Consider the following 108,617-nt stretch of genomic DNA (forward strand, 5'->3'; position numbering starts at 1 on the left):
ATTGTATGTATAAACCACATTTTGTTTGTCCATTCATCTGTTGATGGACACTTGGGTTGCTTCCATCTTTAGGCTATTGTGACTAATGCTGCTGTGAACATGGGTGTACAAGTATCTATTTGAGTCCCTGCCTTTGAGTCTTACATATATACCTGGGAGTGGAATTGCTGAGTCATATGGTAATCCTATGTTTAACTTTCTGAGGAACTGCCACACTTTCCCAGAGCAGTTGCGTCATTTTATATTGCCACCAGCAATGCACAAGGTTTCCAATTCCTCCACATCCTCACGAACACTTGTTCTGCTTTTTTTTGATAATAGCCATCCTCATGGATGTGAGATGGTATCTTGTGGTTTTAATTTACATTTCCCTAGTGACTAGTGATATTTAGCATCTTTTAAGAAATGTGCTTATTGGCCATTTGTATATCTTCTTTGGAAAAATATCAGTTTCAAGTCCTTTGCCCATTTTTTAATTGGGTTGTTTGTTTTGTTGTTGTTGAGTCGTAGGAGTTCTTTGTATATTTTGGATATTAATCCCTTATCAGACATATGATTTGCAAATATTTTCTCCCATTCTGTAGGTTGTCTTTTCACTCTTTTGATCGTTTACTTTGATGCACAAAACTTTTTAATTTTGATAAAGTTGAATTACTCATTTTTTTCTTTTATTGTTTTGGTGTCATATCCAAGAAATCATTGGCAAATCCAATGCTGTGGAGATTTTCCCATTTTTTTCCTAAGAGTTTTATAGTTTTAGCTCTTATGTTTAGGTCTTTGATCCAGTTTGAGTTATTTTTTGTATAACTTGGTATAAAGTAAGGGTCCAACTTCATTCTTTTGCACGTGGATATCCAGTTTTCCCAACACCATTTGTTGAAAAGACTGTCCTTTCCCCACTGAATGGTTTTGGCACCCTTGTCACAAATCGGTTGATGGTACACGGAAGAGTTTATTCTGGGATGTCTATTCTATCCCGTTGGTTTCTGTGTCTGTGCCTATGTCAGCACCACAGGGTCTGGATTACTCTAGCTGCATAGTAGTTTTGAAATAGGGAAGTGTGAGTACTCCAACTTTGTTCTTTTTTTCCAAGATTGTTTTGGCTCTTTGGGGTCCTTTGGGATTCCATATGAATTTTAGGATGGGTTTTTCTATTTCTGCAAAGGCACCATTGGGATTTTGATAGGGATTACGTTGAATCTGTAGATCACTCTGTGTAGTATGGATATTTTAACAATATTAAGTCTTCCAATCCATGAGTATGGAATATCATTCCATTTATTTAGGTGTGCCTTAATTTCTTTCAGTGCCGTTTCGTAGTTTTCAGTGTACAAATCTTTTGCCTCTGTGGTTGAATTTGTTCTTATGTATTTTATTCTCTTTGATGTTATTGTAAGTGGGACTGTTTTCTGAATATCCTTTTCAATTGCTCATTTTCACTGTATAGAGATGCAACCAATTTTTATGTGTTGATTTTGTATCCTGCAACTTTGCTGAATGCGTTTATTAGCTTTAACAGTATTTTAATGGAATCTTTAGGGTTTTTTACATGTAAGATTGTGTCATCTGGGAACAGAGATAGTTTTGCTTCTCTTCCAATTTGAATGCCTTTATTTCTTTTTCTTGCCTTATTGCTTTGGCAAGCACTGCCAGTACTATGTTGAATAGAAGTGCCAAGAGCGGGCATCCTTGTCTTTTTCCTGATCTTAGGGGAAAAGTTTTCAGTTTTTCACCATTGAGTAGGATGTTGGCTGTGGGTTTTTCCTATGTGGGCTTTATCATATTGAGGAGGTGTCCTTCTATTCTTAGTTTATTGAGTGTTTTATCATGACGAGGTGTTGAATTTTGTCAAATGCTTTTTCTGTATCAATTGAGATGATCATATTTTTTTTTCTCCTTTCTATTGATATGGTGTATTATATTGATTTTGATATATTTTTTAAGTGATTTTAACTTCTCTTTAGGCTGGATCCTTAACAGGACCCAGCTCTGCCTTTTCACAGACAGACAGTGAGGTGGGGTGAGCTAACTTTGCTGAGAGCCCACAAGCCCACCAAGTACCCAGCATGTGCCCTCAAGGTTGTCAATCTTTTTAATTTTAGTCATTCTGGCAGGAATGGAGAGGCAACTACTTATGGTTTCAATTTCCACTTTTCTGGTAACTACTGATGTCCACGTTTTTATGTGGTTGCTTGTCATCTTTTATTAATTTGTGAGAGTTTTGCATACATTCTGAATTGAAAAGTCTTTGTCAGATATATGTATTGCAAATATGTTCTCTCAGTCTCTTGCCTACTCATTTTTTCTTTTTTTGCTGAGGAAGATTCGCCCTGAGCTAACATCTGCCGCCAATCTTCCCATTTTTGTATGTGAGCTGCCACCACAGCATGGCCACTGACAGATGAATAGTGTAGGTCTGTGCCTAGGAACCAAACTCACACTGCCGAATCAGGGTGCACTGGGGCTGGCCCTGCCTATTCATTTTCTTAATGGTGTCTTTTGAAAAGCAGGAGTTTTACATTTTGATGGCTTGTGCTTTTTGCACCCTAAGAAACTTTGCTACCCAAATGAAGATTTTCTCCTATGTTTACCACTAGAAGTTTGGTCATTTTAGCTTTCACATTCTGGTCTGTGGTGTATTTTGAAGTAATTTTTGTGTATGATGTGAGTTATGGGTTGAAGTTCATTTTTATCCATATAGACATCCCATTGTTCTAGCACCATTTGCTAAAAAGAGTATCCTCTTTACTGCATTGCCTTGGCACTTTTGTTAAAATCTAATTACTACACTGTGTGGGTGTACTTTCGGACCCGCTCTACTGTTCCACTGATCTTTGTCCTTAGGCCAAAACATACTGTATTGTTTATTGAAGCTTTTTAGTAAGACTTGAGATCAGATAGTGTAAGTCTTCTGTGAGATAATAGAAAACATACATTGGTCTCTGCCCCCAGTTCCTGACAGAGGGCTCCTGAAAGCCTTGTGATTGCCTGGGTGATAGGTGCATCTTTTCTTCTAATGAGGCAACTCTAGGTGGGCCCCTGGATGGCTCCTGGATGAGGGCTGGTCGCTGGAGAGACCAAGCCATGATTCGAAGCTTGGAATTTTCAGCCCCATTCCCCACTCTCTGGAGAAGGAAAAAGGGCTGAAAATGGAGTTAATGCTCTATCGTGCCTACTGATGAAGCCTCCATAAAATCCCAAAAATATGGGTCTGTGGAGCTGCCAGGCTGGCGAACACATCCACACATTGGGAGGGTGACACACCCCAATTCTGTGGGACAGAAACTCCTGCACTCAGGACCCTCCCAGACCTCGCCCCATGTATCTGGTCATCTGGCCGTTCATCTGTATCCTTTATCACATCCTGTAATAAATTGGTCAATGTAAGGGTTTCCCTGAGTTCTGTGAGCCACTCTAGCAAATTAACCGAACCCAAGGAGGGGATCATGGGAACCTCCAATTTGTAGCCAAATTGGACAGAAGTTGTGGGAAACCTGGGGACCTACTACTTGCGATTGGTGTCTGAAGCAAGGGGGCAGTCTTGTGGGACTGAGCCCTTAACCTGTGGGATCTGATGCTATCTCCACGTAGATTGTGTTAGAATTGAGTAAATTTAAGGACACCCAGCTGGTGTCACAGAGAATTGCTTGATGTGGGGAAAACCTCCATACGTTTGGTGCCCAGCAGTGTCAGAAGTGCAGTGCTGTGTGAGGGGTACAGGAGACTCACAGGAGGAAGACTGGGGAGTTCCCTCTCCATCTTCCAACTTAGTTTTCCTTTTCAAAATCATTTTGGTTATTCTAGTTCTTTTGCATTTCCATATAAGTTTAGAGTCAACTTGTCAATTTCTCCAAAACAGCAGCTTGTCAGTGTCTAATGGGGTTTGGATTGGGATTGTGTTGAATCTGTAAATAAATTTGGGATAGGGAACATCGTAACAATATCAAGTCTTACAATCCATGAACAGGTTATATCTCTTCATTTCTTTAAGTCTTCATTAATTTCTTTCAGTCATTGTTATAGTTTTCAGTGCACAGGTTTGCGTGTATTTTGTTAAATTTATCCCTAAGCATTGTATGGGTTTTGATGCTATTGTAAATAGTACTTTTTAAAAATTTCATTTCCCAATTGTTCATTGCTAGTATATAAAAAAATAGAATTGACATTTTATCTTGCGCTCTTGTTCGTTTCCGGTCAGGGAACCACACCGCCCGTCTGTTGGTTGTCCTACTGTGGTGGCTGCGTGTTGCTCTGATGCTGAAAGCTCTGCCACTGGGACTTCAAATACCAGCAGGGTCACCCGTGGTGGACAGGTTTCAGCAGAGCTTCCAGGCTAAGACAGACTAGGAAGAAAGACCTGGCCACCCACTTCCAAAAAAATTGACCACGACAACCCTGTGAGCAGTGGAGCATTGTCTGATATAGTGCTGGAAGGTGAGAGGGTGGCGCAAAAAGACCAGGCAGGTTCTGCCCTGCTGTGCACCGGGGCGCTAGGAGTCAGACTCACTCAATGGCACTAACTTGATAAATTCACTTATTAGTTCTAGCAGTTGTTTTATAGATTCCTTCGGATTTTCTATGTACATGACCATGTCATCTACAAATAAAGACAGTTGTGCTTCTTTCTTTCATATGTATGTGCATATATATGACATCTGTATATCTATATATAATGTGTGTATGCATACATACATATATGTCCATATAGCTATATGATTTTTTTTTTTGCCTATTGCAGTGGCCGGGACTTTCAGTGAAAAAGTTCAATAGAAATGTTCAGAGTAGTCATCCTTGACCTCTTCCTAATCTTAGAAAGAAAGCGTTTGGTCTTTCACCAAGTCTGATGGTGGCTGTCAATGGTTTTCACAGATGCCTTCTTATCAGGTTGAGGGAGTTTCTTTTGAGTCCTAGTTTTGGGAGAGTGTTTTTTCATAAATGGGTGTTGCATTTGGTCAAATGCTTTTACTCCATCTATTGCTATGATCACAAAATTTTTCTTTTTCATTCTGTTACTGTGATAAATTACATTGATTGAATGTCAACTGTAAAACCACTTTGCATTCCTGGAATAAATCCCACTTGCCATAAAGAATTCTTTGTGTGTTTTGCTGGGTTCAACTCGCTCATGTTTTGTTAAGGACCTTTGCGTCCATGTACGTGAGGAGTATTAGTTTGCGATTGTCTTTTCCTGCGCTGTCTTTGTCTGGTTTTGATATCAGGGTGATGCTGGCCTCATAAGTGACTTGGAAATGTTTCTTCCTTCTCTATCTTCTGAAATCATTGGTGTCAGATTGGCATTATTTCTTCCTTAAATGTTTGATAAAATTTATCAGTGAAACTGTCTGGGCCTGGAGTTTTCCTTATGGGATAGTTGTTAATGAAGAGTTAATTCCTTTAATAGGTATAGGACTATTTATATTTTCTACTTCTTCTTGCGTAAGTTAGGGAATCTGTCCATCGATAAATTGTCAATTTTATTGAGTTATATTTGTTCATGATATGGCCTTGTCATATTTTTAATGCCTGGAGTCTCTGTAACAATGTTTCTTCTTTCATCTCTGATGAAATCTTCTTTCATCAGGGATGAAATCTTTTCAAATATTTATTTTTTCAAATAACCAACTTTTATTTTATTGATGTTCTCTATCATTTGTTTTTCTATTTTATTGGTTTTATATTTATTATTTCTATCTTTCTATCTCCTGTGGTCTGAATTGGCTCTTTTTTTCTGGTTTTTAAGAAGGTTGCTACATTGTTTGATATTAATATAGCCATACAACCTTTAAATGCTTAACTTTTAGGTTGTGTATCTTTTTCCATCTGTTTACTTTCAACCTGGATGTATCATTATACGTAAAGGTATCTCTTGTAGACAACATATAGTTAGACTTTGCTTTTTTTTTTCTTTTTTGTGAGGAGGACTAGCCCTGAGCTAACATCCGGTGCCAATCCTCCCCTTTGTTTCTTGAGGAAGACTGGTCCTGGGCTAACATCTGTGCCCATCTTCCTCTACTTATATGGGACGCCGTCACAGCATGGCTTACCAAGCGGTGCATTGGGGCGCACCCAGGATCCGAACCTGCGAACCCCGGGCCGCCGCAGCAGAGCACGCACACTTAACCACTACGCCACTGAGCCGGCCCCTAGACTTTGCTTTTTATAATCAAGTATGATAATCTCTGCCTTTCACTTGGGGAGTTTAGTCCAGTTTAGTTTATGTAGTTATTGATATGATTATATTTAGGCCTTCCATTTTACTATTTGTTTCTATTTGTCCCATCTTTTCTTCCTTCCTTTCTCCCCGTTTCCCTCTCTCCCTTCCTTTCTTTCTTTCCATTCCTCCTTTTCTGCCTTGTTTTGGGTTTATCAAATATTTTTTAGTATTTGATTTTAATTCCTCTGTTGGCTTTCTAGCTGTGCCTCTGTGTGTTTTATTCAATGATTGCTCCAGGAGTTTACAACATGCATCTTTAATTTACTATAGTCTACATTAAGTGTAAGTACCTTGCAACTGTATAGTTCTGTTTGCAACCACCTTTTAGCTGTTGTGTTTTTCAGTCAGAGAAACTCAATTGTATACTGTTGTAATTCTTGCTTTAAGTAATCAGTATCTTTTAAAGAAAATAAGAGAAGGAAAAAATAGCATTTCAAATTTACCTACGTTTTCACCATTTCTGTCAATCTACGTTTCCACCTGGTAAGTCCCCTTCAGCCTGAGGGGCTTTCTGTCACGGTTCTTTTGGTGCGAGTCAGCTGATAAGGAACCATCTTGGCTTGTGTCATTCATGTGTCTTCACTTCTCCCTCATTCTTGAATAATATTTTTACTGCACAGAGATTTTGGGGTTGGCTTTTTTTTTCTGCACATAAATTTGTTCCATTGCTTCTCATCTACATTTTTTTGTGATGTGAAGTCAGACATACATAATGTGTCCTTATTTCTGTGCCTGCTTTCAGGGTTTTCTCTTTGCCTTTGATTTTCAAGAGTTTGACTGATGGGCCTCGGTGCATTTTCTTTATGCTTATACTGCTCGGGATTTGCTGAGATTCTGAGATCTGTAAGTTGATCCAAAATTCATGAAATTTTAGGTCATTATTTATTCAAATATTTTTTTCTGCCCCATTCTCTCTCTTTTCTCCTTCTGAGGCACCGTTATTTTAGACTTTCTAATATGTTATCTCAGGTCCATATTACCTCTATTGTTACTCTCTATTCTTTTGATTGGAGAATTCTTTTCTATCTGCCTTCAAGTTCATTGACTCTTTCTTCTGCCATCTCTAGTCTGTTCTTAAGATCAGTCAAAGTCTCTCCAGTTACATTTTCATTTGTTGTTGTACTTTTCAGCTCTAGAATTCCCATTTGGTTCTCTTTTACAGTTTCCATTTTGCTGCTGAAATTCCCTCCGTTCATTCACTATGACCATTTTTCCTTTGAGTACTTAAACATATTCATAATAGCTGTTTTTAAATTTAATTCCAACATCTGAATCATCTTGGGGCTGGTTCCTATTAACTGTTTTTGGGGGCTAGAAATCACATTTTCATGTTCGTCACGTGTCTAGTAATCTTTTACTGCATCCTGGACATTGTGCTGGCACGTGGTAGAGGCTCTGGGTGCTTCTGTTCTAGCAGGCCTTCCACTGTGAACTTTTGGAGGCTTAGTTCTATATTTGTTAGGGTGATCTATTGCACTCTTTCCTTTAGTCCTAATGTAAACCCTTTAGTCCAGGAACATAATGTTTTCTCCTAAGGCGTGGACTCCTATGGTTTCAGTAGAGAGCCCACGGTGTCTGCACAGCCTTTGCACTTGGGGGGACTTGAGACCCGAACTCCCCCACCCCATGGTGGTGAGAGCTGCAATCTCTGCTCAGCTGTTACCTTCCTCGCTCCTCGAGTCTCTCTCATATGTGTGCAGTTCAGGGTCAGCCAAGGATTGGAGGAGAGTTTATATGCGTGTTGTCAGGGACTTTGTGCCTCCTTTGCAGATGCTCTGGCTGACCCAAACTCTGCTCTCTGGCACCTCAAGCTCATAAGACTACAACTTTCTGCTCACATTTTGGTCACCCACGCCATGCCCTGGAGAGGGCTCTCAGGTGACAAGCAATATAAACACAGATCTCAGTGCATTTCTCTTCTTTCAATGGTTGGATTCTCTCTCATTTCTGACTGCTTTTAGTTGATCTTCAATGCCTTCAAACAGTTATCTTTTATATTTTGTCTAGAGTTGATCATTGTTATCTGTGGAAAGTTAGCCCTATACAAGCTGCTCAGTCACCACCCAGACCAGCCCCTCCCTACATCTGTTTTACAAGCACCCACCCAGCTGTGCCTGCCTTTGTGTTAGGACACACAGTGCCTGAGGGAATGCTTGAGCAGATCCAGTGTCCTGCTTACCGGTGCAGCCCTGGCACACCAGAGCCAGGAGGAGGTAGGCTGAAGGAAGTCAGGTCAGGTCTAAGCCTCACCCCCCTTTCCCTGGACACATAGCCTGTGGGGAGCACATGGCCTCCAAGCTCGCAGAGCAGGGCACCACGGACATTTGAGAATAGAAAACATCACAAAGACTTCACACCAACATTCATCTGACAGCCATGCTTTGGGCACCTATTATATGTCAGGCACCATGCTTGGGACAAAGATGAAGAAGGGGGGCCCCTATAGGGCAAGAGGGAAAGGGATGATAATAGAGAAACAACATTCCATGGGAGCCCTAAGCAGGCCCCTTGGCACGTGTCAGGGAAGGCTTCCTGGAGGGGGAGCCCTGCACTGAATCTTAACCAAGGAGGGAGAGTTGGCCAGGGCAGAAGGGTGGAGGCACAGTTTGGGCTGAGAAAACAGCAAGGAAAAGGCATAAGGGCCAGGGGAGTGCTGTGGGAGAAGGCAGGGGCAGCAGTAAGAGGAGCGACCCCACTTGGGTGCCTCCGAGGCAGGCCGGCCTCTGGTTCTCACAGGGGTCCTCGAGGGTGGGGTGGGGTCAGCGCTCTGAGCTGCTGGAGGCAGGACTCATTCACACTGCGCCCAGGCCTCCTGGTGCCTGGGCACCAGGAAGCTGACAGGGACAGCACCTTTGGAGAGAATTAAGGCGCTGGATGGGACTCTGACTTGCAAAGAAAGGGGTGATGTGAACAACACTCTCCATTTATACACCGTCTGCCCTGCTGAAGACTTTGAAAATCAAATACTCCCTAAGCTATGGAAACCCAACCACTGGCTGATTGTTGGGACTTTATTATTATAATCACCGGCCCAATTCTAGCCCCCAAGGGCAGAACAATGAGCCATTGAAGCTGTGCGGAAATCTCGCCTCCCATCCACCCTCTCCGGTAGCAGGGACCTGGCATTGAGGCCTTGGTGGGGATGGTGCCCTGGCTGGACCATCACACCGCACGGGGACTTCTAGGGGGTCTGGGCATCAGTCTCCTCACTCATCAAGTGGGAGGCCCGCAGAAAACACATCTGGACATCGTGTTGATCTCCTCGCATTCTGTCCCATATTTTGACCCTGGTAGCTCAAGCTAATTACATCTGCTTTGGGGAAGTTTATAGGTATGAAAATTCTTCAGAGATGCTGAAGACCAAGAGGCGCCATTTGCTGTTCTCACCACACGTGGCCTGCATGCCTCACTAGTACAATTATAAACAGGGAGCCTGTGGGGTGCCCTGTGCAGGGGTGCTCACACATATGTGCCTGGTGCCCAGCGCCCTGGGGGCCCTGGCTGGGTCAGCAGCCAGCAGTCAGGGCAGGGAACTGGGCCCAGCTGGCTCCTGACCCCCAGCTGTTATGTAACAAGGTCACACCATCTCTTCTTTACGGTCCCACTTTATTCCCAAGCATTTGGTGTTATTTGATCGTCAGTTATAAGCCAAAAAGATCCCAATTTTATTAGGAAAAAAAAAGCTTAATTTCGTGGAACTGCAAGGCCGGATCACTGTCCCATGAAACCCTAGAGGCCAGGACCTCAGCAGGCGTGAGCTGGGCCTGCCTCACCGTTGTTTCTGCCGCTGGCTTGGAGTCTCCTGCCTGGGGAGAGGTGGGAGCAGAGCCAGCTGAGGGCTCAGCTGTTCCCTGAGCTCACCCCAGTTCATCAGGGTGGACTTTTTCTCCCGTGGGTGCACAGCTCCCTGCCCTGTCCCTAGTGGGGGTCAGCTCCAAACCCAACAGGCACACAGGTCAGCAGGGTCCTCTTGCTGTCCATTCGGATGGGGCTGGGATGGCTGCTGGGACCCCAGCTTGGGTTTCGGGATTAGGGAAACCCGAGTACCATAAGCCACGTTGGGGCTGGGATTAGGCGGGCTCAGCTCTAACATGCTTTGCTGGGCCCCGCAGGCCAATGCGGCAGCCTCTTTGCTGCCCTCACAGGCACAGGTGCTTGGCAAGGGACCAGGATGTGCAGGGCTCCTGGAGCCCTCGGGTGACAGGACCAGAAACCCCAGGGCTCACTGGGTGGGGGCCGTGCAGCGAGGGCCGGGAGACGGGGAGGCAGGGGCACAGGGGAGATGGGGGGCAGGTCAGGCCCACTCAGAGCAGGGCTGCAGCAGACGTCAGGCCCCAGTCTGAAGGCCATGGCCCTGGCTGTCCTGTGATCAAACTCAAGCGGATCAAGAAGCAGCATCTGTAAAATGGGCCCAAAGTCCCGTCTCCTCCCTTCCATGGTTGCCCAAAAGAGCCAGACTGTCAACAGGAGCGAGCTCCAGCCTCCAGGTGGACACTGGCCACTCGGTGGTGGGCAGCACAGCTGATGTCATTCTCATTCCTCGAGCACTGTGGCCCCAGTCCGAGGTGGGCGCTGTCTGTGGCCTGCGGGAGCCTGGGGTGTCGGCTGCACGTCCTTGGCCTTTTGCAAACTTTCCCCATCAGTGTGGGGTCTGGAAACAGGAGGCGGTGACACCAGCCACATCTGCTGGGCAGGGAGGTGGCCGTACGGCCCGATGTCAGGGACTGCTGCCCATGAGGCCCCAGGGGCGTGATTGTGACGGCCCCGGGGCCATCCCTCTCGCTGCCACCCAGCCCCACCTCTGCCTCGTGGGGACTCCCAGCTAGGGACGCTGGCGCAGGCCCCTCCACACTCACAGATGTGGCCTGGCCCGTTCGCATGAACTGACATCTCTTCCAGTTCTCCCCATTATCAGGGACGCCTGGCCTGGGCGGTGGGCAGCACGGAGCTGGGGTCTGCTCAGCTTTCGGGCAGCCCCCTGCCCCTGGAAAAAGCCCAGCAGAGAAGCCCCTCAGGTGGAGTGTCAGGCACCTCCCTTGGCCTGGGTACAGAGGGGCCGGGAGGTAGGGGTGGGGGGCATGGGCAGAACCTGCGTCCCCCGGCCCCTCCTGTCCCCCACTCCGCTCCAGGGGGGTGGGGGCGGTGGCGGTGGCCAGTTCTAAGATGATGGCAGAGAAAGGAAGAAACAAGGACAGGGCAAGAAGTGCTACCTGTGCGAAGCCCGTCCGGCTCTGGGCTTCCTCTCCAAGGCAGCCACTGGCACCAGCACCAAGGGGAAACCTGATGAGGAGGGGGAGGGAGTACAGGAGGGGAGAAGGGGGTGGGGCAGGGGGCGGGGCAGCAGAAGCAGGCCAGCCAGCCCAAAGGCTGCAGGGCCATTTGGAGGGCTTGATAACCTGGACTGGCGGCTCTGGGTCTCTGCCCGACTGACTCACGGCATCTCTCTCGCAGGGTCCTGGGCCACCTGCACTGCGGCGGCTCCGGCTCCGGCAGCTCTGCACCCAGCATAGAGTGGTGGGGGAGGGTCTCAGGCCTGCCCCCAGCGCCTGCCTCAGGCTGGGGAGTGGGCACTGGCCACACCTCCACACTGCTGCCTGGGCCATGAGGTGAGACGCTGTGGGACGAGCCACCCGAGGGACCTCAGGGGCAAGCCTGAGCCTGAGGCCACAGGCGCAGATGCCCTGAACCGCAGGCACCGCCTGACGCCAGGCTGCTTCTCTGGGGGCAACTCTCCCTGGGAGGGCCCCTGGCTGGGCACGGTGGGCCCTTCCTCAGCCTGGCCTCCCAGGCTACGTGAAAGCCGGTGCTCCCTGCTGCCCGCCGAGCAAAACTGGGGGTCCTGGCAGTGCTGTGGGATGCTGGGGAGCACAGCGGCCTGTGGAGGGTTTAGAGGGGACTCTGGGCTGAACAGGCCCACTGTCTCGGCCGCCTCCCGGGAGGTGAGGCCCCCTTCTGCAGCCCGTGCCGCCAGTCCCAGGTGCCCTCCTCAGGCCAGCCCACCCCATCTTGCTGAGCCCCTCGGTCCTCAGTCCAGCCCTTGATAACTGCTTGTCACCCCTCTGTGCATACCTGCCCCCCGGGAGCCTCAGGACCTTTGGGGACAGCACCTCAGGGGGCTGGGGGAGGGAGAGGAGCGGTGTGGCCAGAGGGTGACCTGCCCTGCATCACAGCAGAGGGGAGGCAGGGAGGGGTGGCTTGGCCCCTGAGCGGCAGCCCCCACCCCACGTCACTGCACAATCTGGAGCCACGAGCAGAACTGTGCACGACGTCGCCGGGGTAACTGCAGGTTACATGGAACAATCTGAGGAATTAAAATCATATTTTCATTGCACCATAAAAACATGCAAAGGCGGCGGGAACGCAGCCCTGGGGCCAGGTGGAGAGTGCCTGGCCTGTGGTGCTCTGGCCCCTCCCTGTGCTCCCTGGGAGGAGGGGACAGAGCAGCGGTGGGCCCAGAGAGGGGGCCTCGGCCATGCAGTGAGCCTGGAGCCACAGACAAGCGGGGCAGAAACCACCTCGGCCCAGCACATCTGGCCTGCTCCCATGATCTCACTCAGACTCGAGACCTCAGTGCACGGCCGGCCAGTGACGTGGCTGTCTGCACACCCTGTCCTGCCGAGGTCACAGAGCAGAGGGGACGTGGGACGTCTAGGGCACTGCACTCCACCACGGCCAGGCAAGCTCCTACCAACGCAGCACGTGGCCCCGAAGCTGGGCCAGGTGATGGCGGCTGCAGGGCCGGGCCCTTTCGGGCAGGCTCTCGCCTGGAATGCCCACTGCTGTGAACTGGGGCCCGTCCCTGCCCACCGTTTACAGGGAGGGTGTGAGCCCATGCAGGGGAGCCAGCGGGCCTGGGGCCTCCGGGACAGGGGCTGTGGAGCCTCAGGGACACACAGGCAGCAGCCCCTGAGAGCTGTCCAGCATGACTGGACAGTGAGGCTGGTGATGCCCCAGCACTGTGGACGCTTTGCTCTCTCCTAGGTGATGGCACAGGCCGGGTGAACCGGCCAGACACAGCGCGGAGAGAGTGGATGTTACAGACACAGCGGACGTGCTGGAGAAAGGTCCGATCTGGGGAAAGGGGCATGCAGAGAAAACCACCTAGGGGCCCATGGGGACATGGACATGTGGGCGGCACTCTGGCTGCCAGGACAAGCACTCCTGATGGGCGGGGCAGGCAGGGAGGCGCAAGGCCCTCACCGCAGAGAGCTGCCCTGTGTGTACTAAGGGCTCCCACGCAGGCTGCATCATTTCTATCATTGCAAAAAGCAAAGAGACCATTCCAGCTTCCCTGTCTGCCCCACGGCAGGGGCCGACCCAGCTCCGAGGGGCCCCTCCTGCCGCCCCGGCAGCCGAACCGTGTTAGTGAGCTCTACAGCCCTTGCCCTTTGCCTCTGAGGCAGCGGAACACCTTGTCCCCAGTGCAGAGGGGAGCCCTCTGGCGGGATCGGCGGCCACAGCACGCTGCCAGCCGTGCGTTAAATGGGACACGGCTGATCTCGAGCTGCACTTGTCAAGAGGGCCTGGCCCAGCCCAGCACTTGGTGTCTCAATCAGGCATCTGAGAGCTCCTGCACACGCTTCACACCAAGCCAGAATCTGAGGCTCCGAAGGCCCATTAAGGTACGAAGACATTCCTTTGTTCGCTGACAAGCAGGGTCCCATCCAAGGCTCCTGGGCCAGCAGACTAAGTGATGTTTTCTTAAGGAAGACATGAGATTAACTGCCACTAAAGCCCCAGCACAATGCCGGGCCCTGCCCATCACTGTCAGCACTGTCTCCCTGCTGTGACTGACAGGCACGGCCTGGTGCCTACGGGCTCCCCGGGCCCATCAAGCCCCCATGTGCAGGATTAGCCTGAGCACAGCTGACAAGCCGCCTTGGAGAGCCACAGTGGAAACGTAACGAGGTGCCTCATGTTCAGGGGCCAGAAAGCCTCCAACACCCCTGCCAACTCCTGTCGCTGGGCCACACCGATGGCAGGTTGCTCTGGAACAAAGCCAGTGGCTTCCTGCTCCTCCCAAGTGAGAGCCTGCCGGGAGCTGGGGAGCTTGGCTGCCCTTCGTGCTGCCAGACTCAGGGGTTCCCGGGAGGGGCGGGAAGGGTCTGTGTGCCACCCTGCTCCCTGCGCTGGGGAGGAGGGTCAGGGTCTTCGGCGGTGTGGCTGCTGGGCCACGGTGCAGGCTGACCCGGGTTCCCATGGCAGCAGGACTTGACAGCAGTTCCCGGTGATGGAGGCGGGGTCTCAGGGGTGGGGAGCGACAGGCCAGGTGGCCAGGCTCCACCTCGCCCAAGCCATCCTAGGGGGCCCATCGGGGACACCACAGGCCAGGCATGCTTCAGGAAAACACCCTCTTTATTTGCACTCCAAAAACGCCAGAGGGGCTCGGACGTGGGCAGCCCACAGGGTGGGTTTCTGCGCAGGTCGTCATCATTTGGCATCGGGGACCTGGCAGGGCCGGCCCGGGCAGGAGGGGTGAGCAGTGCAGCTGTGGGGGCTGACAGCCCCCGGAGCCATCCCTGCAGGGCACATGGGCAGTCCGTCCAGACAGGCCGACTATCGGGGGCTCTCCAGGCGGCGCGAGGCTTGCCCAGGCTCAACCTCCAGTGTCCTGCCAAGGATGGGGGTCAGCAAGGGGTGGCCATGTCTCCTGTGCCCACACATGGGGACCCTCTCGGGACAGGTGAGAAACGAGCCCCAAAGAGAGCCCTGGCCCCCGCAGTGGACATGTCACAGGGAGCACTACACTGTTAAAAATGTTTTGAAATAATAAAAGTTTATGGAAGGCTCTTAACAAAACAGCTCTGTTAGGTGCAAAATTCTGATAAGAGTTTCCTCAGGATGCCCTCTGTCTGGCTGGGGGGCTGTGGTGGAGCAGGTGCCCAGAGCGCACAGGAGAGGCCCCGAGCCTGGGCCTCTCAGCAGCCTCTTGGCCCCTCACGCCTGCCCGAGGGGCACTCACTGCTCTGTTCACAGTCCACCTTGGCCCTCAGGACCCCAGCCTCGGGAGGGGCTGACAGCCACAAGGGACACCCCAGGCCGGGCACTGAGGCTTGGAGGATGCTCTCAGACTGACAGATGAAAGGGCCCTGACCACATGCATCCCTTTGGCAGGGGTCAGGGAGGTACTTGCTAATTTTTTCTCCTCAGAAAAGGGTCAGGGTGAACAACACACTCGGAAGCTTCCGGCCGCCTTGCCCAGCCTGGCTTTGCAAAGCTCTAACAGAACCAGATTGCTGGCGGCGGGCATGCACAAGGCAGCATCTCCACCTTCTGCGTGAGCGAGAAACGAGCCAGCGCTGCTCTGCGTGGAGCAAGGCGGGAGAGGAGGCCCGCTCCTCCTGCCCTGCAGCCCACTGCGCTCAGCCCAGGAGGCTTTCTACAGCCAGCAACCCACCCGGGACAGGCCACCGCGGGTGTGAGCCTGGCTTCAAGACACTTCCTGTGTGTGGGGAGCAGGGCAGCCAGGCCAGGGTCTGGGGATGCCCTATAGAGGGTGGGCCCTCAGCAGCCTCCCTTCCCAGCCCTGTTTCTTTGGCCACTGTGGCCTGGGCACCAGGCGCACCCGTCTGAGGTGGCACGGCGGGTGCAGCCTCCCACGTACCGGGAGAGAGCAATTCACAGTGGCGCCCTACTCCCCTCCCATCACTGCTCCGTCCTTAAAGCCCACCCCACACGTACCTGGATCCAAGCCTCCGAAGAGCTTGGCTGTGGGGCGGCAGGAGTGCCATGCGCCCTGGGCCTGCAGGGATGGCAGCTTACCCTCAGCAGCCTGTCACCGTGGGGTCCAGGCCTGAGCGCTTGGAGATGCGCAGCTTGGCCACCTCCTCGGCACAGGTCGGGTGGATGCCCACTGTCCGCATCACCTGCGCATAGGAGACCCCACACCTGCACGTGGCGGGGGCGGATTCAGCTGGTGAGTCAGCTCGGAGAGAAGTGTTCACGTCACCCCCGTCCCCGGGAAGCTGGGGCACAGGGGAAGGCCTCGGAAGTCTAGGTGTCCTTGCCATCCCCCAGCCCTGCCCCTACCCTCTCTTCTCCAGCCAGCAGCGAGGAACACCTGCCAACACCGATGCTGAACCTGCCCCATCTCCCTCCAAGCAAATGCCCGTTGCCTCGGCCCACGTCCCCCCTGCCCTCCCTCACCTGCTCCAGCCAGCCTGGCCTCCTGCTGTTCCCAGCCCACCAGGCACAGACCCACCTGGGGACGTGGCTCCAGCCGGTCCTTCTGTGGGGCCCGCTCCCTCTCTCCACCAAGGCAAGGCTTGACTCACCTGCCCCAGCCAGCCCACTTCTTATGACTGCAGCCTGCACCCGCCCGGCCCCCCGCCTGGCCCTGCTCAGCACCCAGCACTTCCCACACATGCCCCCGCACCCTCAGCAGCAACACCCCCATGCGCCGGTCGCCTCTTTGGAGGCACAGTGCGTGTGGATGACCCGCAGGGCGCTTCTAGTGCTTGCAGACAAGGCTGCAGTAAGCAGCTCCTCTTACATCTGTGCACACGTGTTGGGATATCTATGGGTGAATCCCCGACACGAACAAGGAGCCTGTGCATTCAGACGTGGACAGAGGCCCCCGGCGGGCGGGTCCAGTTCACACTCTCCTCCCAACTGTTTCTGAAACACTCGTCTCCTCACTCCATCAACTAGCTCAAACCTTCAGCGTCTCCACCGTGCAGACACTGGACAATTGTCACCGCTGGACAGAATCAGACCTTTTACCCTCACCAACCAAAAGGGTTTCTTGGTGTTTTAATTACATTTTAAAATTCCGAATGAGGCACAGCAGCTTTCTACTATTTTTTTTTTTTTTTTTTTCTGTGAATTGCCTATTCATGTTCTCTACCTTTCTATTGGATTCATCCTATAAGTATTACTTTGCCCATGAGGGAGGCTGGAGTGCCCCTGGGGCATCTGGACTAGACCCTTGGCCTTCGCAGCCCCCATCAGCCTTCCTGGGTATCAGCCCTGCTCCTCGAGCGCCCCGCCCACCCCGGTCCTCAGACCTCCCACCTCCACCCACCCCCAAGGCTGGCTCTCGCTCTCGGCCACACCCACACACCCCAAGCACAAGGGCGGGGGGGGGGGGGTCCAGGAGGCCCAGGCGCCCTCCTCTACAAGTTCCGCCCCTCCCTGCCCCCTCACCTCCGCTTAGCCCCCGGTCCTCCTGCCTCTGAAAGCCCCATGCCCAGCTGCCCTACCTCCTCACTGCCCCAGACAGAGGGGCAGACCAGAGCCTCCGCCAGCAAAGGCTCCAGGCAGGCCCTGGGACCCCCACAATGCACAGCCTGTGCCCCAGACCCAGCTCCGGAAGATGTGCCCGCACGGGGCGGCTCTCCCACACACTCGAACTGGCGACCTGGCTCAGGACTGCCTGTGCGCTCGGCCCGCTGAGCGAGGGCCCCCACCCTGCTTGTTCTGAGTAGAAAAGACCCAAACACTGACCCCGCCAAGGCTGGCTGGGGACACGAGCCTCTCCCCTTGCCCCGGAGAGGCTGGTCACAGACGGACACAGCACGGCCGGTTTAACAGCTTTTGCCTGGAGCAGAAAGCTGCCCCTGGCCCGACTGCACCTGCCATGTCTGAGGAGATGCTCTGCTGAAAACACGCACAGCACCACACAAACACAACGTCAGCACAGCAGACGTCCACTGCAGTGGCGCCAATACTCAGAGGGACACCAGTCTGAGCATCACATGACGGCCGACGTTCCTCTGGACTTACTTGATCCCCAGAGCAAATCCTTGAGTAACTTCGCCTGCGTTGGGGCCGAGGAAGTGCAGGCCCAGCACCAGCTGTGGGGGCTCCCGCAGGCACACCATCTGAAAGCCACATTGTCAGCTGCCAGGCTGGCTGGAGGTGGGACACCAGGGCTGCATGGGCGGCGGGCCTGGGGGCAGGTGTGGCTGTGTGGGGCTCCCCCACCCGCGGCGGCCAGCTCTTTCCCTCCTCTCACTTCCTAGCATGCCTTGGCCCAGGCCCGTGAGGACACTCACCTTTATGTAACACTGGGACGCATCCCGTTCAGCTACCATGAACTCCAGTGGTTTATAATATGCATGATAAACCTGGGTTATAAGAGAGCGATTCCTGGAGTCAGTGGCTGCAGTGAAACAAGACCTATGGGCATTTACAGGCTCGACAGGCTATGTGGGCCCAGGAGGACCCAGAACTGCCCACTTGGCCCACAGGCTATGGTCTGGGGTGAGGAGAGCTGGCCGTGAAGAGCACCCCTTTCTCCCACACACAGGCAGCCTGCGACTGGAGCCACACTGCAGGATAAATCCTCTCCCACCAAGGCCAGACCACCACGAACCACAGCAGCAGAGCAGGCACCAGATGGGCCAAGCACCGCCCACTACAACCGGTGCAGAGCCCAAAGCTCAGGGCAGGACGCAGGCGCCACCCAGGAGCTCACACCAGGTAGACACTGCAGAGTGGACGGGTCGACTGTGGGCAGTGGAAGGGGTGCCTGGCCTACCCGGCTGGGGGCAAGAACAGGTTGGCCGTTGGCCTCCCTTGGGCACCCTGGCGCCTGCTGGGCCCTCACTTGAGCAAGGAGGAGGGGCAGGCACGAGGTGGTCCCAGCCTACACCGGAGCTGTTGGACAAAGGCTTTCAGCACCCGAGAAGGGCTCGACAGTGTGTTGGGGGCTGCGGCCGAGTAAAAAATGAGCAGGGCCCGCACATGTGCTGCACAGCCATTATTAATTAATGGAGCTTCAGAGAATATTGTTCTAACTAAGACAGAATAGAAAAGAAAACAAACAAAGGGTATTTGGCCATTCAACATCATGAAACATAAAAGAACATTATAGAATGCCATGAAAACATGTCCCAGTGTACTTGTGATGAATCAAACAAAAACAGCAAATAAAGTGCCGGGGGGAAGGCCGGCCTGTCAGGCCTGCCTGTTGATGGAGAGGACTGGGGTGCTGGGGCAGGGCAGGCCCTGGAGCCCAGGGACTCATTCCCAAAGGGCACCAGGCCTCGCGGTGGTAGCCACGCGGGGTCTGGTTTCTCCCGTCCGCTTGCCAGCAGCTGCAGCAGTGAGATGAAACCACACTGAAGTATCCACAGCCTGGCAGGTTTCAGGGCCTCCCTGCATCTGCCAGGCCCCTGGGACACGCTCTGTGGCCACCCTAGGGCCACAGCTGCCTGCCGGAGCAGATCCAGAAGCAGCTTTGTCTCACGATAACCTCCTTCCTCCAGGGTGAGCGCCTAAGTCTGGGCTGTCAGGGTGCCTGCAAGGACTGGACAATCTCGGATGAGGAGCAGAGGCAGGGCTGGCACGGGGCGGAGGCAAGGTGGGGGTTGTGCCTGCTGGAACTGCTGGTGGGCGTGGAGCAGAGGTTTGAGGGCAGAAGCCTTTCCAGGCCAAAGGAGACACGTGCCCTGGGGGGTGGGCCATACCCCAAAGGCTCCCTCCTTTCTGGGGCTGCTTTCCAACACTCTCGTCCCACACATCCCTTGCTGCCCGTCACAGCCATCGTTCTGGGCCCCCATGCCCCACCCTGCCAAGCTGCAGGCCCTGGGAAGCAGGGACGCCAACACTCCTGCTGGCCGCTGGGCCTCTGTTGGGAGGGGCCGTCATCGGGGTGTGAGCGCCACACAGGCATCGTGTCCTGGCAGCCCCCTCTCCTCAGCACCTTGACTTACCTCCACGTGTTCCTCTCCGTGGCGCGCCACGGCCTCCTCCTCTGACAGCCCCACACAGCCATATTCCAGAGGAGTGAAGACTGTTGTGGGGACCTGGAAGGCAGGTTCCGAGTCAGGCACACCCCTGGGGACCCAAAATTTAAGATCCCCACTCAGGGACACAGATAGCAGCAACTGCAGGCAGCTCCTCAGAAGGGCTGGCTGGCAGGCCACGAGATGGCGGGGGGACTTCCTTGCTCCTGGGCCGCACCCACAGAGCTCAGCTTCACACGTGTGCACGCACACACTCACATGTGGGCATACGTGCACACACCCCCCACATCCCAGAACGCGCCCCAGCCTTCTCCGGGTGGGACTTGGCCTTCTGAAGAGCAGCGAGCACTCACGTTGTCATAGTCCATCAGGTCTGAGGACTGACCGCACAGCCGCTGGGCCAAGAGCCTCCCCGCCATGATCGCCGGGGGCGTCAGCTCTGGCCGCCCCTGCCGGGGGAAGGAGCACAGGGTTACTCTGGCATGATGTCTGAGGGCCAACACCCATCACCTTCCTAGAGAGGTGTTGCCCTTTCAGAAACCCCCAATGCCATTCGCAGCTGGGCCTCTGTGGTGCTGCAGCGCCAGGCCCTTGGCAGGTTTGCCTGTTCTTGTCTTCGCTTTCCTCCGTCCTGCTCTGGGGGACACCTGTGGTTACGACCCCCTCCCTGGAAGAGAAGGTGATCTGCTAACAAGCCCGGCTTCTCTCTGTACCCCTTCTTTCTGTCGGCGACCTTGGATGGCTGCCCCCAGGACAGAGCTCAAAAGAGATCCTGCTGCCCTTCAACCTGCTCGCATTAACTGGGATTCAGCTAGAATAGGCCCTGGAAGCATCTGTGTGCTCCTGACACGTCACAGCCCATTACAAATCCAAAATCAGAGCGTTCTGTGGAGGGTCCTCTGTCCCAGGGTGTGTCCTGCTCAGGGAGCGGGGGTGGCAGGGCCCCCAGGGTTCCTGCACACGTCAGCTGGCCAAGGACCGGCTGCCAATCACCTGGGCGGCAGCAGGAAATGCAGATGTTGTCTGACATTCCAGAAATGAATAGAGATCCGCAGAGATAAACTCCTGAAAGCAGCCTGTGCATTCCACCGGGCCTGACAGACTGCGGAAACGTCCCTGCGCACAGCACACACCATCTCGCCAAACAATGCCCCTCCCCCACTGGACTCTTCCCTGCACTCGCCGGACCGCTGGGCGTTAACTCTTTGTACTGCTCAGAATGACTTTTCCCAGTGAGCTAATTTACTGTTTTAATAAATCATGTCTTTGCGTGTACTGAACATCTCTGAAGGATTACGGTTTCCACTATGTTGGCCAGAGCCCTGGAGCTGACGGCACTCCAACTCGCCGGCTCCGGGGTGTGCAGGGCTGCAGTGTGCACAGCGCTCTCCCCAGGCGCACGGGTGCCATCTCAGGGCCAGCACACGGGACGCGTGAAGAAGGCCGCACCAGGGAAGGCCACGTCCAGACCGTCAGAGATCACACTGAGCAACTGCACTGCCCGCTACATGGGCCGGGTCCACGTGACAGCAGAGGACACGTGAAGGCACTCGCTTTCATCCATGCCAACTGGCTGACTAGATGGTCAAGACAACTGGTAGGAGGAGTGGCCAGAGTTCTGACCGCATGCCCCAGCAGAGCTGGTCCCGCAGTCTCCCCTGTGCTCTGCGCCCCACACACCATTTCATGAGCCTGGGTCTGGAGGGGGCCTGAGGGGCTCAAATGGTAGCTGCTTGGCTCACATCAGAGCATTGGCCATGGCTGGAGGGTGACCCCTCTGGTACACTGGGGACAACAAGGGCCACGTTGCCCCAGAGGAGGGGTCTGCATGAGGCTGGGCTTCTGGCAGGACAGATCCACGCCAGACAGGCAGGCTGGCCCCTCAGGAAGAAAAGGAAGGGCAGCCTGGCATGGCCCCCTGCCCAGGCCTGTCTCCACGTGTGTGCCAAGCTCTCCCGAAGCCCTGGCCCATTGTGAGCATGGGCTGGCAGGTGAGGCAGAGGGAGGGAGGTCCCGCAGCAGTGGTGTTGACGCCACCTGTGGCCTCTCAGATCCGGGACGCCCCACCCAGGGATGTGCTCGCCTTAGACCTCGGCTCCCCTACTCCCAGACATTTCCCAAAGGGCGTTCTGGGATGCGCGTGGGCAGGGCGGCATCTGCACCGTGTGGTGGGCACCAGCGTTCTTGTGGAGCACCCCCGCACCCTCTCCAGCTCATGGTGCCCCTCACCTTCCCCTCAGGTCTCTCCCGACCACCAGCACTAAGCATCTTCTGACATCTGAAATAGTTTACTTATTCATTCGTCATCTGTGACCCTTCCAGAATGTCACCTCTATGAGGACTGGGACCTTTGTGTGTTCCTGCAGTGGCCCCAGAACCCAGAAAAGTGGGCGCTCAGCCAACACGTGATAAATGACTGCAAATTACACATCATGGTGGGCTTAACAGCATCCTCCCAAATTCCTGTCTGCCTGGCACCTCAGAAGGTGACCTTATTTGGAAACAAGGATCTCAGCAGATACAATTAAGGTAAGGATTGAGGTGAGGTCCTACTGGCCTAGGGTGGGCCCTAAATCCAATGAGAAGGTCCTGATAAGAGACGGACACCTCTGTGAAGATGGGGCAGACACTGGAAGCCTGGAATGTCTGGGGCCATCGGAAGCTACAAGAGGCAGGAAGGATCCTCCCCAAGAGGCTTCAGAGGGAGCACAGCCCTGTTGACACCTTGATTTCCGACTTCTGGCCTCCAGAATGTGAGAATGAATTCCTATTGTTCTAAGCCACCCAGTGTGTGGTGATTTGTGGTGGCAGCCCAGGAAACTAACACACGTGGATGACAGGGTCAGGTCTCACCCCCAAGAGGCCTGCTGGGGTCTGGGGGGCCTGGTGCCCCTCTCAGGCGCCTTTGACCAGGAACCTCCCGAGCCACCTTCCTCAGGATGTGCTACACATGTTCAGGACAGGCCATTTGCTACTGACGCTTCGGGGGCACGGGGGCCCCACAATTGACCAGCTGCAGGTCTTGCTGGGAGCCCGTGAAGAGGGAAGGGGCGATGCCTCCCAAGCCAGGGGGCAGGGCTTCTGCCAGGGCCTCACAAGAGTGGTGCTGCACACCTACCATTCCAGGGTAGGGAGCAGGCAGGCTTGGGGAGTGGGGCTAGCCACACCCCATCAGGCTCCAGCACCCTCATGTCCTGACCCCCATCTGACAGCCAGGTTGGGAGAATACTGACCCGCCCACAGATCAGAGGATAAACTGAGGCAAAGAGGTCAGGCCTGGTACTGCGGGGTCAGGACGGCCCCAAGCCTGTGCGCAGCGGCAGCATTTCTAGGGCTCTGCACGTCCAGCCTACCTGCGGGGAGGTCAAGGCCGGCACTGTGGTGTGGAACAGATGTCTGTCCTCGGAGCTGAGGCACAAGGAGGTTGACAACAGGACTTTGCTGACGTGCACTGAGCCTTTGAACCCTTCCCCACCCTCCCTCCAGAGAGGGGAAGAGCACTTGAGACAGCAGAGGCTGATGCCCAATTCTCCCCAGAACCCCAGTCTAACAGCACTGGGGGTTCGGCCAGGAGCCCCTGGGGGCTGCATATGTCCCAAGGCCTGGCCTGGGTGGAGGCTGGGGTGGGGGCCAGGCAGTGGGCACAGGCCTTACCTCTGCTACGTCTCCGATGGCGTAGATGTTGGGGACAGAGGTGGCTTCCTGGGCGTCAACCAGGATCTTCTGACTGTTGGGGTTGGTATTCACTCCAGCATTCTCCAAATCTAGACTTCTGGTTTCTGGAACTCGACCTGGAGGAAATAAAGAGCAAGGAAGGCTGAGAGGTTTTCTTCAGTGGTTTTGACTGATATTCCTCGGTTTATTTAAAACACTTCTCAGACTGTCCACTTAGGATTGGTAAAATGTCCGGCACAACAGCGTCAAGGGCCTCACACACACACACACACGACAGCACACACACACCCCCTGTATTTGCACAAAGAATCAATGACAGGATGAGGCAGGACCAGTGCAAACAGTGAGTGGCAGAAAGGGTGGAGACAGGGTGGAGGGGAGAGAGACGGGAACAAGACATCTTTAAACGCATCCTGTGATACAATTTTGGTTTTTAAATCATATACAGAGTTTATGTATTTATAAAAATAAAAATAAATCAAAAATCGAAAAAATCCATATGACCCGTAAACAACCTGAAAGAAAGGGGCCTAATTGTATGGGAAGTTGGTAACAGAGCCCACAGGAAGACAATGCACTCAAGAGACCGTGGGAACCCACAGCTGCACTGCACATCCTCAGAGGATTATATCCTAACAGTGAATGAAGCTGCAGACCCATCTGACGTGCCGTTCACAGAAGACACTTAAAACCCCATAATGTTAAATTTGAGCTGGAAATTCATGATTTCTCTTTTTCTGAATAAGTTTTAAATACAGAGTTCCTAGCTCTGACCCCAGAAAAGGTCTAGAAGCAGCAAGGACCCAAGAGAAACGCCTGGAAGCCTTGCGGACGAGGCAGAGTGTGATCAAAGGCCACCTCACTGTAGCCACGGACACCGCGACAGGCCATACAGCCTCCAGAGGCGTCACGCCCCAAGGGGAAGACACAGAATACGCACAACCCAGCTACGGCTCCTGTCCAGTGCACGCCTTTCCTGGCGGACGGGTCCCAGTCTCTGTGGAGCCCGCCTGTGGGCCCCACGTGACCTGACAGCCTAGTGAATGCCCATGCGGCCCTTCCTGGGGCGGGGCGCCTTCCCTCCCACTCTCTCTGTGACCCCAGAGCTCCCCAGCCTCCCACATGGCGCTCCTCCTGCAGGCTCATACTGGGGGCCGGACGGCACTTCATGGTGGGCTGACACTTCTATCCTGCCACCAGACTGTTTGCATGGATAGGCTGTGACCTTGGGTCCCCAGAGTCTGGCAGCAGGATGTCCTTCAGGTGCTACAAGGAGGGTGGAGCCGACCCAGAGCAGGCAGCGAGAATGCACGGAATCAGGCCCCGCTCAGGGTCTCAGGGCAGGCCCCACAACCCTCTCTGGGCAGCCAGCGCAGGTGCTCAGCCAGCAGGGCTACAGGACCTCAGCTCCTCCTTTCCCACATGCCTGCAGCACCTGCCCAGCAGACAGCCCCAGCTCTGAGACGTCCAGAGCTGAGAGAGGACCTGGTGGAGGCGCAGAGCCGGAACCACACACCACACCTATCCTTGGGTACAGTCAGCTCGGCTAATCTTGCTCTTGGGGGCAAAGGCCAGGAGGGGCGGGGGATGGCAGTCCCCAGGCGTGTGGATACAGCTGCCTCCCTGCCAGGCTCCATACGCTTACAGCCCTGGACCTCATCACAGCTGAGCTGCCAGCAAAGATTCCTTTCTCCCCTTCTCCCTTGATGCAGACGATGTGGCATCACTGAGCCAGGGGGTGGCAAGGGCAGCTCTTCCTGCCTGACCCTCGGAGGGGCTCCCAGAAGCTCAGGGTGATCCACTGATGGCAAAGATGAATGCTTTCCAAGGCAAAGTTCCCACAGCTCCCAGTGGCCCGGACAACGAGAGGCTGGATAGCAGGCGGTGCCAGTCAGAACATCTGGAAGACCAAGCCCCGTGAAAGGGAAACCTTAAGTCTCCAGCTGCTCTCCCAGAGCGGGAAGTCAAAACACAGACAGCCAAGCCACGCTTCTCAAGTTCGTGGGGAGCCTGCTCCAGCCTCTCCACTCTGCTTAGCCACAGGAATCGAGTGCCAAGCTGGTTGGCACTCATCGCTGATCAGACCAGACACGGGCGACACCAGGCCCCAGAGGTCCCTGCCTTCTGATGGCACCAGTGTTAGAGTCTTATGAATGGAGACCCGTAAGCGTGCAGAGTGGGACATACCACCCTGGCGAGTGTCCTGCTCTGGACGAGGTGGCCTGGGGGCCCGGGCCTGACTCGCAGGTGGTGGAATTGGACCTCTGGACGCAGCAGGCACCTGGGAGCCCTTGTGCATCTGGGAAGGACTAGAACGTGCTGTGCCTCAGTGAGGAAGGATCTGGGCCCTGTGGAAAGAACTGGAGGGTCCTTGCAGGCGGGGGGTTCACAGCTCAGCCCTCTGGCTCCTCCCCAGCATGGCACACAGCAGCTAACCAGGCCCACCGCCTCCTGGTGATCACTCTGGGCAGGGGCTGGAGTGTCCAAGGGCGAAGCTGGCTGCCCACAGACCACCCTGCTGGCTGACACCAGCCCGCTGCACCCGCGCTCTCCCCTGCACTACTGCCTGGCTAGTCACAGGAGGCCAAGAGCCTTCCCTGGTGCACCTCGTGGTAACCATGGTAACTATACACCTTACAGAAGCCAGCCAAACCACATCCAAGGTCCCCCAAAAATAAATGTAAAAGTAACAGAAGACAGTAACATATGCGTGCGGTAGGTGGCCTCCGCAGTCCACGTCAAAGTCAGGATTGTTTAGGACATGCTACATACAAGAACCTGGAGGGTACATGGGAATGTGTGAGTCAGGCCATTGACACAAAGAATAAATGGATGGCTGGATGGCCTGGGCGCGGGGAAGAGGGTAGACAGTGTAGAAAAGAACATGCCTGGCATGTGGTAGGTACTCCATGGATGCTTCTGGAATGAACAGTGAAGGAAGAGAGGACGCACCAAGCAGTTAAAGACAGCCCTCAGAAGGGCAGCCATGAGCACATCGGGTTTGGAAGTTGTGCTGACAGGGCCTGTGTGGGGTGAGGCCTGGGGAGGATGGGAGCCCAGTTCCACCCAGGCGCCCCATACCATGGGGCCATACCCCAGAACTGTGGTGGGCCTGCCAGCCAGGACGCTGGGCCCTGAGCCCCCACCATGGGCCTCCTGCGCAAACAACCCGAGCAGTGGTCATGGTGCAGGGAGGGACATGCCTCAGGACCCTCGGAAGTTCTGTTCCCTCTGCTCAGAGCAGGGTCACGTCTCCCCACAGGTGCCAGGGCCCAGTCAGATGGTGTGGGCCCCGACTCAGCTCAGGTCCGGAGTCCCAGAGGAAGACGGAGAATGGGTGCTGGGGTGGGGACCCAGTGGTCGGCCATGCAGTCAGGGAACACAGACAACAGCCACACAGACAACGTCCAGCCCAGGCCCAGGCCGGACTTAGATAGCACAAAGCAAGACGCAGGTGATCCTACAGAGTCATCCCCCTGACAAGTGTCCTCTTGTCTTATGCAAAAATAAAGGTAGCACTCCTCAGGGGATTGGGGGGAAGAGAGGAGCCCCCACTGCACCCCCATCTGCATCACCCTGTGTGTCACGCACAGCACCTTCCCAGGCCCGCCCGCCAGGCTGCCGGCTCCGGCCCCGTGGGATCTCCGTGCCCTGCGGCCTCAGCTCTTCTCACCGGGCACGGGGTCTGCAGAGCCACTGAACAGCTCCCCTGGGGGGCACTTTTGGAGGCTCCCCCGTCTCTGCTCTCTGGACAGCACCAGGTGGGAGATGGGAGATGGCCGATAGTCCACGTGTCAGTTTAGTTCCCTGCGGCAGGTCCTCCGAGGAGGGCCGGGGCCAGGAGGGCTCCTTCTTAGGCTCCTTCTCTGAAGTAACAGGCGGGGCTCAGCCGTCTCTCTTGTGCCGTTTTAACTTGCATTTCTTTGAGTACTAGCAAAATTAAGTATTTTTTGGCCACACATTTATTAACTATATTTCCTCTTGTGAATTGCCAGTTCCTGCCTTTTCTCATGTATTTATAGACATCTTCATGACTTCCTTGACTTGTAAGAACGTCTCATGCAATACATGTATGACACTGCCACAGTTACCGCAAACGACGAGGGCATTAAAATTCCAGGTGCAAACACGTTCTCGCTTCCTCCTCAGAGGCGACATCCACATAAATGGGCGGAAGGGCCCGCAGCACCTCTGCCCTCGGAGCTGCCTCCCTCACGAGGCCCAGCCTCATTTCTGGCCGGAGTCCCTTTGGGGGACCATCGGCCCTGGTGTCTCTGAAACAGGACAGCCCCTCTCTCCTGGCATCCACCATTCGGGACTCCCCAGGGCCCTGAAGTGCTGGTAGAAGCAGCCTTCCGCCCGAGAGCTCTTTGCGCAGCTGGACCAGGCCAGCCCTCCTCTGATCACACTGGGAGTCGCCCCAGCTGCTGCTGCTGGGTGGGGAGGCGGCCTGACCACCATGCTCATCCAGCCAGCTGGAGAAGGCCGGAGAAGGCTGAAGGCCGAAACCCCCCAGACGGTGGCTGTTGGTCATCACTACCTGCTCTGCTGGGCACAGGGACACAGACAACCGGACACATGCAGTTTTACTTGCCTCTTTCATCCCGTTATGGGAAAACAGGCATTCCCTCCGATTTCACGCCTGACTGGAGCACATGTTCTGACGAGTGAAGGGCAATCCATGTAATGAGGTAAGATTTAAGCGCCAGCGGGAGTATGACAGGGCGACTGAGGGGCTGGGAGTGGACAGACACAGCGAGGATGTAACGGAAGCAGCCGGAAGCTCGGTGCCGGGAGGACGAGGTTCGGGAGGCTGGATGGGGTGGCGTGGGCAAGGGCCCAGCAGCCGCTTCACACACAGGCTCAGGGATGACCCAGCCTGGGTGCCCCCCCTGAGGGTCACACGGCCCCCAGAGCTGGCCACTCCCACCAGGCCGGGCCTGTGCAGTGCCTTGGACCAGGCACCCAAGGGGAACTCACACCTTGGGAACCTCCAGTCAGGTCCATGGAGGCCCACTTCAAAAAAAATTTATTGTATGTCTTTCGTCATCTTTGGGACTTCAGGGAAAATGATAATAACAGCAAAGGGCTTCTTTTATTATCTCAAATGGCCCCTTTTCAACGAGCCCCAGGCCCCCATCCACAGCTGTGAGACCCCAGGGCAGGGGAGAGCACCTTCCTGCTGACCTCTGGTCCCAGGTAGGGCTTAGTGCTTGTTGAATGAATGATTGAGCCCCTGGACCGTAGCGTGATGCGCGGCTGCCTGCTCGCTGTACCACCAGCACCCACCAGTGGCCCCCCACCCGTCCTAATGGCGTCTCTTCCTTGGAAGGCTCCTTGGACAACTGGGTTGAGCTTTCCCGCCAGGGAGCACAGGGGCCTTTCCAGTTCAAGCCTGTGTGTGGGCAACAACAATGCCTCAGGTAGGCCACAGCAGCCCCAACACTCCAACAGCTGCAGCCCGGCCCCCGGGAGCCCCCAGAAGGAACATGCTCCATGGGGAGTGGTAATTATTGCTGTCACAATTATAGATATAGAGATGACTTTCCTGCTGGTTGGCTGCTCCGAGTGGCACTTGCAGAATTTAGATGGTGCACATTAATATGTAAAAACAGCGTCCATTTATCTCTAAAAGCGTTTTCACTAAGGTTTCTTTTTTAATTAGTTTCCATTAAGTCCTAACCATAAATACTGAATTTGACTCGGTAAAAAGACCACACCCGACAACCGTGGAGCATGGAGGCAGGCAAGCCGGTCTCATGGCTCTGGCGGACCCGGCACAGCTCTCCCTCTCTGGCCGTGTGGGGCGTCCCAAGCGGAGGGAGGGCATGAGGCCTGTCTGTGAGCACAGGGCGCCGCCTTCCTGCGGCCCTCCCTGACTTCTGCGATGGGTTGGCGCCACTGAGAGCCAGGCTGAGAGGACGACAGTCACGGAGCTGATGGCACTGCTTCAGGAGCAGTGGTGCACTGTCCAGGGCCATGCAGTGTGGTGGGAAAGGCCGTGGCCTCAGGCATAGCCACTTCCTTTGGCCTGTGGCCTGAGAGTTTGGGAGGTGCCCACAGGAAGGGCTCCAAAACCGTCTTCTTCCCCTCCAAAATGACCAGCCACACACACACACAGCAGATTTGGGTCTCTCTTGGTGTCAGTAACTACAAACTTGACATTTGCACTCACACAAAAAGGTGGTAGAACATGGGTGGCTCCCAGCAGAAGGGAGCCTCATCGAGGCCGCTGCTCCACCTTCAGCGCAGGGAAGGGTGGGCGCTGGGTGAGTGAGGTGTCCATCACAAAGCAGCTTCTGCACGTGAGACCCGTCACAGCCAGACCACTGTGGGGTCTCCACTGGGAAGAACACAGCCACAGACTTGGTTTCCTCTAGTTACAGCAGCAAATGGTCCCAGAGCACAGGCCTGGTGACCTTGGACAGGCTTCTCCCAACGAGATTGCATCCACGCTCAGCCCACCAGCTCCTCCCCACTATCCCAGCACCAGCTATGCAGAGCCTGAGGTAGAGAGAGAGGAGCCCCAGGCTGCAGCCCATCCTGGGGTGACGTGCTCATCCTTAGTCACCACGGGCCCCCATCTTTGTCTCCTTGGGCACCACTAGCCTCCCTCCCATGGCCCATGGGCACATGCTGTGCAGGTGGACTGTACGTGGAGGGGCTTGTGGTGGGGGCCTCAATATGGTGGTTGGATGGAAGCTGGAAAGCCGGGCCTCCAGTTCCCGAGAGCCAGGGCTTACTGGCTCCACTTACACCATCTTGGAGGCTCAGAAGTGACCTCACCATGGGTTGTACACACAGGTGGAAGACAAGAGCTCTTCTGCTAAAACAAAGCAGGAAGAGGAAATGGTTTTAGGCTGATTCCCATAGGTCTCATCTACCAGACCCAGGGGGCTCCCGAGGCAGGCCCAGGGCCACCCCCCCAAGCACTCTGGACACGAAGAACCACAGCCATCTGGGCTCTTCCTACAGTGGCAGGACTCCCGTGGCCCAGATGTGCCAGAGCCTTCATCATTCCCTTGAGAGAGAGGGAGGCTGGAGATGCTGAGGAGCATGTGACAGCTTCAGCTCCCAGTTTCCCAAGGCTGCCATCCAGAGGCCCTCTGTCCGTTCTTTACAACAAAAGCTAAGCTAAACTAAAGCTGAGCTCCAGCCTACACGCGTTAATGCTCGGAGGTGTCCACTCAGACCCTGTCCTGCTCCCACTGCCCCAGACAGCAGGGGACTCAGGCCACAACTGGTTAACTGCGCGGGCGAATCCAAGCCCGCAGCGGCGGCAGCGGCACAGGCTGACTGTCTTCACTCAGCACCATAATCGGCACATCAGCAGACAGGAAATCCTCCTGCTGCGAGTTCCCAGTCTATTATCTGAGACACCTGGTGTGGGTGGGTGATTCAGAGACAAACAATGAGCGGGCCCCCTGCACAGCAATTAACTGCTTTAACTGCTAATGTGTTTAATCCACCGCGTGGAGATCAAGGCTGCGCCGAGGGAGGAAGAGGCTCCAAGTCCTCCTGGGCTTCCAGACTGCAGGGCCGACTTCACCGTCTCTATGTCCACTGTGCTCACGGGATCCGGCCAAGGCGCCTGTCACATGGGCCACTGGGCCAAGCAGGCGCTCAGCCCCACACGGGACCATCTTGAGGCCTTCGGTGTGTGTTCACGGGGCACGAGGGGCGTCCTTTACTTTTCTGTTTTTAATACACACCAAAGCCCAGCTTGTGTGGACACAGCGCTCACTGCTGAGTGGGACGTGTGGTCCAGGAGCTATTTGCTGTGCCAGCCGTGCAGCCCCAGGGCGTTTTATTTTAACCTGGATTGGATCATCCTTTATTGCAAGTAGAAATAATGCTTGGTTGAAGGCTTATCAGAGTAAACTAGCAGAAAACATTCCCAGTTTTTAAACTGGGAAGTGGCTCCCGAATGTTTACAAAACGTGGCCCAGGAGCGAGCAGCAGTCAGCACATGCCTGTACAGCCCCAGGAGGCGTGCCAGAAGCTGCCGCCACTGCAGCGCCGCCTCAGGAAGCAAGGTCAAAGGCCAAGGGCTGTGAAAGCTCCCACCCCCAGCATCCATCACGCCGCAGACTGTCTGGAGGATGCTCTTTTTGAAAATACAAAAAATAAAACGGACTCCCAGTGGGGGAGGGCAGGCATGCACACCAGGGGCCTTGCTTGTGTCCCACCAGGGCCCCGTCTGGAAGCTGGGAGGCCCCTGCAGCTTTCTGAAGGCACGGCCCCCACCCTCCAAGCCACTGCCATCAGCCTGGGTTCAACAGACGGCATCTGGGTGCAGGCCTAGGCTTCAGTCCACAGTCCAAGACAGGGGGCATGTCCGCAGGGCACGGAGAGACATCAGGGGACAGAGAGGAGGGCTGCGGGTGTGGAGGGGAGGGGAGAAACTTGCCACCTCACTGTTTAGAATGGAGTTTAAGATACTAAACGTCACTTTACACTTCTGTGTCTGAGTAGTTACACAATCTTTCATAGTGTTCATCAGAATAAACCTATTTAAAATGTACTTTTAGAATTTAATAAAAAATATTTCCTTTGGTAACTTACTGAATTTTGGTCAAGAAGCACTAGATTCACTTGGGCATTTCAGATCTTTTCCTTGTTCCTCAAATCTGCTCATGTAGATTGTACAAAAGTGAAGAGCTCTGTCTCCTCCGGAGTTTATTTCATTTCTGATTTCCTATCACTGCGAGCACTCAGGAAAACCAGGCTTTTCAGCAGTGCGTTGCTCTGTGACGCAGCCTTGTTGCTCCGGGAGCCCCACCTCAGGGGAGGCTGGGACCTGGCAGGCCAGGGGACAGGCCCTCCACGTGCTCAGTGAACACGCGCTGCCTTGCCGTGGAGCCGGGCGCTGATTCTCACAGCCACACAGATGCTGAGCCCAGGCTCAGCGCAGAGACCCCTGCAAACTGGAAGCGCCCAGAGAGAGCGCGACCTGGACTGCTCCTACTCAACACGCAATTTGACGGACGGTTGGAAACAAGGACCCAAGCCGGGAGCTGCAGGCATCGAGCGGCAGGGAGTCCGAGCACAGCTGTCGCACTCGTATCCACACACCCTCACTAACAAGAACCCGTCGGCCCTCCGCACAGGGAGCCCACTCACAGCACCACCGTGCTCTTCCGCGGGTGGGCTCATGACGGGCACAGGGTCTGGGCTCTCTGTTCTCCCTGTCCAGCTCTAGACAGGGCGCCTTCCCTCAAAGCCCATTTCCCCGCCTCAGACCAGCCCAGGACAGGCCCTGGGCAGGGGGTCTCCCCCCAGTGCACCCATACTCTCCACGCTGCTCCTCAGGCAGGCGGCCTGGGGTGCAGTGAGAGCCCAGCCTGGGAGGCAGCGTGTCCGGCAAGGTCAGCAATGGGCTAGTTCTGCACGACCACACTTGGGCAGCTTCACCCCTACAAAAAGCTGGACCCCGGCCTCTCAGAGAACAGGAGGATGAGAACACAGCTACAGGCAGGCCAGGCGGCAGCCAGCCCACACCTGGCTGGGAAGGGCCCAAGGCCTCTGCCCTGCCACTGGTTGCTATCTTTGGAAATCTGCAGAGTGTGACTTCCGGAAAGATGGTAAGATGTCACTCCCGGCACGTGATGATCTGCAGAGCTCAAAACTTCTCACTGGGAAGTATCATAAGCAATCCCCTGGGCCTTTACAACAGCCCAAGAGGTGTGCTCTGCAGTAGCTGACCCACCGGAGAGCCAGCAGGATGAGGGGAGCCCCCAGAGGCAGCGGAAGGGAAGGCGGCACCGCTGGTCTCTGCTCATGTGCGTGCGCGTTTGTGTGTGTGCACGTGTGCAGCTTGGCACACCCTTACCTATGGCCCACAGGACAGTGTCAAAGGTCCCCATGTCCTTCTTGCCAGAGGTGAGGTCCTCCCAGGTGACCTGGAGCTGGCCATCCGGGAGCCTCCCCACTCTTGAGGGGGTGCAGCCCCTCAGGAACTGGGTGCCGTGAGATGCCATGTACTCAGTGACCAAGGAAGACATTTGCTGCAAAGACAAGAGGACATGCTGTGAGGACCAGGTAGCAGTGAGAATGTCACTACTGATGACTGGGAAGAGAGGACCCGGCTCCCTGCCTGCCTGAAAAAGCCCTGGGGGTGCCCACAGGGGTCTGTCCAAAGGAGAAGGTTCAGTGCCCATGCCCCTTCTGCTGCATGGCCTCACGCCAGCCCCCCACCTCTGAATCCCCTTGCTGTCTGTGGAGCTGAGGGCTGAGCCAAGAGAGCATCCAGCGCCCCCTTCCCTCCTATCCTCCAGCTCCAAATCCAAGGACCCTAGGCCCTTTGGTTAGGATGCACTTGAACTTTGGGCTCTTCTCTAGATGCTAATTAACTAAGTCTTCACTGAAAGCAACGACAGAGAAGCGCCCCTGCTCCTGGGAGCTCTGACTTGCCTGAACTAGATGGCGCTCGGCTCCCCCGACCCCTGACCACCAAGTGCGGTCAGCAACTCTGCCATGGGGGAGCTGGACGTTAGGTGGGCATCTCTGTTCCCCACCAAGAAATGCAGGGGCAGCAGCATGGGGGTGGGGGCCCAGGTGTCTGCAGAGAGGGCTTCTCCCTCCAGCCCAGGAGGCTCTGCACCCCCAGCTGCAGATCGGGGCCCAGTTTGGGGGCCACTGTGGGGTTTGCACAGGCCAGAGGCACGGTCAGCCAGCTTCTTCTTTCAGGAGAACATACAAGTCACTGTGTAAATCCTCAACTGAGACAGCTCACTGAGGGACTGTTACGCCACGAGGAGCCCTGCCTGTCTGAGACTGTCACCCTGGTCACAGGAACAGGTGGGTAGGCTGCCCATCCCTCCTGGATCCCTCTGATGAGCTTATATGTCCCTGTCACAGTCTGAGGGGGATCTGCTGGGCCCTCAAGAGCCATAGGGCCGGTCCCTCGCCCCCAAGCCTGACACCGGGGCTGCACGTCCTGGGTCACCTGGTTTTGCCACTGTACCTGTCCCAGGGCACACCTGGAACCTGCCCCTCTCCTCTCCTGACTCTTGCCTGGGAGACCCCACCATCTCCATATGCCAATGACATCCAGCCTTCCACCTAGGCACCAGACCTGCCTCCCAGGCACTCCTTCTGCTCATGTGGGCTTCAGCTCCCCCACCTGCCAACCTGGCCCTCCAGCCCAGCCTTGCATGCTCCAGCCCCTCGCAGGCCCAGGTCCACCCTCTTCTTGCCCCCTCCACAGCCCCTTGCTGGGAATTGCACCTGCTCCATCAGGCTCCAGCTTCTGCCCTGGCTCAGTGCCAAGGCCCACCTTCCCAGCAGCCCTCATCCCTGCAGGCCCCTCTGCCTCTCAGGCCTCGCCTCTGTGTCCGGCCATGTGGCCTCCTCAGGGTCCTGTCTGCTTAGCACATCCTCCCCACAGCCTGACTCTCAGAGGCCTTCCCTGGACACTGTGTCCCCGTGGCAGGCGCTCAGTGCATGTGCGCTTAATGAAATGACAGGCAAGAGTGGCAGCCACAGGGCAGCAGCCCACGGCCCATACAGGACAGAGAGCAGGTCTCTGTCTCAGCCCTGCGGGGTGGGGTCCGGAGCCCGCAGGCCCAGGAGCCGAGGTGGACCGTGGGCCCACAGGGCTGTGCACATGGACAGTGGTGCATCTTCCTTCGAGGGGGCATGGAGGGCTTGATGTCTTGACAACAACATCCCCAGACTTGGATTTTAACAAGTGACTTTCGAGAGGTGGGGAGAGTTTTCAGTTTAAAAAAAAACTCCACGTGTTCCCCATATGTGCAGGTCCACTGCCCGCGGCGGCCCTCTACTCTCCTGCCGAGCCCGCGCTACCCCGCGCTGTAAGCTGGTGGACGTGAGCTGGCAGGGCCTCGGGGCGGGCGGCCCACTGGGAGACCTGAGTGCTTGCCTGGCTCTCCTGTCACACCTTTTCAGTTAATGGTGGGTCTGCCATCCCCTGAGGTGTCACCAGAGCCTCACCAGTCTGCCACTTGCTTCCACCGCCTGGTGCTGCCCTTGATGAGGCGGCACCACTTGGGCTCCAGAGGGGCTCAGCCCGGGAGATGGGGGACACTGCTTCTGCCCACACATGCCTGCCACTTACTAATGGGAGGATTGGAGTGGGGAGCCAACCCCACAGTCTGTGAGGCTCCTGGCATGCCCACAGGCACCCCGCTACACGCTGGCAGGTGTTTTATCTTTCTCGAACAATCTCCTCACTGAACTCAAGGGCGGGTTTCTACAGACTGAGACCACACACCCAGCCCATAACTAAACCTGCCTGGCCATACAGCCCCCTTGGGAGAGCAGAGCCACAGGGTGAGAGCTGGGCCCACGAAGCACTACCTGGTCAAAGCCCCGGAGGGGGATGCTGCGCATCATGACGGTGGTCTCCAGTCCCAGCCCGGTGAGGAAGCCGGCACACTCCAGGGCCACGTCTGCCAGAGGCAGGCTAAGGAATGCTAAGGGATCTCGACATCAGGAGCCAAGCAGGAAGCCCCTAGTGCCCTGTGCCAGCAGCCCACTCCCCTATCAGCCCCCAGACAGGCCAAAGGAGGCTCCCAATACCAGCCACAGAGCCCCCTCCACACCCCCACCTCTCAAACGCATGTCCTGGGTGAGCTGGAGGGGCTCTGGCAGGCAGTGCACTGCAGGCTCCCTCCAGCACCCAGGGCGAGGCAGCCTCTGCCTCTGTGGGCCGTCTGTCCAGGCTCCCTGGAGCTACATCTCAGACTCCGGGGCCAGGTCCACTCCCCGAGGGGTCTGAGCGGCAACGGAAAGGAAAGACACGAGGAGCCGCCTTCCACCTGCGCCCCCAGCTCGCCGTCCCAGTGCTTTCATTTTCCCTTGGATGTCCCTGCTCCCGAACCCTGGTCCTCCCATGGCTCCTCGCCCGACCTTCCCGGGTCTTAGTGCTCCCTCTGAAGGAATGTGCCTGGAGAGGGCTGCTCCCCAGGGAGGACCCCCCCTCCCACCCCGCCACGGCTGCGTCCGGCTGCCCTGGCTGGCTCAGCCGTCTCAGTGTGCAGCTCAGGAAGTGCTAGCCACAGAAAGTCAGCCTCAAACTGTCCCCTGAGCACAGCTAATCCCCTGAGTGCCCTGTAAGTGCCTGGTTCCTGGCAGCAGAGTGCCTCCCTGACAAAGGTGAGAGCAGGGGGAGGGGCTCTAGGGACCAGGCTTCCACTCAGGGCTGTGAGCACGGCCGTTTGTCACCCACACACTGGCAAAGGATACAGCTGGCCCCGACCACCAACCTGTTAGAGAAACAAAGAAAAAGAACAGAGGTGAGTCCCACACGTGGCCTACTACGATGCACGAGCAGCTGTCCCTGGTGTGGGCTCCGCAGTGGGGATGGGCCCTTCAGCCTTCGTGCAAGGCCTCGGTCAGCTGATGCGTCACTGTGGATGAGTCAGCTGAGGCTAACTGTTCAAACAGGTTGTCCCAAGGTACAAAATCCACTTCCCAGAGGCTCCAGCTGTGAAATACAACACGACAAACAGTGTCGTTGCGTCAGGAAATTGCCTGGTGGTGAAGGATGCGAGCGGTCAGCGACAGAACACGGCCCGTGAAAGGCCCCAGCGGTGGGGCCAACATGGACTCCACCGAGGTGTTGAGAAAAGCCTGGTTAGAAGCAGCAGAAGGGTTTTCCTTCTGTCCTGAGGTACGTTCTGCCGCGGGGTCCCTCTGGACCTCCTGCGGCCAGGGTGGGACACAGAGATGCTGTGCAGGATGGGGAGGCACCAGACAGTGCAGAGGCACCTGGGAAAGCATCTTCTGTGGACAGGACACTCTGGGACCACGGAAGGCCAGGCTGGAAGCCCACACCTGCCTGTCCAGCCCCACAAACACAGGCCCAGGGTCAGGAGAGCCAGCTCCCCTGAGAAGGGTGAGGGCACCTGGTGGGAGAGGAGACACAGGACAGCGGGACCCAGCAGAGTCATTTAATTTTATTTATTTATTTTTTCCCCCAAAGCCCCAGTAGATAGTTGTATGTCATAGCTGCACATCCTTCTAGTTGCTGTATGTGGGCGGCGGCCTCAGCATGGCCGGAGAAGCGGTGCGTCGGTGCGCGCTCAGGATCTGAACCCGGGCTGCCAGTAGCGGAGCACGTGCACTTAACTGCTAAGCCACGGGGCCGGCCCGTGCAGAGTCATTTAAAATATTTGCCTTCGTAGTATCAATCCTCTCCTGTTATACAGTGCCACACTCTGCACACATGTGCACACACATGCGCACGCCTGCACACACGTGCACACATCTGCACACATGCACACACAGGCACATGTGCACTGAACCTACACAGAACGGAACCTGCAGCTCAGCCAGCGACGTGTGGGTGGGCTTGTCAGATCACCCCTCCGCCTTTCAACAAGAGCAGGTGCTGTAAGGATGGACCAGCCCGGTGTCAGCGTTAATCCCGGCAGGTACTAATGATATAATCCCACTTCAGACAGCCGCGCGTCCCGCGGCATACTTCTGCAGTGCCCTGCGGGAAGCAGCTGGCGCACCGCTTCCTCTCAGGAGCTGGGGACAGATCGCGCTGGGTTTTACGTCTGGGCTGAGTGAGGGGGATGCTGGGCCCCGCGGACCAGGAGCGCAGAGACGCACTCGGGGCTCCACACAGGGCTGGCAACGCCTAAGAAACAACACACAGGTGTACACGTGCATCCACGGTTGTGCACACGCACACGTGCAGGTATAACACACGTCTATGTGTAGGTACAGTTTCAAAATTACAAAACCTAACTTTTTTGGACTCGATGTCTGCAGTAAAAGTTATAAGCCTTTCTTTAATATATGAAGTTATGAATTACTTATAATACAAACAGACATTAGCTGCTTTGAATATCCTGCCCTAAACGCAAGGATGAGGCTGGGGAAGAGCACCAACGCCCAGCACCCAGTGCCTCGGCTCCTGCTGCCAGGGTGCAGCAGCGTGGGCCAACCGCCTCCCGGCCAGATGTGCTGTGCAAGGGCGAGGGGAACCCCTCTGTCTGCCAACTGGGCTGTCCCTGCCCATCTCAGAGCCTTCCTGTGTCTGCAAAGCAGACCCTCCCGTGGGAGTGGGCTGGGTGCATCCCGCAGCCTACATGACAGCCCCAGGCCCTCATACCACATTGCCATATGCAACGTGGAAACATGGTCTCCTGATTTTGGCAAAAACATTTTGTTTCTGCAGCCCATGGACGCCTCCCCAGCCTCCTGCACTATGTGGACGCGGAGCTGGACGGCGAGGCAGGGCTGGCGGGCGCCAAATCCCCAGCTCCTCCCACGGAGCCCCCTCCTCGCCCTGGGCCTCCCACTCCCATCTCAAGGTCACGGTGCCCCTACCCCTCAGGCCAGCAGCTCTGAGGCACCGACAGAGGGCACATTTGGGAGGAGGCAGGCGCCAGACAGGCCATTCCTAAGTGGGTGTCCTTGACCGAAGGCGCGTGGCTGGAATCTCACAAACGAGCAGGCACCCCGCTTGTCCGAAGGGTAACTCTGGGCCGTTTTTTGTCCTCATGAGCAAAGATTACCAACACTCCGCCCTCCCCTCAATTTATCAAATAATGATTATTCTTTGAAGAACGCAGGATCCAAGAACCCAACCAGAGAATTCCCTTCAAATGGGCTAAAGTAAGAAGATGCTGGAGGAAAAATGGAGACAGATGCTGCAGCCCCCAGATCCAGAGGGGTGGAGAGCACTGAAGACTGGGGCACCGTGCCGGTTTTACTGGTAGGTTTGTAACTACAGCTCAGCCTACCCTGGCTGCTGGAGACCCTTGGCCTGGATGGACCACGGAGGACAGTGGTGCTGGCGGCCACAGAAATCAGGCACCAGCTCGTTGGGCCTGGGGACAGGGGCTGAGTGAGCCCAAGGGCTGGAAACACTCGCCTTATCACTACGTTGAGAGACTGAGACAAGGACATCGGCCACGCTGACAGTCGCCACCTGCACCCTCGGAGCCCTGTGTCCTGGGCAGCTCCACTCTCTGCTTTTCGGTGTGCAAATGTTTTATGTGAAGGTATAACTAGCACGGGATTAGCCTAATCACAGGGCGGGCTTTCTGTTCAAAATCTGAATGGGGGGAGGAGGCAAAAACAGAAGACTGACTTCAGGCTGACGAAGCCCCAGCTGAAAGAGCACTCGACCTGCCTCTCGAGTTGGAAGGCCTGACCTCTGCCCTGGGGAACACCCACAGAGAGTGAGGGCCCCCACCAGCGCAGGAAATGCCAAATGGGCTGCTGAGCCCAGTCGCTCCAGGGAGGCAGCAAGGGGGCAGGGGGCCCAAGGCCTCCTCCCCATTGGGGCTGGCTCTTGTCTTGCCTGGGACTGCCAGCTCCATCCCCTGCCCAGCGCCTGACACTGGGCCCCCCACTGCCAGCTGGAGCCTCTACATTCTGGCCCCATAACAGATGCCACCCTGGGGCTCTGGTCCTGTAACTAACGCCACTCCGAGGAGGTGTCTTCCTCAGGCCCTGAGCCCTGTGCATCTCAGTCACAGGGACACGCACAGGATGACGGTCTGCAGGGTTTTACGGGCTGGTAGCCAAGTCCCAGGCAAATGGCTGGTCTTTCTTTTGCTGGACACGGGATGTCACACCAAACGAATGTGGAGGTTAAGCAGAAAGTGCAAAAAGCAACTGTGAGTTTTCCTCGATAAATAGCTGTGGTTCTTTGTAAGATAAAATTTACTTCTTCCCTCTTGCACTTAGGAAGAGAGAAAAATCATTACAGTGCCTGGTCGGCTTCCGGACTTAACAATAAGGGTCAAATGAAAGAAAGCTCCTTCCACGTCCAGCTCTGCAGGCAGCGTTCACTCAGCCCCTTGCAAAGACTGTCCCGGCTTCTGGGAGCCTTGGGATCCACGAGGGGAAGGGTCAGGCAGTGGCGCAGCTCTGCGAGAGGACAGTCCCGGCCAGTGCGCGGGCAGGCGGTTCAGGAGAGGTTGGTCAGTCCGTCACTTGGCAGACACTCAAGAGAACGTGGGCTACCTGAGTGGGTGGCGGGAACAACAGGGTCGTGGTTGTTATCTAGAAATGGTAGCTCAGTCGCTGGGAGGTCCAACGTGGGGGAATAGTCCCCCCAGGTGGCTCCGGTCTGATTCAAGTCCTCTTTGCTGTCAGAGAAAGGTGTCAACACTGAAGTCAGCCCAAAGCTGCCAGCTCAGAGCCCAGCTCTGCAGAGAGCTGACCTCCGGACATGGAGTGAACCTCAGGCAGCAGCACTGACCAGCTGGGCCAGGGAGCCGAGGGCGTCTGGAATAGAGCGACCTCGATTTCCCATTCTTAGGGCACCTGAACAGTTGAAGGAGGCAGCCGGGCCCCAGTCCCTACCAGGCTGCCTTGCTGCAGAAGCCTCACAGGGAGGCAGCCCTCCAGGTGAGCAAAGGCAGATCACCAGGCTGTGGGACCAGAGGCGAAGCCAGGCTGCCTCGGGCGCACTTGGATCCGGGTACCCCAGGGCCTGCCACCTTTATGGGGAGTGGGCCCACCTTTCTCCCCTTCCCCATTCCCTCCACCTGCCTGGGGGTTGCTGGGCAGAACAGCTCAGCCAGGAGGGCTGCATGCCATCTCCGAGCCTCCCCCCTGGGGCTACGCTCCCATCTCCTCCACTGGCAGTGGACAGCTTCCCGGAGTAGCCACCATTCCCGACGATTCCTTCCGAAGGGGCTCCTGCTACGTGCCCCGGGGGCCCTGTCCTTCCACCAGAATCCTCCTCACTTCTCCAACCTGTTCTGCATTTCCACAGAAAAATGAAGAAACAAGAGCAATGCAAAAGGCAAACGAGCCAGACACAAAGCTGGCCTTGGGGTGGCCACAGCTGCGTGCTGCCACCCTGTCCGGCCGCCTCAGGCCCCGCACAGCCGCCCCCGCCCGCCCCCGCCCCTGCCTAGCCTCAGAGGGTCCTGCTCATGGACTGGGGAGCTCATGCTGCCTTTACTGGAGTTTTCTACACGTGACCGGTTCCCTCCAGGGCTTCTAAACCAGGCGCCCAGCTGTGGAGTGAAGGGCGGTGTTTAGGTCTGCCTTCCACCCACTGGGCTGGTGCTTGATCCCACCCTCTTTGCCCTGGGATCCCCAGACCTGGACACAAGCAAAGGCAGTAGGGGGGCTCCTTGCGTGTCTGTGAGGCTGGGACACCTCTGTGGCCACAGGGGTCCAAAGAGCACCATGACCTTGTGGGGGCAAAGGTGGTATGGATAACCTCGGGTGGCTAAAGAGCCGCACCCCACTTGTGGGCTCAACTTGCCAGGTCTGAAGCTACTGGGCACTGTGCCCCACACGGATGCACCCTGCCAGTGCCCCATCATGGGGAGGAAGGTGGGGGGACCCCACCTGTGCATGCTGCAGAACCCGCAAGGGACCTGGGGCCTGGCGTGCCCATTGAAGCCTCCGACAGGCCTTGGGGAGCTGGCCAGTGGAGACAGCGCCCACTGCAGGCAGAGGCCAGGCACGCTGGGCACCCTCGGCCACCGGGCAGGCCTCCTGGATGGGGCCAAGTAGAAATGTACTGCCCGGCAACAGGAGGCCCTCCTGGGCCAGGAGGGCAGCCCTCGGGTCCATATTAATTTCAGCTCCATTTTAAAGGCGAGTTAAAATAAACACGGGGAATATTTATAAGGCAAATAAATCTGGCAGAAACAGCCCCTCCAAGTGTGAGCAGAGGCCTCCCCCTCAGCCCCAGCCCAAGCTGATAAAATACAGAAATGCTACTGTAGACCCTCCGGGCTTATTTTGACTGCAGCGGAGGAATGTAACATGTAAACACTGCCTCCCATATCACACTGTTACAACTTGCATTAACAGCAACGGACAAAAGCCGCATTTTCACAGAAGCATCGTACAGGGATATATCTCCAGCTTAATTTTTAAAAAAACCATTTCCTCACATAAATCATGCTCAGAACGAAACGGGTGACTGATACATTGCAAACACATTTTTTTCTCAAACAATAACATACCTAGATTCCTTCTAAACGAGAGAGCCTTTTTAAAAAAAATCTTCTAAATGTTTTTTTTCCTGAAGAAAATAAACACTGCAGTTTCTTTCCTGACCAAAATATCTGGGGCCGTGTCTTCCCGGCCGAGCAGGCTGCTGCCCCAGCACACAGTCACAGAGGAGCGGCCTGCACCCGGGACCGGCTGCACCCTGGCCTCTCTCCCTCTCCAGCCCAGAGCTGCAGCCCAGGCCGGCCTCTCCGCACACCCAGCCTCCGATGAACACCCAGTAGAGAGAGAAACACCGGAAGCCGGCCCCTTCCTGGAAGCTGGAGATGCTGCTTTTAAAATGTAATGGGAAAAACAGCAAACAAACAAAAAAAACACAATGAAACACACAAGAACTAATTTGATGAAAGACCAGGATTCAAGAAATGCTGGCCTTCAGGGATGGGCTGAGACGGCTGGGGCACGGCCGGGACAGAAGCCCGGTGCAGGGACGGCCTCCCAGACAGCTGCCGTCGCAATCCCGGGTCCAGCAGACCGCTGTGGAGAGGCTGGCTGTGTGGTCCACACTCCACTCAGAGAAATCACGGGAAAGACAACTAAGAAGACCTGAAGACTGACTGGGCCAGGCACTTGCTCCAGGGGCTCAAGAAAGCCGAGTCAAGAGCCAGAGCGGGACGGACTCCACCCGGGATGGAGCATGAGATCGGGAGGCAGTGACCTCAAGGGGCCGGGCGGTCAGCAACGCTGGAACCCAGTAGCTGGTCTCCACGGCACCACACCCCAGAGGAGCTGCTAACACCCAAGGACGCGAAGGAAAACGCGACCTGTGGAAGCCCTGAAGGAAAATACAGGCGCTTTTTTTCAAAAACAATCTTGGGGCTGGGACAGGCCTTCCTGAACATGCAATAAATCTAAAAGCCATTAAGTGTAAAAAAAGATCTAAATTACATAAAAAAAAAATTGTCCATTGCACAAGTTAAAAGACATGACGAGCTGAGAAAATCTGCAATATAAACGACACGGGATCACAGCTAATTCTCAAACCAGCTGAAAGATAAGAAAAAGATAAGAGAAGAAAAAGAAAGACCAGACAGACAGCGGGCCAGAGACCAAGCTGACAGCTGACACACGCATCACACACTCAGACACACTCAATCTTAAATGGCCGATAAACACACAAAAGAATGACTAATAACAGCAGATGCAAATAAAACCAGGTCATGTTTAACCTACTGGATAATCAAAGATAAAAGAACAAATAACCCAAAAATTATGGCATAAAGGGAAAAAGTGATAAATGTCACAACTTAAAAATTAAAAACTTCTGCATGAAAAGCTATTGGCAAGTCAAGAGATAAACCACAGCCTGGGGAACCGGTGGAAGGCGATGGACGGAGGGACGCAAACCTGTGCGAGCTTGCCCGCAGTCACTGGGAGGGACCCCGCCGCGCCTCAGCAGAAGCCACCAGCGCCCGGCTCACAGGAGCAGGAGAGGCTCCTTTTGGCTCTACGCTGTAGGAAAAAGCCGATGCCCGCGGTCGGAGGAGGGGAAAGCAGGCGCACGTGCGTGTTCAGCCGGGTGCAGCCCACTGGGGGGACACGTAAGCGAAATGTGTGAAGGGCACCTACGCCTGGACCTGGGTTTTCTAGTTGTGGAAACACCTCTGACAGGTATGTGTAATGCATAAGAAGCACTTGTCTATAAGATGCACACCAAAGGTTTTCACTGCAGCACCTTATAACACTGGAAGAGAGAAGCTAGTGAGATGCTTGTGAACGGTGGAAAGACAAAATAAACCACCACACCCTCTCCAGGGAATCAAGACCCAGCCCCGAATAAAGACGCCTCGTGACGTGGGAAACAATGACGACATCAGAGCGCATCACACGCACATGCATACGCACTCCAACACGCACACAACACACACGCACACACACTCCCCCACGCCTACACTTGGGCACACGCGCCTGTCCACCTCTGGGCAGACTTTTCCACCCGCAGTTTCTTGCAGGCAAGTGCCGAGGCAGCCAAGCGCTGCTGACAGCCAAGTCTCTGCTGCCCTCTGGTGGCCTTTCCGGTCCCTGCAAGCATGAGGTCCCCTCCGTGCCCCACAGGCAGGAGCTGTCTGGACCAGTCGCCCCCCTAACAGCCCGCTCTGTGGGCGCAGGAAACGCACTTAGAGCATTTTCACCTGCTCGGGGAGGCAAACCACTCACACCGAAGGTCTCATCACCACAACCGGGCTGTGGCCCGAGGCCTTTGGAGCCTTCGCTAGATTTCAGAGAAGCCCAAGGCACAAACCAGATGAAAGTGGGGACGTTCGACCGAGGCCAGAGGAGGGCTTGACCCTGCTTCCCCTCGAGTGCCTCCCTCCCTGATGCCCTGACAGGATCAGCTGGAACTCGGCAGCTCCCAGGAACCCTGTTCAAAAACCACTGTGCTAGACAACAAATGGCTAATTCACTTTACGTGACATTCAAGTCATCACCTCCAGGACAGTCACAGGATGCAGTGTGTCCACAGCCCCACCAGGGGCACAAGTACTGGGCTTTCTTTCCTGCTTTCAGGTAGACAGGAGAGAATGCCCCTCTATGTTGGGAGAGGGGACGAACATAGGGTCCAAACGGCCCTGACATTTACAATGGTGAACAAAAAGAGGACCCCCATTGAAGCACACATCAGATCTTACGTTTTTCCAGGGGATTCCTTCAGCCAGAAGATGTCATCACTTGTAATTCCATATTCCAAGGCACCTTCGATCTATCCAGAAAAAAAGGATCCGTATGAGGAGGGCGTCATTTGGCCTGCCCCCAAGGCCTCCTCAGAGATGATGCCCATTTTGCAGACACAACTCAACCAGAACCACCCAGCCCCCATGTGGGTGCACCTCCCTGCTCCACAGACTTCTCTTCAGCTTGTGGCCTCTGGGGACAGGTGACCTGTCTAAATCTAACTCAGTGCACCATCTGCCCAGCACACGAAGCACCAAGCACTCCTTGGCTGTGGGCACTGGCCAGGGAGCTGGGGCGCAGCCAGTGGCTCTTTCTTCTCTGCTCTCCAGGACCCTCCCCTTGATCCAGACCCAGGGCAGAGGTGAGGGGGTGTGGAGGGGCTGGCAGGCTCCAAGGGTACCAGGATGAAGGCTGGATGCCACGAGGCACCCTCAAGGCCAGTCGGGTGGGCCTGTGCCTGGTCATTGAACAGATCATCCTGTACCCCAGCGGGACCTGACAAGGAGCCACTAAGCAGGTGTGGAGACTCGAGGACAAGTGCCCTCGCAGTGGCCCCTGAGTAAGATGTGCTGGTAGAAAGGAAACGGATTTCAAACAGTTTACAATTCCAACTGGCAAAAAAAATAAAGTCAGGAATTTCTCGAGTTTGCTCAAGGAAAACCAAAAGGTCTGCAAGTCAAAGGGACTAGAACACAAGCAAGCCTTGGCAGGCACCCAGGGCTGGTGGTGGGGTTGTCCTGGGCGGGTGGTGGGGGGCAGAGGACCGCTGAACTGCCTCCCCCAGCAGCTGGCAGCTCCTGCTTCAGCCCGCTCTGGCCGAGCGGAGACAGCAGCTGCCACCCTGTCGACGTCCAGCAGGATGGGGCCAGGTCAGTCCCCTCCGCAGGGTGCCCTGGCTCGAGCATTGTGTAGCTCTGCTCAGTGCCTTGAAGGAGCCGAGATGACCACCGGCTCCCGGGAGCAGACTGTGGCCTCAGGGGCTTCAAGTGGAACCAACATGGGCTGGCTGCTGGGTGAGGGGTCGCTCCTGGTCACCTGCTTTGCCTCTGTCTGTTGTAGCTACCTTGAACAACAGCACCCTGTCACCCTACAGAGCCATGCAGCCTGCCCAAGGGCCACCTCTGTGCACAAGCTGCCCGGTCCCCTCTGGAGGCTGCTTTTGCTGGCCTGACAGCCAGAGGGGAGGTCTGGTGGCCCTCTGAGGACTTGAGGTGCGCATTTTCCTTGGTGCCCTCTGTTCCCAATTTCCAGAAAAAGCACAGAACTGAGTGAAGGTTATTTAAGCGTCTGAGAAGAAACAGAACCACTTCCCTCGCTCTTCCTCTGTCCTCCACGCTCCGTCCAGGTCTCAGTACAAGGCAGGAGTGACCTCCAGCTTGTGGGGCCTGCAGGCCGTGTGCACTTTGCTGCAGCCCATGTGGAGGCTCAGGGCTTGGGTCCCCTGGGAGACCCGTGAGGATGTAGCCTTGGCCAAGCCCCTCTATTCCCCCTCCATGCTCCCATCCCCCATCCCTCCGCTCCAACTCTGGAGCCTCTCCCTCAGCGTCACCTTCCTCATGGGAGAGAGGGCAGAGAAGCCCCCACACATAAGCCTGGGCCGAGGTGACGTCAGCAAAAATGATGGCGTGAGGACGTCCCAAGTCCACCCCTCCTTAAAAGCAGCAGAAGAATTGGCAAAAACGGTCAGATCCAACTTTTTCAGCACTCCAGAAATTAACCAAAGGTTTGTGGCAACACAGGGACCCTTTAGTCAAGAAAAATGGCTGAAACTTGGTAAGGACGGTGAGTTTTGTGCACTGTAACTCACACTAGTCCCGCCCCTAGCTCAGCCGCAGCCTTGAGAAATGAAGCAGCAGAGAGAGCAGAACAGGGCGGGAGCCCTTTCAAAGCTGCTTCCCCTAGAACAGCCACTGTCTGACCTGCCCTGTGGTTTTCTGGAAGACCCACCCCATAGGCCTGTCTTCATGTGACCTGGCTCGAGCTCGCCCAGCACTGAAAGCCTCTCCTCGGGGAGGATTTGCCCAATGACTTGATGCCACGGCTGCCTGAAGTGAGTGATAATAGCTGAGGCAAACAACAGACTTACCAAAAGCTTAAAAGGAAAAGCTGAGGAATGAGATGTCCGTCGGGGCTTTGAAAAGCTCGAACATACTCCTGAGGATCTCAAAGGCTGTGAGCACTGGGCTGTGCACACTCCTGGGAAAGGCCTGAGGGCTCTGAGCTCTCACCTCTGGCTGACCTTGGGGCTCTGCACAAGCAGGAAGGGAAGGCTAAGGCAGAGCTGCTGCTGCCTGGCTGTGTTGGAGGTGTGCCCCAAATGCCCACAGGGCCCCCGGCAAAGACGAGGAGATTTCCTGGTTCCCCGTGTTGAAGGAACTCTATCCAATCACTAGCCGACCACTGAGCTAACTGAGTGGAGGCTTTAGTGGCCTCACCACTAAAGACTCAAGACAAAACCAGTTCAGAAAAATCACCCAACAAACAAACAGCAATAAACAAAATCCTATGGTGGAAGAAGATTCCGATTTCTAGAGTCAACACATTATTTCATTGGACATGCTCAGTTTTCAAAAAAAGTTATGAGACATGCGAAGAAAGAAGAAAGTATGACCTTCATACGCTGCTGGTGGGAATGTGAAATCACGCGGCTGCTGTGGAGAGCAGCCCGGCAGTTCCTGAAAACTGGTCACAGACCCTGTGACCAGCAACTCCACTCCTAGGTGTACACCCGAGAGAAGTGGACACTCAAACCCACAGAGAAGCTTCCACACAGAGGTTCACAGCAGTACTATTCATAATAGCTAAAGCGGAAACAACCAGACGTCCATCAATGGACAAGGAGATAAACAACATGTGGTACGGGCACACCTCTGACATATTGCAGGTTTGGTTCCAGACCACCACAATCAAGCGAATATCACAATAAAGCCAGTCATACGAATTTTTTGGTTTCCCAGTGCATATAAAAGTTATTTTTATGCTATACTGTAGTCTATTAAGTGTGCAATAGCATTATGTCTAAAAAAATGTACATAACTTAATTAAAAAATACTTTATTGCTAAAAAATGCTAACAATCATCTGAGCCTTCAGAGACTTGTAACCTTTTTGCTGGTGGAGGGTCTTGCCTCAGTGTTGATGACTGCTGACCGATCAGGGTGGTGGTTGCTGAAGGTCGGGTGGCTGTGGCAATTTCTTGACATAAGCCAATAATGAAGTTTGCCACACTGATTGACTCTTCCTTTCACCAACGATTTCTCTGTAGCATGCAATGCTGTTTGATAACATTTTACCCACAGAACTTCTTTCAAAATTGGAGTCAATCCTCTCAAACCCTGCCACTACTTCATCAACAAAGTTTATTTAATATTCTAAGTCCTTGTCATTTCAACAGTCTTCACAGCATCTTCACCAGGAGTGGATTCCATCTCAAGAAACCACTTTCTTTGTTCATCCATAAGAAGCAACTCCTCATCAGTTAGTTTTATGATGAGATTGCAGCAATTCACTCACCTCTTCAGGCTGCACTTCTAATTTTAGTTCTCTTGCTAGTTCTGCCACATCTGCAGTTACTTCCTCCACTGAAGTCTTGAACCCCTCAAAGTTGTCCATAAGGGATGGAATCAACTTCTTCCAAAATCCTCTTAATGTTGATATTTCAACCTCTTCCCATGAATCACAAATGTTCTTAGTGGCATCTAGAATGGTGAATCCTTTCCAGAAGGTTTTCAATTTACTTTGCCCATATCCGTCAGAGGAATCACCATATTTGGCAGCTATACCTTATGAAATGTAATTCTTATATAAGAAGACTTGAAAGTTGAAATTACTCCTTGATCCATGGGCTGCAGAATGGATGTTGTGTTAGCAGACATGAAAACAACATTAATCTCATTAAACATCTCCATCAGGGCTCTTGGGTGACCAAGTGCATTGTCAACGAGCAGTAATATTTTGAAAGGAATCTTTTTTTCTGAGCAGAAGGCCTCAACAGTGGGCTTAAAATATTCAGTAAACCACGTTGTAAACAGATGTGCTGTCATCCAGGCTTTGTCATTCCGTTTATGGAGCACAGGCAGAGCAGATTTAGCACAATTGTTAAGGGCCCTAGGATTTTCAGAATGGTAAATGAGCACTGGCTTCAACTTCAAGTCACCACCTGCATTAGCCCCTAACAAGTGAGTCAGCCTGTCCTTTGAAGCTTTGAAGCCAGGCATTGACTTCTCCTCTCTAGCTATGAAAGTCCTAGATGGCATCTTCCAATATAAGGCTGTTTCATCTACATTGAAAATCTGTCGCTTAGTGTAGCCACTTGCATTAGTGATCTTAGCTAGATCTTCTGGATAACTTGCTGCAGCTTCTACATCAGCACTTGCTGCTTCACCTTGCACTTTTATGTTATGGAGATGGCTTCTTTCCTTAAACCTCATGAACCAACTTCTCCTAGCTTCAACCTCTTCTTCTGCAGCTTCCTCACCTCTCCCAGCCTTCATAGAATTGAAGAGAGTTAGGGCCTTGCTCTGGATTAGGCTTTGGCTTAAGTGAATCTTGTGGCTGGTCTGATCTTCTACCCAGATCACTAAAACTTTCTCCATATCAGCAATAAGCCTGTTTCACTTTCTTATCATTCATGTGTTCACTGGAGTAGCACTTTTAACTTCCTTTAAGAACTCTTCCTCTGCGTTCACAACTTGGCTAAGCGTTTGATGCAAGAGGCCTAGCTTTTGACCTATCTTGGCTTTTCACATGCCTTCCTCACTGAGCCTAATCATCTCTAGGTTTTGATTCAAGTGAGAGACATGTGACTCTTCTTTCACTTGAACACTTAGAGGCCATTGTAGGTTATTAATTGGCCTAAGTTCAATATTGTTATGTTTCAGGGAGTAGGGAGGCCTGAGGAGAGGGAGAGAGACAGGGGAACGGCGAGTCGGTGGAGCAATCAAAATACATACAATATTTATCCATTAAGTTCGCTGTCTTATATGGGTGCAGTTCGTGGCACCCCAAAACAATTACCATAGTAACAACAAAGATCACTGATCACCATAACAAATATAATAATAACGGAAAAGTTTGAAATATTGCGAGAAACACCAAAATGTGACAGAGACACAAAGTGAGCAAATGCTGCTGGAAAAATGGCATCAACAGACTTGCTGGACACAGGGTTGCCACAAACCTTCAATTTGTAAAAAACACAGTATCTGTGGAATGCAATAAAGTGAAGCACAATAAAATGAGGCATGCCTGTATATCTCTACAAGGGGATATTATGTGGCCATAAAAAGGAATGAAGTTCTGACACAGGCTACAACACGGATGAAGTGTGAAAACATGATGCTAAGTCAGGAAGCCAGTCACAAAGGCCACGTGTGGTCTGATTCCATTTATGTTCACATAAATGGACATTTCAATGTCCAGAATAGGCAAATCCATAGAGACAGAAAGCAGACTGGTGGTTGCCAGGGGCTGGGGGAAGCAGGGAATGGGCAGTGACTGCTAATGGGGACAGGGTTCCACTTTAGGGGGATGAAAATGTTCTGGAATTAGATACTGGTAAAGGAGGAATCAACAAAGGAGAAAGGAAAAGTGACACTGAGACACAAGGACAGAGCGGCAGTGCCCCAAGGCCAGCTGCAGAGTGACTCTTAGGAGTTGGCAGTGTGGGGTCCCCAGTGACCTGCCTCAGCAGAGCGGAGTCAAGAGAAAATCAGATAACAGAACGTGACAATAGCGAGTACAGAAAAAAAACTTTTTAACACTAGGAAAGAGTGGAGAGGGCTGCTGGTGTGGGAAGCATGAATGTAAACAGTGTATCGCATGAGCCTGGAGACCACAAACGTGGCTGGGGTGCGCACAAAGGCTATTTCGGGGACACTCACGTTCATGGGGTACCTCGGCCGCCCTCCAGTTGCGATGACGATGTGCTCAGCCGAAAGCAGAGTCTGAGACAAACCCAGAAAGCCACGGTCAGATACACTGCAGTCACCACGGGCAGAGACTCACACTTTCTAACGACAACCTCTGCCTGCAGTGCCGACCAGGGGGGCAGCGGCTCAGAGGCCCCACAGAGCTGAGAGCCCGTCAAGGGTCCAGGGGATGGGCAGAAGAGGGCAGGGAGACATTTAACTCCGAGCACCTCACAGTTTACAAAGCACCCTGCAGGCGTCTCGTCCCCTCCAATCCCCACAAAACCCTTCAAGCGAGTGGTCTCCCGTCCCGTCGCCTGTGCCGCAGGCCGCATCGCGTGAGACCCATTTAATTCTTCACAAAGAATTCAGACTGGCCTCAGAGGAAACCGTCGTGTCACCTCCAGCAGCGCGTGTCACTGAGCACAGCACTGAGGCCAAACAGAGCGGAGCTGGCACCCACCCAAGGCCCGCGGAGCCGTCAGGACGGCCTCAGTCGGACTCTCACCTCTTTCCCGTCTTTCGTGACACCGCGGACCGTGTGTTCATTGACGAAGCTGGCCTTGATGTTAAAGTACTTGACTTTTCTGCAAAATAAAAACGGGATTTTCAACCATTTCCTCTGCAAATTTAGCATCACCTATGGGGTTAAACAGGGAGCATCGTGCAGATCGCTAAAGGGCAAGCTCGGGCCCATGGCCCGCAGCCCGCAGCCCAGAGCTCAGGGAGGGCAAGAGGCGAGTGGGGAAGCGTCCGGAAGCCTGGGATGGCGCGGCCTGCTGCCCCCCCCCCCCCGGGGTTCCTTGGGACATGGTGACCACAGCTGCCAGGCAGAGACAGAGCAAGCTCACCAGGGTCCTGAGAGTCCAAGTACCGCCCTGGTGTGTAATGACAGACGTGGCTAGGCCTCGGCTGGGGTCAGTCCTCGTCACCTGGGCACATCCCACCAGGGAGCACAGGCCCCCACACACAGCCAGTTACCCCCACCACCCAAACCACCAACTTCCCACTGGCAAGGAGGGTGGCCACCAGGTAGTCATCACCTCCTGCCTTTAGGGGACAGTGAAGCTGGGAGAACGGGTACGATGAGGACACAGGGTGGCCGGATGCGGGGTGTGCAGAAACGCCCCACGCCTTCTGCTGACAAAGGCTGCGCTGCAGTGGGGGGTTCTTGGCGGCTCTGGTGAGGCTTCACCGCCTCCGTGACCTTGTGTTCTCCCCATGGCCAAGCCTTGCACCTTCATGCACCGCCCGGGCTGCAGGAGCTCCGGCAGAAGTCCTCACTCACCCAACAGCCCGCTAACAGCCCGGCCCACAGACCACGAGTTCCACCCTGGCCTCCTGTGTGGGCAGCTCCAGAGCCAGCCTGGGGTCAGGCCTGTTTAGCACCTGCCCAGGAGCTGCCCAGGGCCGGTAGGAAGAATGGCAGAGCCCAATGCCTCCAAAAAACCGCACCGGGGAATACTGAGCCCACGTGGAGGAGAAACAACACAATGCAGCTTAGCTCCCTGGAGGTCCCCTGGGGAAGCCGGGCTGGGCAGGTGGGCCGGCTTGACTGGCTCAGCACTCTTGGGTCTGTGGGCACAAAACAGCTGCCTACTTAGCCCCAGGAAGACCCCTGGGGACCAAGCAAAGGGTGCTTAGATGATCACCACCAGACCTCTGAGGGACCCCTGTCCCCTCCACCACCCCCATGGGCACAGGCACAGCTACAAGGCGCAGAGCAAAGCTTAGCCTGAGTCGGGTGCAGTTCTGGGCACCTGTCCTGGCAGCCACTCCTCAGGGACAATGCTTCAGTGGGAGGAAGTGTCGGTGTCTGGCCTAGGGGACCCCGTGGGGCTGACAGGGACTGGCAATTTCAGACTGGAACGATCGTGTCAGACATTTGGTCCAGCAGACAACGCCAGGCCCCTTCACTTGTGCCCGAGGAGCTGGAAGTGTGCAGTGAGTGTGGGAGCCAGGAGGTGAGAGGTGAGGTATGGGGTTCACAGGGCGGTGCCTAGGCCTCTGCACCAGCCACGTGGGCTCACTGGCCTCCTCCACATCACTGAAGTTGGCCCTGGCAGGAGAAAGGCTGCCCACCTCGAGGAAGCAGCTGGCCACTGGGGTGGCCCTTGCCAGGCCCCCAAGCTCTGGCCCACGTGCTCTCTGGCCCCAGCCCAGCACACTTCCTCCCTGGAACAGCCCTGGGCTCTGGCCGTTCTGTCAACATGCCCCTTGCTCCTCGCCGCTCCGGGCTCAGCAGGCGGCAGCCGGCAGGGCAGCCTTCCACTCCCAGGGCACCCGGCCTGTCCACTGTGGTGCACCCACGAGCAAGGACCCCTCATCTTATCACTGTGAGCCCCCTTGTCGAGGTATGAAATGATCCAGAGGAGGCCATGGGGCCGGGCAAAGCCTCAGCACCTGTCCTGCAGCTGGACCCGGTGCCCCCAGTTCAGGGATTTCACGTGGTTTTGAACAGCTTCTGCCATTCTCCTCCTGTCAACACACAAAACAAAATGTTAAAAACCACAACAGAGGTGTTAGCTGTAGAGTCCCATAATGGACTATGAGATGCAAACAGTGCCTTTACGAAGCGTTTCTAAAAGTGGTAAAACGTGACCTCCATCCCCATAGCCGCTGCCTCTGTTCCAGGTTTGGGACTGTGGACCTCTGGACCCACGGAAAACGAGGGCTTTGGTCCACAGCCATCAGGAGGCAGCAGTGGACCTGATTCAGGCCATCTGAGAACACGCAAGGGCCTGTGTGTGGTCTGAGCAGACCAGGCCACCTGCTGAGACTAAGAGGCTCCCACATCTCACCACTGGCCTTCAGGCCACACTGTCCCCTGTGGGGCGTCCTGTGCACCGCAGGGTGTTTAGTGCATGCTGGGGATCTACCCAGTAGATGCCCCCCACAGTGGTGATAACCAAATATGTCTCCAGACTTTGCCAAATGTCTGGGGGCGTGCAGAATAGCCCCCCAGGTGAGAGCCCCACCCGGCAGGCAGCGCGCTCCCGTGAAGTTAACAGACGAATAAACCTCCGCCTCCCCCGTGAGGAGCAGAAAAGAGCTGGGCGCAGGACAAGCTCCTCACCAATCATGTGGGACCAACTGCGCCACCTCCCAGCCATAGTGGGGGGCGTCTCGGATCATGCCCCCCAGCAGCGCCGCCTGGTGCATCAGCTTCTTGGGGATGCAGCCGACGTTCACACAGGTGCCGCCAAGGCCCCACCTGGTGCCTGGCATGGTGGGAAGAGCACATGTAAATTTATATTCAGGTGACTCCACAGGATTCCCTATTCTTCTACAGTTGTTTAGAATTCCTTGAAGTTGTTTTTAACTGAAACACGGCCCAGATGAACCCAGCCACACAGATTTGCTTTCTTTAACTGTATTCAGAGCTGTTTTTAAATGAGAAGAATGAGGAACTTTAAAGTAATGGCAACTTACACGAGAAATAGGACACTGTCCAGAGACTCTGGACAGCAGGGGGTAAATGGTTCTGGGCTCAGCTGCCCTCTGTACATGAATCAGGCCCCCTCCCCACCCCCTTCCCAGGACACACAGCTCTTGCTGGGGGTTGCCTACCTCTAGGGGAAGGCTCCACATAGTCCGCCAAGGCCACCTTCTTTCCCAGCTGAGCGGCTGGAAAGACAAGAGAAGCAGGCAGGTAGGCACAACCAGGAAGCTGCTCGGGGCTGGGGATGGGACACCAGGGGGCGACAAGGCCCAGAAGAGGGCAGGGAAGGACTCAGGCCAGTGGCTACCTACCAGCTCTGCACCTGGTCTCCCCACTGCCTGCTGCCACCCAGCTGTGCTGCCCACAGGAGGGAACCCTCAGGCCTCCTCTCAGACCTCGGCCTTCATACTGCCCACCATGGCAGCACTGGGACCCAGTGGGACACCTGCCCTCCTTCACACAACCACCTCAGCAGCACTGGGCCCAGCCCTCCATTGCCTCCTGCCCCACCTGGTTCCAGGCCCAGACATTCAGCACGAGCCCAGTGCTCATCCTGAGCATGCTGAGGTATCACATCCTGAGGTACCACAGGAGCACCCCCTCTCCAGGAGAGGCCCTGGACTCAGATGCTCCCCCCTACCCACCCCCCACACCCTCCTAGTGGACTTGCCCCCTCCTCTCTTCCCCACCAGACACCACGTGGGGCCTCTACTCAAGGTCTGCTCTCATCAGAGCCCCCCAGGTGGGCCTTTGCTGCCTCGCTCTCGAGGTGAGGAAACAGAAGCTCTGAAGTGAAATAGGAGGTCCAGGGTCAGCCAGTCCCTGGAGAAGAGTGAGACCCTGACTCCAGACCCGACTCCATATCACACTCCGTACCTGGAGCCTCCTGGCCTCCCCCCCGGCTGTCAGTGTGTTCCCCGGGTTCTGAGGCCATTTAGTCAGGGCTGATTGCAGGGCTGGCCCTCAGCTGCCTGGAGCACTGCATCGGCCAACCCTGGGCCCTGGACTTGATTGCCTCCAAGGGCATGCCTGGCTGAAACATCATGACCCATGAGCATTCGAAACACTATGGAATGCGCTTGATTCACAGCTATCAGAAACCAAAATTAGAAAAAACTTTTAGAAGTCTTCATTAAAAAACCCATGGGATTCGCTCGGAGAATGACGTCAGCATCACAGCAGAGTGAGCTCTCCCCTTAGACTCTCCCCACTAAGATACAATGAAAAGGACATTCATAAACCAACAGAGGACATTCACACAACACAAAAGATGTCTGAGAGACCCACACAGCCATATCTCTGAAGGTGGAGGTGCTGGACCCCCCGGAGGAAGTGGAAGGAGGTAAGGTGATTTCCTGTCCCTCCCAAAAGGCAACAAGCCAGGGCGCGGGACTACGCACAGCTCTGAGAGGAGGGGGGAGGGGCGACCTTCTGCAGGAACACCTTCACTCTACAAGTTCCCTCACAGCCTGTGGGAAAGCCCCACACAGAGGTGGCTAAGCTGTTGCAGGGGTGTCTTCATCAAGCCAGCATCCCAGGATAGCTGAGAGCAAACGCAGAATGAGAACGCCTCTGGGATCGTGAATGAAAGAAAGTGCCCCTCCACCACCCAGCGCTCCGGCTCAGCCAGCTGGCCAAAGCACCCACATATACAGCAGAAAAGCAGCAGCTGTGAGTGAGCCGGGGATCACGGAGGGCTCAGAATACACAGCTCTTGACCCCCACTCAGTGGCAGCAGGTGGAAGTTGCAACCAGATACTATCACTTTGCGGAGGCACAAATCCATGCCTCAAACAGTATTAAAAAATATATTAAATCTCCAGACCAGAAGGAAAATGACAAGCACCCACAAATCAATCCTGAAGGTGCCAAAATTTATAATCTAAATGACAGAGAATTCAAAATAGCTATCACAAAAAAACTCAACAAGTTACAAGAAAATACAGATAGACAATTCAATGAAATCAAGAACTTCTTCACAAAAGCGATTGAAACTATAAAGAAAAACCAACCAGAAATGCTGAAGATGAAAAACACAATGGAGGAGATAAAGAAAAATCTGGAGTTCCTGAATAACAGAGCTGATATTATGGAGGAGAGAATCAGCAGTCTGGAGGACAGAAATATAGAAATGCTTCAGACGGAGGAGGAAAGAGAACTAAGACTAAAAAGAAATGAGGAAATTCTCCAAGAAATATCTGACTCAATTAGGAAATGCAACATAAAGATTATAGGTATTCCAGAGGGAGAAGAGAGGGTAAAAGGAGCAGAGAGCTTGTTCAAAGAAATAATAGCTGAGAACTTCCCAAACCTGGGGAAGGAGCCAGAAATATAAGTGAAAGAAGCCAATAGATCTCCAAACTATATCAATGTAAAAAGACCTTCTCCAAAGTATATAGTAGTAAAACTGGAAAAAGTCAGTGACAAAGAAAAATATTAAGGGCAGCAAGGCAAAAGAAAACAACTTACAAAGGAACTCCTATCAGGCTTTCAGTGGATTTCTCAGCAGAAACCTTACAGGCTAGGAGAGAGTGGAAAGATAGATTCAAAATTCTGAAAGAGAAAAACTTTCAGCCAAGAATACTCTATCCAGTGAAAATATCCTTCAGATATGATGGAGAAATAAAAGCTTTCCCAGATAAACAAAAGCTAAGGGAGTTCATTGCCACAAGACCTCCACCTACAAGAAATGATCAAGAAGGCCCTCATACCTGAAAAAAAGAAGAAAGGGGTTATAAGGCCTTGAGCAAGGAGATAAATAGGTAGACAAAATCAGAAAATTGAAGCTCTCTATCAGAACAGGTTAGCAAACAATTATAACATTATAGATAAAGGGAAGGAAAACACCAACAATAACTGTAATCTCATCATTTTAACCACAGACTCACAACACAAGATGGAATAAGTTGTGACAATAATAACTTAGAAGGGGAAGAGGAAGGGGATGGAATTGGCTTAGTCTAAGGAAATAAGAGGCTAGCAGAAAATGTACTATCTCATCTACGAGATTTTTTATACAAACTTCATGGTAACCACCAAACAAATAATCAGAACAGAGACACAAATGATAAATAAATAGAAAACTGAGAAAGCCATCATAGAGAACTACCAAACTGAAGTGGTACTCCAAAATACATGGGACGAGAATCAAGGGAAATGAAGAACTGCAAAACGAGCAATAAAATGGCAACATTAAGCCCTCATATATCAATAATCACTCTAAATGTAAATGGATTGAACTCTCCAATCAAAAGACACAGAGTGGCAGGATGGATTAAAAAACGAGACCCAACAATATGCGGCCTCCAGGAAACGCATCTCAGCTCTAAAGACAAACACAGGCTCAGAGTGAAGGGATGGAAGACAATACTCCAAGCTAATGGCAAACAAAAGAAAGCAGGTGTTCCCATACTTGTATCTGACAAAGTAGACTTCAAGATAAAACAGGTAATGAGAGGCAAAGAGGGGCAATATATAATGATAAAAGGGACACTCCACCAAGAAGACATTTCACTTATAAATATATATGTACCCAACATTGGAGCACCAAAGTAAATAAAGCAACTATTAACAAACCTAAAAGGAGATATCAACAACACAATAATAGTAGGGGACCTTAACACCCCACTTACATGAATGGATAGATCATCCAGACAGAAAGTCAACAAGGAAATAGTGGATTTAAATGAAAAACTAGACCAGATGGACTTAATAGACATATACAGAGCACTCCATCCAAGAGCAGCAGAATACACATTCTTCTCAAGTGCACATGGAACATTCTCAAGGATAGACCATATGTTGGGAAACAAGGCAAGCCTCAACAAATTTAAGAAGATTGAAATCATATCAAGTATCTTATCTGATCACAATGCTATGCAACTAGAAATCAACTACAAGAAAAAAGCAGGGAAAGTGACAAAGATGTGGAGACTAAACAACATGCTGCTGAACAACCAATGGATCATAAGAAATTAAAGAAGAAATCAAAAAATATCTGGAGACAAATGAAAATGAAAATACACCATACCAACTCATATGGGATGCAGAAAAGTAGTCCTAAGAGGGAAAGTCATAGCAATACAGGCCCACCTTAACAAACAAGAAAAATCTCAAATAAGCAATCTTAAACTACACCTAATAGAATTAGAAAAATAAGAACAAACAAAGCCCAAAGTCAGCAGGAGGAGGGAAGAAAAAAATTACAGCAGAAATAAGTGAAATTGAAACACACACACACACACACACACACAAAAACAGTAGCAAGGATCAAGGAAACAAAGAGCTGGTTCTTTGAAAAGATAAACAAAATTGACAACCCCTTAGACTCACTAAGAAAAAAAGAGGGAAGCCTCAAATAAATAAAATTATAAATGAAAGAGGAGAAATTACAAAGGATACCACAAAATACAAAGGATTATAAGAGAATACTATGAACAATTATATGCCAACAAATTAGACAATCTAGAAGAAATGCATAAATTCTTAGACTCATACAACCTCCCAAAACTGAATCAAGAAGAAATAGAGAACCTGAATAGACCAATCACAAGTAAAGAGATTGAAACAGTAATCACAAACCTCCCAAAAAATAGAAGTCCAGGACCAGATGGCTTCTCTGGGGAATTCTACCAAACATTCAAAGAAGATTTAATACCTATCCTTCTCAAACTTATTCAAAAAAATTGAGGAAGACGGAACACTTGCTAACACATTCTACGAGGCCAACATCACCCTGATCCCAAAGCCAGACAAGGACAATACAAAGAAGGAAAATTACAGGCTAATATCACCAATGAACACAGATGCAAAAATCCTCAACAAAATATTGGCAAACTGAATACAGCAATACATTAAAAAGATCATACACCATGGTCAAGTGAGATTTATACCAGGGACACAGGGATGGTTCCACATCCGCAAATCAATCAATGTGATACACCACATTAACAAAATGAGGAATAAAAACCACATGATCATCTCAATTGATGCAGAGAAAGCATTTGATAACATCCAACATCCCTTTATGGTAAAAACTCTCAATAAAATGAGTATAGAAGGAAAGTACCTCAACATAATAAAGGCCATATATGGCAAACCCACAGCCAACATCATACTCAATGGGGAAAAACTGAAAGCCATCCCTCTGAGAACAGGAACAAGACAAGGGTGCCCACTCTCGCCACTCTTATTCAACACGGTACTGGAGGTTTTGGCCAGAGCAGTTAGGCAAGAAAAAGAAATAAAAGGAATCCAAATAGGCAGTGAAGAAGTGAAACTCTCACTGTTTTCAGATGGCATGATTTTATATATAGAAAACCGTAAAGAATCCATCAGAAAACTATTACAAATAATCAACTACAGCAAAGTTGCAGGGTAGAAAAGCAACTTACATAAATCAGTTGCATTTCTATACTCTAATAATGAATTGACAGAAAGAGAACTCAAGAAGACAATCTCCTTTACAATCGCAACAAAAAGAATAAAATATCTAGGAATAAATGTAACCAAGGAGGTGAAAGATCTATACAATGAAAACTATAAGACATTATCGAAAGAAATTGATGAAGACATAAAGAAACGGAAAAACATCCCATGCACATGGATTGGAAGAATAAACATAGTTTAAATGTCCATATTACCTAAAGCAATCTACAGATTCAATGCAGTCCCAATCAGAATCCCAATGACATTCTTCATGGAAATAGAACAAAGAATCCTAAAATTCATATGGGGCAACAAAAGACCCCGAATAGCTAAAGCAATCCTGAAAAAAAGAACAAAGCTAGAGGCATCACAATCCCTGACTTCAAAATATACTACAAAGCTATAGTAATCAAAACAGCATGGTACTGGTACAAAAACAGGCACACAGATCAATGGAACAGAATTGAAAGCTCAGAAATAAAACCACACATCTATGGACAGCTAATATTCAACAAAGGAGCTAAGAACATGCCATGGAGAAAGGAAAGTCTCTTCAATAAATGGTGTTGGGAAAACTGGACAGCCACATGCAAAAGAATGAAAGTAGATCACTATCTTTCACCATACACAAAAATTAACTCAAAATGGATCAAAGACTTGAAGGTCAGACCTGAAACTATAAAACTCCTAGAAGAAAATATAGGCAATACGCTCTTCGACATCAGTCTTAGAAGAATCTTTTTGAATACTATGTCTGCTCGGACAAGCTAAACAAAAGAAAAAATAAACGAGTGGGAATTCATCAGACTAAAGAGCTTCTGAAGGCAAAGGAAACCCAGACCAAAACAAAAAGACAACCCACCAACTGAGAGAAAATATTTGCAAATCATATATCTGACAAGGCGTTAATCTCCATAATATACAAAGAACTCACACAACTGAACAACAAAAAAACAAACAACCTGATCAAAAAATGGGCAAAGGATACGAACAGACATTTTTCCAAAGAAGATATACAAATGGCCAACAGGCACACGAAAAGATGTTCAACATCACTAATCATCACGGAAATGCAAATCAAAATTACACTAAGGTATCACCTTACACCCATTAGAATGGCTATAATCACCAAGACAAAAAATAATAAATGTTAGAGAGGATGTAGAGAAAGGGGAACCCTCATACACTGCTGGTGGGATTGCAAACTGGTGCAGCCACTATGGAAAGCAGTATGGAGATTTCTCAAAAAACTAAAAATAGAAATACCATACAATCCAGCTATCCCACCACTGGGTATATATCCAGAGACCTTGAAATTAACAATTCAAAGAGACTTGTGCACCCCTTTGTTCATTGCAGCATCATTCACTATAGCCAAGAAGTGGAAGCAACCCAAGTGTCCATTGACAGATGACTGGATAAAGAAGATGTGGTATATATATACAACGGAATACTACTCAGCCATAAAAAAAGAGAAAATCATCCCATTCACAACAACATGGATGGACCTGGAGGGTACTTTGTTAAGCAAAATAAGCTAGCTGGAGAAAGACAAACACCAGATGATTTCACTCATACGTGGAAGATAAACTAACACACAGACAGAGAGAACAGATTAGTGGTTACCAGAGGGAAAGGGGTTGGGGGGTGGGTGCAAGGGGTGAAGGGGTGCATTTATATGGTGACTGACAAACAATAATGTATGACTGAAATTTCACTGTTGTAAATTATTATGACCTCAATAAAAAATAATAATAATAAATTTAAAAAAAACCATTTTGCTCGACTGATTAATGATGGGATTGCAGTGCTTGATTTAAAAGTTCCAGCCAAGAGGACTCTGCAGACATGCCAACGTCCAGCTCCCACGACTGACCCTGATGGAGCAACAGGGACCAGGTTTACCCTTCCACTGGAAACAACCAAAAAATAAATGAAATACACGAAACAATGGGTTTCAAGACACTGGACATTAGAAGACAAAGGACAGCGATCTCTGAGAGACAGGAAAGGAATGAAGCAGGCCCCAAGACTAGAGAGAGTCCAGGACACGGCACAGGGAGGGGTCCGGGCAGAGTCCAGCAGACTTACTGCCTTGGAGAGGGGCTGAGAGTCTGGGGAGACTGAGGCAGCCAGCATTTCTGGGACAGAGGACTAGAGAGGAGAGAGCTGCTCAGAGAACCCTGGACATCTGATCAGTGCATGTGCGCGAGGAAACTACCCAAGGCCAGGAAAGAAGCATCCAGAAGGATTAGAGGAGACAGTGCCCACACGGGGCCAGGAATAGTGCCTGTTCCCAGAAGCCAGGCTGGAGAAAACACATCATTCCTGGGGGGTTAGGTAAGTATTGAGGAAGGTCAGGCCCCAGTAATTAAGAATAAATATCCTTAGACTGGCCACAGCTCCAGACCTGCCTAACAAATCTTAAGAAGACGACGTAAAAGGATCAAACTGTCTCTTACCTGTTGTCTTGACATGAGTACAGCCATGTCTGGCCGCTCCATTGACCTACAGCCACCAGCACAAAGAGAAATACAAAGCTGCTTTCTGTGTGGTGGGAACCGGCCTTTTCCCGGGAACTGGCCTTTCTCCCACGGAGAGAGTTGCAAGTTGTAACATTTCAAGGCTCTTGGAGCGTCATAGCACAGGATGGACTGGCCATCTGTGCCGGGCTAAGACGATAACCAAAGAGAGCAATGCACGTACACAACTAGTGGGCTGGGACGTTAGCCAAGGGGCTCAGTGCGCGTACGCCACTGATAACCATTTTGTGCATGGAAACACTAAATGCTTGCTCTGCAAACTCTGTAATTGCTTACTCTGAAAATTACTGATGGTATAAAAACTGCTGGAAACTGAGACCTGATGAGAGTTCCACCTGTGGAAGGGACGCCTTGCCCAGGACGAGTGATCCTTGCCCAGCCGCGTCGATTGACAGGGCTCTCCCGGCAGTGGGGCGTGGATGTCGTGAGTAACTGATTTGATGTGAAGTAATTGATTTGATGTGTAGTAAGTGATTTGATGTGTTCTCTTTTCGGTCAACCTGGTGTTTCTCTTTCCGGTTGATTTGTGTCATTTCTCTTCAGCCGATGTGGGTGTTTTCCCTTTCCAGTCGGGCTGATGTTTTTCCCTCTTAATATTTGACCTATTTGGATCTGCTTGCAGACTGTCGCCTTTACTATCCTCTATATAATAAAATATACCTTCAGTCCATTTGTTTGGAGTGGAAAGTGTCTTTTACGTCTCCGATCGAATCCCCGAACCTCTCATAACACCTGTACCCCAGAACATGCTCACAAATACTTCTAGTAATATAAAAATATCCAGAACCCAACAAGGTACGTTCAAAGTGTCTGGCCTTCAGTCAAATATTACCAGGCATGCAAAGAAACAGGAAAATACAAGCCATAAAGAGAAAAATAATCAGTCAAAGGAAACTGACCAAGAACTGACACAGATGTCAGAATTAGCAGAAAAGAAAGTAAAACAGGTATTACAACTGTATTCCATATGTTCAAAAGTTAAGTAGCAACACAGAAGATACAAAAAACAACCCAAGTCAAATTTGCAGAGATGAAAATTACAAGAGATGAAAAATACACTGAGTGGGATAGATGGTGGATTAGGCACTGCAGAATCTTTTATTAGTGAACTTGAAAACATAGGAATAGAAACTATCCAAAATGAAGCGGATGGGCTTTAGGGGCTTTGGGGGAAAAATAAATTAATTAAAAAAAAAAAAAATGAAGAGAGCACTAATCAGCTGTGGGGCAACTTCAAGCAGCCTAATATATGTGTAATTAAAGTCTCCAAAAGTGAAAGAGAGAGGGAAGGACAGGAAAACTATTTGAAGAAATAATGGTTGAAAATGCTCACAACTTGACAAAAACTATAAATCCACAGACTCAGGAAGCTCAGTGAACTCTAGCAGAAAAGCAATTGAGAACTATACCAAGCCACATCACCTTTAAATTGCTCAAAACCAATGAAAAGAGAAAATCCTAAAAACAACCAGAGAGGGCCGGCCCCGTGGCTTAGCGGTTAAGTGCGCGCGCTCCGCTGCTGGCGGCCCGGGTTCGGATCCCGGGCGCGCACCGACGCACCGCTTCTCCGGCCATGCTGAGGCCGCGTCCCACATACAGCAACTAGAAGAATGTGCAGCTATGACATACCACTATCTACTGGGGCTTTGGGGAAAAAAATAAATAAATAAATAAAATTATAAAAAAAAAAAAAAACAACTAGAGAAAACAAGACACACAATGGAGGAACAGAGACAAAGACGGCAGCAGATTTCTCATCAGAAACAGAAGACGGAGGGGCAATGTTTGTAAAGTACTCAAAGGAAAAACTGTCTGCTTTGAATTCTATATCCAGAGAAAATATGTGAAAAATAAAGATGCCTTCAGACATACAAAAGCTGAAAGAATTCATTACCACCGAACCAGATGACAAGAAATGTTCATGGATGTCCTTAGGGTAGAAGAAAAATGAGCCATATGGAAGCTCCGATCTACACAAAGGGACGAAGAGCACCAGAAATGGGGACTGCGTGGGCGGAGCTGTAAGATTTCTTTATCATCATTTAAATCTCTTTAGAAGGTAACTGTTTAAACAAAAATAATAACAACGTGTGTGGGGCTTATAACACGTAAAAGCAAAACGTATGACGACCGGGAACAAAGGCTGGGAGGGAGGAATGGAAGCGTGCCAGCATAAGCTTTTGTCCTACACACGAAGATCCCTTGAAGGAAGACTGTGACGAGGTAAAGGTGTCTCCTGGCAACGCTACGGTGACAACCTCACACCATATTTGTATATTAACTCAAAATGGACCAAAGACCTAAGTGTAAGAGCTGAAACTGTAAAACTCTTAGAAGAAAACATAGGCATAAATCTTTGTGACCTTCGTTAGGCAACTGTTTCTCAGATATGACATCAAAAGCATAAGCAACAAATGAAACAATAGATAAACTGGACTTCATCAAAATTAAACTTTTGTGCTACAAAGGACACCATTAAGAAAGTGAAAAGATAATCCACAGAATGGGAGAAAGTATCTGATAAGGGTCTAGTATCCAGATTATATATATATATCTAAAAAACGAAGTAATAAAAAGACAAATAACCCAATTTAAAAATGGACAAAGGTTCTCAATAGACATTTCTCCACAGATGTGCAAATAGCCAATAAGCGCAAGAAAAGATGCTCCATGTCATCAATCATGAGGGAAATGCAAATCAACCACCTGACACCTACTTAGGATGGCTATAATAAGAAAGACAGATAAGCGCTGGCGAGGATGTGCAGAAATGGGAACCCTCATACACTGCGAGTGGGAATACAAAATGGTGCAGCCATTCGTATTCTTTGCAGACTTTGGAAAACAGTCTGGCAGTTCCTCAAAAGGTTAAACACTGAGTTACCATACTACCCAGCGACTTCAGTCCCAGGTATCTATGCAACAGAAATGAGAACATATGTCCACACAAAAATTTGTACATGAATGGTCATAGCAGCATCATTCACAACAGCCAAAAAGTGGAAACAACCCAAATGTCCATCAATGGACAAGTGGATAAACAAAATGTGGTATATCTAGTCAATGGAATACTATCCAGCCATAAAAAGGAAGGAAGTTCTAATACATGCTATATCACGGACGAACGCTGAAAACATCATGCTGAGTGAAAGACGCAATGACAAAAGACCACATGTTTACGTGAAATGTCCAGAATAGGCAAATCCACAGAGAGAAAGCGGATTAGTGGTGGCCAGAGGCCGAGAAGTAGAGGGAATGGGGAGGGACCATTCCCGGGTACAGAGTATTTTTTGAGGGTGATGAGAATGTTCTAAAATGGATTGTGGTGGTGGTTGCACAACACTGTGGAAATACTAAAAACCACTGACTCACTTTAAATGAGAGAATTGCATGGTACGTGACTTAGATCTCAATTAAGCTGTCATAAAAAATATGAAACACTTAGGGATAATCTGAAAAAATATGTGAAAGACTTGTACATTGAAAACTACAAAATATTGCTGAAAAGAAATGAAAAAGTACCTAAATAAAAGATATACAACATGACCCAGCTCTTCCACTCTTAGGCATTTACCACAGAGAATTTAAAACACACGTCCACACAAAGACTCACACACAAATGCTCATAGCAGCACTGTTCACAACTGCCAAAAACCACAAACAACCCAAATGTTCATCTCCAAACAAAATGTGGCACCTACACACTATGGAATGCTAACCAGCGATAAAAACAGATGAATCCTGGACACACACAGCACCGGAGGTGAATCTCAGAATGATTACGTATGTGAGAGAAGTCAGAAAAGTAAGAATACATACAGCGTGATTCCATTTATACAACACTTTAGAAAATGCAAACTAATCCACACTGAGAAAGCAGGTCACTAGCTACCTGGGGGTGCAGCAGGGAGGCAGGAGCAGGAAGGGATTCTCAAGGTTTGAGGAAACTTTGGGGGTTGTTATGGGCTGAATTGTGTCCCCCCAAGTTCATATGTTGAAGCTCTAACCCCCAGAACCTTAGAATGTGACCTTATTTGAAGACAGGGTCTTTACAGAGGTAATCAAGTTAAAATGAGGTCATGGGGTGGGCTCTAACCCCACTGGGCTGGTTCTTGATAAGAAGAGATGAGGACCCAGACACAGTGGGACAGCCACGTAAGGACACAGGGAGACATCTGCTGTCTACACACCAATGAGAGAGACCTCAGGAGAAACCAACCCTGCCAGCTTCTCGATCTTGGACTTCCAGTCTGCAGAACTTGAGGAAATAAATTCCATTGTCTCTACCGCCCAGGCTGTGGCATTGTCCCGGCTGCCCGAGCACACTACCGCAGCGGTGCTGGAAGCCCCCACTCTCTACATTATGGTACTGGTTTCACAGGTGTGCACATATGTCAAGCCTCATCACATCGTCCACTCTCAATAGGAGCAGTTTATTGTATGTCAATTACATCTCAATAAAGCTGTGAAAAAGCACAATCGTACACAGGGAGAAATGCCACTGTTTCGAAACGTGAAGACAGACCCCGGAACTGCTGCGGGTTAACTGAGACGTTTGTCTAGAGACATGACACTGGAGTGGCCACAAGGTCCAGGGTTTTTTCCTGTTATGAGGGACACCACCAAGGCAGGTGGCTGTCTGTGCAGGCCCTTTCCTGGGCTGGCTCTGTGGTCCAATGGGGTGAGGACCTCGGGTCCCTCTGTACTCCCCTAGATCAGCCGGAAGACTTCCCAACCACAGGCTACCAGCCTCGCCCTGCCCCTTGGAGCCACAGCAGTGGACAGTGAATCTCCTTTACGCCCTCTTCACTCTCCAACCCACTGTCTGATGTCAGAGAGCCAATTTCCCAGCCCGCGTGCCTGCTCAACGCCCTCTCGCTTTGGGCCCATTTATCTCCCATCGCCTCATCCTCCCCTCACGCACATCTGCCTCCTTATCGTTGAGGCAGGCGGCAGACGGCCCGCACGCCTACAGTAGAGCGCAGACTCCCGGGGAAACAGTGGCCTCTGCTCCCACCCAGATTAGCGGCAAACCACAACATGGTGGCTCTGGAGGCCTCTGGGTCCAGTTCCCTCCATTAGACATATCTTTACAGAGCGCCCCTGCGTGCCCGGCGCCCGAGAAGAGCAAGCCATAGCCAGCAGAACAAAATGGGATCTCTGCGGGACAGTGCCAGGGCTAAGAGCAAGGCCAGCGGGGCCGGTGATGGGGACCTGATGTGCAGGAGGGTGCAATTCTAGGTAGGGCCGTGTCAGTAGCCACGAATGAAGGGAGGTGAGTGAGTCCCCCAGCTATCTGGGCAGGCTGACAGCAAGTGAGGTGCAAGGCCAGATGGCCCTTGGGAAGCATGTGAACATCAGTCAGCGAGGAGGCCAGGGGCTGGAGCAGGTGAGCGAGGACCCAGGTGCGGGAGACATGGCCGATGGGTGGGGCGGATCCTGTGATGCCTGGAGCTGGAGCTCAGACTTGGGGCGCCACCCTGGCTGCTGTGTGCCGCACAGACAGCTGGGGCACAGGGCACAGCACCGAGCCTGCTGGGGTGACCCTGGCAGGGTGATAGGGCCGTGGAGAACGGCAGGTCAGCTGCAGAGACAATGCATTCTGCTCATGGCCACACAGGGTGCATCCCCATCCAGCCCCAGAGAACAATACTGCCCTCTCCAGGGCTCCGGGAAGCTCAGAGGGCCTGCCACACTGGCAGGACACAGGACACAGAACACGTACCTTCCTTAGCACAGGCCAGGCCGCCGGATCCCCCGCCAATCACCAGGAGATCGTAGTCCTGCCGCCCTGCTGGGGTAAGAAGTGAGAGGTGAGAAGGAAGGGCCAGACCAAGTCTGGGGCACAGAGCCCGGAAGGTGCTACACCATCTCCAAAGGGCAAGCGGCTCTGTCCGGCTCAATGTGGTACAGAATCTGTTTTACCGGATCAGAGCCCCCCCACCATGGCGGTCTGCGGTGGTAACGGGTCACACGCTAGGGCAGCAGGCGATGACTGCATACGTGTCATCTGCACGAGTCCTGAGACAAGGCAATGCCAGTGACAGACAGCACGTCATCAAGAAGGTAAGTGAACCGGCAAGACTGCTCCGAACTCAAACTTCACCCAACATTCTGAGCCAGACATAGGATTAAACATTTTTCTTGAGTCCATTTGTCTTTCCACCGTAAAGGTCACCTTTTGTTACAAGTAAGGAAGATAAAGAGCAGCCCCACATCGGGCAGCACAGCCAGGCCTTGGAGTGCCTGGGGCACGGCGGGGGCCGGGAGGGAAGTGACTCCGAGGCAACAAGAGCTGCAGGCCCGGGTCCTCCCTGAAATGTCTTTTGGGCTCACCATCTGCCACCTCAGAGGCAGCCGCATCCTCCACTCCCGCGCACCACACAGAGGCTGCTCATATCTTTCGTACCTGCAGAAGGCATCTTCTGTCTCTCTTCTGCAAACTACTGACATGGAAGGCAGGCAAGAGACAGCCGAAAAGGGGGGACAGTGAGCAAGTGCGCAAGGAGGTAGGTGAGGACAGGTGTGTCCCTGGGTATGGCGAGCCTGTGAGAGCTCTGACCCAGGGCCCGAGTTGGGGACACCCAGTGCCAGGCACCAGCCCACTCCCTATGGAAGAAGGAGGAAATAATAGAAAATTATCAGTATGTGGGAAGGGAGAGGAGGGCACGGATTGCTGCCAGGGCATCGAGAGCTGGCCACTGCTCCTGGGCAAAGCCAAGGGTCCCGTGATCAAAGGGGTCTGCCCCCCACAGCCAGCGCGTCCGCCCTCACACCAGCATGGGAGCCTGGGGCCTGCCAGGGACAAGGCTGCACCCATCTTTGCAACCACCTCAACCTTCCTGGCAGGCAAGGCAGTGGGAACATGCCCGGAGTCCTGCACCCCTGAAGGACCCCAGTTCCCTAGATGCCCCACAGACCAGGGTCCGGAGCCTGTGCTCCTGTAGGGAACAGGAGCTCCAGCCTAGAGGAGGCTCTGGCTTGCAGCTGAGGAAGCCTGCTGTGGAGCTAGTGCCCAGAGCGGCGTCCAGGTGCTTGGCCTGTGGCCTACAGCCAGCCTGCCCTGTGGAGACGCTCAGCCTCACCCACCCCGCAGCTGGGCCCACCCCAGGCTCCATCCAGCAGGAGGCATCTGAGGGCACCCAAGATGTGTGTACAGGCACACATGATCTAACGGAGCCACAATTCAGCTCAAGCAGCCAGTCCAAAGTGGACCCAATCCCAAATTCAACTCAAAGACTTCTGAAGAGGACTAAACTGTTGACAGTTATTCTGACGGCTGTGATATGAGCCCAGGGAACTGAAGACCGACTGCTGGTTGGAGAGAAGCTGCCGCTGGGCCCTGAGGAGCACAAGCCCGCTGGGCAGGGCTGCGTCTCTCTCCTCTCTGTGTGTGTGGGGGGCCCAGGAGAATGCCCCTACCGTCCATTACAGGTGCCTGTCCTTCCTGCAGCCACAGCAGGGTCCCCGCTGGGTCTCCCTGCCCTGCAGCCCCGCACTGTGCCCCCTCTGTCTGCTCTCAGGCAGAGGGCAGGACGAGTGGCTGGCCATGTGAATCGTGGGTCTATCTTTGGCAGCGTGCTCTCTCCACCCACCGTGCACGCCCAGGAGCCCTCTGGTCTGATAAGCACTTGGGAGAGGCCAGCAGTGGAGTCTTCTGTAAGTGTAGGAAATCTGCCTTTAAGCACGTGGGAGCATTTGGGTAGCCTGCTGAGGAAGAAGGACCCCAAGGTGGGCAGGGTGGGCACTGCTCAGAGGGGGTTCCCTGGGGACGCACCTGGGCACTCTGGTGCCCTGGGGTGCCTCACAGCCTCGCCTTCCCCACCTGAGCCAGGCAGGCCCTCCCCACCTGCAGAGCTCAGCCAGAAAGTTCTGTCTCTTCTGTGTTCTGAGCCCCTGTCCTTTAATTTTCTCTCCTCTCTGAACCCGGGGCCCGGAACAGGGCCAGCAAAGAGCAGAGCCCAGTGAGCGTGGCGAGGCTGAGTGAACGGTGCACTGCTCCGGGAGGGCAAGCGGAGGCTCCCCTGTGCGGCCACAGACACGCCGGCCACCTCGAGGAGCCCCCGTGCGGCTGCCCTCCCTGTCGCACGTGCTTTCCTGGCAGAAGGTGTTAGGGAACAGGTGACACCAGCAAGACTGTCATTCTAGTTCCTGTTCAGGGGCTGCATTGGCCACCCCCCAAGCCTGGGACAGGGCAGGCGGTTTCCTGTTCTCAGAGAAGCTGCGAGGCTGAAGTGGAAGAACAGGCTCCAAATCGGCCCAGGGTGTCCTTGTTGGGGGTTGGCACCATCACCCTCTCAGCTCCTTGTCAGGCAGCTAAGCCCTAGAACTGGGGCCCTCCCTCTCCTGTTTGTGGATCTTTTACTTGCGCCAGGTGGGGTGAGGCCTCCACTGCACAGGTGCCTTTAATCCTCATGAATGTCCCACCTCACATATGTAACAAGGAGGCTCTGAAAGATGGGGGTGCCCTGGCCAGGGCCCCAGGGGTCAGCAAAGCCACCCTAAGAGCAGACCTATGTCCCCACATCACGAGCTGTTGACCACCTCCCAGGACTGTGCACGGCCACACAACCTACTTAGTTCCCAAAGGTCACCACAGTGCAGAGCATTGCACACTTAGGCACGCAGTCAGCCCTCGTTGTTCAGTCCACCGATGTCCAAGGGTCTGGCCAGTCTTTCTCCCGCGGCCGCCATCTCTGTGAAGGAGCCCTCACCCCGGCCTTGCTCAGGTCCCTCAAGACTCACTCTGTGTGGGGAATGGTGCAAGGGAAGGATCTGGAGGTCCATCACTGAGCAGGTATGTGGTGGGGAACTCGTCATCACGCGTGGTCCTGGTCATGCTGCCATGGCAGATGTGGTGGCACTGTAGCCAGCTCCGGGGGAGCCTGTCCTGCTGGGTTGGGCGCCAACCATCCTGTGTGTCCCCGCGCCCAGCCCTTGCTCCGGACCCCTGGTGGCACCTGGTGCTATGGTTACGTGATTATTGTCCTGGTTTGGTCAGTGTCCCTTGGAGGCTCCAGGAGGATGAGCCGCAGATCCTCCCCTCCCCCAGGGCACCCGCAGAGTGGTGTTCAGAGACTCTGGTGCCCTAGCGTCCCCTCACTGATTCTCTGCGTGTGCATGTACTGAGCACCTGCTGTGTGGCCACTAGGGTCTTGGGCAGGAGGTGGTCAGGTCTGGCCAGCGGGCTGTGCAAGAGATGGTGCCTGGTAGCCTCAGGAGCGGAGCCACCACCATCGCCGTCAGAATATAGTTAATACTGGGCTGGAGGGGCCGAGCACAGGACACTCTACCCAGCAGGACACCCCCAGGGGACACCCCCGCCCCGGGCCCCGCCCTACCTGCCGCGCCCCGCACCCCGCCCGCCACGGCCCGCGTCGGCCACCGGAAGCGCGCGCCGGGTCCCCGCAGCGCCGCCGCCATCGCCGCCATCGCTGCCGTCCCGCGGGGCCTCCCGGCGTCCGGGGCTGCCCGCCGCGCTGCCTGCTCCGGCCGCAGTCGGGACGGCGGCCCGGAGCGAGGTGAGTGCGCCGGGCGGGCGGGGCTGGACCGGGGAGGGTGGCACTTGGGGCGGGGGATCCGACCTGGAGTGAAGAATTCGGAAGGGGGTGGGGATTCGGACCGGGATGAGGGGATCCGACCTGGAGCGGGGGCTCCGACCTCGGCTGGGGAGTGAGGAGTTTGGACGGAGGTGAGGGGACCCCACCTGGGGCGGGGATCTGCGGACCCGGGGTGGGGGATCTGATCTAGGGCGGGGGATCTGGGGATCTGCCCTGGGGTAAGGAGCTCCGATAGGGTGGGAAATTGGCGTGGGGGGAGGTTCCGACCTGGGGCGGGGGTCTCCGGACAGGGCCTGGGGGGGGGCACTAGACTGGGTCGAGGGAGTGGGAGGTCTGTGCTGGAGTGGGAAGATCCGACTTGGGGGTAGGGGTCAACACCGGATGGGGGAGCCGGCATCCCGTGGGGATCCAGACCCCGACGTTGGGGGTCTGTCCCTTGGGAGGGTCACATTGGTCTTTTGCTGGGATCAGCTCCTGGGAGTGGCAGAATTGTGGGGCCTGGGGGAGGGGCGCAGTGATCTCCCCAACTGGTTCCCTCTTGGAGTCTTTGGGGTACCCCCAGGCCTTTCCTCTCGGGGGAACAGCGGCCCCATCGGGAAGGGGATGACCGGAGCCCAAGACCCCACAGGACTGGGTCTGGGTGGTGTGGCCTCATGCCCAGTGAGAATGTAGGCAAAGAGGAAGTCACCCCAGGCCTGCCCTGCTGACAGATCAGTCTTTCAGGTTTTTCCCACCAGGGACTTTTGAGTCCTTTGCCTGAGACTGAGCTTCCCTGAGTGGCTGCTGCCTCCCAACTCCTAGAGGGGCTCTGAGGGCCACTGCAGGGCCGGTGAGGAGAGCAGGGTCGCAGGCAAACACGGCGGGACACTAGCTAGGGTGGTAAGGACAGATTTGATTCAGTAACTGCTGGCAGCAGGGGAAAGAGCTGAGCTCCATTCCTGTCAGCTCAGAGGCACCGGGCGTTTTAAAGGGAGGACTGGGGAGTAGGCAGGGGGAACAGGGGGCTTGAGAAGGTCTGGAAAGGAAAATTGCAAAAAGCAGAAGCAGGGTGTTGGTTCATGTGACACCCATCTGGGTTTGCTGACTGGCGCTTCTGGAAGTTAGGCTCCTCCCTTCCCACAGAGGCTGGGAGACGGGGTCCTGTCCTCAGGTGTTAGCTGGAGCAGTCACTTCTGTCAGTCTAGAGTTTTCTCAGATGGGCGCCTTAAGGGGCCAGGGGTCATCCTAGGGATGTGGCCTTCAGCTGTTGGACACCATGTGAGTGTTTGTTCGAGTCCTTATAAGACAGGGTTGAGGCCTAGTTGAGAAGAAGGCTCTGAGGAGCCTGGTTGGGGTCTGGTCAGGGAGCGATCTTGGTCAGGTCCCCCTCTTGCTTGATTAAAATCAAAGTTATCATTGGTACAGTCATAAACATCTAATAGATGTGTTAGCTTATTTGACTAGTGAACCAAGTAGAATAGAAATGTATGTTTGCATTATACTAGTTAATGTCGACAGCTCTGAAGATATACCTGTTTTATTAAAACAACAATATTATGCTAGTCTTATTTACTACAGATTGGCCCAAATTACGTGAACTTGAAAACAGTTGAGTTGGTTCTTATATTTCTGGGAGTTTTAGGGATTTATATAAGCGCTTATTTCTCTCTAAGCCAGTTAGGATAAAACTCCTTTAAGGGATTTTATAAATTAATTTGGTAATACAATCTGGAGGTAGGGAAATATCATGTATATAACATATATGCTTACGTAAACATACAGACACATGCAAGTAGAGGTCTGATGCTTTTCACTTAAAAATTTAGCCATGCGTCACACATAAATACAATTATAGAAAACTCGCTAGTTTGTATGAGATGTGGACCTTGTCTTTGCTCCATTTTATATTTTTATTTGAATTGTGTTTCTGACGGATGGAGCAGGTTAGCTCAACATGAGGGCTTACAGCTTTCCACCTGTAATTGTGGAGGAGACCTTTAAGATTTTTGTGCCCTGATATATAATCTTATGGAGGCGGTGGACTGAAGAAATGTCTGTTTCCGATTCACTTTTGTTTTCTTTCTCAGCCTCAGGTGGTTGCTTTTGGGGGGGTCCCTGTAAGCTTTGCGAGCACCCGATGGGGCAGGGGGCCCAAAGCTCCAGTGACTTTGGGAGCTGAGGGGCTGGCGGGAAGGGAATGTGTGGCAGGGTGGCCAGAGGGGTGGGGAGCAGGGAGCTTGAGGGGGACACATCAGAGGCTGCGCTGGGGCTGGAGGGAGGATGGGAGGTGGTAGAGGAGGAGGAGGAGCAGAGGTGATGAAAGGAGAGGTCTCAGGAGCCACTTCGGGGAGAGCTTCAGTTTCCCAAAGAACCACTGCAGTTCCCAATTATCCTTAGTAAAGTCATGCCGACCGGAAAGGGGGGGACAGAGTTAGCACCATGGTGGCACATACTCAGCAGGGGTGCAAGAAGAGCATGGTGGGCGAGCCAGGAGCATCGCACTCACCGTGTGTGGCGGGGCCCCCGGCCGCCCCGGCTGGAGCCGCCCTGCCCCTCCAAGCGTGCCACCTCCTGACGGGACAAGGAGAGGGGCTTCGTCGCGCGCAGCGCTGGCCCTCCCTCCGTGCCGTGGCCCTGCTGACTACGCCCTCCGTCATTCCGGAGGGACACGGTGCCGGGCAAAGTGAAGGACAGGCAGACCTAGAGAAGAGCGATTTGAAAGCCAATTCTTATGGAGCTCACCATATGGGGATGGGAACTGATAGTTCACGACTCCAAGGCCCACCTAGTAATGTGCCCTGTAAGCGGAATATTCCATGTTGTTTTTGAGATTCGTTTCCAACATTTACTAGGTTTTTTAAAAATACCGAGAATGAACAAAGGGGACCACCACCCCACCTCCCAAACGCCACTGCTAGTGATAATAGTAAGGAAGTAAAGCAACACAGGTGTGTCCTCAGGACGTGTAACACGCAGACGGGAGCACGGTGGAAGTTTCCGGTCACTTGCCCCGTCTTGTGTCCCTAGAAGAGAGACGCTCTGTCCTTAGCCACCGAAAGGGCCCCCTCCTCGTGTTTCCCCTCCCCACCTCCTGGGTCGTGGTGCGTCCTGCCCCGTGGCGGCCCTTTCCCAGCAAGGACCTGGGGCTCGCTCCGGCAGCAGGACTGCTGCATGCCGGCCCTCCAGAAAGGCCGTAGGCTCACGCTCCCTCACGGTGGTGGGGCCCGGGGCCCAGCCAGGCAGGGCGCCCCGTGCGGGCGACCAAGGCCTGCATCCGGTTTCCCGTGCCTGGCGGGGCCTCTGGCCTCCTTCTGTGAGCTGCGTAGTTGCCGCCGTGGCCCGTTTTTCTCTTGGATCCCCTTTGTCTCGTTGACTTCCATGTGCTCTTTGTAACTCGCCATTGGTCTTACGTGTCACTTCCAAATTTATAATTGCTCTTCTGGGAAATATGGCTTGAGCAGAGTGGTTCATTCATCTCTCCTGCTTCTCCTAAGGCACGGGTGCACGTGTGTCAGGAGGGCAGCACAGACGATGAGCAGAGAGACCGTTCCCGGTGTCCCGGGCTGGGGGACACTCGAGGTGATGTGTCACCGGCTTTTCGTGGCCTTCCGAGCTCTCCTCCCGGGAGGGAAAGGTGGAGGACGAGGCTGGCCTCCGGGGAGGGAGCCCGGATATCTGGACCCTGGTCATTTTCAGGTTATGGTTTCTGTTCATGGTTAACTAGAGGCAAGAGAACTCCGCACAAATTCTATCAGCTTTGCTGCTGAGCTCAGAGAAGGAGCGTGCAGACCCCACCTGCAGCTCAGAGGGCAGGAGCGGGCTGGGAAAGTCGCTCTGAAGGTAGGGTGGCCCTGGGAGCAGGGAGGGGTGTGGGCCGAGGATTCGGGCCCATAGCCCGTGCAGACTTTGACCTGCTGACACGTGTCCACTCTGCCTTGTGTAAACAGGCGACGTGGCATCTGCCCTGCACTTGGTGAACTCTGCTGTGCTAGCCGGCGTCCCAGGTCTGTGCGGCTCAGCCTTGCCCGTGTCTCAGGGGCCCCGAGTCCAGCCCTCTCTGGCTGCACCCTAGCTACCTGCCTTGGGTGTTGCTTGCCGGGGAGGTCGTGCTGCAGCAGTAGCCGGCTGACGCCAACTGGCGTGTCTCGCTCACTGTGGTGCAGGCGGCAGGGCTTCCCTTTGTTATCGAGGGACAGGTGCTCCACGTGGGGCTGTCCCTGAAGGGAGGGGCGACTTCGTCTGTGACCCATGCGCCTGGCCTGCGGGCCACCTGTGTCCTTACCTGGAAGCTCACTTAAAGGACCTCAGGAGTCTCCCGGACTGTTCTGTGTGAGCGCCCGAGGGAGCTGCACATGGGCCGGGCCTCCCCCGTGCGGTGCATCCTTGCCCAGGCCAGCTGTGCCCCTCGCTCAGGCAGCGGCTGACCCCCGGCTGTGGGGGAAAGCGCCCAGTGAGGGGTGCTGTGATCTGCACTCCCCCAGGCACACCTGCTCCGTGCACCAGGGCGCGGCCACAGGGGCGGGAAGCTGTTTGTGTGTGGGGCTGCACTCTCCCGGGGCTCACATGAGCTAGGTAACTGGGGCATGTGGCTGGCTTCTTGAACCTTGGGGCCACATCAGCACAAGGGAGGCAGTGGTAGCACCCCCACACTGAGGAGAGGGTGGGTGAGCCAGGAGGGGCAGGTCTGCACTAACACCAGGGGCTTTGAGCCCCTGCACTGGCTGTGGGGCTGCCTGGCCAGCCACCAAGCACTGAAGCCTGGCACCCTGCCCTGGGTTCCCTTCCTCCCCCTCCATCCCCTCCTCCCCGCCCCACCCACCCCTATCTCAGATGCCAGAGGCCACACCCATGCTGTTGGCAGCCTCCTCATTGGGCCTGGCGCTGCTGGCTCTACTGCTCTTCCTGCGACGCTGGGGTTGGTTCCTCCTCTTCTGGAACGAGTTGGTCCTGCAGTCCCTCCACAATTGGCTCACGGGTGACAAGAAGGAACAGCGCATCCTGCGCCATGTGCTGCAGCACGCCGTGGCCGGGGACCCGCAGAGTGTGCTCGACACCATTGACGCCTACTGTTCGCAGAAGGAATGGGCCATGAATGTGGGCGACAAGAAAGGTGGGTGCCCAGCAGCAGGCGATACACACGGGAACAGGCCTCAGGCCGGGCAGCACAGCCCAAAGAGGAGAGGCCTCTTATCGCCCCGTTTCTGGGTGTTGGGGTGGGGGCTCCTCTGGAGGCCTGGAGCCCCAAGTCTCTGGCCCAGCCTCCCTCTCCCCTGCCAGGAGTAAAGCTTGGGCTGAGGCCGCGACACCCACATCATTGTCCCCTTTGGAGGGAGGGACTTTGATAAACTGCCCAGGAGGCCACTGTTCAGAGTCCCCTCTTTGCCACAGACCAACTCAGCCAACACCAGTGGGAGGTGACAGCAGGGGCTCCAAGTATGCCCCGCACTTGTACTCCGTCCGGCAGCCCTGGGTGCTGATGCAGGGCGGGCTCTGGGTGCCCAGGTGTCCCTGTCGGCCATGAGGGTCTGCACAGCTACTGGGACTCTGCCTGGCCCAGGCACTGGCCCTCCCCCAGGGCTGCCTTCTGACCTCTGGACTCCAGCGTGGGGCGTGAGCATGCGCTGTGCTGCTCTCTCTGCAGTCAGGCCCTGGGCACAGACGTGACAGCCACTGTCCAGCCCCCTCAGAGCCTCTGACAGTGTTCGGCTCAAAGGAGCCAGGGAGGCCTGAGTGTAGCTCATGGGGACAGCTCTGGGTTAGAATGAGTTGGGGTCAGCCAGGAATTGTGGAAAAGAGAAAGGGACCAGGGTGTGCAAAGGCGCAGAGGCCGAGGGACTTTGGGAGCTTGGATGGTGCATGCATGGGACCAGGGCCTTGGGGGAGGGCAGGGGTCTGTGGGGAGGGCTACGGGCCATCTGGGGAGGCCTGGGGGCGTCAGGCAAGGCCTGGGGGCCTCAGGGAGGCCTGCAGGTCATCTGGGGAGGGCTCGGGACCTCTGGGGGAGCTGGGAGGCATCCGGGAAGGGCGGAGGACCTCAGAGGAGGGCTGGGGGCGATCGCGGGAGGCCTGGGGCCCTCGGGGCAGTGTTGGGGGCCTGAGGTAGGGCTGGGGGCCAGGCATCGGGAGAGGCTGTTGCTCACTTGGGAGGCGCAGGGCCAGGCCTTGGAGTGGGTCTCCTCCGTTGCCTGCACTCACCCCTCCTGTGCCCCACAGGCCAGTTCCTGGACGCAGTGGTGCGGGAGCAGCGCCCCTCCGTGCTGCTGGAGCTGGGGGCCTATTGCGGCTACTCGGCCGTGCGCATGGCCCGCCTGCTGCCGCCTGGCGCCCGCCTGCTCACCCTGGAGATCAACCCTGACTACGCCGCCATCGCCCAGCAGATTCTGGACTTCTCGGGCCTGCAGGACAGGGTGTGGCACCTGCCCCTAGAAAGACAGGGACACTGGGGCTCCAGGGGCTGGGCACAGGCGGGAGGGAGGGGCCCAGGGCACACCTCTGCACAGTTCAAGGCCACAAGGATCCTGCTGCAGGATCTCGGGGGCTTTCCCGGGACCCGCAGCAGCTCGGTGAGAGCGGTCTCGCTGCCCCGACCCACAAAGCAGGCAACTCTCGAGACTGCCCCCGGAGGAACGGGGGCAGAAGGCGCTTGTCTGCCCAGAACCCCAAAGAGAGCTGTTGGTGGACCCTCGCAGGGGTGCTGGGGGGTGGTCTGTTTTTCCCTGTGGGTGTAGGCCCTGACAGAGCTCCGTTCCAGGTGACCGTTGTCCTCGGGGCCTCCCAGGACATCATCCCCCAGCTGAAGAAGAAATATGACGTGGACACGCTGGACATGGTCTTCCTCGACCACTGGAAGGACCGGTACCTGCCGGACACACTCCTCCTGGAGGTGAGCCGCCCACCCTGGCTGGGTTGGGCCTCGGCGCTGGCTGCAGGGGCAGGGGCCGCCCCGTCGGTGGGTCTCAGCCTCTCTGTGGTGTCTGGGGAGAGGTGGGATCGGTGCTGCCTTCTTCCCCCTTAAGTCTAGCTTCCTCGAGGATGGGTGGGCCCCAGCACCCTCCAAAGGCCACCACAGCTTCTTTCTTCCTTTCGTCCCTTCGTCCCTTTGTTCGTGGTAACCCGTGGGGTTTCGTGTCTGAGGTCTCTCACTCCACCGACTGTCGCATCTGGGGCCAGCGGTGCCTCCTGAGTCCTTCAGCATGGCCCTAGGAGGCTGGAGCCCGCTCCCGACTCACCTTGGGCATTTCCTGCGCCAGACCTAGCTGCCCTCTGGGGCCGGGAATGGGGCTGCTCTCTTCTCCGTCCGTTGGCAAAGATGCTGGGAAGTTCCTTTCTTTTCTCTTCGGGAGAGCAACCGCTCCGTGATTCACAGTGGTCCTTTCTGTTCCAACTCTGGCTCATGGCTGTCCCATGCCTACACACTGACCTCACAGGGGTGTGTTTGCCAGGACACCGGCCAGAGGGCCCTCGGCTTCCCCCGCGAGAGCCCAGACCCCCCCCAGAGACTATCCTCGGGCACCTCCTGGAGGGGGCAGAGTTAGGACCCCACGGGTTTAGGACACTGGGACATGCCCCACGTGGGCCTGCCTGCAGCCTGAGTCACACCTGGGGTCACGTGTTGGATTTGGCTTTCAATGTTTGGGATTGTTATTTTTTTAACTTTCATTCTATGTTTATGTAAAAAAAAGCTCCGTTGTTTAAACTCAAATCTAGGGGATGAGACAACTGGGGGGTCCCTTGCCTGGTCTGCCACGCCCCCACAGGCAAACGTGTCCCCTCACGGTTTCTCTTTCCATGGCTTCCTGTGATCTACGCAGCCCTTCCCCCCCGTTCCGAGAGACTGCCCACCCAGGAGGTCGCTGCCCCTGGCTGTGTCCGGCCACTCCTCCTTCCTTCTGCAGAGCTCAGGCCCTGCCTATGCCAACTAGCTGCCCAGGCCCAGGCCCCGGTGGAGATGGGGCATCTCAAATACCGGAGCGTGGGGATGTCCAGAGCGGACCCCCGAGGGGCAGGCTTGTGGGTCCGGAGGTCTGCCCCTCTGCTATCCCCTGGCCCTGCAGGGTCGCCCTGGTCAGGTGGCAGTAAACCTCCAGGGACGCCGCCAGCAGCCCACGTACGGGCACCAGGCATCTCTCTCACCTGGAGCTGCCACGTGTTCCTGGCACCGGGTGACCCAGGGACGCACTGGCCTTGAGGTGCCATTGTGTGCCGGACCCTGCCCCCATCGTCTCCTCCGCTCATTGTCCAGCTAGCATTTCGTGAGCACCTACTGTGTGCCTGTCACATGCTGTTCTAGGGGCTGGGGAGGCCAGAAGGAACAGAGGAGGAAAAGATCCCTCCTCACAGAGCTGACGGTCTGGAGGGGGAACAAGTGCTCAGCACAGCCCTGTCCTGCAGTGCTCACTGCCAGGGAGGAGATGGAAGGCCGTGGGAGAACCTGGTGACCCCAGGAGCCGGAGTGGGGCTGACTCCGGGGCATGGCACAGGCCAGTGTGTGCAGCCCCCACCTGCCCTCCTGGTTAGGGGCGGGCTCACTGGTCACCCCTGATCCTCACCCCCTTCAACCACCTGTGCCCTGCAGGAGTGTGGCCTGTTACGGAAAGGGACAGTGTTGCTAGCCGACAATGTCATCGTCCCAGGAGCACCGGATTTCCTGGCACATGTGCGCGGGAGCAACCGCTTCCTGTGCACACACTTCTCCTCGTACCTGGAATACTCGCAGTTGGTGTTGGACGGCCTGGAGAAGGCCGTCTACACGGGCCCAGGCAGCCCGGCGCAGCCTTGACCTCCCACCCTGTGCTGGGCTCCTTTGCCAAGCCTGCTTCTGAAGGGCACGATGGCTGCCCTGCTGCCAACCTGCTTTCGCAGTTCTGGAGTCTGTCCTCAACGCAGCACTTGAGGCCTGCGAGGCCAAGGCCTGCCGACACTGACCCTTCCACACAGCCGCGCTGAGCTCTCCCACTGGCTCGCCCCAGTGTAGCGCTCGCCGCACAAAATCACTGCAATAAATCTGCTTCTAAAGACCACATCAGGGCCAGTGGTGCCCGTGACAGTGTCTCTCACCCCCACCAGCGTCCCTTTCTTACAGGGGCGCGTCCTCAGGCAGCGATATATCCAGTAGACACAGGAAGTCGGGGCAAGTCGGGAACATCTGGAAACGCACACAGTCCGTCCTCAAGGCTTGCAGCAATGCCTCAGTGATGGCACTGTGACCCACAGCTCCCACCACACTTCCTACTCCTGAGTTCTTTCACCTGCTTAAGAATGAAATGCAACTTCTTTCCTAAAATCGGCTGTTAATCATCTTACATTCCAGTATCAGGGTTAAACGGTACTAAAATAGAAATTAAAGACTAAATATTTCGCTAGAAGAGATCAACTCGGTGCTGCCTTTCCACCGCTGCGCTGCTCCCTCCTTCCTCTGGTGTCCCAGCTTGGCACCAAACACACGGTGCCCCCGGGACTGGATGTGAATGCTGCGGGCGGTCCCGGGGGCTCCCGGCCCCAGCACTGCTCCTGCAGCCGGGCTGGCCCAGGGCGCCTGTCACATCCCCTGGGGCGCCTGGGCTGGGCTGAGCTCCCACTGGGGGCTGTCCCGCCAGGACCCTGGAACAGGGCAGTTGGCAGCCCTCACCGCCAGCTCTGACCTGGCAGGTACTGGGGGAAGGTGGACCCGGCCCTGCAGCAGCGCCCGGCCCTCGGGGCCCCTGTGGGACACTGAGTGGAAGCATCTTCCCCAGCCCCGCTCGGCCTTGTTTATGGGAGAGCGAGTAGGCTCAGACCAGCCCTGGCACTTCTGCAGCTGCCCGGCCGGCAAGTGACGAGGTGGAGCTGGTTTGCGTCCCCCTCAGTCCACAGCTGCCCCCAGCCTGGACCCTGGCCCTCCAGCCCCAAGGCCCCCAGTCGTTAGACCTCTGAGGCTCCCCAGGGATCACTCGCGTCCTGTCTGAGCCCACCCGTGCCCAGACCAGCCTCTGGCCAGGACGCCACCCCAGGGCTCCAGCCCAGTAACCACCAAGAGCAGGCCCGCTCCTCCTCGCGTGTCGAAAAGGGATCGCTGCGAGTCTGGGGGCTGCACGTGGGGAAACACCCATGGGGCCTAGGTGCTGAAGCCCCGCTGACACAGCAGAGGGACACCCGGGGGCCACCTCCGACCACTCCCACCAGGCAAACGGAGGAGCGAGCAGCGTGTGGTGAGAGATCTGAGGCACAAAGACAGAACTTCCTTGGTGGTTTTTTTTAATTTTTGAATTTTCTTACAAAAATTTAGGTGTTTACCAATACGATCTTATTTTGGGTTTGTTTTCAATGCCTTTTCAGCGTTCTGATCTTAAGTCACAAACAGCAGGCACTGAACAGCAGTCCCCCACTGCTGCGGAAGGTCAGTCCTGGAGGCCCACTCAGGGCTCCTGCCGACAGGGGCGCTGGGGAGGGCCTGCCCTGCACCGGGGTTCCAGGTGTCAAGGGCAGGGTGGGGGCCGCACAGCCTGACCCCCATCTCACTGCCTCCAAAGCCTCTCCAGGCCGGCCCCCTGGGCACCCCATATTCCTGGTCTGCCTGCCATGCGTGTGGGCCTCCGAGCCCAGGGTACCCCCTCCACCCTCTGGAGTCAAACCCCTTCCCCGAGCCCCTCCCTGCACGGCCGCCTGTCCCCAGGGCCGCGCGCCCTGCTCCTCCACAGCACAGCACACGCTGGGGCACACTCCCCAATTCCATTGGCCCCAAAGCAAAGCCAGGCACCCTCTGCTGCCGCCGCCCCGGGCCCCGCCCCCGCATCCCCACCGCCTTCTCTCCCTCTCTCTCTCTCTCTCACTCACAGCACCAAGTCAGTAAACAGCTAAGCCGGCCTAGGGAGTTAGGAGGGAGGGAGCGAGGGGGCGGCCAAGGGGCGTGTCCAGAATGTCCGGTCCTGACTCCCTGGCCAGAGGCCCCGCCAACCGCTGCCACCAGGGGGCTCCCAGCTCTGCGGCAGGGTCTGCACAGGCCGGCCCTGGAGCTCCCTTCTTTTTTTTTTTTTTTTAAAGATTTTATTTATTTTTATTTTTTCCCCCCAAAGCCCTAGTAGATAGTTGTATGTCATAGCTGCACATCCTTCTAGTTGCTGTATGTGGGACGCGGCCATGAGGCCGGAGAAGTGGTGCTCGCCTGGGATCCGAACCCGGGCGGCCAGCAGCGGAGCGCACCCACTTAACCGCTAAGCCACAGGGCCGGCCCATGGAGCTCCCTTCTTTTCGTGATCCGGTCCCTAAGAACAGAAGACTGGGCTCGGGCCCTGAGGAGGGAGACGGGATGGAGAAGGCTGAGCAGGACGGCCGGGGGGCTAGGCGGTCGCCTCCACACACTAGGTGAACAGAGGCATGGACAAGACAGCTGCTGTGGGTGGCTTGGGACAATCCCGACTTCCTGGTCCTACAGGGCCCTGTGCCTGGGGCATTTGAAGGTGTGGGGGCACCATCGCCGCTCTGGCTTCACGTTCTCTGGACCCTGATGGCACAGTGCCTGAGCTGGGCTGCAGGCCCAGGGAGGCCTCCCCCTCTCAGACCTCAGCCTGCCCTTCCCTCAGATGGGCCTTGGGCTGCCGCAGCCGGGGTCCCAAAGGGAGCGCACAGGGCGAGCAGAGCATGCAGCCAGCAGAGATTAACGAGAAGCCCCTGCCCTAAGGAGGGGAATGGATGGGACGAACAACCAGAGGAGAGAACGTACCAGGCATGCAAACTAGACCCAGGAGTCAACTGGCTGAATCGTGGCCAGCTCCTGGGGAGCCTGTCCTGCTGGGTTGGGCGCCAGCCATCCTGTGTGTCCCGGCGCCCAGCCCTTGCTCCGGACCCCTGGTGGCACCTGGTGCTATGGTTACGTGATTATTGTCCTGGTTTGGTCAGTGTCCCTTGGAGGCTCCAGGAGGATGAGCCGCAGATCCTCCCCTCCCCCAGGGCACCCGCAGAGTGGTGTTCAGAGACTCTGGTGCCCTAGCGTCCCCTCACTGATTCTCTGCGTGTGCATGTACTGAGCACCTGCTGTGTGGCCACTAGGGTCTTGGGCAGGAGGTGGTCAGGTCTGGCCAGCGGGCTGTGCAAGAGATGGTGCCTGGTAGCCTCAGGAGCGGAGCCACCACCATCGCCGTCAGAATATAGTTAATACTGGGCTGGAGGGGCCGAGCACAGGACACTCTACCCAGCAGGACACCCCCAGGGGACACCCCCGCCCCGGGCCCCGCCCTACCTGCCGCGCCCCGCACCCCGCCCGCCACGGCCCGCGTCGGCCACCGGAAGCGCGCGCCGGGTCCCCGCAGCGCCGCCGCCATCGCCGCCATCGCTGCCGTCCCGCGGGGCCTCCCGGCGTCCGGGGCTGCCCGCCGCGCTGCCTGCTCCGGCCGCAGTCGGGACGGCGGCCCGGAGCGAGGTGAGTGCGCCGGGCGGGCGGGGCTGGACCGGGGAGGGTGGCACTTGGGGCGGGGGATCCGACCTGGAGTGAAGAATTCGGAAGGGGGTGGGGATTCGGACCGGGATGAGGGGATCCGACCTGGAGCGGGGGCTCCGACCTCGGCTGGGGAGTGAGGAGTTTGGACGGAGGTGAGGGGACCCCACCTGGGGCGGGGATCTGCGGACCCGGGGTGGGGGATCTGATCTAGGGCGGGGGATCTGGGGATCTGCCCTGGGGTAAGGAGCTCCGATAGGGTGGGAAATTGGCGTGGGGGGAGGTTCCGACCTGGGGCGGGGGTCTCCGGACAGGGCCTGGGGGGGGGCACTAGACTGGGTCGAGGGAGTGGGAGGTCTGTGCTGGAGTGGGAAGATCCGACTTGGGGGTAGGGGTCAACACCGGATGGGGGAGCCGGCATCCCGTGGGGATCCAGACCCCGACGTTGGGGGTCTGTCCCTTGGGAGGGTCACATTGGTCTTTTGCTAGGATCAGCTCCTGGGAGTGGCAGAATTGTGGGGCCTGGGGGAGGGGCGCAGTGATCTCCCCAACTGGTTCCCTCTTGGAGTCCTTGGGGTACCCCCAGGCCTTTCCTCTCGGGGGAACAGCGGCCCCATCAGGAAGGGGATGACCGGAGCCCAAGACCCCACAGGACTGGGTCTGGGTGGTGTGGCCTCATGCCCAGTGAGAATGTAGGCAAAGAGGAAGTCACCCCAGGCCTGCCCTGCTGACAGATCAGTCTTTCAGGTTTTTCCCACCAGGGACTTTTGAGTCCTTTGCCTGAGACTGAGCTTCCCTGAGTGGCTGCTGCCTCCCAACTCCTAGAGGGGCTCTGAGGGCCACTGCAGGGCCGGTGAGGAGAGCAGGGTCGCAGGCAAACACGGCGGGACACTAGCTAGGGTGGTAAGGACAGATTTGATTCAGTAACTGCTGGCAGCAGGGGAAAGAGCTGAGCTCCATTCCTGTCAGCTCAGAGGCACCGGGCGTTTTAAAGGGAGGACTGGGGAGTAGGCAGGGGGAACAGGGGGCTTGAGAAGGTCTGGAAAGGAAAATTGCAAAAAGCAGAAGCAGGGTGTTGGTTCATGTGACACCCATCTGGGTTTGCTGACTGGCGCTTCTGGAAGTTAGGCTCCTCCCTTCCCACAGAGGCTGGGAGACGGGGTCCTGTCCTCAGGTGTTAGCTGGAGCAGTCACTTCTGTCAGTCTAGAGTTTTCTCAGATGGGCGCCTTAAGGGGCCAGGGGTCATCCTAGGGATGTGGCCTTCAGCTGTTGGACACCATGTGAGTGTTTGTTCGAGTCCTTATAAGACAGGGTTGAGGCCTAGTTGAGAAGAAGGCTCTGAGGAGCCTGGTTGGGGTCTGGTCAGGGAGCGATCTTGGTCAGGTCCCCCTCTTGCTTGATTAAAATCAAAGTTATCATTGGTACAGTCATAAACATCTAATAGATGTGTTAGCTTATTTGACTAGTGAACCAAGTAGAATAGAAATGTATGTTTGCATTATACTAGTTAATGTCGACAGCTCTGAAGATATACCTGTTTTATTAAAACAACAATATTATGCTAGTCTTATTTACTACAGATTGGCCCAAATTACGTGAACTTGAAAACAGTTGAGTTGGTTCTTATATTTCTGGGAGTTTTAGGGATTTATATAAGCGCTTATTTCTCTCTAAGCCAGTTAGGATAAAACTCCTTTAAGGGATTTTATAAATTAATTTGGTAATACAATCTGGAGGTAGGGAAATATCATGTATATAACATATATGCTTACGTAAACATACAGACACATGCAAGTAGAGGTCTGATGCTTTTCACTTAAAAATTTAGCCATGCGTCACACATAAATACAATTATAGAAAACTCGCTAGTTTGTATGAGATGTGGACCTTGTCTTTGCTCCATTTTATATTTTTATTTGAATTGTGTTTCTGACGGATGGAGCAGGTTAGCTCAACATGAGGGCTTACAGCTTTCCACCTGTAATTGTGGAGGAGACCTTTAAGATTTTTGTGCCCTGATATATAATCTTATGGAGGCGGTGGACTGAAGAAATGTCTGTTTCCGATTCACTTTTGTTTTCTTTCTCAGCCTCAGGTGGTTGCTTTTGGGGGGGTCCCTGTAACCTTTGCGAGCGCCCGATGGGGCAGGGGGCCCAAAGCTCCAGTGACTTTGGGAGCTGAGGGGCTGGCGGGAAGGGAAGGTGTGGCAGGGTGGCCAGAGGGGTGGGGAGCAGGGAGCTTGAGGGGGACACATCAGAGGCTGCGCTGGGGCTGGAGGGAGGATGGGAGGTGGTAGAGGAGGAGGAGGTGAGGAGCAGAGGTGATGAAAGGAGAGGTCTCAGGAGCCACTTCGGGGAGAGCTTCAGTTTCCCAAAGAACCACTGCAGTTCCCAATTATCTTTAGTAAAGTCATGCCAACCGGAAAGAGGGGGACAGAGTTGCACCCTGGTGGCACATACTCAGCAGGGGTGCAAGAAGGGGATTTTGGCCGACTGAGAAGCTCCTGTGGGAGGCACAGGATCCACTAGAGAGACAAAGAGCCTCCCCAGGAGCCAAGATGGACTCCCAGCCCAGGAGGCTCCTTCCAGAAGCAGCCTGGCCCTCGCCCAGCTTCCAAGAGCACACTCCGCTGGGAGACTCAGCGTCTGCCCTCACTGCGCCTCAGCAGGCATTTGTTCAGCACCGGATCGGGGGTCAGAATCACCACCAGACGCGCAGACGAGCAGAGACCAGAGGCGAGACAAAGGTCTCTGCGGGCGCCGCCATCCAGCCTGGGAGGGTGACACGAGGTGGTCACGTCCAGCTCACCTGCAGGGCAGGGCTGGAACCAGGAGCTGCTGGGGCTTTGCTCCCGGTGCCCATGAGCTGCCAGGACCTTCCCAGTTGCCAAGCCCTTGGGTTCTGTCGTGCACGGCTGTCCTGCAGGGCAGATGGCCGACCGTCCCTCCCTGGACGCTCACTGTTCTGCCCCCATCCTTTCTGTCCTCCCCACAGGGGTCCTGGCCAGCCTGCCGCTATTGCCCCAGAATGTTCCCGGCGCTCTGAGGCTTGCCTTCCGCCCGGAGTCGAGACAGCCAGCCCTACTCCTAGCTCACTAGCCCGTCGACCTGAAGGTGGCTGGCCCTCCGGTTTTGTTCCCCCAAGGAGCAGGTGCCTAGACAGGGTCAGCTGTGATTGGGGCAGTGGGGATGCTCAGTACCCCCAGCTCTCTCTCTGGCAGGTGGCCCCAGCTGGTTCTGGCCAAGACTTTCCTCTGTGGCTCCTGCAACCTCAGGCACAAGCACCATCCAGCCCTCCTCTGGGCTGCTGCAGTGAGTGTGAGCAGAGACAGAGATGTCTGCTGCTCCTCACATGGAGGCGATGGCCATGTGTGCACAGGAGCAGACCTAGGTCTTTGCAAAGGGCACGGAGGCATTTCTAGTCATCTTGTACGGATTTTTTTTAAATGAGCCTAGAACCAGGTCATACTGTTGGTTAATCTTTTTATTTTTTTTGTTAGTATTATTTTTATGTTTTTTTTTTTGTGAGTAAGATTAGCCCTGAGGTAATATCTGTTGCCAGTCCTCCTCTTTTTGCTGAGGAAGATTGGCCCTGGGCTAACATCCATGCCCATCTTCCTCTACTTTATATGTGGAGCACCTGCCACAGCATGGCCTGACAAGCGGTGCGTAGGTCCACGCCCGGGATCTGAACCTGCGAACCCCGGGCCGCTGAAGCGGAGCACTGGAACTTAACCACTACGCCACCGGGCCAGCCCTGGTTCATCTTTTTTTTTTTTTAATTGTGAAATTTTTGTTGTACATTACTGTTTATCAGTCACCATATAAGTGCATCCCTCCACCCCTTGTGCCCACCCCTCACCCCCCTAGCCCTTGGTAATCACCAAACAGTTCTATCTGTCCGTGTGTTGGTTCATCTTCCACATATGAGTGAAATCATGCACTGTTTGTCTTTCTCTTTCTGGCTTATTTCACTTAACATAATACCCTCCAGGTCCATCCATGTTGTTGCAAATGGGATGATTTTGTCTTTCTTTATGGCTGAGTACTATTCCATGGTATATATACCACATCTTCTTTATCCATTCATCAGTCAAGGGACACTTGGGTTGCTTCCATGTCTTGGCTATAGTGAATAATGCTGCGATGAACATAAGGGTGTATAAGCCTCTTTGGATTCGTCATTTCAGGTTCGTTGGGTAGATACCCAGTAGTGGGGTAGCTGGATCATGAGGTATTTCTATTTTTAATTTTTTGAGGAATCTCCATATTGTTTTCCATAGAAGTTGCACCAATTTGCATTCCCACCAGCAGTGGATTGGGGTTCCCATTTCTCCACAGCCTCTCCAGCATTTGTTGCTTTTTGTCTTGGTGATTATAGCCATTCTAACGGGTGTAAGATGATATCTTAATGTGGTTTTGATTTGCACTTCCCTGATGATTAGTGATGTTGAGCATCTTTTCATGTGCCTATTGACCATCTGTATATCTTCTTTGGAGAAGTGTCTGTTCATTTCCTCTGCCCATTCTTTGATTGGGTTGTTTGTTTTTTTGTTATTCAGTTGTGTGAGTTCTTTATATATTATGGAGATTAATCCCTTTTCAGATATATGGTTTACAAATATTTTTTCCCAGCTGGTGGGTTCCCTATTCATTTTGATTCTGGTTTCATTTGCCTTGTAGAAGCTCTTTAATCTGATGAAGTCCCACTTGTTTATTTTTTCTTTTGTTTCCTTTGTCTGAGTAGACATGGAATTCAAGAAGATCCCTTTATGGCTGATGGTGAGTAGTGTACTACCTACATTTTCCTCCAGGAGTTTTATAGTTTCAGGTCTCACCTTCAGGTCTTTGATTCATTTTGAGTTAATTTTTGTGTATGGTGAAAGAAGATGGTCTACTTTCATTCTTTTGCAAGGGGCTGTCCAGTTTTCCCAGCACCGTTTATTGAAGAGACTTTCCTTTCTCCACTGGATGTCCTTAGCTCCTTTGTCAAAGATTAGCTGCCCGTGGATATGAGGTTTTATTTTTGGACTTTCAATTCTGTGCCATTGATCTGTGTGTCTGTTTTTGTACCAGTACCATGCTGTTTTAATTACTATCGCTTTCGGGCTGCCCCCATGGCTTAGCGGTTAAGTGCCTGTGCTCCACTGCTGGCGGCTCCGGTTTGGATCCCGGGCGCGCACTGATGCACCGCTTCTCCGGCCATGCTGAGGCCGCGTCCCACATACAGCAACTACAAGGATGTGAAACTATGACATACCACTATCTATTGGGGCTTTGGGGAAAAATAAATAAATAAATTACTATCGCTTTGTAGTATGTTTTGAAGTCAGGGATTGTGATGCCTCCAGCCTTGTTCTTCTTTTACAGGATTGCTTTAGCTATACGGGGTCTTTTGTTGCCCCATATGAATGCTAGTATTCTTTGTTCTATTTCTGTGAAGAATGTCCTTGGGATTCTGATTGGGATTGCATTGAATCTGTAGATTGCTTTAGGTAGTATGGACATTTTAACAATGTTTATTCTTCCAATCCAAGTGCATGGAATCTTTTGCGATTTCTTTATGTCATCATTGATTTCACTCAGTAATGTCTTATAGTTTTCATCGTATAGGTCTTTCACTTCCTTGGTTAAATTTACTCCTAGATATTTTATTCTTTTTGTTGCAATTGTAAATGGGATTGTCTTCTTGAGTTCTCTTTCTGTTAGTTTGTTGTTGGTATGTAGAAATGCAACTGATTTCTGTAAGTTGATTTTGTACCCTGCCACTTGGCTGTAGTTGTTGATGATTTCTAATAGTTTTCCGATGGATTCTTTAGGGTTTTCTATATATAAGATCATGTCATCTGCAAACAACAAGAGTTTCACTTCTTCGTTGCCTATTTGGATTCCTTTTATTCCTTTTCCTTGCCTAATTGCTCTGTCCAGAACCTCCAGTACTGTGTTGAATAAGAGTGGCGGGAGTGGACACCCTTGTCTTGTCCCTGTTTTTGGAGGGATGGCTTTCAGTTTTTCCCCACAATATGTTGGCTGTGGGTTTGTCATCTATGGCCTTTATTATGTTAAGGTACTTTCCTTCTATACCCATTTTATTGAGTGTTTTTATATAAATGGATGTTGGATCTTGTCAAAAGCCTTCTCTGCATCTATTGAGATGATAATATGGTTTTTATTCCTCGTTTTGTTAATGTGGTGTATCACATTGATTGATTTGCAGATGTTGAACCATCCCTGTGTCCCTGGTATAAATCCCACTTTATCATGGGGTATGATCTTTCTAATGTATTGCTGTATTCAGTTTGCCAATATTTTGTTGAGGATTTTTGCATCTATGTTCATCAGGGATATTGGTCTGTAGTTTTCTTTCTTAGTATTGTCTTTGCTTGGCTTTGGTATCAGGGTGATGTTGGCCTTGTAGAATGTGTTGGGAAGTGTTCCATCCTCCTCTATTTTTTGGAATAGTTTGAGAAGGATAGGTATTAAGTCTTTTTTGAATGTTTGGTAAAATTCTCCAGAGAAGCCATTTGGTCCTGGACTTTTATTTGGGGGGAGGTTTTTGATTACTGTTTCAATCTCTTTACTTGTGATTGGTCTATTCAGGGTCTCTATTTCTTCTTGATTCAGTTTTGGGAGGTTGTATGAGTTTAAGAATTTATCCATTTCTTCTAGATTGTCCAATTTTTTGGCATATAGTTTTTCATAGTATTCTCTTATAATCTTTTCTATTTCTGTGGTATCTGTTGTAATTTCTCCTTTTTCATGTCTAATTTTATTTATTTGAGCCTTCTCTCTTTTTGTCTTGGTGAGTCTGGCTAAGGGTTTGTCAATTTTGTTTATCTTCTCAAAGAACCAGCTCTTTGTTTCGTTGATCCTTTCTACTGCTTTTTTTTTTTTTTTTAATTTCAATTTCATTTATTTCTGCTCTGATTTTTATTATTTCCCTCCTTCTGCTTACTTTAGGCTTTGTTTGTTCTTTTCCTAATTCTGTTAGGCATAGTTTGAGGTTGCTTATTTGGGCTTTTTCTTGTTTGTTAAAGTGGGCGTGTATTGCTATGAGTTTCCCTCTCAGGACCCCTTTGGCTGCATCCCATATGAGTTGGTATTGTGTATTTTCATTTCCATGTATCTCCAGATATGCTTTGATTTCTCCTTTAATGTCATTAAAGGAAAAACAACCAATGATCCATTGGTTGTTTAGTAGCATGTTGTTGAGTCTCTGCAGCTTTGTCACTTTCCTGGTTTTTTCCTTGTAGTTGATTTCTAACTTCATGGCATTATGGTCTGAAAAGATGCTTGTTATGATTTCAATCTTCTTAAATTTATATAAGCATGCCTTGTTTCCCAACATATGGTCTATTCTTGAGAATGTTCCATGTGTGCTTGAGAAGAATGTGTAATCTGCTGTGTTTGGATGGAGTGCTCTGTATATGTCTATTAAGTCCACCTCATCTAGTTTTTCGTTTAGGTCCATTATTTCCTTATTTATTTTCTATCTGGATTGATGAGAGTAGGGTGTTAAGTTCCCCTACTACTATTGTGTTGTTGTTTGTTTGTTTTTTAATTTTTTGTTTATTGCAGTAACATTGGTTTATAACATTGTATAAATTTCAGGTGTACATCATTATACTTCTATTTCTGCATAGATTATATCATGTTCACCCCCCAAATACTAATTACAACCCATCACCACACACATGTGCCGAATTATCCCTTTTGCCCTCCTCCCTCCCCCCTTCCCCTCTGGTAACCACCAATCCAATCTCTGTCTCTGTGTGTTTGTTTATTGTTGTTATTATCTACTACTTAATAAAGGAAATCATACGGTATTTGACCTTCTCCCTCTGACTTATTTCACTTTGCATAATACCCTCAATGTCCATCCATGTTGTCACAAATGGCTGGATTTCATCGTTTCTTATGGCTGAGTAGTATTCCATTGTGTATATATACCACATCTTCTTTATCCATTCATCCCTTGATGGGCACTTAGGTTGCTTCCAAGTCTTGGCTATTGTGAATAACGCTGCAATGAACACAGGGGTGCATGTATCTTTACACATTGGTGTTTTCAAGTTCTTTGGATAAATACCCTGCAGTGAAATAGCTGGATCATATGGTAGTTCTATCCTTGATTTTTTGAGGAATCTCCATACTGTTTTCCATAGTGGCTGCACCAGATTGCACTCCCACCAGCAGTGTATGAGAGTTCCCTTCTCTCCACATCCTCTCCAACATATGTTGTTTCCTGTCTTGTTAATTATAGCCATTCTGATGGGTGTGAGGTGATATCTCATTGTAGTTTTGATTTGCATTTCCCTGATAGTTAATGATTTTGAACATCTTTTCATGTGTCTGTTGGCCATCTGTATATCTTCTTTGGAGAAATGTCTGTTCAGGTCTTTTGCCCATTTTTTAATTGGGTTGTTAGTTTTTTTGTTGTTGTATTGTGTTGTTGTTAATATCTCCTTTTAGGTTTGTTAATGGTTGCTTTATGTACCTTGGTGTTCCTGTATTGGGTGCATATATATTTAAAAGTGATATGTCTTCTTGGTGGAGTGCCCTTTTATCATTATATATTGCCCCTCGTTGTCTCTCATTACCTGTTTTAGCTTGAAATCAACTTTGTCTGATATAAGTATGGCAACACCTGCTTTCTTTTGTTTGCCATTAGCTTGGAGTATTGTCTTCCATCCTTTCACTCTGAGCCTGTGTTTGTCTTTAGAGCTGAGATGTGTTTCCTGGAGGCAGCATATTGTTGGGTCTTGTTTTTTAATCCATCCCACCACTCTATGTGTTTTGATTGGAGAGTTCAGTCCATTTACATTTAGGGTAATTATTGATACATGGGGGCTTGTTGTTGTTATTTTATCACTCTTTTTCCGGTTCTTTGGCATTTCTTTTGTTTCTTGTCCCATGTGTTTTGGACTACCAATTTAGTTTGGTAGTTCTGTATGGGGGTTCTCTTAGTTTTCTCTTTCTTTATCATGTGTGATTCTGTTCTGATTATTTGGTTAGTGGTTACCATGATGTTTGTATAAAAAAATCTCATGGATGTGATAGTCCATTTTTTGATGGCCTCTTATTCCCTTAGACTAAGTCGATTCGATCCCTTTCCTCTTCCCCTTCTATGTTATTGTTGTCACATCTCATTCCTTCTTGTGTTGTGAGTTTGTGTTTAACATGATGAGGTTATATTTATGCTTGGTGCTTACCTTCCCTTGATCTTTGGTTTTATATTTAAGTGCTTGCTAATCTATTTTGATAGAGGACTGCAATTTTTCTGGTTTTGTCAACCTATTTTCCTCCTTGTTCAAAACCTTGAATCCCCTTCCTCTTATTTTGCTCAGGGATGAGGGCCTTCTTGAGCACTTCTTGTAGTGGGGGCCTTGTGGCAATGAACTCCCTTAGCTTTTGTTTATCTGGGATGGTTATTATTTCTCCATCATATCTGAAGGATATTTTTGCTGGATAAAGTATTCTTGGCTGAAAGTTTTTGTCCTTCAGAATTTTGAATATATCGTTCCACTCTCTCCTAGCCTGTAAACTTTCTGTCGAGAAATCGGCTGAGAGCCTGATAGGCGATCTTTTGTATCTTATTTTTTTTTTTTTTCTCTAGCTGCCCTTAATATTTTTTCTTTGTCGTTGACTTTTCCAGCTTTACTACTATATGCCTTGGAGAGGGTCTTTTCATGTTGATATATTTAGGAGATCTATTTATTTCATTCACTGGTATTTCCAGCTCCTTCCCCAGGTTTGGGAAGTTCTCAGACATTATTTCTTTGAACAAGTTCTCTGCTCCTTTTTCCCTCTCTTCTCCCTCTGGAATACTATAATCCTTATGTTGGATTTCCTAATTGAGTCCGATATTTCTCGGAGAGTTTCTTCATTTCTTTTTAGTCTTAGTTCTCTTTCCTCCTCCATCTGGAGTATTTCTGCATTGCTGTCCTCAATATTGCTAATTCTTTCCTCCATATTGTCAGCTCTGATGCTTAAGGCTTCCAGCTTTGTCTTTATCTCCTCTATTGTGTTTGTCATCTCTAAGATTTCTGATTGGTTTTTTTTCACAGTTTCAATCTCTTTTGTGAAGAAACTCCTGATTTCATTGAATTGTGTGTCTGTGTTTTGTATTTCATTAAGCTTTTTTATGACGGCTATTTTGAATTCTCTGTCATTAAGGTTATACATTTCCTTGCTTTCTGTGTTGACTTCTGGGTGCTTGTCATTTTCCTTTTGGTCTGGAGATTTAATATATTTTTGCATGGTGCCTGTTGTTGTTGGCTTACTTTTCCTCATAGTGAAAATATATGGTTGCAGTTTCCTCTTGCTGCTGCTGGTTGGGTGTCAAGTGCTGTGTATTCTGGCCCGCCTCAATCCGCGGGTGTTCTCGTCAGCCCCTGGCTGATCTGAGGCATGGCTGAGTGGTGGCTGCTGAGGGGGAAGTGTGGAAACAGCTGGAGCTGGAGCGTGGCAACAGCTGAGACTGGAGCACAGCTAGGCTGAAGCAGCTGGGGCTCGGGTGCAGGTAGGTTGAAGCAGCTGTAGCTGAAGTGCCGCTAGGCTGAAGAAGCTGGAACTGGAGTGTCATGGGCAGAAGCTGCTGGCGCCAAGTCAGCTGGAGCCTGAGTACAGGCCAAGCCAAAGCCGCTGGAGCCAGGGGTGGTGGGGGCGGTCAAGCCGAAGGAGCTGGAGGTGGGGCACAGTCCAGCCGAAGGAGCCGGGCCGTGGCACAGGGAAGCCGGGGCCATGGCTTGGTCCAGCCAGAGCAGCTGGGGCTGTGGTGTGGTGGGGCCTGAGCTGCCGCTGCCTCTGGTGTGGGGGCACAAGCTCGCCTTGGTGTTGGTGGGCCCAGGGAGCCGGGGGCCGCTGCCTGTGGGGGCGGGGTGTGGTCACGCTGCCCCTGCTGGTGGGGCCAGGGCAGCTGGGGGCTGCTGCCTGTGGGGGTGGGGCCCGGGCGCCTGGGGGCTGCTGCCTCTGGGGACGGGGCTGAGCTGAAGTGCCACTGCGCTGAAGCGCCAGTCGGGTGGGCCGCTTACTTTCGCCTCCCCGATCTCATAGGTTTCTCGCCTCGCTGGCTGTCGCTCTCTGCTCTCCTGAGGGGCCAGCCCATTGAAACTACCCTGGCACCAGTTCTGCTCTCTCCGTAGGGGGAGCCCCTTGGGCTGTGAAGGGGGCTGTGAGGGGTCTTGGAGAGCGCCGGTTTTTCACGTGGCAAGCTGCCCCTCCCCCTCCTCTGAGAGCCGCATGGTCTCAGTCTCTGGGTCCCAGTCCTTGGGGAAGGAAAGCAGCTCCTCTTACCTCCTTCCATTTCCTCTGGGGATTCCAGCACCTCCGTCCTCAGGTGTATGGCTGCCAGGGTGCCTCACAGCTGCCTGGTTGCCTCAGACGTCCCCTGTGTTGTGTGAATAGCTTCTGTTGGAATATGAATGTCCTTTTTGGATGGGGGAGAGTTCAGTGGGGAAGCTCACTCCGCCATGATGCTCTGCCTCACTCCTTCTCGGTTCATCTTTTTAAAGAAGTTTTAAGTGTCTCCATAAGTCATCCATTGATGCTTGCTTGCAGTATATTAATGAAAAACGTTTCCATTTCCTTTATGAAAGGTTAGTGTCATGTAGGATGTGTGAAATGTGAAAGGGAATACTGACCAGCTGACAAAAGTCAGTTTCGGGCTACGAAGCACAGGGAGGGATGGAAGCAAGGCCGAGCTGGCCACCTTGCCAGGCTGGGGCTTCAGGAGCCAGGTGGATGAGGAAGGCACAGGCTTGCAGGGGAAGCGGACCCCCCACATGCAGATGTTGGGGGCTGGGTCTGGTGAAGTTTAATTGTGTGGGTTGGATGCGGTGAAGCACTTTTGTCACAAAGGACCCCGGAACTAAAGATCCGGGGCTAGGGCTCTGGGTGTCAGTGTCCTATCTGCCCCTCTCCCACTTGGGCCTGAGGGTGGCCAGGGGTCTGGCCCAGCTGCCAGGCATCTTGATTGCCCTCTTTGGGTCTCGAAAGGGATAAATGGTGATCCACGTTGATGGAGATCGTGGTTTTGGGGTTGCAGGGAGAATATTTAAGAGCGGGCTTATAGTAAGGAAGGATTTGGGGGGATGGGGTGTTATTATCGTGGTTTTGAGAAAGGGGGCTTGCCCTCCACCCAGATCTGTGCCGTCAGCGAAGAGATGGATGCTGGGTGCACACAGCGTGGGCCCTTTGGAAGGAAGCTCGTGGGGGCAGATTCTGCTGTGACAGTAAGGCCCCTCCCCCACCTCCAGGAAGGGAGATGAGCGTGCACCGCAGGAGGCCAGCATCCCTCCAAGGGGCCTGTGCAGGCCCACAGTCAGCCTCAGTGGGCAGGCAGCAGGCCCGCAGAAAGCCTCTCTGAGTCCCTGGGTCCCCCAGGGAGATGGGAGCCACAAGTTTTTCTGGATCCTGCTTCCTTATGGGGAGTGGCATGTCCCTTTTCGTTTTGGGAACAGAGAGAGCCAGAAGCAGTGTTGCTGGTGTTGTTTGGTTCTACTATAATGTTTTCTTTTTACTGTAGTAAAATATACATAACTTTAAATTTACCATTTTAACCATTTGTAAATGTACAATTCAGTGGCATTAAGTAAGTTCATGTATTTGTGTGACTGATACTGAGCAATGGACTCGCTCTGCTTGCTGTGATCTGAGCCAATTAATCAATGAGTTAGGGCTCGAGAAAGGAAGTTTTAATTAGATTAGATTAGCTGGCGTAATTGGAAGATGGGTGACTAATGTCTCAAAAAAACCGTCTTCAAGAATTACAGAATCTTGAGGTAGTTATATAGGGAAAATGGGCAGTAAGGAGGGAGTTTAGAAATGCTGGCCTTCAGACATGACTGTTCTTTTCTGCTGTCAATGATGATGAATACCTTATAGGTGTGTTCCCCGCCTGTGGTCAGCCTGTTCCTGGAGAGAAACTCATAGAACAAAGTTTTAATTTATCAAGCTATCAGGGAGTACATACGTAAGCAGAGGCCATAAATCAGGAGAGCATGTGAATTATTTTAGAGTACGTGCAAGCAGTGAGTAGTCACACAGAGGAGGGGCTGGGGCCATTTAGTGTACAACATGGCCTCACTTATGTTCACTTACATAACCTTTGCCACTATTTCCAGAACTTTTTCATCATCCCAAACAGAAACTCTGTACCCATTCAGCAGGTATGCCCCCTCCCCTCTCCCAGCCCCTGGCAACCTCTGTTCTACTTTCTGTCTCTGTACATTTGCCTATTCTAGACACGTCATATAAGTGGAATCATATGATATTTATCCTTTTGTGTCTGGCTTATTTCACGTAGCATAACGTCTTCAAGGTTCATCCATGTGGTAGCATGTGTCAGTGCTTCATTCATTTTAGTAACTAAATGTAGTCCCTTGTGTGGATGTACCATATTTTGTTTACCTGTTCCTGTTGATAGACACTTGGGTTGTTTCCCCATTTTGGCTATGGTGAATGGTGCTGCCATAAACATTGGTGTTCAAGTCCCTGCTTTCAGTTCTTTTGAGTAGACACCTAGGAGTGGAACCGGTGGATCATACGGTGATTCTATATTTAACTTTTTGAGGAACCATCAGACTGTTTTCCATAGCAGTTGCGCCATTTTACATTGCTGTCAGCAATGCACAAGGTTCCAGATTCTCTGCATCCTCACTGACACTTGTTGCTTTCCTTTTTTTTTTTTACATAACCATCCTAGTGGGTGTGAAGTGGTATCTCATGGTTTTGATTTGCATTTCCCTGATGGCTAGTGATGTTGAGCATCTTTTCATGTACTTCTTGGCCATCTGTATAGCTTCTTTGGAGAAATGTCTTTGCCCATTTTTTTTTTTTTTTTTGCTGAGGAAGACTGGCCCTGGGCTAACATCCATGCCAATCTTCCTCCACTTTATATGGGACGCCGCCACAGCATGGCTTTACAAGTGGTGTGTCGGTGCGCGCCCGGGATCCGAACCTGCGAACCCCAGGCCACCGCGGCAGAGCGCGCACACTTAACCACTTGCACCACTGGGCCAGCCCCTGTCTTTGCCCATTTTTGAATTAGGTTTTGTTGTTGTTATTGTTGAGTTGTAGGAGTTCTTTGTATACTCTGGATACCAGTCCCTTATCAGATATATGATTTGCAAATATTTTCTCCCATTCTGTGGGTTGTCCTTTGGCTCTCTTGATGGTGTCGTTTAATGCAGAAAAGTTTTTAATTTTAATGAAATTCAACTTATCTATTTTTCTTTCATTGCCTGTGCTTTTGGTGTCATATCTAAGAGTCCATTGCCAAATTCAAGGTCATGAAGATTATATTTTCATGATCCTTAAGACACTCCTATGTTTTCCTCTAAGAGTTTTATGGTGTTAGCTCTCAAAGTCAAGTCTTTGATCGATTTTGAGTTAATTTTTGTATATAGTGTGAGATAAGAGTCCAGCTTCATTCCTTTGTAGGTGGAAATGTACTTGTCCCAGAAGCATTTGTTAAAGACTGTTCCTTCCCATTGAGTGGCCCTGGCACCCTTGTAAGAAAATCTTTTGATCATAGACACAAGGGTTTATTTCTGGCCTCTCGATTCTATTCCATTGGCCTCTATGTGTGTCTTGTGCTAGTACGACACTGTTTTAATAAGCGTACCTTCATAGTAAGATTGGAAGTCAAGAAATATGAGTCCTCCAACTTTGTTCTTTTTCAAGATTGTTTGGCTGTTGTAGGTCCCTTGAGATAACATCTGACTTTTAGGATGGATTTTTCTATTTCTGCAAAAAAAATGCTGCTGGAATTTTGATAGGGATTGCATTGTATCTGTAGATTGCTCTGCTACCATGGACATCTTAACAACATCCAGTCTTGCAGTCCATGAGCATGGGATGTCTTTCCATTTATTTGTGTCTTCCTCACTTCCTTCATGCTGTCATGATACTCAATGTGTCATCTGTGGAGGCCTCATAAAGCCCAGCCTCCTCAGCCAAACCCAGAACTCTGTAAACAGCTTCTCCCCTACGTACTGCCCCTGCCCTGAGGCCGAGAGCCCTGAGGGACAGACAGAACAAAGGACACTGCACCAAAGCGTTGCCTCCTCCGCTCACTGTGGTCCAGAAACCACATGTGAAAAGTGTGCTTGTGGGCCATTTAAAGCCTTGCTGTTACAGGATGTGGAACATATACAAAAGCAGAGAGGACCCGACATGGCCCTGGGCTTCCATGCTGTCATCTCCTGGCCAGCGGACATTGCCTTTGTTCCTTTGTCCTCCTGTCACCCCGCCCCCCAGGATGGTCTGAAGCCAAGTCCCAGCGTAGCCCTTTCGCTTTGCAGCTCTGTAAGGTAACCAAGACTCTTTACCCCACCCAGGGCTCGGAGCCAAAGCAGGGCTGCGGGATCTTAGGGATCTCGAGGCTGCCACTGGGGGACATTGAGTGACCGAGCTGGTGTCTCTTTCCAAGGGCACAGCATCAGGTGTTTGGGTCCGAGGCCCAAAACAAGAGGGGCACCCCGTGTTTTGTTTCCCCACAAAGGAGCCGGCTCCTAGGGCAAAATCCAGGTCAGAACGCCTACACAGCTCTGAATGTTTCCTCTGCGGGGATCGGTGTGGTTGTCTTCAGCAGCATGATTTTCCGTTTCTCAGGACCGCCACCCTCCAATCACTAACTTGCTCATTCTTTTGTTCTACACAACTCTGGGCCGACCTGGACCTGTCCTCCCCTGAACAGGTGTGTGTGCTCCCGCCTCCCTGCGTCAGGTGGGTGTGGTCCCTCCTTACCCACCATGGTCAGCTGGGCAGGGTCCCACCTCCCCCGCAGTCAGGCTGGCATGGCCCCTCGTCCCCTGAGGGCCCGGTGGGTGTGGTCCGGCCCTCCCACGATGGCCAGGTAAGCATAGAGCCCCGTCCCACGTCTCGTGGCTGTGGCCTCAGCACAGCTGGGCAATGCAGAGCAAGGCAGTTTGGGGCAGCGGGGCCTGCAGTCTGGGAGGCCCGCCTTCACCCCGAGGTGGGAGGGGCCAGTCAGCAGCCAGTGTGGGCAGTGGCCAGCGCTCGGCTGGGGGCCAGGAGCACACAGTCCCTCACGCTCACATGAGAATCTCAGGACTCTCCCCTGAGTCCCTGGAGGACCAGGGGAGGTGGGCAGTGAAGCCCCATCCCCCAGGTAGCGCGTTGGGGGCTAAGAGTGTCTCCCTGAGCCGCGTGCCCTGTCCCAGGATGACCCTGGAGGGGGCCAGGGAGGAGAGCTTGGTGGGCGAGCCAGGAGCATCGCACTCACCGTGTGCAGCAGGGCCCCCGGCCGCCCTGGCTGGAGCTGCCCTGCTCCTCCAAGCGTGCCACCTCCTGACTGGACAAGGAGAGGGGCTTCGAGGGGCTTCGTCGCGCGCAGCGCTGGCCCTCCCGCCGTGCCGTGGCCCTGCTGACTGCGCCCTCCGTCATTCCGGAGGGACACGGTGCCGGGCAAAGTGAAGGACAGGCAGACCTAGTGAAGGACAGGCAGACCTAGAGAAGAGCGATTTGAAAGCCCAGTTCTTACGGAGCTCACCATATGGGGATGGGAACTGATAGTTCACGACTCCAAGGCCCACCTAGTAATGTGCCCTGTAAGCGGAATATTCCATGTTGTTTTTGAGATTCGTTTCCAACATTTACTAGGTTTTTTAAAAATACCGAGAATGAACAAAGGGGACCACCACCCCACCTCCCAAACGCCACTACTAGTGATAATAGTAAGGAAGTAAAGCAACACAGGTGTGTCCTCAGGACGTGTAACACGCAGACGGGAGCACGGTGGAAGTTTCCGGTCACTTGCCCCGTCTTGTGTCCCTAGAAGAGAGACGCTCTGTCCTTAGCCACCGAAAGGGCCCCCTCCTCGTGTTTCCCCTCCCCACCTCCTGGGTCGTGGTGCGTCCTGCCCCGTGGCGGCCCTTTCCCAGCAAGGACCTGGGGCTCGCTCCGGCAGCAGGACTGCTGCATGCCGGCCCTCCAGAAAGGCCGCAGGCTCACGCTCCCTCACGGTGGTGGGGCCCGGGGCCCAGCCAGGCAAGGCGCCCCGTGCGGGCGACCAAGGCCTGCATCCGGTTTCCCGTGCCTGGTGGGGCCTCTGGCCTCCTTCTGTGAGCTGCGTAGTTGCCGCCGTGGCCCGTTTTTCTCTTGGATCCCCTTTGTCTCGTTGACTTCCATGTGCTCTTTGTAACTCGCCATTGGTCTTACGTGTCACTTCCAAATTTATAATTGCTCTCCTGGGAAATATGGCTTGAGCAGAGTGGTTCATTCATCTCTCCTGCTTCTCCTAATGCACGGGTGCACGTGTGTCAGGAGGGCAGCACAGACGATGAGCAGAGAGACCGTTCCCGGTGTCCCGGGCTGGGGGACACTCGAGGTGATGTGTCACCGGCTTTTCGTGGCCTTCCGAGCTCTCCTCCCGGGAGGGAAAGGTGGAGGACGAGGCTGGCCTCCGGGGAGGGAGCCCGGATATCTGGACCCTGGTCATTTTCAGGTTATGGTTTCTGTTCATGGTTAACTAGAGGCAAGAGAACTCTGCACAAATTCTATCAGCTTTGCTGCTGAGCTCAGAGAAGGAGCGTGCAGACCCCACCTGCAGCTCAGAGGGCAGGAGCGGGCTGGGAAAGTCGCTCTGAAGGTAGGGTGGCCCTGGGAGCAGGGAGGGGTGTGGGCCGAGGATTCGGGCCCATAGCCCGTGCAGACTTTGACCTGCTGACACGTGTCCACTCTGCCTTGTGTAAACAGGCGACGTGGCATCTGCCCTGCACTTGGTGAACTCTGCTGTGCTAGCCGGCGTCCCAGGTCTGTGCGGCTCAGCCTTGCCCGTGTCTCAGGGGCCCCGAGTCCAGCCCTCTCTGGCTGCACCCTAGCTACCTGCCTTGGGTGTTGCTTGCCGGGGAGGTCGTGCTGCAGCAGTAGCCGGCTGACGCCAACTGGCGTGTCTCGCTCACTGTGGTGCAGGCGGCAGGGCTTCCCTTTGTTATCGAGGGACAGGTGCTCCACGTGGGGCTGTCCCTGAAGGGAGGGGCGACTTCGTCTGTGACCCATGCGCCTGGCCTGCGGGCCACCTGTGTCCTTACCTGGAAGCTCACTTAAAGGACCTCAGGAGTCTCCCGGACTGTTCTGTGTGAGCGCCCGAGGGAGCTGCACATGGGCCGGGCCTCCCCCGTGCGGTGCATCCTTGCCCAGGCCAGCTGTGCCCCTCGCTCAGGCAGCGGCTGACCCCCGGCTGTGGGGGAAAGCGCCCAGTGAGGGGTGCTGTGATCTGCACTCCCCCAGGCACACCTGCTCCGTGCACCAGGGCGCGGCCACAGGGGCGGGAAGCTGTTTGTGTGTGGGGCTGCACTCTCCCGGGGCTCACATGAGCTAGGTAACTGGGGCATGTGGCTGGCTTCTTGAACCTTGGGGCCACATCAGCACAAGGGAGGCAGTGGTAGCACCCCCACACTGAGGAGAGGGTGGGTGAGCCAGGAGGGGCAGGTCTGCACTAACACCAGGGGCTTTGAGCCCCTGCACTGGCTGTGGGGCTGCCTGGCCAGCCACCAAGCACTGAAGCCTGGCACCCTGCCCTGGGTTCCCTTCCTCCCCCTCCATCCCCTCCTCCCCGCCCCACCCACCCCTATCTCAGATGCCAGAGGCCACACCCATGCTGTTGGCAGCCTCCTCATTGGGCCTGGCGCTGCTGGCTCTACTGCTCTTCCTGCGACGCTGGGGTTGGTTCCATTCCTCCTCTTCTGGAACGAGTTGGTCCTGCAGTTCCTCCACAATTGGCTCATGGGCGACAGCAAGGAACAGCGCATCCTGCGCCATGTGCTGCAGCACGCGGTGGCCGGGGACCCGCAGAGTGTGCTCGAGACCATTGACGCCTACTGTTCGCAGAAGGAATGGGCCATGATCGTGGGCAACAACAAAGGTGGGTGCCCAGCCAGCAGGCGATACACACGGGAACAGGCCTCAGGCCGGGCAGCACAGCCCAGAGAGGAGAGGCCTCTTATCGCCCCTTTTCTGGGTGTTGGGGTGGGGGCTCCTCTGGAGGCCTGGAGCCCCAAGTCACTGGTCCAGACTCCCTCTCCCCTGCCAGGAGTAAAGCTTGGGCTGAGGCCCCGACACCCACATCATTGTCCCCTTTGGAGGGAGGGACTTTGATAAACTGCCCAGGAGGCCACTGTTCAGAGTCCCCTCTTTGCCACAGACCAACTCAGCCAACACCAGTGGGAGGTGACAGCAGGGGCTCCAAGTATGCCCCGCACTTGTACTCCATCCGGCAGCCCTGGGTGCTGATGCAGGGCGGGCCCTGGGTGCCCGGGTGTCCCTGTCTGCCATGAGGGTCTGCATAGCTACTGGGACTCTGCCGGGCCCAGGCACTGGCCCTCCCCCAGGGCTGCCTCCTGACCTCTGGACTCCAGCCTGGGGCGTGAGCATGCGCTGTGCTGCTCTCTATGCAGTCAGGCCCTGGGGACAGTCGTGACAGCCACTGTCCAGCCCCCTCAGAGCCTCTGACAGTGTTCGGCTCAAGGGAGCGAGGGAGGCCCTGAGTGTAGCCCATGGGGGCAGCTCTGGGTTAGAATAGTTGGGGTCAGCCAGGAATTGTGGAAAAGAGAAAGGGACCAGGGTGTGCAAAGGCGCAAAGGCCGAGGGACTTTGGGAGCTTGGATGGTGCATGAATGGGACCAGGGCCTTCGGGGAGGGCAGGGGGCCTGTGGGGAGGGCCACGGGCCATCTGGGGAGGTCTGGGGGTCTCAGGGAAGTGCTGGGGGCCTCTGGGGGAGCCGGAGGCCTCGGGGAAGGGCTGGGCCTCAGAAGAGGGCTGGGGGCTATCGGGGGAGGCGTGGGGTCCATTTGGGAAGAGCTGGGGGCCTTGGGCGAGGCCTGGGGCCCTCTGGGCAGTGTTGGGGGCCTCAGGTAGGGCTGGGGGCCAGGCATCGGGAGAGGCTGTTGCTCACTTGGGAGGCGCAGGGCCAGGCCTTGGAGTGGGTCTCCTCCGTTGCCTGCACTCACCCCTCCTGTGCCCCACAGGCCAGTTCCTGGACGCAGTGGTGCGGGAGCAGCGCCCCTCCGTGCTGCTGGAGCTGGGGGCCTATTGCGGCTACTCGGCCGTGCGCATGGCCCGCCTGCTGCCGCCTGGCGCCCGCCTGCTCACCCTGGAGATCAACCCTGACTACGCCGCCATCGCCCAGCAGATTCTGGACTTCTCGGGCCTGCAGGACAGGGTGTGGCACCTGCCCCTAGAAAGACAGGGACACTGGGGCTCCAGGGGCTGGGCACAGGCGGGAGGGAGGGGCCCAGGGCACACCTCTGCACAGTTCAAGGCCACAAGGATCCTGCTGCAGGATCTCGGGGGCTTTCCCGGGACCCGCAGCAGCTCGGTGAGAGCGGTCTCGCTGCCCCGACCCACAAAGCAGGCAATTCCCGAGGCTGCCCCCGGAGGAACGGGGGCAGAAGGCGCTTGTCTGCCCAGAACCCCAAAGAGAGCTGTTGGTGGACCCTCGCAGGGGTGCTGGGGGGTGGTCTGTTTTTCCCTGTGGGTGTGGGCCCTGACAGAGCTCCGTTCCAGGTGACCGTTGTCCTCGGGGCCTCCCAGGACATCATCCCCCAGCTGAAGAAGAAATATGACGTGGACACGCTGGACATGGTCTTCCTCGACCACTGGAAGGACCGGTACCTGCCGGACACACTCCTCCTGGAGGTGAGCCGCCCACCCTGGCTGGGTTGTGCCTCGGTGCTGGCTGCAGGGGTAGGGGCCGCCCCGTCGGTGGGTCTCAGCCTCTCTGTGGTGTCTGGGGAGAGGTGGGATCGGTGCTGCCTTCTTCCCCCTTAAGTCTAGCTTCCTCGAGGATGGGTGGGCCCCAGCACCCTCCAAAGGCCACCACAGCTTCTTTCTTCCTTTCGTCCCTTCGTCCCTTTGTTCGTGGTAACCCGTGGGGTTTCGTGTCTGAGGTCTCTCACTCCACCGACTGTCGCATCTGGGGCCAGCGGTGCCTCCTGAGTCCTTCAGCATGGCCCTAGGAGGCTGGAGCCCGCTCCCGACTCACCTTGGGCATTTCCTGCGCCAGACCTAGCTGCCCTCTGGGGCCGGGAATGGGGCTGCTCTCTTCTCCGTCCGTTGGCAAAGATGCTGGGAAGTTCCTTTCTTTTCTCTTCGGGAGAGCAACCGCTCCGTGATTCACAGTGGTCCTTTCTGTTCCAACTCTGGCTCATGGCTGTCCCATGCCTACACACTGACCTCACAGGGGTGTGTTTGCCAGGACACCGGCCAGAGGGCCCTCGGCTTCCCCCGCGAGAGCCCAGACCCCCCCCAGAGACTATCCTCGGGCACCTCCTGGAGGGGGCAGAGTTAGGACCCCACGGGTTTAGGACACTGGGACATGCCCCACGTGGGCCTGCCTGCAGCCTGAGTCACACCTGGGGTCACGTGTTGGATTTTGCTTTCAATGTTTGGGATTGTTTGTTTGTTTAACTTTCATTCTATGATTATGTAAAAAAAGCTCCGTTGTTTAAACTCAAATCTAGGGGATGAGACAACTGGGGGGTCCCTTGCCTGGTCTGCCGCGCCCCCACAGGCAAACGTGTCCCCTCACGGTTTCTCTTTCCATGGCTTCCTGTGATCTACGCAGCCCTTCCCCCCCGTTCCGAGAGACTGCCCACCCAGGAGGTCGCTGCCCCTGGCTGTGTCCGGCCACTCCTCCTTCCTTCTGCAGAGCTCAGGCCCTGCCAACACCAACTAGCTGCCCAGGCCCAGGCCCCGGTGGAGATGGGGCATCTCAGTACCGGAGCATGGGGATCTCAGGAGCGGACCCCCGAGGGGCAGGCTTGTGGGTCCAGAGGTCTGCTCCTCTGCGGCCCCCGGCCCTGCAGGGTCGCCATGGTCAGATGGCACTAAAACTCCAGGGACGCCACCAGCAGCCCACACACGGGCTCCAGGCATCTCTCTCACCTGGAGCTGCCACGTGTTCCTGGCACCGGGTGACCGAGGGACCCACTGGCCTTGAGGTGCCATTGTGTGCCGGACCCTGCCCCCGTCGTCTCCTCCGCTCATTGTCCAGCTAGCATTTCGTGAGCACCTACTGTGTGCCTGCCACATGCTGTTCTAGGGGCTGGGGAGGCCAGAGGGAACAGAGGAGGAAAAGATCCCTCCTCACAGAGCTGACGGTCTGGAGGGGGATCAAGTGCTCAGCACAGCCCTGTCTTGCAGTGGTCACTGCAAGGGAGGAGATGGAAGGCCGCGGGAGACCCTGGTGACCCCAGGAGCCGGGGTGGGGCTGACCCTGGGGCCAGGCACAGGCCACTGTGGAGGCCCCACCTGCCCTCCTGGTTAGGGGCGGGCTCACTGGTCACCCCTGATCCTCACCCCCTTCAACCACCTGTCCCTTGCAGAAGTGTGACCTGTTACGGAAAGGGACAGTGTTGCTAGCCGACAATGTCATCGTCCCAGGAGCACCGGATTTCCTGGCACACGTGCGTGGGAGCGGCCGCTTCGAGTGCACACACTTCTCCGCATACCTGGAGCGTGTCCACATGGTGGACGGCATGGAGAAGGCCGTCTACACGGGCCCAGGCAGCCCGGCGCAGACTTGACCTCCCACCCTGTGCTGGGCTCCTTTGCCAAGCCTGCTTCTGAAGGGCACGATGGCTGCCCTGCTGCCAACCTGCTTTCGCAGTTCTGGAGTCTGTCCTCAACGCAGCACTTGAGGCCTGCGAGGCCAAGGCCTGCCGACACTGACCCTTCCACACAGCCGCGCTGAGCTCTCCCACTGGCTCGCCCCAGTGTAGCGCTCGCCGCACAAAATCACTGCAATAAATCTGCTTCTAAAGACCACATCAGGGCCAGTGGTGCCCGTGACAGTGTCTCTCACCCCCACCAGCGTCCCTTTCTTACAGGGGCGCGTCCTCAGGCAGCGATATATCCAGTAGACACAGGAAGTCGGGGCAAGTCGGGAACATCTGGAAACGCACACAGTCCGTCCTCAAGGCTTGCAGCAATGCCTCAGTGATGGCACTGTGACCCACAGCTCCCACCACACTTCCTACTCCTGAGTTCTTTCACCTGCTTAAGAATGAAATGCAACTTCTTTCCTAAAATCGGCTGTTAATCATCTTACATTCCAGTATCAGGGTTAAACGGTACTAAAATAGAAATTAAAGACTAAATATTTCGCTAGAAGAGATCAACTCGGTGCTGCCTTTCCACCGCTGCGCTGCTCCCTCCTTCCTCTGGTGTCCCAGCTTGGCACCAAACACATGGTGCCCCCGGGACTGGATGTGAATGCTGCGGGCGGTCCCGGGGGCTCCCGGCCCCAGCACTGCTCCTGCAGCCGGGCTGGCCCAGGGCGCCTGTCACATCCCCTGGGGCGCCTGGGCTGGGCTGAGCTCCCACTGGGGGCTGTCCCGCCAGGACCCTGGAACAGGGCAGTTGGCAGCCCTCACCGCCAGCTCTGACCTGGCAGGTACTGGGGGAAGGTGGACCCGGCCCTGCAGCAGCGCCCGGCCCTCGGGGCCCCTGTGGGACACTGAGTGGAAGCATCTTCCCCAGCCCCGCTCGGCCTTGTTTATGGGAGAGCGAGTAGGCTCAGACCAGCCCTGGCACTTCTGCAGCTGCCCGGCCGGCAAGTGACGAGGTGGAGCTGGTTTGCGTCCCCCTCAGTCCACAGCTGCCCCCAGCCTGGACCCTGGCCCTCCAGCCCCAAGGCCCCCAGACGTTAGACCTCTGAGGCTCCCCAGGGATCACTCGCGTCCTGTCTGAGCCCACCCGTGCCCAGACCAGCCTCTGGCCAGGACGCCACCCCAGGGCTCCAGCCCAGTAACCACCAAGAGCAGGCCCGCTCCTCCTCGCGTGTCGAAAAGGGATCGCTGCGAGTCTGGGGGCTGCACGTGGGGAAACACCCATGGGGCCTAGGTGCTGAAGCCCCGCTGACACAGCAGAGGGACACCCGGGGGCCACCTCCGACCACTCCCACCAGGCAAACGGAGGAGCGAGCAGCGTGTGGTGAGAGATCTGAGGCACAAAGACAGAACTTCCTTGGTGGTTTTTTTTAATTTTTGAATTTTCTTACAAAAATTTAGGTGTTTACCAATACTATCTTATTTTGGGTTTGTTTTCAATGCCTTTTCAGCGTTCTGATCTTAAGTCACAAACAGCAGGCACTGAACAGCA

The 108,617-nt window shown here is 53.9% G+C and overlaps 2 protein-coding genes and 1 pseudogene across 7 annotated transcripts; 2 read left to right on the forward strand and 1 right to left on the reverse strand.

The window, feature by feature from the left end:
* Positions 1-15,900: 15,900 nt before the first annotated feature.
* TXNRD2 (thioredoxin reductase 2) lies at positions 15,901-71,974 on the reverse strand. The gene is made up of 17 exons (XM_058532168.1): positions 71,884-71,974; positions 68,268-68,336; positions 54,701-54,757; positions 54,207-54,351; positions 53,534-53,608; positions 51,639-51,717; positions 51,104-51,166; positions 45,180-45,250; positions 36,790-36,809; positions 35,902-35,993; positions 33,413-33,587; positions 23,560-23,696; positions 20,259-20,354; positions 19,873-19,965; positions 18,211-18,282; positions 17,939-18,036; positions 15,901-16,102 (listed from the first exon to the last, which is right to left on the reverse strand). The coding sequence occupies exons 1-17, from the start codon at positions 71,972-71,974 to the stop codon at positions 15,979-15,981; spliced, it is 1,557 nt and encodes a 518-aa protein (XP_058388151.1). The 3' UTR covers positions 15,901-15,978.
* Positions 71,975-71,980: 6 nt separating this feature from the next.
* LOC131398532 (catechol O-methyltransferase) lies at positions 71,981-81,101 on the forward strand. 6 transcript variants are annotated; one of them, XM_058532169.1, is made up of 6 exons: positions 71,987-72,063; positions 75,576-75,660; positions 76,912-77,191; positions 78,295-78,488; positions 78,833-78,964; positions 80,657-81,101. In XM_058532169.1, the coding sequence occupies exons 2-6, from the start codon at positions 75,613-75,615 to the stop codon at positions 80,858-80,860; spliced, it is 858 nt and encodes a 285-aa protein (XP_058388152.1). In that variant the 5' UTR covers positions 71,987-72,063; positions 75,576-75,612; the 3' UTR covers positions 80,861-81,101. The 6 variants fall into 6 exon arrangements, with proteins under 6 accessions (XP_058388157.1, XP_058388152.1, XP_058388156.1 ...); XM_058532173.1 differs by lacking the exon at positions 71,987-72,063 and adding an exon at positions 75,806-75,921 and having other exon boundaries at positions 76,029-77,191; XM_058532172.1 differs by lacking the exon at positions 71,987-72,063 and adding an exon at positions 75,778-75,921 and having other exon boundaries at positions 75,585-75,660; positions 76,029-77,191.
* Positions 81,102-101,580: 20,479 nt separating this feature from the next.
* LOC131398539 (catechol O-methyltransferase-like) lies at positions 101,581-105,524 on the forward strand (annotated as a pseudogene).
* The last annotated feature ends 3,093 nt before the right edge of the window (positions 105,525-108,617 follow it).

Source organism: Diceros bicornis, chromosome 35 (assembly GCF_020826845.1).
Source record: "Diceros bicornis minor isolate mBicDic1 chromosome 35, mDicBic1.mat.cur, whole genome shotgun sequence".
NCBI classification, from domain to species: Eukaryota; Metazoa; Chordata; class Mammalia; order Perissodactyla; family Rhinocerotidae; genus Diceros; species Diceros bicornis.

Bases quoted from the DNA above. Each gene is read 5' to 3' on its own strand.
- LOC131398532 (XM_058532169.1), top strand. From the start codon at position 75,613: ATGAGCAGAGAGACCGTTCCCGGTGTCCCGGGCTGGGGGACACTCGAG. The intron at 77,192-78,294 runs GTGGGTGCCCAG...TGTGCCCCACAG, and splicing joins GAATGTGGGCGACAAGAAAG to GCCAGTTCCTGGACGCAGTG. The intron at 78,965-80,656 runs GTGAGCCGCCCA...TGTGCCCTGCAG, and splicing joins CGGACACACTCCTCCTGGAG to GAGTGTGGCCTGTTACGGAA.
- TXNRD2 (XM_058532168.1), bottom strand. From the start codon at position 71,974: ATGGCGGCGATGGCGGCGGCGCTGCGGGGACCCGGCGCGCGCTTCCGG. The intron at 33,588-35,901 runs GTAGTGCTTCGT...TTGTCTTTGCAG, and splicing joins CCCTCCGGGGCTTTGACCAG to CAAATGTCTTCCTTGGTCAC. The intron at 20,355-23,559 runs GTAAGGCCTGTG...TTCCCCCGGCAG, and splicing joins CCATCGGAGACGTAGCAGAG to GGGCGGCCAGAGCTGACGCC.